Here is a 144,179-nt window from a genome sequence, read left to right as displayed (position 1 = left end):
TTTGTTTTGTTTTGAGAGAGAGAGAATGCAAGCAGTGAATCAGGCAGAGAGAGAGAATCTTAAACAGGCTCCATGGTCAGTGTGGAGTTCAACATGGAGCTCAATCTCATGACCCCAGGATCATGACCTGAGCTGAAATAGAGTCAGATGCTCAACTGACTGAGCCACCTAGGCACCCCAAAGCATTTTTGTTAAGTGAACTAATGAAGTTTGGTATGTTGGGAAGAAACAAGAGCGTTCAGCCATTCTCAAATAAGCAGGAGTTGGGTCAAAGACATTATAAGAATTCTTTCAGACAAAGACTATTTCTGCTGTTATTAAATTTTCATTTCTCTTATTTGTTGATAATGATGGAGATAAAGAATTTTCATGTATGTTTACCCATCATTCCTTACTTTGGAATACTTGCTTTGCTAGGCTTACCAGAAACAAAGCTAGAGATTTATACTAAATCCATGACCTTTCCTTAGTAATCTCCTTTGTAACTATCTTCCTTCACTTAGGCCCTCTAAGCTTACCTTTATACAGAATACTTCACGTTCCCCTTAGTTCTCTGTACACTCCTTACTTGTGTAACATCATCTAATCTTTGATAGCTATGTATGACTTGGTGACCCCTAAGTCTCTTTCTCCCTTAGATCACTTTCATGGCTCCAGACTTATTAAGCCACCTGCTTGTTAGACATCTTGCTTTAAAGGCAATATGACTAAAACTGAACTCATCATCTATCCCCACCATACAGCCTGACATCTATTCCTAACTTCACATTTCCTGAATCCAAGTTACTCGATCTTCTTTTTTCACACCACATCCCAAAAAATCACAGAGCATTATAGTCTTAATTTATGTTTCTATTGCCTGTGGTGATTCACTATTGTATGCAGAGTATATTGCCTGAAATATAATGACTCTTCAATGAATGTCTCCTAAGTGTATTAAGGAATGTTCCAGATGACTATTTCAATTTCACTGGCCTACTTTGAACCAGCTATTAACCTTCTTCTTGACTGTTTTTAGTTTCATACTTTTCTTAAAGGTTTTCCATACTTTTTTCCAGAGTGTTTTTATGAAAACAAATAAAACTGATCACTCCCTTTTATAAGGCTTGCCAATTACCTGCCAATTCGTGGCAGATGCCTTAGTTGGTCCTACCTGAACACTGTCTCCCTTTCTCTCTAATAATCTTGACCATCCTCCATTATGCCATCTGTACTTAACGAATTTAAGTTTCTTAAATGCTTCGTAGGTTTGTTTGTTTTTTTTGCTTCAAAAATTATTGAAGATGATTTTTCCCTGCTAACACAACTGTATTTCCTGGAAAACCCTTATCATAATTCAGATATCAGATTAAGTATCATTTTCCAATCAACCATCTTAGATTTCATTAATTTAGTGAAGTATCTTCATTTTGTTCTCCTATAGCCTTTTGTATTTCCTTGTGCTTAAATACCATTTCTAATTAACAGTAAGCTCCATGAGGACAGGGGCCCATCTTATTCACAGACACATGATGAGACTCTAATACAATGTCTGATGCAAGGCATTGCAATGCAAAGCATTAACCTTTGTTGTTAAATAAATTATTCAAAATTATTTTAAATGTGTCTGTGATTGACAAAATTGAAAATTTAGATCATTTAAGATCTTTTACATTCTTCAATTTCATATGGTCAAAGTTGTGATTAGATCACTTTTCCTATTTTAATGGTAAGTTTTACTCAGAAATTTGGATAGTAAGAAAATTATAAGAGCCATAAGAACAACGCACTTTTTAAAATCAAATATATTTCACGGTGCCTAGGGTTATGACAAGTGTTAAATAAGAGAAGAAATACACAAACGAATTGATGTGGTACAACTCATTCCAGTAACAAAATGAATAGATGTTTAGTCCAAACACAGCAACATTCTTAATATTTTCCCAGGGGTACTGAGATCAAGTGCAAAAAGAACTTTGTGAAAGTGGCGCAAGAGGAAAGGGCTAAAAAGTCAATTTCAGTGAACAAAGGAGTCAATAACTCAAAATCTTTTGATAGTTAAAACCCTCCAAATAAATAATCCAAAGTTCTACATATAGAACTTTAGTACATTTGGTGATTCTTTAAAAAATCTGAAAATAACACAACTCTGGATACCACTGTCTTGCAAAAAATCTGTAACCCTCTTTTTTTAAAAACCAAAATGTTCAGAGTTTGATCTGTGCAACAGTCAAATGAACCAGTTCCCTATTAAATTATTGTGAATTTTTTTAAAAAAGATCTAGAATATAAAGAAAGGACTGTTTCAGTATTAACACAAAATGAATTATTTCAATTTATTTTCAAGTATTCTTATTCTGGGGAGTAATACTGAGTTCACTTTGAACAATTCTGACCTGATGAAAATAAAGCAAAACCATAGTAAATAAAATACAAAGGTCCCTTGTTAATTTCCTTATTAGAGTTGTGGATGAAGGAGTTGTTAAATCATAGAAATTCATAAATGTTTCTTTCTTTTTTTTTTTTTTTTTTTTTTTTTTTTTTTTTTGCTTTGAGCTATTTGACCTCATCTCCAGTGGAAATTATCTCCGTTCTACCTCAATCATCCACTATTGTGTTTATACCCTTTATGTTGACACCATTATTAAAAGAACACCTTCAATATTCCAATTTCAAGCCCTTGCCTTCTTTTCTTCCCCTCTTCCTCCTCCTCTCATTCCAGCTGGATTAAATCACTCATTTTTTTCATGATCAAGCTTCCAAGTGAACTTCCAAGTCAAATTGTACATTTCATTACTAAAATCCTTTACTTGCAAAAATCCTTCTGTTGACATCTTCCCTCCTTTATGTTCACCGGTTGAACTGCAAATCTAAGTAATTTAACACTTTTCTTATATTATACCTGCATGTAGGAAGCTAAATTTTGCTATAGATCATTATGCAGACATATTAAGTGGACTTTCAGTTCATAGCCACAAGTCTCAAATTAGTACTCAACACTATCTAGACAATTTTGTTATATTTCCATAATAAGTGAGAATTCTCATGGACAACCTTTTATGCTACAACACAGCATTTGGCTCTTTTTCTTACCTTTTCCCAGAATAATATAAAAGTAATCTATAGTTGCTATCTCCTTATCTGCATTTTCTTTCAAATCCTTTTTGATCAGGCTTTTGTCTTCTCTACTTTGCTGAAATTGCTCTCATTAAATTCACTAATGATTTCCATGCTTCTCACTGGACTTGAACACAACTGGCAACTATATAATTCCTGCTTTTTTTCTTTCTTTTTTTGTTTTTTGCAACTACACTTTCTTGACTTTTTCTCCTTACCTTTTTGGATTGTTCCCTTTGTCTACCCAATCTTTGAAAATTGAAGTGCCTTAGAACTTGGTTTTAAACTCTATTCTATTATTTCTCTAAAAAGTCTTCCTCTATAATCTCACCCAGTTGCATTGCTTGAAATACCAGGAATTGGGCAGTAAATTCCAAACATACCTCCTCCTATCTAACTATTCCCCTAAGCTCCAAATTCATAAACCCAACTGTTACTTAAATGACTAATAGGCATCTCAAATTAACTATGTCTAAAGTATAACTTTTTGATTTGTGCCTCTCTTCCAATGACATGATTTTTCATCAGTCTTCCCTATCTCACTAAAGAATATTATCTTCCACTCAGTTCCTTGAACCAAGAGGACCGTTGTCATTCTTAGTAACTTTATTTCCCTTACCACCACTCCCCTCAACACACACACACACACACACACACACACACACACAAACACACACACCACTATTAAATCATGTCACATTACCTCTAACACACACACCAAATTTGATTACTTTTTTAATTCTTTGTTGCCATCACCCTCATCTAAGACATCATCATTACTCACTGGGCCATAGCAATGGCATCTTAACTGAGTTTCTCACTTTGTAAACTTGGTTAGATAAAATTTATTCATTTAGAGCAACCAAATTAATCTTTTACAATGAAAGGAAAAATTAGATAATTTCAGCCCTTGCTGAAAACTTTTGAATAGTCTTTCTGGGCACTTAGAAAATCCGGATTATTACCATGGTTTATATGTCATTTTTCTTTAGGATCTTGCCCCTGCCAAACTCAGTCACCTGATTGCTCAACCCTCTCCTCTTTGTTTTAGGTATGTTGGTGTCTCATTTGTCTCTAAGTCAGTGCTCTTGTCCCAGCATCATACCTTTGCATTTGCCATGCCTTTTGCCTAGAATATACTTTCTTTTGTCTGTTCCTTGTCATTCATGTCACAGAAAGAAAACTATAAACAATGTGGCCTTCTCATGTCCTGTTTTATTGCACGAATTTAGTTTATTTACAGTACTTTTCAAAATCAAAAATCATCTTTGTGTATTTATTCATTTGACATCTTGTTTCCTTCTTCCCCACCACTTCTCCCAAGATATAAATGTCTTAAGGGCAAGGACCTTGCCTGTTTTCTAATCCTATTTTTAGTGCTAACAACAGTAATAAAAATGAGTATAAAATTGGTATAAAATATGCAAAATTATGGACAAAAGACTTCTTACTAGGATGTCCTTCTCAATAACTAAGTAATCATACTTTGGAAACATTTGACAATTTAATTTTGAGCTACTAGAATTAGCCATTTCAAAGTTATATATTGTAAATGGGATGTTCTGTTTACTCCAAAGGATAATATTCTTAGAATGTATGGTACTCATGTAAAAATATCTTTGAGAAATTTCATACACACAGGTATATGCATTTATATTATATAACTCTTCTTGATATAATAGTTTCAAATTTTCTTAATTTTTTTTAAATTTTTTTTAACGTTTATTTATTTTTGAGACAGAGAGAGACAGAGCATGAATGGGGGAGGGTCAGAGAGAGGGAGACACAGAATCCGAAACAGGCTCCGGGCTCTGAGCTGTCAGCACAGGAGCCCGATGCGGGGCTCGAACTCACGGACCGCGAGATCGTGACCTGAGCCAGAGTCGGCGCTCAACCGACTGAGCCACCCAGGCGCCCCAAAATTTCTTAATTTTAATGATACATCACAGGTATTTATCCCTTTATGATAACGTTCCATAGCATTTCAATTAATTTCCTTTGCTACCAGTAATAGATGAAGTGAATGACTTAAAAACAGACTTTTGAGATAAGCGCAAACATATACTTATGTTCTACTCTTATTGTAGCCATACCCACTTGGAGAAACAATTTAGAGAAAAACAAGAAGGAAAATTTTGCTTTTCTGCTTTTGTTGAAGTATCTTTAGAAATGCACTGTTGAAGGAAAGTAAAGCTTAGGGAAGGGAATCAAGAGTTACCAATCATGAAACATAATCACATGTGAATTTTGAAAATTTCTTAATGGCAAAGTTCCACATATTAAGTTACACTGGCACTTAAGTATTAAAGATTAAAGATAACATCTAACATTCAAAGTATATTGCAGTAAAGAAATTATTTTTAAAATAGTTTTTATTCCTTTTTAGCATAGATTATACTTACTCATGAAAGTCTTCATTTAAAATTCTAAATGTCATATCATCCCTTTCTAGAAGTCGAAAATGCTCAGCTCCTTATAGGACCTATAGGATGTGCCAGGAGGATATATTGTAATTCAAACCTATGGGAAGTTTTTTCTAGAAATGAGTTAAGGCATATTTGAGATATAAAATTTTTAATTTTCTGAGTTTTAAAAATTGATTTATCGAGTTCTGTTTTTTAAAAACGATGGTAAATATACCTTTAAAATGTTTTTTTTTTTGCACCTGCTTTATTTTTATTCTTCAGGACAATGGAGATAAAAATATTATCGTCATCCAAAGAGACTTGAGCATGTTAGCCTAGCAAATAAATCTTGGAAACTTAGAATATTTTAAGAAAATACTTCATTTTGTAAAAGACACTTGGACAGCTTCCTTACTAATATTTGTCTAGGAATGCATTCAGCTCTTCCTCTGCCAAGAATTAGTTTATACCTATCATTTGGTTCCTCTATTTATTAAATTAATTTTGTTCTATATTATTCATTTTAAGCTAGACACTGATATAGGCACTGGGGATAAACACACACAAATAAAAATACTGTTCTACTGGAGAAGTAGTTTAAAATCTAGTAGTTTAAAATATAGTGGAGAGTTACAAATGTACCAAACATTGGACAATACTATCATTGTTACAATGTATGTGCATGTGGATGTGGATGTGTATGTGCATGTGTGCATATATAGAATATGTAGATTATATTTATTATATATAAATACACAATGTAGTAGGAGCACAAGATTGGATCTCCTAATCTCAGTTAGGGTAGTGTCCCAGAACCTGCTCACACCTGTGTAGCCCAGTCCACCATCCCTCATCCCAACAATGAGTTGTCTGCTCCAGTATGAGCTTATTGAAAAGGACTGGAGATGGCTTAAAGCAAAAACTGGGTAGCAAAGACCTGCAGGAAAGCTAAAGAACAAAACTGCAAGAACTACAGATCCAAGCAAGTTGAGATTTCCATTGTCCACACCAGCGAGAAACAATTATGCAGTATGTAAGAGTTTAAAGAATGGAATCAGGATGGTGGTCAAATGAACATAGATGAAGTGGTGTAAGGTGACAGGTTTAGAGCACAGTCACAGCAGCTGGGAAACCACCATACTGGTTGGCAATTTACTGCTTGATCCTATCTACCTTGTATCTTTCATCCATCTGAGAACTAGCTCTGAAACAATGTGGTCAGGTTTCTTTTGATCACTTCAAACAACTGGGAAATGATAATATAGAAAGAATCAAACATCTTCCTTGCAAAGAGTTATAGTTATAAATAAGTAAAATTTGAAATCAAGGGCAGTATATACCACAGTAATCAAGTTCCAGAGATGTTGACTTTGATCTCTGTTCACTGTTAGATCTTGTTAAATACCTGGTAAATTCCCTGGCCTTAGCCAGGCTCTCTATGTTTTGCCCATCAACCTTGTACATATTTCCACTCTGTTTAATTTTGCTGTCTATATTCTAGAGGATACTCAGAAACTGAACCTCATCTGAATGTTGTTATTGGTTGGTGCCTTCAAAAACAGCAATCTCCTTCCTTCTCCATACCCCAAAGAAAATGGACTTCTACCACTTATATAACCCTGGCCTGTGCCTACTTTGCTTGCTTACTCATTCTTTTATCTATCTGGAGCCAATTATTAATGTTTCTTTGGACTCCCACTCTGTTTTACATTTCTTCTCATCCTGGATTTTCACAGTGAGCAAAAATTTCTAATGTCAAATGACAGCCATTAACCAGCTGCTTGATTTTATATATATATGTATATATACACCTACACACATGCATACCCATACACATACACGCTTATATATAACCAAATATAGTGGCCGCCTCCCCTTGTTTAGCTGACAGTACTATTTTTCTTTTATTCTTCTGTAAAATAGTGCCTATATTACTTATCTGTACCAGGTACTACTGTTAGCAGTTTATGTATATTAACTCACTGAATTCCTATAACAACCTTACTGAGTTAGCTAATATTATTTCTATTTCATACATAGAAAAAAAAAAGAAAACTCAAAGTGCTAGTAGGTTAAATGGCTTGAGAAGTTTCCAAAACTGCCAGGTAAGAGAGCTATGATTCACATCTAGGCAGTCTGGCTCCATGTTCAAAATTTTAAGGGTGACTCCATCAGATAGGAGTTTTAGAAAATCCTTATGAAAACACTAAAAAAGGGACTGGTTTTTGGGGAGAGGGGGCTATGACAGGGAAGAATCAAAGTAGAGATAACAGTGAGTCTACTTAAATCAAGGCAAAATTTTGAACTTAAGCAGTGTCATTGGAGATGAGAGGAGAAAGCACTGAGATGAAATCAATAGGACACAATGACTGACTAATAATATGGTCTTGACTTGTCCTGACATTCTTGATGGCACAAGAATAATAATAAAAAAAATCCAATGATTGACAAAATTTCTATCATGTCAAGGAATAATACTTTACTTAGTTTTGAACACTATTAACAATTCCATCTCCCATGTCCTTTAAGAATATGTTGATACTTTTCCCCCCAAGGCTTCATTTCTCGTAATCTGATTAAACCCTTCAAAATCCATTTCTAAAGTAGTTTTCACATTCCAGCTTTATGTTGAAGAGGACTAAAAAGAAACACATGAGCAATAAATGACATGGCATTTGGGACTTGTCACTATTAATACATACTAGATACTATTTGCATACAAGAGTTTAAATTTAATAAATGTGTCATTTTCAAATATGTTTGCTTGTGGAAGACATATTATAGGTTCTATTATTTAATGTAAAATTATGACAAGGTAATAAATTAGTCATGATTTTGTATTCTATTACATGACAACATCATTCTTGTCTTATTTCTGTTAGGCATTTTGAAAAGACTTCTCCCTGTTTCCATATATGACACCTTTATATGCTAATAGTAGCTAAAGAGTATCAGGGAAATACTTGATTTTTAGTGGAAGTATACTCAGATATATGGAATAAAAAATGAGAAAAGTATGCCTACCTCACAACAACTACAGCACTTTCATTATTTCTATGAAACTGCTTAATGTATTTTTTTTTTTTTTAGTTCTTAAACTGTATTTCCCAGCAGCTCTCATTGATGTTTCAATGGAAGGGAGCATGGATTCTCATTTAACAATCCTCATATTATTCTAAGATGCAAATTCTTTTTAAAATAAGTTTTGTCTTATTTTAGAGCAAAACAGAATTTCATAAATTTAGTAAACAGTAAAAGATATTTTATTTTTTCAATATATTTTATGCAAATTTGTCATCTGTTTATAAAAACAAAGATAAAATTTAATCATGAATTTAAGGTAATAGGACCACAAAGTCAATTTTACCAAAATCTGTATTCCTGGTGGTAGCACTTTATAGTCTACAACCTTAGGTAAGTTGCTTAAGCTTTCTATGCCTTAGTTTCATTATATTCAAAATGGAGATAGTACTGCCTGTTTTATGAGGTTATTTTGAGTGAGATAAAATATGGAAAGCATTCAAATAATTCTTGGGACATAATGGATATTAAAGAAAAGTTACCTACTATTTGTATATTATGGGGATAAATCTCATCTTGTAAATTGCTTTGCTACAAATGGCCATGAACAATATAAAAAATATTTCTTTAAACCTGTATTTTAAAAACTAATTACATAAATGTATATTCATATGCTTTATGAGAAATCACTGTGTTGCTAAATAATAAAGACTTTTCAGGTTTTTGAGGCAGCGATCCTAAAGAGGACACTTAGAAAAAAATGCTCTGGGATAAAGTATAATAATCAAGTATAAATACAGAAATTTATCCAGGAAAATTTAAGACACTAGAGTGTCCTAAAAAGTAAAAAGCATAAGTAGAGTGACCAGTATCTAGTTCTTATGGTTGAGCACATAGGAAGTCATGGAGGGAAGGAGGAGAAGGAAAGGTGTAAGAGCAAATCAAACGGAAGAAGGAAATCAGAAAATCATTTCAGTTTCCAGAACTTTCTCAGACAAAAGACACAGAATCAGAATACCAGAAACAAGGTAACTTAGCTTTAAACAATGAAAGGAGAGAAAAGTATTCATAATAATCTATTAAAATAAGGTGTAAATTCTTCAGTTTTTAATACAGACCCAATAAGCCCAAGCAAGTTATGGACCAGTTATAAATCTAGAACCACTTCTTATGGGGAATGATTAAAATCTCTGGAAGCACATCAATCATAAAAATTATCTGAAAGGGATTCTAATAGTCAGAGTGTTCTTAAATTAGAATTTTATATGTTGAATTGATAAAACTCTTTTTGAAAGAAAAATAACATTTTGTAAAATCCACACGTGATCATTTTTAAGTTTATAGGAACACTAAAAAGTACATATTTATTAGCAAAGTCTTACACTTACACTATCCATAAACAACTGAATTTTCTATTAGGTAACCGCAGCCACCTCTCTAGAATTTATAAAAATAAAATAGAGATAAATATTGTTGATTATTGATTGATAACCATTGATATGTAGATAAAGGGAATAATTGAACTCTAGATAAAAATATACAATATTTAATTTTTAAAACGTTTAAAATTTTTTTGGAGAGAGAGTACATGCAAGCAGCAGAGGGGGAGAGAAAATCCCAAGCAGGATCCACAGTCTCAGTGCAGAGCCTAATGAAGGGCTCAATCCCACAAACCACGAGATCATGACCTGAGCCAAGATCAAGAGTCAGACACTTAATAGATTGAGCCACCCAGGTACCCCTAATTTAAGAAAAAAATAAATTGAAGTATAGTTGATATACATTATCATTTTGGATGTACAATGATTCAACATTTACATACATTACAAAATACCATAAGTGTCATGTGTCACAATACCGTCTTTACAATATTGACTAGGTTCTCTAGACTGTGACTTCCATCTCCATGACTTATAACTGGAAGTTTGTATTTCTTAATTCCTTTCTCTTTCACGCATACCTCAACAGTTTTCCCTATGGCAACCATCAGGTTGTTTTCTGTATTTATGAGTCTTTCCTAAGTGTTTTAATTTTTAACTTCTAAACATAGGTGAAATAATATGGCATTTGTCTTTTTCTGGCTTATTTCACTTAGCATAATACTTTCTAGGTCTATCCATGTTACCATAAATGACAAGGTCTCATTCTTTTTCATGACTAATATTCCATTAGATATGTACACACCACATCTTTATCCATTCATCTATAAATGGATATTTAGGTTGCTTCCTTATCTTGACTATGCATATATTCCACAATAAACATAGGGGTTGTATATATCTTTTCAAATTAGTGTTTTCATCTTTTTCAGGTAAATGTCCAGAAATAGAATTATTGGATACATTGTGGTTTTGACTTGTATATCTTTATATGTATCTAATAACTCCTGATAATTAACATTGCATATCTTTTTATGTATCTGTTGGTTAATCTGTATGTCTTCTTTGGAAAAGTATTTATTCAGGTCCTCTGCCCATTTTTTTTTGAATCAGATTTTTTCTTTTGGTGTTGAGTTATTGAAGTTCTTTATATCTTTTAGATATTAACCTCTCACTAGATATACTGTCTGCAAATATCTTCTCCCATTCAGTAGGCTGTCTTTTTGTTTCATTGATTGTTTCCTTTACTGTGCAAAAGCTTGCTGGTTTGATGTGGTCCCACTTGTTTCTCTTTGCTTTTATTTCTCTTGCACGAAGACACCAATCACAAAAATATTGCTAAGACCCATGTGTAAGAGTTTACTATGTTTTCTTTTAGGACTTTTAAGATTTAAGGTGTTACACATTTAGATTTTTAATCCATTTTGAGTCTATTTTTGTAAATGGTGTAAGAAAGTGATCCATTTAATTCTTATGCATGTAGCTGTCCAGTTTTTCCATCACCATCTGTTGAAGAGACCATCTTTTCCCTATTGTAATCTTGCCTCCTGTATTGTAGATGATGAATTGACCATATAAGCCTGGATTTATGGATCTATATTCTGTCTATTGATCTGTGTATCTATTTTTGTGTCAACACCACCACACTATTTTGATGGCTACAGCTTTGTTGAAATCTGAGATTATGATACCTCCAGCTTTTTTCTTGTTTCTCAACATTGCTTTGTCCATTTGAAGTCTTTTGTGGTTGCATAGAAATTTTAGTATGATTTGTTCTAGTTCTGTATAAAATGCTATTGGTATTTTGATAGGGCTTACATTTAATCTACAGATTGCTTTAGGTAATATGGGTATTTTAATAATATTCTTACAACACATGAGCATGGGACATCTTTCCCTTTATTTGTGTCATCTTCAGTTTCTTTGATCTGTGTCCTATAGTTTTCAGAGTATAGATTTTTTTACCTCCTTGATAAATTTATTCCTAGGTATTTTATTCCTTTTGGTGCAATTGTAAATGAAATTGTTTTCTCAATTTCTCTTTCTTTTAGGTCATTATGGTATAAAAATGCCACAGATTTCTGTGTATCAGTTTCATATTTTGCAACTTTACTGAATTTATTTTTCTAATAGTTTTTTGATGGTGTTTTTAGAGTTTTCTATCTACAGTATAGTCTCATCTGTAAATAGTGAGTTTTACGTATGAATTTGGATAGCTTTTTGTATGATGGGTACTATAACTTTCAGTACTATGTTAAATAAAAGTGATAAAGTGGTGGAAGTGGACATCCTTATCTTAATCCTGATCTTAGAGAAAAAACTTACAGATGTTCAGCATTAAATATGATGTTATCTGTGGCTTTATTACATTGAAGTATGTTCCCTCTATACCCACTTTGTTGAGTTTTTATCATGAACAGATGCGGAATTTTGTCAAATGGTTTTTCTTCATCTATTGGTATCAGGACTTTTAGCCTTCATTTTACTAACGTGTTATGTCATATTGATTGACTTACAGATACTGAACCATCCTTGCATTCTTGGAAAGAATCCCTTAATATTTGTGGTAAATGATCCTTTTAGTGTATTCTTGAATTTGGTTTGCTAATACTTGGTTGAGGATTTTTGAATCTATGTTTATCAGGGATATTGGCCTCTTTTTTTTTTTTTTTGTTAATTTTTTGTTGTGTGTGTGATTTTGATAGCAGGATAATGTTGGCCTTGTAAAATGAATTTGAAAGCATGGCTTCCTCTTCAATTTTTTTTGTAATAGTTTGAGAAAAATACATAGTAACTCTTTTTTAAACGTTTGTTAGAATTCACCTATGAAGCCACTAGGTTGATTTTGATCACTAATTTCATTACTATGAATCAGGTTGTTTAGATTTTCTTTCTTCCTGATTTGGTCTTGGAAGTTTGTGTTTCTAAGACTTTATCCATTTCATCTAAACTGTCCTGTTCATTGGCATATAAATTTTGTAATGGTCTCTTAAAAATCTTTATTTCTGTGGTGTTGGTTCTAACTTTTTCTTCATTTCTGATTTTGAGTACTGTTTCCTGACAAGTCTGACTAAAGGTTTATCAATTTTATTTCTTTTCAAAGAACAAGCTCTTAATTTCACTGCTCTTTTCGATTGCTTTGTTAGTCTATTAGTTTATTTCTTCTCTGATCTTTATAATTTTCTTTCTTCTATTAACTTGGGGTTGGTTTCTTCATTTTTTATATCCCTCTAGGTTTAAGGTTAGGTTGCTTGAAATTTTTCATGTTTTTTTTTAAATTTCTTTTTAATGTTTATTTTTGACAGAGAGAGACAGAGCACAAGTGGGAGGGGTGGTGGGCAGAAAGAGAGACACACACAGAATCCGAGGCAGGCTCCAGGCTCTGAGCTGTCAGCACAGAGCCCAACACGGGGCTTGAACTCACGGACTGCAAGATCATGACCTGAGCTGAAGTCAGATGCCCAACTGACTGAGCCACCCAGACACCCCTGAGATTTTTCATGTTTTTTAATGTAGGCCTTGATCACTATAAAATTACTTCTTAAAACTGCTTCTGCTGTCTCCCAAAGATTTTAGACTGTTGTGTTTTCATTTTGATTTGTCTCCAGCTATTTTATTTCATCTTTGATTTCTTTGTTAACTCATTGGTTGTTTAGTAGCATGTTATTTAGCCTCCACTGTTGTGGGTTTTTTTCCATTTTTTTATTATAATTGATTTCTAGTATACCATTGGAGTTAGAAATGATGCCTCAATGATTTCAATCTTCTTAAGTTTATTGAGGCTTGTTTTATGTCCTAACATGTAATCTATCCTGGAGAATGTTTCAGGTACACTTAAATAATGTGTTATATCATGTTGATTTGCAGATATTGAACCATCCTTGCATCCTTGGAAAGAATCCCTTATGAATGTTGTTTTTATACAGAGTGTTCTATATAGATATGTTAAGTTTATCTGGTCTAAGGGTCATTCAAAGCCACTATTTCCTTACTGATTTTATGTCTAATCTATCCATTGAATGTAAGTTGGGTGTTAAAGTTCCCTACTATAATTATATTACTGTCAGTTTCTCCCTTATGTTTGTCAATATTTATTTAGTCACTCCAATGTTTCATGCATAGTTACACTTGTTATACAGGTTGTTGGATTTGTCCTTTTATCATTATGTAATGCCCTTTTGTCTTGTTAGATCACACAAAATAGATTTAAAAACAAACACTAAGTATGGCTATCCTAACTTTCTGTTTCCATTTTTATGGTATAGGTTCTATTCCTTCACTTTTAGTCTGTATGTGTGTTTAGGGCTAAAGTGTGTCTCTTGTAGGAAAACTATAAACAGGTCTTGTTTTTTTTTATCTTTTCAGTCATCCTAGGTCTTTTGATTGGAACATTTAGTTCATTTGCATTTAAAGTAATAATTGATAGGTAATATATTTAGTGCCATTTTGTTAATTGTTTTCTGGATATTTTTGTAGCTCTTCCCTGTTACTTTCTGTTTCTCTTGTTCTCTTCCTCTGCAACTGATGACTTCATGTTCTTCTTGGATTCCTTTCTATTTATTTTTGTGTCTATCTATTATAGGTTTTGGTTGGTGATTACCAAGAAGTTCATCTAGAACATCCTCTCTCTATATACAATCAATTGGTCTCTATATTTTCAATTGGTCACCCAAGTTTGAACACATTCTAAGGGCACACTATATTTTTACAAAGTTGTTTTATGCATACAAGGTCTTATCTTTATTGTATGCATCTTTTAATTTTTGTAGATAAAATCAAGTTTGCGAATTTTGTCTTTCAACCTTTATACACCAGCTTGAAGGATTTTCTTTACAACCTTTACTATTTGTCTGCTTTTATTAGTGATATTTTTCTTTTTTTTTTTAACTTTTAGTTATGGCCATTTCTTTTCCACTTAAAAGAAATATTAGAGGAACTTCTTTAAGACTGTAAGACTGCTTTAATAGTAATAAACTTCTTTGACTTTTGTCTGGAAATTATCTTTCCAATTCTGAGTGATAATTTTGGTAGAGTGTTTGTAGTTATAGGCTTTTTTTTTCTTTTCAGGACTTTAAATTATGCCATTCTCTTCTGGCCTGCAAGATGTCTGTTGAAAAAGCAGGTGAAAATCTAATGGACTATCTAAAACAAATATAACACTGTCTTGTTGTGCTTATGACAGGCAAAATTCAGATGTATGAGAGACACAGCATAAAAGAGGACATGGAGGCAATGGAGTATATTGTTGCAAAGCTTCAACACTATGTGAAATGATACAATATTGTTTAAAGTAAATTAGGATATATTAATGTTATATTGTTTGTGTTGGTGAAACCATTAAAATTAAAAAAAGATAAAAGTAAGAAGTCAATAGTGGAAATAACACAGAATCATAATAACCATTTTGTTTTTCAAAATGATAAATAAAAGGGAAAAAGCACAGGAAAGACTAAAAACTACCAAGAAAAATTTAAATTGTAACAAAAACCTATAATTTTATATATAATATTCTAAACACCCAACCCAAAACATTGTCTAATTAAATTTTAAAAGACAAAAAAAACCCCACAACTCATACTATTAAAATAAATCTATTTAATATATGAAAACATAGATATGTTAAATTAAAATGATGGGAAAGATGTTTAATAGCACTATTAGAAGAAAGATGGATTGGCTATACCAGTACCAGACAATGCAGATTCCAAACAAAAGATATTATCAGAGGTAAGAAGGGAAAAATCATAATCATAAAAAGAAATCATTAAGAAGATACAATTTTATGTGTATATTCAGTTCCTTCAAAAACTATGAATAAATTGAGAGAACTGGTGAAAAAAATAATTTGTAATTATAGGGAGAGACTGCACTCCCTCCCAGAGAAAGGAATGCATGAAGACTATCATTAATCACCATGTAAGTGAATGTGTCAAACAACAACAGCACAACACACAATTTGAAGCACTCACCAAACTTTCACCAGGTGACCATATTTTGGACCTTAAAATGAACTTAATCAGATTTTAAAAATTCTAAACAAAAAACAAACTAGAGTTAGTAATAATTTAAAAAGATATCTTGAACATTCCTCAGAGACTTGAATGTTAAAAGGACACTTCTAAATAAGACTGGATCAAAGAGAAAGTCACAAGAGACATTAGTAAACATTTTGAATTAAATAAAAAATACATTTTTAAGCATGTGTGCAATGCAGCTCTAGTGCCTAGAGTTTATACATCATAAGCTTATATTAGAAAACAAGAATAATCTCAAAGTACATCTATCTCATCTTGTACCTTAAGAAATTAGAAGAAAATTAAAGTCAAAGCAGTAAGGAAAGAGAAGAAAACTTGGAGCCAACATGAATATAAATACAGCTATAAAAATAGAGAAGGATTTGCCAAAGACAATGATAAATGACTTGTATACAGAAAATATAAAGAACTCTCAAATTTTGCTGAAGAGAATATAAATATCCTATTTATTTATTTATTTTTAAAGTTTATTTATTTTGAGAGAGAGAGAGAGAGAGCAGGTAGGGGCAGACAGAGAGGGGAGAGAGAGAATCCCAAACAGGCTCTATACTGTCAGTATAGAGTCCAACATGGGCCTTGAACTCACAATCTGTGAGGTCATGACCTGAGCTGAAATCATGAGTCAGACACTTAACCGACTGAGCCACCCAGGCACCCCAAACATCCAATTTAAAACAAAAATTTACAAAAGGACAGAAACTCACACAGACATGCTGGCAAAGATATGGGTAGCAAATACGCCTGTGAACCTAAATTTACTCAGTATCATAAGTCATTACATCCATGAAAATATAAGCTATAATGAGATATCACTACACATCTATTAGAATGGCTATAAAACAAAAGCAAAACAAAAACAAATAAACCAACAAACAAACCCTGGAAATTCTGAGTTCTGGTGAGGATGAGGTACAGATAGGGCCCTCAGACCTATTTTTGAGAATCCAAGGGGATATGACCATCTTGGAAAACAGTTTTGCAGTACCACAAGAAGTACAACACACACTATGGTGTGATGCAGCAATCCAACTCGTAGGAATGCCATGTTTCTCCAAAAGACAATTTCTCCCAGAGAAATGAAATAAGACTTGCATACAAAACAAAAAACAAAAAAACTATTGGTGAATATTTTTAGCAGCTTTCTAACTGCCAAGAACAGGAGAGAATCCAAATGTCAACCAAGTGGTGAGGGGATAAACAAATTGTGGTGCAGCTAAATGATGATTTAACATTTAGCCAATGACACGAAATAACTATTAACACATGTAGCAACACTGAGGAAACCAAAGGGCATTATATTAAGTGAAAAAAGTCAAATTTGAAAGTCTGTGTGCTTTAAGATTTCATTTATATAACATTCTGTAGAAGGCAAAGTCATAGGCATAGACTTCTTACCAGTGGTTGTCAGGGGACATGAGTGGAGGGAGGGGATGACCACAGACTTGTGCTCAGGAACCTTTTGATGTTGAAAATATTATCTATATTCATTATGGTGGTGGTTATGCAAATTATTTGTCAAAACTCAAAACTATACACTTACAGGTAAATTTTACTCTAAAGAGTTACTGAAAAACATGAGAAAATGGGGAGCACCTAGGTTGTAGATATACAGGTTTTAATGTACATTTTTCAACTTTGTTCTATGCTTGGAAGTTTTCATATAAAATATTGAAAAACAAAAATTTTCCCCCCAAAAGAAAATCCTTATGATAATATCAGGAGAAAAAAGTTACTAATAAAAAGCAAAAAATTTTTAGATGAATTTAGCCTAAACAAACTACAAAGTATATATTTTTCCACTTCAGAGTCACAGGAGCAAGTAAATGACTCTAAGATGCCATTTTATCAACATTCATCTAGTCATAAAAATTCACATTTGTATTTACCTTCAAGTTTATAAATTCAATGTTACATATAGGATCTCTTTTGACCTAAACAATAATTAAGTTGGATAAATGGAATTACATTCCAGATCTAGAAACATCTACAGAGCAATTTAGTAACATGCATTAGGTCTATAAACCAAGACCAATGACTCCAAATCCTGTGTCAATTTTTTTTTGTAAATTTCTATATTGAAGCATAATATTCAGAAAAATGCATATATTGAAACAGAATATGTACTCAGAGAAGTGCACAGATAAAGGTACAGTTCAATGGATTTTCACAAACATCCATGTAGCCAGAAATGAGATCAAGAACTGGAAGATCCCCAGCATACCAGAGGTACTTCAGTCTTTTTTAAGGGAGATCAGTGTAGGAAATAAAAGTTTCATAAAAATTTAATGCAGTGGTGCTATCGTCAATATAAATAACCCTCCCTTTAAGGGGTCTTTAAATAGTCAACTATTTTACTATATTTTAGATGATTACTTATATTTATTTGCATACAGCATTTTAGGAACATAGATACAGGCAGAGCAATAGGAAAACAACTCCCAAATAGCATCGATTGGTAGTCAGCATTTATACAATTACAAGCAAGTCTATATAAAAAATTTATATTGATTGTTTTTAGCCATAAGCATGGTTAGAATGCATTGACTAATGGGATTCACTTCACTAGTCAAACACAATTTTTAAGATATTTATAAGCATAACCAAGATGACCTTAACGTTCTTCTCATTTTGACTAGACCTTAGACAAATGTCTTCCTGAGTATGGAATTAAGCACAGAAATAAACTCATTCATGTAAGGTCAACTAATATTTTGACAAGAGAACCATTATTCAATGGGGATAAGATAGCAACTTTAATAAATTTTCTGGGAAATTACCTCAAAATTAAGCAAAGACTTAAACAGGAGACCTGAATCCATAAAACTTTTAAAAGAAAACATAGGGGAAAAGCTTCCTGATCTGTTTTTCTTGGCAATGATGTTTTTGGATAGAACACCTAAACACAAGCTATAAAAATCAAAATTAAACAAGCACGACATGCAAAAAAAAAAAAAAAAAAGAAAGAAAAGAAAAGAAAAAACGAAAATAAAAATAAAGAAAAACAGAAAGAGGAAAAAAAAACCCCACAAATCACTCAATTTAAAAAGTGCAAAAGACCTGAATAGACATTTCTCTGAAGATATTCAAGTGACCAACAGGTACATAAAAAGGTGCTCAACATCACTCATCAGGGAAACACAGATTACAACCAGAAGGAGATCTCCCTTCATACCTATAAGAGTGTTTAGCATCAAAAACATAAGAGATAACAAATGCTAGTGAAGATGTGAAGAAAAGGGAATCCTCATACACTGCTGGTGGGAATGTAAGCTGATGCAGCCACTATAGAGAACAGTGTGCAGTTTCCTCAAAAAATTAAAATTAAAACTCCCCCATGAACTAGCAATTCCACATCTGAGTATGTATCCAAAGCCAACAACAGCGAAAATCACTATCTTGAAAATGTATCTGCACCCTGGTGTTCATTGCAGCATTTATAATAACCAAGACCTGGAAACAACCCAAGTGTCCAGGACTAAGAAAATATGATACACACACACACACACACACACACACATTATTCAGCCTAAAAGGAAGAATTAAGTACTGCTATTTGTGACCACACAGATGGACCTTGAGAACCTAATGCTAAGCGACAGAAGTCATATTGAGAAAGACAAATACTGTATGACCTCACTTCTTATATGTGGAATCTATAAAAACAAAACAAAGCCCAAACTCATAGATACAGAGAATAAATTGGTGACTGACAGAGGTGGGAAGGAGGGTTGGGGAAATTAGTGAAGGTGATTAAAAGATACAAATTTCCAGTTATAAATAAGTTCTAGGGCTATAATGTACAACATTATAAGTATGGTTAACAAATTGTCTATTTCAAGGTTGCTGACAGATTTAAATGTTTTCATCACAAGGAAAAAAATGACAATTACATGAGGTGAGGAATGTTAATTACATTTGTAACAATTTCACCATATATCAAATCATTTTGTTATAAATCTTAAACTTACACAATGCTAAGTGTCAATTATATCTCAATAAAGCTGGACAAAAAAAGATCTGGAAAGTATCTCTTGGAAACATAATCACCACAAGAAACAGAGCCCCTATATGCCAAGGTCTGTGGGAGGGTGGGGACCCAACTTTGATAACTGTGGATTAGTCAGCACAGATGGCAGTAACCACATGACCATCCCCGCTCCTCCAACACCCTCCAGTACTTTTCTACTAGCTCGCCCCCGTGCTTCACAACTCTCTTGCCTTTTGTTGCAGGGGAGTTGAATTTTTTCTCTCTCTGCTACTACAAGGGCCTTAAGGTAAGTCTTCTTGCCTATTAATTCCTTCTTGCAGTTTTTCTTTGCTAAGCACCGCCTATATTCTAGGTGATATGCCATAAACTCAGACCTTGGATCTACTCAGGTAAATAATTAAGCAAATATAAAGGAGTGTGATCAGTGCAGTATTCACACATTTACAAACTTGCTATAAAAAAGCAGCTAAGACAGGGTCTCCCCCTCAACCCCCACTCTCTGGAGTAGGAGGGGTGTTAGGAAGTTACAGATTAGAAGACAAAGCTGAACCATGAAGGAATTATGGAAAAAAGCTTCATCATATGAGGGGAATTTACCAAGACAATACAGCATGAATGACAACATGGGGGTGCAGCAGGATTCTCCCACAGAGGGACAGAACACCGAGGCCTTTCTTTCCAGGAAGCAGCTTTATACTTGCCAGCACAGGCTCAGCGGGCTAAGACCCCAAAAGGCTGAGCCCCTAGCAGAGTGGGGTATAGCCTTTTATGCAATTTCTACTTGTCTTTCATATATGGTGACACATTTAGTCTGATCGGACACGGTCCAAGTTACAGAGTGTGTCAGAGCTATGCGTACGTATATAGGAGTTGATTGGGTCACCTTGCTGTCCTTTGTTCTGAGAAGGCTTCCACCGCATTCCTTAGGGAGGGGCTCTACCTCTGCCACAGGGGCACAGAACAGAGATCATGATGTTTGGGGAATAAGAGGTCAAGAGTCGCTGTAACATAGTGTTAGCATGTTGGTGAACCAAAGAGTGAGATCTTGTTGGGGTGGCTGGTAGACCGACCGCATTCAATTTATGAAAATTTAAGTAATCCCAAGTAGTCTGGATGCCAGGAATTGTAAAGGGAATAGAATTAGATCAAAAGTGATGAAATACAGGTGTCTGAATATTCCTCTGCTAGCAGTGTAAAGGTTTAGTGCTGGTACACTGCATCTTCATTAGGATTTGGGTGGGACAAAGCTCTCACTTTGTAGGGCCTACAGATTTCCCTGACGTCAACACTCCCACTGTGGCTGATTTCAAGCTGCCAAATGTTTAATAACCAGATTTCAGATCTTCCTTACTATTTAACAATTGTGTTCTCATGAGCCAGTGCAGTCCGTGCTAGAATACCACTGGTGTCAGGGGAAGAGAATGGGCTTTGTCTAGGTGAAATAGAGGAGAATATGCACTCATAAAGCAGCTGTGTTTATGGATAGGAGGAAATCTAATTAAGGGCATTATAGACGTGAAGCTAAGGGTCCACTAAGAGGTGTTAATCACATTATAAACAGTCTTTTCCCTAAGGGCCTTTTAAACAGGCAACTACTTAAAAGTCAAATAACGCACATCAGAGGTCAAGTAATGCACCCATGGTCACCTACTTTCTCAGTGTCAAAGCCTGGATTTAAACCCAGTCTGGTGCATTCCAAAATCCTACACAAGGTTGAGGTGTTTGACTCAGGTTCACCTGGAAAATGAACCTAATGGGATTGTTCTAACAATTAACATACTATATATTCAAAACACCTAAAACAACACCTGATATCTTTAAACATTTATGAAAGGGCAGCTAGCATTAATATTGTAATTACCATTATTCTGGTCTTGCCACAACCAACATGTTCAGTTGAAGGTGTCAGGACAGTGACACAACAATACATCAGAAGGTGTTAATACAGAAAGCAATTTTCTGTGCTTAAGAGGTTTACAAGCTGGGGAGAATAGTACATTTAAAGTGAGGTGGGTTTTGCATTTTATTTGTTAATCCTCTCTGCTCCAAGTATAAACTAAATCTTATAAAAACAAATCTACTTAAATTGGAAGATCAGCTTCTTTTCTATCATCACAGTGGAATAGGCTTGACTGGTAATGGTCAGCTCATCACATTCCCTCAGCTTAAAAGCTAAGATAATGGCCCTGTAAACAAACATTGTTCCTTTTATTGTCCTGCTAAAATCAGAAGTAGAATTGAGTTTTGAATTATTCAGGTGATGTTCATAATCCTCAAGGAACTGAAAACTCTGTGTCCCATGGAATATTTCCGACAGGAGAAAGACACCAACGTCCAGCCCAGCTTTGACCACTGGAAATTATATAACCTGTTGTCTATGTCACACACCACTGAGTTTAGCATCTGGGCAACGAGTTAGCTGCACTGTGGGTGAGATAAACCTTTTGATCTATGTACAAAGTAAGAATCTTTTTGGCCACAGCTTTATAACCTCTGGTGCTTTGGACCTACAAATAAATCACTCATAAAATAGAAAATCTGGCAGAAAATTTGGGACACTAAAATAGCCTGCAAATTATTTAATTTTAGAAATTCAATAACTGCTATCAAACACACATGATGAAGATAAATGTATCTCTTGCAATTTTCACAGTTTGGCACACCAGAGAATACCTGCAAGGCAAGGTCACCAGAGCTGGGATTGTGTTCACACTTTTGAAATTAAGTCCTTGATAAAGAAAATATCTTCGCTCAAAATTGAAACATACATTCACCAACAAGAATCAACACACAATAAAGTACTGCTTCAGACTGAACAATTCCTGATAGTACTCAATGCAAGTCAATGCCAAAAGAATGCATGTCACATTACTTACTGCAGAAAAATTGCTATGTTATGTAATTCCATTCTTTTTATATTCACTAGTTTTGTTTAATGTTTATTATTATTTATCACCCTAAGTTTCAGCCTTGGCATACACATTCTCACTGTGAAAACAGTGAGTCATTTGTTATTTTGTTCTGACCAAAAATAAACATACTACAGATTTGCAATAAAAATTATAACTGTTTTGCATGTAAGCATGAAAGGGATGTTTGCAACCAAAGCATGATGTTCCAAAAAAAAATATTTAAATTCTGGCACAGAGGGCAAGTTGAATTTTTCTCAGCAAAGTCTCAAGTTGAAAACAAATATTTGCCCTATCTCTGGAGTGAACTTTGATTCTGTTTGTTTAAAAGGAAAGGGGAGTCACATGATGAGAATTATGTGAAGTAAAATTTTATACGGCATCCGTTTGAAATCTTTTTCCCCTTAACCACCCCCAATTGAAATTTTAATTCACATCGGTGGAGGTGAACTGCCAGTTGGCCTCACACCCTCTGTGGCATGACTCTTGAATCTACTTTCTCGATCTTTTGTGCATCCCTTATGGAGGGGATTGTGATGAAGAGATGTTTTAAATACAGCATGCTAACAAAAAGTTTTAGGGGTAGTGAGGTCAACAGATCAGGAAAACAACTGCTATTGAAAATAATAAAACAGTACTCACAGTTGCCAAGAGGAGGGGGCACAGCATGCCACGGGAAGCCCCACGGATGAGCAGGGAGGGGGAAGTCTGCCAGGGGGGCGGAGGTAAGGAGAGGAGCTGTGGGCAGGGGTCTTTATTGTGGTTTCCTCGGATAAGCACAGGTGAGGCAGGGCAAGCAGATTTAGCACTGGCTAGTTTGATATTTTCACTGGGCCCCGGGACCCTCGTTTTCTGTTACCGGGCCTTGGGGCTCATTAAGGCAGCTGTGTAATGGCCTGGAGTACAAGAGCCCAACTGGTTAGTCATATGGACTCTGCATTGGTTGGTCTGTATTTGAAAAATACATCCTTAGGAGGAGGACTCCTCCTGAGAGCGGGGCGGGGAAGGCAGAAGGACAAGGCAAAGTGACTTAAACATATTATCCACTTTTCCAGAATGAGGCAGGTCCAGCGCATGCATGCAGGGCAGCTATTAAATGGGGAAATTTACAAAAGCTACAAACATGGTAAATACAAGAGGGATGACTTACTGTCGTACAACCGAAGCATACGACACACGTAGAGGGTGCTGTGGGCAGACCACGTTGATTCCTGTCACAGGGCTGTTGAACCAACACTGCTTGAGATCAGCTGCTAAGGGATCACAGCTTTCTCCCCTGGAGATGTGCTCTCAGCCAGTGGTGCTCAGACTTGCTGTGTATCAGAATCACCTGAGGAGCTTGTTAAAACTACAGATCACTCGGCCCCACCCCCAGAGTTTCTGATTCAGCAGGTCTGGGCTGAGGTCCAAGAAACTATCATTTCTAACGAGTTCCCTGGTGATGCTGATGTGCTGGTCTGGGGACCGTACATTGAGAACAACTGCTCTAAACTGACAGGAGTCGCCTCCACTGGAGATTATACCCTCCAGAGTCAAGGAATGAATGATAGGGAGTGTAAAAGTCCAGCTAACTTGCCTCAGATCAGGATAATTCTGTGCTGCGATCCATGCTCCAGAGCTCTACATGAGAACAGCCTGTGGCAGCTTACTCTGTATTTTTACCAGGTGTCTTACCCCACCCAGAGCTGTTTCCCTCAGTCCCTTAAAGGTTTCTCCTTAGTAAACCATGGACGCAACACGTACTACTCAGTTTTTGTTTTTAGGATACCCAACTTAAGAAAACAGATTTCTACACAAACTATCTATTACCAAAACTTCATCTAAGAATTACTTTATCATTTTAAAATTTGTTTATCCTCAATATTCTTATTGATCCTTAAACACAGCAATGGTTTTTGATGGTGGTCAGTAGTAGTCAAAATGCTCAGAAGGATGGAAAGTGTAAATAATGGAAAAAAATGGAGGTAATTGGGGATATTTGTAGAACAGAAAACAAAAGGGAGATTAGTTACCCTTGTCAGGAATATCCAGGATCTACTTACTGATGGCATTTTTTTTTACAAGGTGAATTAAAAAGAAATGATTCTACCTTCTGGCACTTTACACTATAAGGGATTGCCTGAAAATGAATTTACATTTTTGGGAAGGGATGAATTCACACACTGAGTATTAGGGGCAATGGTTTGATATCTAAACTAACTCCCCACAGTTGATTTATTTCAATTAATAAAATGTAATTAAATTATATGCATGAAAGAATAAATGAATTAATATACACTTAATAATCTAAATATATCAGATATCGGGCTACCCATTTTCTCCTATACCATTTATTTCATCCTTACGATTAAGGACTCTGAACAAGTTTTCAGAAGACAAAGAAATTTGGTGTATTTTTAAAAGATAAAGCAGAGAAAGAGCACAGACCCACTTAGTGTTGCTATTTTCCTGTCAATAATATAATGCTGTTAATACTGTTAACTGATTCTAATGAAGTAATATATGATTAGTGTCCTAATTAGTATTACAAATGCATGAATAATTAATGTCATGCTTACCAATGATTTCAACAAAACAGTGCAAAATGTGGAACTACCTCTCCCTCACCCTCTTTCAAACTTTTGAACAAAACTTACTAAATTTAATTCCAGCTCCAGAAGAAAAAAGGACAAGTATTTTTGACCTCTACTTCCTTATCAGAAGGTAAAACATGTGATGGATGAGGTGGAATAGTGAGAAAGAATTGGAGTAGATATTTCTTAAATTACTACTGAGGACAATTCATGCAATGAATTTATGCAGTTCAGGAACCAACCTGTGTTCCAAGGCTATGGTTTAAGAAAAATAGTTTTGGTCTCATCAGACTGTTTTAAGATGCAGCATGTTGTAGTAGAATGAGTCCAATATCGTGTGTTCAAATTCATGTTTTCCCACCATTTTCTGTTTTATCTAAATCAAGTTATGATTGTTCTGGGTCTCAATTTCTTTATCTCTAAGTTGGTGACATTAATGCCCATCTCGATAGTATGTTGCAAAGATAAAGTAATGTATGTAGAGTTTTATACATCATAGCCAAAATATCACAGGTTCACAATTTCCCCTACTTTTAATTTTGTCTATGGCCCCTTCTTTTAATCAATACATAATATGTGGTCCAGTCAAGCTAAACTACTATTATCTATAAACAAATCCTGTAGGATCTAGCCCTCCTACCTCTTTACACCTCATGCAATTCACCTTAATTGCTGTTCTATTTTTCCTAGCCTTTCTAAACTAGTGTCCACAATTCTCTAATGCAGTGTGGTTTATTCCTCCTACGAATATCCAAGGATACATCTTACATGAAATTTGGCCTATTTTGCCATGTATTACTCTTGTACACACGTTATATCTTTGATGTTATTGAGTGCCGTGTTTTATTCTACCTTTTACAAGGGTGCCCTTTGTATACGTCCCTGTAGAAATAATGACATGAAAAAGCATGATAACTATGTTAGCAGTTGTCTGTTTGCCTCCCACACTATATCATAAGCTCTTGGAAAGGACTATGCATTTCTTCTATTTCTACGTTCTCTATTTCTCTACATATTCCTCTACATACTCTGTGTCTCTCTGCATTTCACCTCAGTAGTGCGCTTGCATTGGTACTTCCACTTTTGCAACCATATGGAAGTTCCATTGTAGAGGCATATATATCCAAGTCAATGTTTCATCTTGACAAATTTAGTGGAAGTTTTAATATGTTCAATAATTTTTTTTTTTAATTTTTAAAAAAAAAATTTTTTTTTTAACATTTATTTTTGAGACAGGGAGAGACAGCATGAACAGGGGAGGGTCAGAGAGAGAGGGAGACACAGAATCCGAAACAGGCTCCAGGCTCTGAGCTGTCAGCACAGAGCCCGACGCGGGGCTCGAACTCACGGACTGTGAGATCATGACCTGAGCCGAAGTCGGACGCCCAACCGACTGAGCCACCCAGGCGCCCCATAATATGTTCAATAATTTAATGGCTAAAATCGGTAGCTACTAAGCTGAAGAAGGGACATTTGATACATACATGATGGGAGAGCCCCTATTGTGTTTGATCTTCTTAGTGAGACAATCACAGGTTATGGGTCCAGAGGCCATTAGATCCTAAGGGACCTGGAATCTCCAAGAAGTAACTCACAAGTCATAATCAGGTGGAGTTAAAAGTACCTACCATGTCATTGGAGTCAGAGCTTCCAGGACCCCTCCTCTTAGCTGGTGACTGTCCTATCTTCCTCCTGAATTTCCTCAACCTCTGTAGCTACTCTTGCTGATTTATGCTTAGTGGATCTGACTCTACTTCCCAGTATTACTCATCATGATGTGTTATCCTCATTTGGCCCTCCTGATCGCTTTATGTTTTACTCCAGAGTGAGACTGGTGTGATTTTGACCCTATACTGATACCTAATATCAGACTGCTTTCCATTCATCTTTTTTAGTACTGCCCGTTGTCTGACTGCTGAATCCTTCCTAGCATTACAACCAAATGTAATCTTTTTTTCTGTGAAAACAACCCTGTAAAAATATGGACATAGAATATTTCCACCCCTTTTTTCCCTAGACTTAGCAGAACTTGTTCTGACTTACTTGGGTCCTCCTTATCATCTTGCCACTGAGGCTTATTAATTTTGTGTGCAATGTCAGGAAAGAGAGGTGCACAAACAACACTGAGAAATCACCTCACACCTGTCAGAATGGCTAAAATGAACAACTCAGGCAACAACAGATGTTGGCAAGGATGCAGAAAAAGGGCAATGCTTTTGTACTGCTTGTGGGAATGCAAACTGGTGCAGCCACTCTGGAAAACAGTATGGAGGTTCCTTAAAAAATTAAAAATACAACTAACTTAATCCCAGCAATTGCACTACTAGGTATTTATCCAAAGGATAAAAAAAATACTGATTCAAATGGGCACATGCATCCCAATTTTGATAGCAGCACTATTGACAATACCCAAATTATGGAAAGAGCACAAATGATTATCAACTGACAAATGGATAAAGAAGATGTGGTGTGTTATATATAAACATACACACACATAACGCAATATTAATCAGTGATCAAAAAGAATGAAATCTTGTCATTTGCAACAAGGTGGATGGAACTAGATTGTATTATGCCAAGTGAAATAAGTCAGAGAAACATAAATATATGATTTAACTTTTATGTGGAATTTAAGAAACAAAACAGAGGAACATAGAGGAAGGGAAGGAAAAATAAAAACAGAGAGGAAGACAAACCGTAAGAGACTCTTGAATACAGAGAACCAACTGGGAATTGCTGGAGTGATATCGGCTGGTGGGATGAGCTCAATGGGTGATGGGCATCAGGGAAGGCAGTTGGGATGAGCACTGGGTGTTGTATGTAAGTGGTGGGTCACTAAATTCTACTCCTGAAATCATTATTACACTATGTTAACTAACTTGGATTTAAATAAATGAATGAATGAATGAATGAATGAATAAATAAATAAGTAATAAAAAGAGGGGTGTGTTTTTCCATGGACATCTCAAGGAACAGGGACTCTACAGGCCTCCCCAGGTCCTTATGACATATAACTTTCGGAACCAATTCACAGGCAAAACCTGAATCTGAATCTGCCATATAGAAGCCAGGAAGAAACATCTGGATGGATGTTTTGAAGACATACAAACTATAGCTATGTGTTTCAGGAATCACTCATAAAGAAGGCATAGGCAATGTTGTCTCTAGCAAGCAGAGTAATATAATTATGACACCTCTAACAACACTTAGACATAAATAGTCAACCTATGTGGACAGGTAATAGTTCACACCTTTTGGCAGAAACAAAAGCAGAAAGTACATTTGTTTGGTTTTCAGTAATATGAAATACCAGATTTTTTCAAAATTTTGGACTCCCAAAGAATATGCGTTGCACTGCTGGGGAGTATGCTGAAAATAAGTTTTCACCGGGTAACTAGAGAGTTGAGAAATGTAACCAGATGTTTCAAGCAAAAGAACATCAATCCAGTCAGAGATAATATGTTGGTGGGTTATGTCAGCATGAGCTATAATGAGGCCAAGACCAAGGCCATACCCATGGAAACACCATCAGGGATGAGAAACAGTGATGAGCAGGAGATGACTATATAATGATCCGTGCTAAATTGCATAACCTTTTTCAGAGAATAAATCTGGCATGCAAGAAAAACATCACCAAATCAAACAAAAATCCTCTTAGACACCTCCACACTCCAGCCTCAAAAAGTGGCCAATTTCCAATTGTTGGATATTGGATAAGCATGACTCCAAGTGTTCTGCATGGTTGTATTTCCATTGTTCTGCCGAGCTTTGACTTTGTAGACAGATTGTCTGGGTCTCATTTGAACCTATAGGTCTTTTAATAAACATGTGCATTCCAGTCTCTGAAATGCAAATAACTTTCATGATCACTCGGGAAACGTGAACTGCAAGCTATTTTTCTATTTTATCTCATTAGCAAGAATTCATTTTCCCTTTAGATATAAATATGATGCTTGGGTAAAAAATACAGGATTCTGTGAGATACATATTTTTAAGTTATATTTGCATTATAGTTATTTTTAAATTTAATTCCATTTTCAAAGGAAAATAAGGCAACCTGGTTCTTCATTGAGATATATTTTAACTTCATGAGTTTATGTGTCTTACAGACAAGGCTTGAATAATACATGAAAACTTGACTTCACCATTTGTTTAAAACTTGAAATCAAGATGCATTTTACTTTCATCTCAAGCATTAGTAGAAAAGGCGAGGAACATCATTTTCCTAACTCTAAAGTCCAACTGCATGGCCAATCAAGGTTGATTGATTGAAGATGTCAAAAGAGTGGCAGCCAATATCCTCCAGTCTGCTGACCTTGCGTTCCAGAAGACAGATTAAAGCAGGCTGTCTTTTTCTAAATTCAAATGGATTGGGGGGAAAAATCTTTGTGCCTTGATCCATTAGGGGGTCTGTGCTTAATTGATCTTTGACTCTACTGCAGCTGAACAACTTAGTGACACTGACATGAGCACTTGTTTACAAAATGGTAAGTTGGGATGATAGTTCACCTCCAGCTTTTAAACAGAGTAACAACTTAATAAGGTGATGGAAAAAACTATATAAAAACTATGAAACATCCCCAATCAAGAAATATTCTATTAAATTGCCAACATTTAAAAGTTTTCATTAGCAGTGATAGGTTGCATACCTTGGTAAGCTTCATATCCATACACCTAGCATATTTGCTGCTGATGTTTTCAGTATTTAGCCTCAATATTATTTTCAATATTTAAAATCAGCTTGCTATAATACAAAAATAATTCCTGTATCCCTACTGTACAGTGACTACAGGCAGTGTGCAACTCACTACTCTTCAGTTAAATAATGGGTTGTTTGCTACTTCAAGTTACATAAGAACTTCGGATGGCTGTATAACTTGAAATAATTTTTGGTGTCAATTTTTATTATAAAAACCAATTCTTAAAAGTTTTAAGGTAATATCCTGTTGTAGATTACCATGACAAAAAGCTGCAAGTGTTCTTTCATGGCCGTGATTTTCCTTTATTTATAGCAAATTGAAAATATTCAATTGCTTTCTATCAAGTTATATATTTATTACTTGCAAAATTTATAAGGATATTTGAATTAATTTCCTTGGCAGATAGAGAAGTGAATTGTCATTGGATGTAATCTCAGCATAATATATTCACCATAAAATTATAAAGTTTGGATGTAATAAGAAACATACAGATAATATACTATGTGACTTTAGAATATCCTCCTCTTCAAACATATGTAGTGATTCATTCATTTTCTATTATTTTATGTTAAGAAAATAAAATTTCCCTCATGGATCCTTAAGCATTCTCAAGAAAGAGTGTTCAAATACTTAATGTATTTGATATGTGTGTTTGTGTGTTTGTGTGTGTGTGTGTGTGTGTGTGTGAGAGAGAGAGAGAGAGAGAGAGAGAGAAAGAGAGAGAAAGAAGGAATTATATTAATTTATCCATGTGTGTACTCTGTTGAATAGTCATCATAATAAATTTCATTAGATCTAAAACAGCATCAATTGCAAGATGCATTATTCTATTTACTAACATAAAAGATAATGTCTGCCAATTAAACTGTGACACAGTACAGTACTAAGCTGACATCAATTGTATGATACATTCTGATTTCAGGGATGTAGGACATGCAAAAGAAAGTACACCTTAGACTAACTGAACTATGGTAACTTCATCCTGTAGCTCACACAACCATGCTCTTCCCAGTGATTCCTCTGGCCAGTAAGAATGTGAACAAGAAACACACTATGCTGGTGTTCTTTCATTTGTGTCACAGTCTCCCATGTGGTGTCATCATCTTCACTGCTTCTGACAGTTGGAGTGTTCCAAAGTTCACTCCTCAGACTTCTCTCCTCTGCCTGTTTTCACTCCATAAGTGGTCTTACCTAATTCTTTGCCTTTAATTATCACCTATGTGGCAGATGAATCAATCTTCAATTGTGAGATCATTTCCAACCTCTCTCTGACCACTGTTCCAACTACCAGTGTGATCCTTCCACCAGAGACCTAAAAGCCCCAAATTCTGAATCTAACACAGAATTCTTGGTGGCTGCTCTTCCCAGTTCTCCTAATCTCATAAATGGCACCAGCCATCCAGCAGTTTCGACCAACAATTTAGGAGCCTTTCATGATATTTTTTCTCAATCCCCTATCCACTCCTGTCAGGTCTAATTTCTTTTTTTTTTCTTTTTTTTTTTTCAATATATGAAATTTATTGTCAAATTGGTTTCCATACAACACCCAGTGCTCATCCCAAAAGGTGCCCTCCTCAATACCCATCACCCACCCTCCCCTCCCTCCCACCCCCCATCAACCCTCAGTTTGTTCTCAGTTTTTAACAGTCTCTTATGCTTTGGCTCTCTCCCACTCTAACCTCTTTTTTTTTTTCCTTCCCCTCCCCCATGGGTTTCTGTTAAGTTTCTCAGGATCCACATAAAAGTGAAACCATATGGTATCTGTCTTTCTCTGCATGGCTTATTTCACTTAGCATCACACTCTCCAGTTCCATCCACGTTGCTACAAAAGGCCATATTTCATTCTTTCTCATTGCCACGTAGTATTCCATTGTGTATATAAACCACAATTTCTTTATCCATTCATCAGTTGATGGACATTTAGGCTCTTTCCATAATTTGGCTATTGTTGAGAGTGCTGCTATAAACATTGGGGTACAAGTGCCCCTATGCATCAGTACTCCTGTATCCCTTGGGTAAATTCCTAGCAGTGCTATTGCTGGGTCATAGGGTAGGTCTATTTTTAATTTTCTGAGGAACCTCCACACTGCTTTCCAGAGCGGCTGCACCAATTTGCATTCCCACCAACAGTGCAAGAGGGTTCCCGTTTCTCCACATCCTCGCCAGCATCTATAGTCTCCTGATTTGTTCATTTTGGCCACTCTGACTGGCGTGAGGTGATATCTGAGTGTGGTTTTGATTTGTATTTCCCTGATGAGGAGCGACGTTGAACATCTTTTCATGTGCCTGTTGGCCATCTGGATGTCTTCTTCAGAGAAGTGTCTATTCATGTTTTCTGCCCATTTCTTCACTGGGTTATTTGTTTTTCGGGTGTGGAGTTTGGTGAGCTCTTTATAGATTTTGGATACTAGCCCTTTGTCCGATATGTCATTTGCAAATATGTTTTCCCATTCCTTTGGTTGCCTTTTAGTTTTGTTGGTTGTTTCCTTTGCTGTGCAGAAGCTTTTTATCTTCATAAGGTCCCAGTAATTCATTTTTGCTTTTAATTCCCTTGCCTTTGGGGATGTGTCGAGTAAGAGATTGCTACGGCTGAGGTCAGAGAGGTCCTTTCCTGCTTTCTCCTCTAGGGTTTTGATGGTTTCCTGTCTCACATTCAGGTCCTTTATCCATTTTGAGTTTGTTTTTGTGAATGGTGTGAGAAAGTGGTCTAGTTTCAACCTTCTGCATGTTGCTGTCCAGTTCTCCCAGCACCATTTGTTAAAGAGACTGTCTTTTTTCCATTGGATGTTCTTTCCTGCTTTGTCAAAGATGAGTTGGCCATACGTTTGTGGGTCTAGTTCTGGGGTTTCTATTCTATTCCATTGGTCTATGTGTCTGTTTTTGTGCCAATACCATGCTGTCTTGATGATGACAGCTTTGTAGTAGAGGCTAAAGTCTGGGATTGTGATGCCTCCTGCTTTGGTCTTCTTCTTCAAAATTACTTTGGCTATTCGGGGCCTTTTGTGGTTCCATATGAATTTTAGGATTGCTTGTTCTAGTTTTGAGAAGAATGCTGGTGCAATTTTGATTGGGATTGCATTGAATGTGTAGATAGCTTTGGGTAGTATTGACATTTTGACAATATTTATTCTTCCAATCCATGAGCAGGGAATGTCTTTCCATTTCTTTATATCTTCTTCAATTACCTTCATAAGCTTTCTATAGTTTTCAGCATACAGATCTTTTACATCTTGGGTTAGATTTATTCCTAGGTATTTTATGCTTCTTGGTGCAATTGTGAATGGGATCAGTTTCTTTATTTGTCTTTCTGTTGCTTCATTGTTAGTGTATAAGAATGCAACTGATTTCTGTACATTGATTTTGTATCCTGCAACTTTGCTGAATTCATGTATCAGTTCTAGCAGACTTTTGGTGGAGTCTATCGGATTTTCCATGTATAATATCATGTCATCTACAAAAAGTGAAAGCTTGACTTCATCTTTGCCAATTTTGATGCCTTTGATTTCCTTTTGTTGTCTGATTGCTGATGCTAGAACTTCCAGCACTATGTTAAACAACAGCGGTGAGAGTGGGCATCCCTGTCGTGTTCCTGATCTCAGGGAAAAAGCTCTCAGTTTTTCCCCATTGAGGATGATGTTAGCTGTGGGCTTTTCATAAATGGCTTTTATGATGTGTAAGTATGTTCCTTCTATCCCGAGTTTCTCAAGTGTTTTTATTAAGAAAGGGTGCTGGATTTTGTCAAAGGCCATCAGGTCTAATTTCAAAATTAGTTCGAAACTGGCCAACTTTTTGGTCACCTCCACCACTCTCACTTGAGTCCTAAATTCCCTGTGCTTTCTCAGGTGCTGCTGTCTTGGACTTTCAGCTGGTCTTTGTGCCTCTACCCTTTTACATTCTCCACAGTGGGGCCAAAGGGATATTTCTGCAAAGTCAATCTTATATTATACTTCTGCTCAAATCCCTTCATTAGTTTCCAAACTTAGAAAAGTACAAACCTTTCTCTTCTATGGCGTATAAAGTCTTACAGTATCTGGCCCATTGGTATCTCCTAGTATCATTTCCTAGAACTCAGTTATGTACACACACACACACACACGCACACACACACACACACACACACACACACACAGATTCACTAGGACTACACTAGACTGTAGGATTCACAATTCATGACTGCTACTGGAACTTGTTTTTCTTATTTGCCACTCAATAGCCAGTACTTGAAACACTGACCGACATATAGCAGATATTGAATAAATACTGATGATGGAACGAATAAAAGAATGAGCGGATGGATGGACAGATAAAACAGGAAAAGGCTTTGTAAACGTGGATTCATTGTCTCCTCTTCCCACCGCTGGGATCTGGTGCAATACCGAGTGGTAACATATCTAAAGCTGAATCTGGGAGTGCTGAAGAAATGTACAGAGTTATGAAGGTCAAAGACTTGACTTTTGTCCAGGAATAGAGACGTTTTGGTTAAAGAACTGTCTTGAGACTACTGGTGTTTTTAGTCAGTGCTGCTAACGTCTTTAGTATAATGGTCAGTTACAATATTTGCTCCTAAAAGTCCCCAACTAACATTAAAAACATGTTCTTCTAAATCTCAGGCACTCTTCAGATGATCATTTCCCTTGTTTGTCAGCCTGGCAGTTGCGAAGTTAATGATCTGCCAGCTATCAAGCACCAAGGCGGGGAAGATGTCTACCAGACATTCAACTAGATTGCTGTCCAGACTGCTGAACCTAAGGCTAGGAATTTGATGTCAGAGCTCCTCACTGCTGTCTGGCTATTAGGCGTGTGAGCAGCAGAATAACTGTTGTTACTGAAATTCATCACAAAACGCTCTGTCCAAAACTTATGCTGAGGCACTCAGTGAAATCTGTCTCTGTGGGGCAGAGGGTCATCTGTCATCTTGAAAGAAGCTTGTGTGAGCTCTGGTACTCTGAAAGGGTTTCTCTAATATGAAATATTTATGTGAGAACGAGGACTGGGTGTGACTCTGGGGCTGTGGAGCAAATGATGGTACTATTTTTGCTCTAAATCAGAATGTTCTGGCAGTAGATAAAGCAGTCTGAGATTCTGAAGCTGTTCCAGTCATGTGATTTTCTGGCTTCACAATTCCCACCCGATGCTGTGTGCTCCTCCCCCATGGCTGTGAGCTTATTAGCCTCTACCATTAAGGGAAGCTACCAGCAAATCACCGCAGGTAGAGAGACTCCATTTATGATGACTTTCTGTAATGAAATGAGCATTTTCTTCCCTTGGTAGAAATTACATTTCTCAATGGTTTGGTGACAGTAAGCTGTCTTTACACTGGAAACTGTGGGGTTTTTTGTTTGTTTTTCCACTTTAAAACCATTTCTCTTAGGTTGATATGAGAAGCTTGAAAGTTTGGAAAGATGGGCAACTAATGACCCTATCTAGGGAGACCTGGATGACTGATTTAGTCTCAGGATACCTAAGTCACAGAAAGAGAAGACAAAAGGTATCTCAAGAATTTCGTGGGTATTACAGGGTAACCAAATGATAAATATTAGCAGAAAAATCAACTTGATAGAAATGACACAGCGAGTCAGGATCACTTCTCAGAACTTCTAGGAAGTTCTAGGCTGAGACCTGATTTTAAAGTAATTGGAGAAGGAATTGTGTCTCACAAACACTTCCTCATGTGAAACTCCAGGATAATAGCTAATCCACAAAATTGTTGTGAGAACTCAAAAGAAGAAAACACACAGAAAAGCACCTGGTAAATTGTGAATGGCAAAATAATATTCAAAAGTAGTTTTTGTTATTACTTTTGTTGAGTGGGAATGAACCTCAATTACTGCCACAGCTAGCAGAGAGATGTTGAACTTCAACTTAAGGAGGAAATGGCTAATTGGACACATCCAGGTTTAGAGCATCAAACACAGTTTACATCTCTATCTACAACTCTAGATCTCAATCTCTCTCTCTCTCTCTCTCTCTCTCTCTCTTTCCCTGACAAAAACATACATACATATACATATACATATATATATACGTATATGTATATACATATATATATATATATATATATATATATATATATATATTTTCCCTCTGGTCTCTTCTTGAAAAATAATAAGAGATAATTGGTCAGGGATTAGGATGTGTTCTGAAAAAGGAAATTTACTTTAGGTGAGCCCAGATCATAAGAAATAGCAATTCAGTCTTAGAATGTATTTAGAAGAATATTTAAACTATGTAGGTAAATGTCTCTAGCAAACATTGACAGCCTGTAGCAATGCATTCCTACTATACTCCTAACTTGAGGCATATTAAAAGTGACAATATGTGTACCATCCTCAATTGTAAAAAAATGAAGCTCCTCACAGCTGAGGGCAACTAGTTAGGTGATTAGTGGCACCTAAACTCTGCCAGGCAGCCTAAAAGCTGAGGAGATCAAAATACTGGAACACACTGCTTAGAGATCTCAGGCTTTAGATCTACAAAGCATCAGATGCTGGCAGCAACACTTACTACCTTGTGAAATCACCTAATCTCTCTGAACCTGCGTTGCCACATTTGTAAGACTCGGATAATAATCTTTTCCCCCAGGTATTCTACATGAGGTTCAGATGACATGGTGTTTGTGAAAGATGAGAAAAGTAAAGCAATGTATAAATTTTTGATATGGATACCGAAGGTAATTTGAGTTTTTCTGCTGATTTATCAAGGTTTAGATGCAACTGAGCAACTTGGAGCTGTGACTATACTTAAAAATATAGAAGTTCTATAATGGAAAGTGGTAAAAGCATATTGGACAGGGTGGAAATGGAAGAAAATGAGCATGATTTTATCACCACATTTGTTGTTGAAGTTGTCGCCACCCAAATGAGATGGAATTTTGTTTTTGAAAATGAAAGACAATTATTTCCCCACATTTCCAAAATATGCAATTTCTGCTGTTATTTTACTATTTTATATTTCAATATTTAGGTCTCTGAATGTCAATCCAGAATATACCGTGTTGAAATGTTGGGTCAGTGTCTGAACCTTGTTCTTTTTCAAAGAGGACAACTGCCTAATCTCCTTTCCAGCCAAATGATAAAGTAAGGTATTCTAAAAGAAACAAGCTCAACTTACTGTATATTTAATACATGAAATATTCCTCTTTTGTCCAATTACAGAGCTAAAAGCTTTACTTTGGGAGTCAAAAAATAGATTTGTAGAATAAAAGACCTATTATTTACATTCCGTCCCTACTTTTTCTTACAATATCAGTAAAAATAATAAAGGGGCAGGGGATGGGGGAGAAAATAGGGAAAATAATTCTGTTTACATTTCTCTCAAGCTGGCCTGGCTGAAAATTCTAGCAATGGATGGCTTGATGGTTAAGAACACCAAGCACTATCTCCCTTGGCTGAAGATCAAGTCTTGTCTCATTTGTAATTTTCTCAGTACCCTTGGCTAAGGAAGAAGTACCGTGAGATTGAACATACCTGCTTCCACCCTGAGTCCCAGTGAGAACAACCTCTAACTAAATAGACCCTCTTGCAGATGAGGATAAAAAGCAAAATATACCGGAAAACACACACACACACACACACACACACACACACACACGAACTAAAAGCCATAGTAGAGAGAGCTAAAGAGAGATGACATGGTATTATTATTTCATTTCTCACTTCACGGAGAGTTATACTTTGATAAATCACATAGGCACTGTCTTTCAAATGTAGAAGGACTCTTCAGAGGTAAGGGAGAACATTTTTACTAATAAAAGAATTGATGAATTAATTATGTTATCAACATGAAACTTTAAGTAGGTGTTTTATCATATTCAGCCTTGGTATGTTTTTTTGAATTTGTGATAATGGAAAATATGAACTATACAACCTATATTCCAAATATATTTTATGGCATTGCTTTTAGGTTCTTTAAAATAAGAAGTATCATATTTTCACTGAACAGAATTAAAATAACATGTATATTCACAGAAAATAACCATAAGGAAGAAAACTGGATTATACATCATGGACATGGGAACATGACAAGAACAGGATAGGAAACCACACGTGGTGTCAAATAGTCAGAGGCCAAAGCAATCTTGTTTCTTTGGCAAACTGTTGGACCTTCTTTTTCGGGGTGCTCTGGCATCTCCCTTGCAAGTTACTACAGCACAAATCAAATTTTGTCATGTCTACTTCTAACAAATAGAAAGAAGGTGAAATTCTTGTGTGATGCATAGAAGGCAGCAGTGCCTAGCTAAAGATGACTGTGTTTATTTCCCATGTACAGATATAAGTGGGAAGGGAAAAACAGCCCATAGGAATATTATTTTACCAGTTGACACATTTGTTGAGAAGGGTCATTTCTTGGTGATTGTCTTAATCTTATGTGATTCAACTTTTCAACTTTTTTTTTAATACTGTATCTGTCTTCAAGTTCTATGCACTCATGAAAACACCTATGATGATACAAACTAGAAAGATATTTCCGATGACCATTCTTAATCTTCTTTTCTCTTGTCTTCTGAATTTGTTTCTTTCCTAATTCCACCATAAAACAAACCTACTTTTAGAAGGATCCTAGAGGAAGTGGTTACTTAGGATAAGTGAAGACTCTACAATAGAAATGGGGACCAGGAAGGAAGAAAAACCAGGCACCCAGAATCAAAATATAATAAACCTTCTTTCTCGGGCTACTGAGGAGTTTTGCTTAGGCAAGTACATTCTGGAAAGTGACTGTGATTATTTATTTTAGTTTAACAAAATAGATATTCACTCTCAGAAAAGCGATGACCCAAACTGATGGGAACCGCAGTTACCTGCCTTTGTGAGAAGCTGCATTGTCCAAAGGTATGGAATAGAGAAAGATAAGCAAACCCAGGCTCCCTGAAGAGTCTAATCACATAACTGACTTAGAAGCAACTTCAAAGCTGCCAGAGAAACTATTTGAAAAGCCTGCCAGTGTGTCAGATCCTGCTGCTAGCAAAAGGTCTTTCAAAGGCTGGCATCTGGGTCCTGTGATTGCTATTCAGAAAGGGTGGCTGGGACTTCATGCTTAATCTCTGGTGATCATGTGCTCTGGCCATTACTGGACTATTTGGACTGTGAAGACGGTTGTCTTGATTCATGATGAAAGCCTATCTTGTGGTTTCATTTCTGAATAGGATTCTTTCACACTGTCCTTTTAATTTACTTACCATTTTGCAGTGACTTGAGCATGTGTTTGCTCTGTGCCATGAATTGAGTAAACTCTCTTTTTCACAAAATAGGGTTAAAGTTAAAAACCCAGCCTTTTGCACACCTGTGGTTCAGAAATCTCGTAAATGATGAGCTTCATGTCCTCTCTTTTTAAAATACTATTTTGAGACAGTTCTTTTATTATGACAGATCCTCACATTTGTTTTATTCACAAATTTCTTTAATTCACCTCCATGTAGCAAGCAATATCATGTAGCTGTTACACACGTGAAAAAGCCTGTCGTATCTCCTGTCCCTTCCCCCCACAATACTCCCTGCCATGTCCCATGTTGACATGGTCTCCCCTGACTGTGTGAGTAATGGAAATCCTCATGCCAGTATTTTGGGAAAAAAATTGTTCTAATCTATGTTAGGCTTGACTAAAGAGGTTACGAAAACTGCACTTCTCTAGTTAACCTTCGTTTAGCCACCCTGTGGAGGTAGCTTGCAGACAACTCATTTCACTCCCTTTTGTCTGCATGGCTCACTACCACTTTCACCTTCCTTTGGCTCACTTCTAATGACTTGTCATACAACATCCTCCCCAATTGTACATAGTCCATTAGACAATTACATCTGCTTGGAATCCCTTCACAGAAGGGATTCTCCTTCACAATTCTCCTTCAAGTGCACGTACCAATAACTGGCCAATATTTCAATGGTTTTCTTCCTCTTAGGTCTCAGTTTTATACTTGGCTACCCATCATCCTCTCTTTCCAAATATCAGTCTGTGGTTCTAACCCGTTGTACTGAAACAATCCTGGTCTTAAGATGAACTCCTGTGTGATTAATGTCACTAGCTTGAGACTCCTGCAATAATCTTCATGCAAGTATATAAAATTCAGTATAAAACTAACACGTCACTGAGAAAACTCTACTTGAACACTGGCACTTTTCTTAAGTCCGTTCATTATTTTTTTTGAGAGTATAATTATTATTCACAAAATTGTGGAGAATTCGTGAACCGTAGAGAATTTTGAAAGGATTACTGATTTCTAAGATATTTACCAACCAATATCCAAATTTATAGAATTATAGCCATGGGAAATGTAAATAGAGCTGTAGGCATTTGTTTATTTGTGTAAAATTGTCTGTAATGTTAACTGAAATTTCGACTCATATTTAAAAGAGAAATAGAGCCATAGATGTGGTTTTGCAACCCTTAATTAAAATCCTTGATATGCTGGCATCTTTGGCTTTTCAACTACTATCATGAACACTTAGGCCTGAAGAAAAGAATAAGGGTTGATAAGCTACACTCACTTTTATAGCATGTCCAGCCAAGCTTTTAATTTTGATGTGCAACTGATGAGGGAAACAGACTTACATACATAACAGGGGAGGAAATACATACCTGATATTTAGATTAACCCAATTTTTAATTCATAAAATATAAATGAATGGTCAAGTATAATTAGGCAAATGAGGAAAATCAACAGCATATAAAAGAAAGACTAACCAGAACTGTTCACCCAAAAGACGAAAAATCTCAGAAGTAATTCAGGAAACAGAAAAGATTTTTAAAATTCTAACTCACTCATATACACACAAATTTATAAAATAAGAGTCAAATGCTTTCAAAAGGTAACAAGGGAAACTTCAGGGAGCAGGAAAGAGTCCTTTGAAATTAAAACACACATATTAAGAGAGAGAGAGAGAGAAAGCGAGAGGGAAATGGCAGAATGCAAAAGTTAATAAAAAGGGGATAGAATCTTAGTTACAGAAGACTAATATAGGAAGTAGAAATCCAGCTAATAAAAAAATAGAAGGGAATATTTTCTAAGAAATAATTGACTTAATTTTTCATAGCTGAAGACAAATATCTTTAGATAATATGGTGCTTCAGGGACCTGTAGGAAAAATGAAGAAAATCCTATGTTTTGATAAAACCTAAACTGTCAGAGTGCAAAGATTAGAAAACACAAAAGATTGTAAAAAATTTCCAGAGAAACATGGCATGTCTCTGATAAATGTACAAGTAATCAATTTGCACTAGACTTTGTGATCGCTAATGTGATATGTTGAAACAAAGGAGTAATATCTCCTGAGTTTTAATATAAAATGGTTGTATACCAAAACAGTAAATGCAGCCTGGGTTATTTCATTTAAAAGAGGTAGAGAAGGAGGATTTGTGGCTGTTTGTATAATTATATATAAAAATACAAAATATAAATATTCAAGAGAGTACTGAATCTTGGTTGGTGTCTCAGTATTACTGTTTGAAAGAAATAGTCTTTGGGGTGCCTAAGTAGCTCAGTCGGTTAAAGCGTCTGACTTTGGCTCAGGTCATGATCTCACAGTTCGTGAGTTCAAGCCCTGCACTGGGCTCTGGGCTGACCGCCCAGAGCCTGGAGCCTGCTTTGGATTCTGTGTATTCCTCTCTCTCTGCCCTTCCCCCACTCCTGCTCTGTCTCTCTCAAAAATAAGTAAACATTAAAAAACTTTTAAAAAATAGCCTTTGTTATTTCATTAACCCCATCATTTTAGTTCACTTGTTCGTGAAGTGTTCCACCGGCTCACAGCATAGTTTTGAGGATGATGTGAAGTAATTAGTTTGAACATGCTTTAATGACTGTTAAAAACATAATTTAAAGATAAGTTTCTCACCTCTGTTTCTTATAACTCTACTCAACAAGCTACTCAGTCAACATCACCGTTTTATTTCAGGAGGATTCTTGGATAGAATATTTCTTGTGAAATTTTGATCTTTAGATAGTATATCTTCTGATACACTATGATGGGTTGGGAGCTATGGAATGAAAAGGGAAGGCAAAGTGTTTGTAGTGCTCTATTAATTATCTATGTCCTGTATCAGTAAAAAGTTTGATTTTTGTTTAAAAATTTAGGTTGCAATGGACATATACTACTGTTAATCTACTCGCTTTTGAATCTGTATTCCCTGATCTTTTTTTCAGTGAACTAATGAAAACACAGTACTTTCTCAGAAACCGAGATAATTCCATGGCCTAGGAGAACTTGGGTGGCTCCCCTTCTCTATGAAACATGTGCCTATTTCAGGGACAGTTTGGGAGCACATAATGGATTCTGGAAGTGATGTGGGTTGTTCAGTGAACAGTGAAATGCCTTTCTTTATCTCAAAACACTTGCACTGTCCCTGTTCTTTTATACATTGCTAGCCTGCTTTACTCAAGCCTGATGGCCAATTTCTCTGTTTACATCTTCTTTTCTGTAAGGTGAGTACATGCACATATTGCTTTCATTGAAGTTTTAATCCACTTTTTGTAAGTACTATCCTAGCAGCTGCTATTTTCCTCTAAATTTCCATTATTTTTCACTTGAAGGGGGCACACTAGTGTGTTTCAAAATACACATTCCTATGGGAGTGCCAGTTAGTTTTTAATTATGAATGGATGAAAGTGTCAAATGGATTCTTTTGATTGAAAGAGTGCCAGTGATATATTGCTTTGCCATCAGAATTTAATTTCATTATAGGAATATGAGTGGCCACTGAACATTTTTCCTTTGGATGACTACAAGTGCAATGCAGATTTCAGCAGGTGGCTGAGTAGCATATATAAACTCTTATGATCAGAGTAGGGATTAGCTATTATGGATTGTCCATATCGATGAATAATTTTGCATATAAGTGATGTTTGTGGGAGTCTATGATTGCATACATCATTTCTCCCAATTAACTTACATTAAATTTCAATTGTCTTTTGAATTTCAGCAATCCTTGGGAAGGGGGTGTGGGCATGTGTAGGTGCCCTTTGAAAGAAGTATCATTTAGCCTCTGCCTTCAAGTATAGAAACAGGGACATAATATTCTTTGCAATAAAAAATAATCTATGTTGCAGCTATGTTCTTTCCATAAATGGGTAGATGGGTCATAGTAAAAGGGCTGTTTTGCTGTCCCTAAGAGAGGATGCAGTGGCCACAAGAAGTTTCTGTGTAGTGCCTTCAGCCACTCGTTTTATCAGGTGCTTTTGAAATGTGTATCAGTTCTATCTGCTTGTCTTTGTGCAAAGCATGTGTATTCACTTCTGCTTCTCTAGTGGTCACTTCTGTTTGAAGATTACCATATTTCTTTGTAAGAACTCTCCTGATCTGTTCCCTGTTATCTTCGTGTGACTGATAAGGTATGTTACTTTTATCACCCCTAAGACCTTTGGAAATAAATAATTTAATTTGCATGAATAAATTTCTTATGGAGATACATTAGATAGGCAGCTAAAGGAAGGTGACTTGGATAGTTAATTGAATCTGCTCAAGTAGTCGCAAAATACATTTTTCAACTGAATTCTTCTTGTGTATATATTACTAATTCCCTGCTTCTCTATGAACATGTCTGCTGCAACTTTAAAATAAAAGACATACAAACAGATGCTAAGACAAGAGTTAAAGACTAAATCAATATTATGTCCACTTCCTAAATTGCACAGATATGTTCTTCAAAAGCAGCTCAGATAGGGGCGCATGGGTGGCTTAGTCGGTTAAGCGTCCGAAGTCAGGTCAGGTCATGATCTCACGGTTTGTGAGTTCGAGCCCCGCATTGGGGTCTTTGCTGACAGCTCAGAGCCTGGAGCCTGCTTCACATTCTGTGTCTCCCTCTCTCTCTGTCTCTCCTGTGCTCATGCTCTGTCTCTCAATAATAAATAAACGTTAATTTTTTTTTTTTAAACCAGCTCGGATAGAATAGATGGAACTATTCACAGGAGTTATCTGTGAATTATAGTAATGTCAACAATTTAACTTTTTTTCTCCATAACTTCTGCCTTAAACATGCTCAGCAATGAGCATGCAAGACTTTTATGATCAAGATACTATTTGAATAATTTTTTATTTAAAATTTAAAGAAAGAAATTATTTGCAAAAAAGAAAGTTTACCTAAACAGTATAAAAAATATGACTGGGTCAAGCCCTTGGGGTCCTCTACTACATAAATCACAGAAATCTTAGCATAGTAATATCAGATCATGAAACTGCTTCCCCCCCGCCCAGGTGAGTAGACTGAGTAGGTGATAAAAATGTTAAATTACCTTTCCAATGTCTCAGTGGCTGGATCCAGGGTTCCTAACCTCTGACAAGAGGTTTTACATTATATAAGGCTCCTTTTTTTTTCCTTTTGAGTTTGTTTTTGAGAGAGAGAGAACGCACATGTGAGCAAGTGGGGGTGGGGGGCAGAGAGAGAGGGAGACACAATCTGAAGCAGGCTCCAGGCCCTGAGCTGTCAACACAGAGCTCAATGTGGGGCTGGAACTCAAAAATCATGAATCATGACCTGAGCTGAAGTCGGACGTTTAACCGACTGAGCCACCCAGGCATCCCTAAAAGCCTCCTCTTGATGGAGAAGATACTTCTAAGAATCAGACAACAACCTAAGTAAACAAAAAAATTCATCTTTCCTGCCTGACCTGTTATTCCTTTATTTCTTATGCTGAATTTTCATTCTCAAATGAAAATATCCCTATTTGTTGCTAGAACAGCAGATAGCATAGTAAATGGAGAAATACCACACTGAATCAATATTAATTTTTCCACGTATTCTCATCCATTTACCTCTTACCAAGTGTCTCAGACATGTAAAGCAATGGGTAATAATTAAGTAATACAGGACGACATGGGATATAACATGTATGTTGAGACAAATCCTGGAAAAGAAGCTGTTGGGCTTTGCTTGCTGGTAGGAGCTCTCTGAAGCCTCCAAGCTGGTGAGGTTCTGTCTTCTCTATCATTTCAGCAGAAGTTGCCAGGGAAACGAGCCAGCACAGACGCTGATAGCGTTAGTTAACTGCATAAATCGAGATGTTCTCAGGACCTGCACATTTCCTAGACTTTTCATTGCCCGATCTTACAAGTTTCCTGCTACAGTTTATGATAAAGTGAGGGATTGTGTTTTGCTTTGATCACTTTTATTTAAAATACTCTTGACGAATACGTGGACTTTGTTGTCAGCTTCTGTGTTTGCGTGCTAGGGCTGCCAGAACAAACTGCCACAGACTTTATGGCTTAAACGACAGAAATGGATTGCTCATGGCTCTGGAGATGAGAAGGGCGCGATCCAGGTGTCAGCAGAGTTGGGTTCCTTCTGAGGGAGTGGGAGGAAGAATTTGTTCCGAGCCTCTCATTTCACTTGCCGGTTTGCTGTCAATCATTCATGTTCTTTGGCCTGTAGGTTTCTCACTCCAATCTCTGCCTCCTGTTCACATACTGTTCTCCCTGTTTACGGGTCTGTCTCCAGGTTGCTCCTTTTTATAAGGACACCAGTCACATTGGATTAGAGTCCACCCTAATGACTTTATTTCAACTTGATTACCTCTGTAAAGACCTTATCACATTCCTATTACATTATGAGATGCTGGGGGATTAGAATTTCAATATAAAAAATTTCGAAGGACATGATTCAACCCATAACAGCTTCTGACTGAAGCCCCAACTAGGCTATGCCTTTAATACTTCTAACCTTCAATGAAATGAAGCCCAGAACCTCTCAAAATCTACATAAAGAGACCATTCTTTTATGCTCTGACACATTTTCGAGAATGACTGAATGTTATCCTAAGGTTTCCCTCCTTGGCTTTTAGTTTGCCTTCTCTGTTGCCAGGTTGGCCCACTCAGGCCTCTGCGCCTTGCTGGAGATTGGGTTCTCCAATCCGATTCTCTCATCAGTTCCAGGGAGGCATGTTGCTTGCAGGAGTTTTGGCTTCCACTGCTCAGTGAACCTGCTCAGGCAGCTGTTCTGCGTTGGGACCCAGCAACTGCCTTTGTATCGTGAGAGTATGGACTTTCTATGAAATCGACCCTACCTGCCAAGGAATACTATGTCAAACTCTAATTCCCCCTCTCTTGCAATTGCCTGCAGGTACTTAGGGTTAGTTTGACAATCTACCTTCTTCTACAACTGGATCAAGGGTCACTCTGTGCTTTCCCTTGCGTGCCATCCCTCATTCCTACCACCCATGCAATGAGTCTGCCATTTTGTGAGCAGAGTGTTAGTCATTTCTCTGTTTGCCACACCAGCGAGTTCTCAGGCACACACCTGGGAGCAAAACCAACTCCACTTGATTTAATTGCCACTTATAGCCTAGTTACAGAAACTGATATGTATTTGCTTGGTGAAACAAACACTTTCTTTCCCTCACTGTTCTGCTTTGAATTTACCATCTTGCTAAAGCTCACACAAACTAACTCTGTGTACATATAATCAATTAAACCCTTCAGTAAGAGTAATAGCGTGGAGTGCCTACTATATGTGAGGAAGTCTGAAAAACACTTCATAGATAACACAGCTTTAGTCTACAGAAGATCCTCATGAGGGATGCAGTATTGCTTACTGGTTACATGTTTTCCATGGATAAATTACTAACATTTATTGAAGGTTTACTATAAACAAGGCACAATTCCACTCATTTCATGTTTGTTAACTTATTTAAACTTTACAAAAAAAAACCTTATGGCTATTATTTGTGTCATTCAGGGTCTCTGCAGGAAAAGGATGGCTCAAACTAAGATGTTTTAATGCAGAGATATAATGAGGAAATAACACTGAGGTACCCAGATCCTCTTGAGATGGTAAGATGTACCACCTCGAGAGCCAAAGGGACTAGGGAAGGAAGATAACTGATGTAGCCAGAAAACAATTGGAGCCCCCATGGGAGCTAGAGCATGATGTAGGGGTCGATTGGCAGGTGCAGAAGTCTGGAAGCGATGATGATGCCGTTGAAGACAAGAAGGAGAGAAGAATGAGCAAATCATCTTTAAAGACAGATTCTTGAGGATGTGCATATTATTTCTGCTTCTGTCCCACTGATCAGAACTTAGCCTTGACACCATGCCTAGATGCAAGGGTGTTTGGGGATTTCAAATTACACTGTTAATTATGGACAGTCATGTACCTAAATCAAGTCTAGAGAGAGAGGATATTTGAAGGCAAAGGAGAGTTTCAAGCAATTGGATTGAAGTTAATTATTGCCTTAATTTATTCTGATACATTATTGCTCTTAGGATATATTAGTTTCTTCCCTCTAATATTTTTTCAATAATTCTGATTTGTTCCAACTCTTAAAAAAATTCTTCTCCACTCCCTTTCATACACAATGTACTTTCTCAATATATATGTTTCCCGGACTTGTTTACTTTTGATTAGCCTCTAAGCACCTCCCCCAGGTAAATTACAGCTGAGGAAAGATACACTAAAGAAGAGAGGCCTTAAATAATTATAAATAAAAATGCACATCTGTATGCATTTTAAGGGCTCAGAACCATCTTAAAACTTTTTTTTTTAATCTATTTAGTTACCTTTCACAAGTAACAGGTACTTGTCGGTAGATATGAGCTTCTTGTGCTGAAGGAAATCAGGGTTTATGCCTACTTATAAACTACTTTCCTGAACCCTGAAAGCCAATTTAGCATTTCATGTCACTTTCAAAGTTTTTCTCACTTCAACAAGAAGCACTCATGTTGTCTGGGATGTTTGGTAATTGAGTTTCTCAAGGAATATGTGACACATTGTGATGTAGTGTAAAAGGATTTTAGAGCTATCCATTCCCAGACCCTTCATAATCGGCTAAAAATATATTTCAGTGTCCCTTGCCTGTGCCTCAGGAGGCCCTTCCAACCTCATATTTCTTAATCTGATCTTATTTTCTGGCCATCAATTTGATTTCTCAGCAACTGGCAGTGCTTGGTCTTTTTTGAATAGCCTCATGTCTATAAATCTTTATCTCTATTTTTTCAATTTTCCTCCCAGTGTCTGTTGATCTTAACCCCTGAATTTTTATCACTTGTAGCCTGAATTACAGGTGACCTTTTCATTGCTCTCGGTCAAGTTTCCACTTAATAAGGCTGGAATGGCCCTTGTCATTTAAAAAAAGAATAATGAGCAGTCCTGAATGAAAGGTGGAGAATAGAAATACCCAGGAAGAGGGAGGGAGGCAGGGGGTAGGGGGAGAGAGAGAGACAGTAAGGGAGAGAGAAAGAAAGGAAAAAACTCAGTGCCTTAAAAGTTGAGAGCTTCACTGACTGTGTATTTTTCCTTCTTGTTTATATCTAACCTACTCCATTTCCTGTTTTCTGGAAAAATAGCTGAAAACTTGAATCTCATACTGAGCCACTGTGAATAAACCAAATACGTTATATGGTGAATAAACTACGATTTGAGGGAGAAAAAGATCAACACTTTTTCTGTTGACCTAAATGTACCTTTGTATAGTAGCAAAAGGTAAATCACTTATAATTTTGTCTTTTCTGTGTGATTTTTTTGTAGTTATGGAGTTTTTAAAAAGTGCTTCAAAGAGGTAACTATTTCCTTGTGTAAAACATGTCTAGTCCCTCCCAACCTTCTTTGGACCTGAGAAATTTAATTATGAGGCTGGACAGCATCTGATAGACATCCATTTTATGCAAACAAAGTTTTCTTTTTAAGTGTTCACCTTCTCTCCTCCTGATTCTCTGACAAATCTGTCAGATTTGTAGTTTGTTGTTCCACATGCATGAAGCAGTTAGTCTATGATAACTGCTACAAGAATAAAGCACAGGTTTCACTGCCTAGGAATTTGGGCCCAAGGGAAATAGACATGCTGTTAAAAGAGTTCACCTGAGGATGGGAATACTTCAACTTAATTCTTTAGATACACTTCTTATTGTTTAATATACAAAGCAATAACTTAACGACAATGCCAGAAGAAAATAAATCTCTGACATGATTCAGAATACTTTGGCAACATGAAAATCATGCTAAGTTAAGATAATGACAATCAATACCATTTGTAAAAAAAAAATGAAGGGATAAATACAGAAGAGTGACATATAGTATGATGTGCGTGTAACAGCCCCAGCAACGACTGCCTCTCCTGCTCAACACCATTGCTGGGTTGCCTCTTTTGAGCGATGTGGAAATGAAGCCACTGTGTATATTCCATTCAATGGGTGTTTATTAAACAACTACCATGTATTTAGGCTTAGTTTGGTCTAAGAGATTAATAAAAGTATACTTTGAAAACTTTCTAACTTAAGTAACAACCTGTAGCAGCTGTTGAGGGAAATGACACACATCTAGAAAACTAGTTTTATATATATATGTATGTGTGTATATATATATATATATATATATACACACATACATATATATATATACATATATATATACACACACACATGTATAAAATATTATACATAACATATAATGTATAAATAATATATATTGTATAAATAACATACAAGATACATATGTATCTTACAATAGGTTATATTAACATATATGTGTATATGTGTGAATAGATTGATAGATAGATAGATATACACATGCAAAAAAAATTGAGGACTCCAAACAAAAGCATCTATTGTTTTCTGGGAAGTCCCCTTAAATAATTAATCAAGATTCTCTAAGCTCAAGACAGAAGATTATAAATATATTTTAAAATGCTATCAAGGAAATGGTCTATTATTAAGATCTGTTAAAAAAAAAAACATACTGTCAATTGAACTATTTCACATTTTCTTACCACAAAATTTCACTTTATACTTACTGAAAGATATATTTTTGTGGAATTTTATACCATATTACTTCTGTACATGCATAAAAATATATGTGAAATAAATTAAAATTTTCCTAAAAATTTCTTCATATTTAGAGTTTCAAATTGGTAATCTTTGGAATCTACACAGATTTTCTATCTAGAGTCATGAATGCCCACAATTTTCACAAAATATCAACCTCTGTTCCATCAAAAGCATCGGTGGCACAGAATTTCTTAAAATAATCTATAGAAGCACTAAAAGTCCTTAGAGATGACTCCTAAGGTGGCTTCACAACTGAAGGAAGTCAGCCTGCTTGCTTTCTTAATTTGGGGATAAAGCACAGCCCTCCACTTCCCCACATGTTCTACCTCATCCACAGTCTTTTGATTCCCAGGAAATACAAGAGGGCTATGGTATTGTCCGTGAGATTCTCTTCTAAGCCACTGACACCCAAACTGGACATTCTGATCTTACACTGCACGTGAGCAGGCGATGACAATTGTCACCTCACCACAAGTGTAAGGCACGCTGGATTTCAAGGGACATTAATATGTGGAGGGAAATGCACTGCAGAACTAATAATACACATCATTCCTTTTAAAGGTCAAGCATGGCATTAGAATGGGGATGCTCTGACCCTCAACCAAACATTCTGAAATCAGTGAGTGTGCAAAGGAATGACGGCAAATTTCCTTCAGTGAGCTTGACCTCAACACTTCTATCTTCTACCTAATGACAGTGAATTCCTTTGGGGGGGAGGCAACGTAAGAGTAAAGCAGAAGTTTATCTGTAAGAAACAGTGTATACTAAAAAGGCATTCCTTCATGTATTTAAAATGTGAGTAATTTGTTTCAGATATTCTCAATATTCATCGCCAGGACTTGCCATTAGCTTTAGGGGGGTGGGGGGAAGTTGTTGGTTTTTTTTGGAAGATCTAACATATTATAGTATAGTAAAAAAAATTGAAACTAACATTTTGGATGTCTGAATCTTTTCTGCATATAGTGTGTTAAACAACAGGGACTCCTAACAAAAATTTAAAAAATTGTTTTCAACATTAATAAATCTACTTCCCAGAAATAAAAATGCACATGACTGTAGCCAACTTCTGTTTCCAAGAGGTTACAGTAGATGTAGTTTTTCCTATTCCTCTAAGTACAACAGAAAATTATACATAAAACATTATGTATAAAACAATCATTAGAAGATGCTAAAAGGTAGAGAAAACAAAGCAGACTGACTAAGAAACTTGCAACCTGAGGAATGACATTGTGCTGTGTTCCCTGGATTTTCTTTTTGCCTCTTATATCCCACAGTGGGAACTGAAGATGATAACAATCTGTAAAGGCCAACAGGTACATGGTAGGAAAAAAAAAAAGCACCAGAAAAGTCTGCTTTTTTAAGCCAAGGGAACAAGCTAGGGCAGTCTAGTAAAACAGAAGACTCTTAGACAATAACTACTCTAGTCCAGCCATACACTGCAGAAAAAACCTGGGGCTCTCACCCCATTCAACCCAGCAATGGCTATGTGGTTAACCTAGACTTGCACCCTATGCAGTTGTAAAAGGTACCCCCTAACTCCCAGGTTAGTGTCAGAAAAGGTTAAGATGGGAGACTGGACTTCTTTTCCCGCCAACTGGTTAATGAAGCTCTCCACCACCTGTGATATCAGTGCTGACCATGTGGGTACTCTAAATGTCACCAGCATCTGGCAGTTAGGAGGTGTCCCTCTCCCTTACCGGTGGGACGATGTGAAGAAAAGGCCTAGTGGAACCCGTTAACTCCACTATTTGCTCTCCCTTCTTTGCCATCGAAAGCTTCTAAGGGATGCCTGCTATCTCAAGAAGACTTGGTCTCTTTCATCTCTAGTCCTGCAAGCTTTCAAGGCTCTGCCTTTTGGTTCCTCAGTAGCCAGTACTATGCTTTGTCAAGTTTCATACAACACTGATGTCAACTCTAAGTACAAATAGTACATGTATTTTCTCTTTGTTGCCTACTGTTAATTGGATTTTAGAAAGTTTTGTGACTATATAGCCTGCAATGGCATTCTACTTTTTTGAAAATGTGTCTTCTCAAATGTTGATTACATTTTGTTTAATGCCAGTGTAAAATTTTGAAAAAAAGAAAAGAAAAAAAAAAACTGAGGTGAAAACTTGAGAAAAAAGCCACTTACTGTAGAAGACTGAACAGAAGGCTTGAGGGAAGCTGGATTTTAATGGTTCCATGAGGACGACAGTGAAATACCAACTTCTTATGTACAAGAAGAAAATAAACTGATTAAAAATTTAAGACATCATTTTCCAGATTGTCTGTCACTTGTAGAAAAATGCAATCCTGGTTGATGTATCTGCCATTGTGTGTTCCACGCCCTCGCAGAAATGTGACTTGTTCACAGTGTTTCCCGTTTTTAGCTGTTAAATTAAGGCAGTAATTAGATTTGAAAGTGCCCTGCAGGTGTTTAGATATTCAAGGGAACAGTATGAACAAGCTTTCTAGAGTGACTGCCATTTTCCACACATGGATGAGCATGGGGTATAGTTAAATCAAAAATGAGATGAAAGTCCTGAATCTTGACTCCATTTCAGAAGAGTAACATGAAACTCTGACATTCCAAAAGCAACAATTCTGTAAAGGCTTAGGCTCCATCTCTTGATAGCAGATTGACAGAACTTACCATTTGTTGTTGGTCTGAACAAAACCAGAGTGCTCAGGGAGAAAGATGCTGTGTGGTCTAACGCCCTCTTGATTCTCAGCCCCTCACTTAGAGCAGCATATGGCTGAGAGACCTAAAAGCTTCTTCAGGTTGATACACGAATAAAGGATTATTGTGGGACTGTCCATAGGATTAGAGGGCTGAGAAACTATAGAATCCAAGTTAAAGGAAACCATAAATCATTTTATTCTAGTTTTAAATATTGAAAGGGTTTTTCATTCTCCCATAGGTTGTTGATTTCATGAAATAGTTCTAATTTCTTAGGAAATTCCTATTCCTTTGGAAAACTCCTTAGAAAATAAACTTCAACATGCTGCTTCACGTTTTGCACGTTTCCTTAGAGGAATTGCTGGTCACCTCATTTATTGGGTGGTACTGGGTCCAATAACTGTCACACTCTCTAATGTCATGTGTTCATTTCCTTCATGGCATTCATCATATTCTCGTTATTACACCTATTTTTCTACCTGTTTATTGTCTCATGCTTCCAACTTGGATGTTAATTTTCTTAGTGAAGAGATTACATCTGATCTGTTCATCCTTGACTTTTTAAGTTATAACACGTAGTAGGTTCATGATGCATTTGTTGAATAAGTGAAGGCATGGGTTATTAAGCAAAAATGAAAGCCAGGATTTATGACATGCTATTAATTTCAAGAATAAATGTATAACTTTGGAATTACTGTGAAATGACTTGAAAAATTACTTGAGATCCTGACCTACCTGGTATTATAAAAGCTCACAGAATTCTTAGTGGTATAAGAAATGGAATGTTCCTGCCGAGTGACCACTGTAATCTTTGAATATGCTTTTTAAAAAACATTCTAAATGGCTTAATAATACTTTCAATTCTTGTATGTAGTTTTAAGAAACTTGTTAAGTTACCTGGATTTAGTCAAAAGAATGTTGTTACAATGGCCAAATATATCTCAGTTGGAATACTTTACTGCAAAGCTACATACACAAAGAGACTTGAATGAAAGTGACAGTATACCAGCAAATGGTGCTTGATTGATTTTTTCCCCCAAATTCACCTGAAACCATGTATCTGTCCTTTGAATGTAGTCTTCAAATCCATCATACAACTTTTTAGTAAAAGAGTTTTAGTCTTATTTGAAAACTCATGGCATTTCTGACAACTTCCAAAGGAAAAAAAATCTATTCAAGCTGGAATTTTAAAAAAATGCAATCCTACAGTTTTAGAAAATATTTTTAGAAAATAGAAAAAAATTTAGAAAAATTTTTAGAAAAAAATGTGGATCATTTTTCCACTCAGTCAACATGGACACTAAGAGTCTATATTAGGACATCATTTTGCAAAACAACGAGGCTTCTTTTAAATGGGAGGCTAAATAATTTACCAAACCCTTGTATCCGACCATTACACACTTTCTGTTATTTTTTAACATTTCTCAACTACCACAATAACCAGCTGACAATGTTTTGTCCTGGATGCTAAATGGCTTAAGAATATGACCTACAGTTCTATTAATGTCACATTAAAGCCTTTTAAAATTTGAATTATAGTGTGGCCCAGAGGTCTGTGTTAAAATCCCAACATACCACTTTTGGAAGCATGATCTATTAAACGTGTTTGGCAAATTATGGTCCATTAGCCAACTCTGGTTCATTGCCTTTTTTTGTACATAAAGTTTTAATGGAACATAGCCATGCCTGTTCATTTACAAATTGTCTATGGCTGCTTTTGTGTCACAAGGACAGCGTTGAGTAGGTGCAACAGAGACAGTATGGCCTCAAAACTGAAAATATTCACTATCTGGCCATTTACCGAGAAAATTGCTTACCCTGTATTAAAACATTAGTGACAGCTAACCTGAAACTTAGCTATGCTTATGAGATTCCATATATTCCACATTGTAGAGGACAAGATAAGTGAAAGTACAAAGGAACAATGTCTACTTATATCTACTTATGTGGCCCTGGGTACACCAATTGGGAATCCTGGAGAGGCACGTGGAGTGCATGCTACCCCAGGGGTTAAATGAAGAAAGAGTTGAATCAATGGGAGTGCACCCCAAATCAACTTCAGCTACTCAATTATTTTGCCATCAGGGTCTTGGTAAACAAAGGGGTAAAATTAAAAAGAAAAACAATGCAGTGTCTTTAGTAAGTTTCTATCTGAGTCACTTTTGATTACAAGGGCTGTTCAATGATACCCTGATTATATATATACTGCTTCTACATGAAGAATGACAGCAACAAAATATCAAAAGAATTACACCATTTGGTTCTCTCCTGAATAAAATAAGAAGGAAAAAAAACCTGATTAAAAAATTAAATTACCATTATTTTACATTTTGGCATCGCACATTTTACTAGCTTATTCATATTCACAAAAAAATTCAGAAACAGCTTTAGTTTTATAGCACTTTAATAAGCAATCCAAAGCACTTTCTATAGTTTTATCATAAAATTTAATAATACACAAAAATAGCATTTTCTAATGTCATCAACACATAAAAACATAAGGAAAGCAAGTTCAGATATGTGGTCTCATTGAAAACCCCCAACTAAAACTCAATTATCAGTTAGAAATTTACGTCTCCTTTTGGGAGAAATATAAACATGTGCTTTACAATGAGATATATTTTTCATCAAATATGTGGAAGGAAAACTTTCAGTTTCTTGACGACCTCCCGGGAAAAGCAAAGGCAAATTCAAATACCAAAATAACAAACCAATTATGTATGAATTAGCAGCTTTAAATTATTGGCAAAAATTCCTAGAACTGAGACACATGTCATCCCACCAGAGTGCCATTAGGGTAACAGCAGCTACATGTGCTGTGACCCAGCAGGAAGATGGAACAGTCACAGCAGTTAGCCCACAAAAAGTTACACACATAAGCTTTTAGCAAAGATGGATGATTAATATGGACCAATTTAACTTCCTGCCAATAAGCAACTAAAAGCCAGTTAAATATTTGAAACAAAGATTTAAGATATTGGACAGTAGGTAGTACAGAACAGTTATTCCTGAGAGAGAGGAAGCAAAAGAGATAAACCCTGTGATTCGCCTACCTTACCACATTGGGAGAGTTTCCTTTTACCTAAAGCAGGAATCCTCAAAGATCTTATTGTGAGACTGGGACAGCCAGGTCACAGGGCATCATTATCTGGACTTTAACTTATCCTGCAAGAGGTTGTATAAATTTATGCTCCCTGCAACAGTGCATGGCAGTATTTTTTTCCCTTTTTTAACCACTTTGGGAGTAATATCTTATGATTTTGATTTGCATTTTCCTAATGACTAATACCTTTCACATTTTTTAAATGTGAAAAGGCTTTTATTTGGCTTTTTGTTTATTTGGATGTCTTTGTTCATCGGCTATTTGGATGTCTTTTTTGTAAAACATCTCTAAGTCTTTTATACATGTTTTTCTCTGGGTTTGAATTATTATTTTTCTGATTGATTTGCAACAATTTTTGTGTGTTTCAGATTTGAATGATGTGTCATTTGTATTGCAGAGATTTTTCTCCCACTCTTTGGCTTGCTTTTTTATTCTTTCGATGGTGTCTTCTGATCAACAGAAGTTTGTAACATCACTAACACCCAATTTGTCATGTATGTTTTTTTCTTAATACATTTTAGATTCTGTTCAAGAAATATTTACTTATTCACACAGTGAGAGATTTTAAAATAATCATCTAAAAAGTAGACAGAAATTAGGGGCACCTGGGTGGCTCAGTTGGGTAAGTGTCCGACTTTTGGTTTTGGCTCAGGTCATAATCTCACGGTTTGTGAGATTGAGACCCACATCAGGCTCTGCACTGACAGTGAGGAGCATGCTCAGGATTCTCTCTCTCCCTTTGTCTCTGTCTGTGGGAGGCCGGACCCCGGTGCCAGGCTGAGACCGGGTTGAGCAACGGCTCCCTGTTGATTCAGCCAACCCGATGGTTCCCCCTCCCATTCCCCCACTTGCAAAGGCATATGAAAGCCTTGTCAAGGCTGAGAAATCTAATTCCTGAAGCCTGTGGTCTGTGGGTGTTGGCAGTAATGTTACCCCCCTTTCTACCCCAGGTCAAATAGAAACAAACATGGGAACTGTGTTTTGCTAGCAATCTATCAACAGGACCTTGCTGTGACCCGTTTAGAAAGTTCACAATGTACACAGAACTAAATGTTTTGGTTGGCAGCAATCATGTGAAACCTGTTTATTCTTAGAATGACCTGACCCATAAGAGTCTTGATATAAAAGATTGTGTACAGCAACAATAAAGCCATCACTTGGGCCATCAGCCCAGGGGACCCTCCTGTTCCCAAACTGGCTTCTCTTCTTTTCTTTCTTACATTCCCCTACCCTCAGGATGGTGATCTCAGTGTTTGTTGAGCCTCAGTTGCGTCTCAGTGTTTGTTGACACTGTCCTTTCCCTACTCTCTTGCATGTTCTCTCTCTCTCTTAAAATAAATAAATAAGCTTAAAAAGTAGACAAAATTTAGTAAGGATATAGAAACTTTCAATGACAGCACAACTAACAAGTTGATGTGATGGACTAGTATAGAACCTTGTACCAAAGGACAAAGAAAATAAAATACTTTTTAAATATACACTCCTTGGGTCTATTTCATAATGGCTGGCTAATACCAATCAATACATACCAATAGAGCTTAAATTTTCAACTACTTCTCCTAGTGCTACACATTCATTGAATATATGAATAACATGCAAGTTATAGCAGCTGATAGTTTTATTAAGTGTTTTGTTAATGTATAACATCGATTGTCACCTTTTTCACTTCTAGGACTATACCAATATCACCCCATATCCACAATATCAGAATTGACTTATAATCCTATAGTAACACAAAGAACCAAAATCTTAATTGGTTAATGAAACAAAAATGTATTTCATACCAGTTCTACATAATAGTGCATGCAACTGAACATTGAGTCATTGTTATTATAAGAACATGGTAATACAGTCCAATCTAAACTTCATGCCAACTGGTAAAGGCTAGAAATATTTTCTTTCAAAGTACTACTGACTACTGCATACAAGAGACATATAAAAATTAATCAAGTACTAGATTACATGTCATAAGAAATATCAAAGAATCTGAATCACATAGAAATAACCCAAAGTCACATAAGTTTAAAAGTAGGGAATCAACAACTGAAAGCTAACATCCACTCCTCAAGATATTTGGAATAAAGATAATCATGTAAAATCTTCCAAATCAAAAAAACAGACCAAATAAGAAGTTTTCATAGAGAATGAAACATATTTAGAACTAAACTAACAATGAAAACGCAATATGTCCAAACTTGTTAAATGTGGATAAAATAGCAGTTTCACAATTCATAAAACCCTTTGGTCTTAAATGTTTAAATCAGAAAATAATAAATATGGAGGATGAATCTTAACTCAAGAAATTAGGAAAAAGAGAGAAGACTGGGTGGCTCAGTTGGTGAGTGTCAGACTCTTGATTTTGGCTCAGGTCATGTCCTCAAAGTTCATGAGATGAAGCCCTGCATGAGGCTCTGTGCTAACAGAGTGTGGGGCCGGCTTGAGAGTCTCACTCTCCCTGTCTCTCTGTCCCTCCCCTGTTCACTAGCAGTCTTTCTCTCTCTCTCTCTCAAAATAAATAAAGGTTAAAAAAATAGGAAAAAGAAAACAGAGTAAACCTAACGAAGGTGATCATAAAAAATTAAAAATAAGAGCAAAAATCAATAGAAATTAATGAAAAAAGCAATTTTATGTAGAAAGACAAAAGTGAAGTTGCTAAAAGAGACACTATGATAATATGATATCATTTATGCATATTTAAACTCTTTAAGCAGTAATGTGTACTATGTATGGACACATACATACAAATGCAGTAAAATACATAGACATGCCTGAGAATGATACACACCATCTATAGGAAAGAACATAAGGTGAAGACCAGAAAATGAACTGTTTGAAAGCATGGACCTGAGGTCTCTAACATTTTGTTTTAAAAGAAAAAAAGGATATCTGAATTAAACATGCAAAATGTTACAATTTATTAAATAAAATCTCACTGATGTGTGTTAGTTATCAGTTTTATTTTCATATTTCTCTATTTTAAGTGTTTGATAACTAAAATATTAGTTTTAATAATGATAAAATATATATATCAAAAGTTGTTTAAATGTTCCTACTATTAATCAAATAATTCCATTCTTGACAATTTATTCTAAAAAATTAATCGTTAAGAAAACACTGAAGGGCATGGGGAATTAGAATATAGATACACATGTTAAAAGCAGATAAAAATATTAACATTACAAAGTAACGTGGGTCTTTGTTTTGAGTAGTGACAATCAAGTTTTGGAAATGAAAACTTTGTTTCTCTGAGTTTTGATTCTACAGGAAAAGAATAGCGGTGTCAAAGCCCTCATCAGCTATTATTCGGTGAGGTAGGCTGTGACAAAGCAAAATGTTATTTTATAGCTGTAAGAAATATAATTATTACCTGAAAATACACTGAGGCTATAAGTAAGGGGAAATGAAAGGAAAACTGTGAGTTGCAAAGCTGATCCTTGTCCCAAGGCCTAGAGCAGAACAAATTTGGTGACAGACTCTGTTATATGATTTGCTAAAACTTTCCCAAACACATCTTCTACACAGACAGCATGTAAAGGCCTCTTTCTGCTTCACTCACCATCCTAAACACAAGCACCAAATACTGTAATCATCTTTACATTCACACAGGAAGAACAAGTCCCTTGGCTTTCTACCCACACTCCAGTTAAATTATAAAAGTTGTCAGAATACTCTTTAGTACAATAGTTTCTATTGCTATATTCAGAGAGCCTGAAATGGAAGCAAACCTTTTCCTTTAAGAAAGAAATTAAGAGGATAAAAATTGAGTTTAAAATGGAGTTAAAATGGAGACATCTCAGTGATGTTTTTGTTATTTCAACTCAATGAAACACAAAAGCTGTAAAGACATCAATAAAATTTACAGGAACTATGAAATTGATTTGACTTGATATAATCCTGAGTGATAGCTTTAGGTAAGCCTTCCTCTTTCTTATAAATTACCTTGAGCAGAACTCTTTATGAAATAACATGCCATTTACCAAAATCCTGTCATGTTATCCTGCTCTGCTGGTGAATGCCTCCCATTAAAGTTGGGCCAATTACAAAATACAAAAGCTTGATTTTTTTTTCTTCTTGCCAACACAAAGGCCAAGTGTCTGAGAACATGTTGTGTGGGTGGAATTAATTTTCTTCTTGTTCCAAATGAGACTGTATACCTGTATTTCTTGGGATGCTACCAATTCTTGGAGAAGGCTTCTAAAGCCCATGACATCATTGTTACATCCTTCCTCAGGCTACAGCTGAGCAAGTGATGGATTAGCTACGAGGATTTTTGCATGATGTAGCAATCCCTGTACCTGGTGATACAGTGGATAGTAACAAAGGGATTTCCCAGAAAAGTATTGATTTTCCTTCAATTTGTAAAATTAATTGAGGAGAAGCTGTAGCTAGTTAAGATCACTCTCTTAGTACATAATTGATAGATTATTTTTATTAGTATAATTTCATGTAGTTGTATACTTAATTGCATAAAATTCTATTGCTGTTGATATTTCTTTGGCTAGAGTTTTTCTAACCAGAATATTTTATAGTATTCTGATCATTTTTAATGTGATAATTTCATGCATTCCAGTGATAGAAGATTTCTATTTCCTATTGGGAAACTGTGAAGGAAAAACTTAGATTTTTCCTTCCTATGTAAAGAAAAACACAGTTCTTCCCTACTATGCTTTTCTTCCCTGAGAATCTCCTTTACCACTCCCACGGAACACTTCTGACACTTCTGGTCACTGTGTGTGTGTGTGTGTGTGTTGTTCCCCCCACAACAAGCAAGTCTTCGACACAGGTGGGTGTTCTACAGTTTTAAATTCTGACACTATCTACCTGGAGAAGCATCAGATCTCACAAGTAAGGGCTCAGTGCCCAAGACTGCCCCCTACCTCCATTTCAGATGTCAGTTACCACTCATAGTTCTGACAAATAGTTACAGATCAGAGCCTCCAACCATCTCCTATTCAGGTTTGGTGAATCTGCCAGAGAAGCTCAGAGAACTTCAGAAAGCACTTGCTTAATGTTTATCAATTTATTAAAAGATATGATAAAGGATACAGATGAACAGCCAGATGAAGAGATAAATAGGGTTCTGTAAGAATCCTTCGTGCAAGAGTTTCTGTCCCCATGGAGCTGGGGTACATCACCCTCCCAGTGTGGATGTGTTGGCCAAGCTGGAAGCATTCCAGACCCCCTACTATTGTAAGTTTATGAAGGCTTCCTCATGTAGGCATAATCAACTATTACCTCCATTTTCTGCCTCTGTCCCCTCTCTGGAAGATGGAAAACATGACTGAGAATTCAAAGTTCTCATTTCTAACCATGACTTGGTCTTTCTAATGACCAGTCTCCATCCACAAGCCCACCAAGAGTCACATCAATAGAACAAAAGTTGCTCCTAATGATGTTAGGAATTTACAAGGGTTTCAGAAGCCTCATGTCAGGAATTGGGTCAAACATAAATATTAGAACAACAGATATTCATAATGTTCTTATCACTTAGGAAATAACAAGAGTTTTATAAGCTCTGTGCCAGGAACTGGGGAGATATGTGTGTGTGTATATATATATATATATGTATATATATAATATATACATATATATATATATATATTCTATTATCTCACAGATACTAACTTCAACTACTTGAAATGATCAAACTTTTATAAATTGTATCTGAGACAAAGCAAATAATAAATAAAAGACTCCATATGTTTACTATGCTTGTTAGAGGTTAATTATTTCTACTGGGATGTGGTCATGAATAGATTAACATTTCCATGTCCATAGATACAAACTAGAACACCAAAGCAAGTGTAGGCACACCTTTAGTAAACTTCTGCAGCTGCTCTTTCCCATTACTGATGTATTTCCTTATTCATTTGTGTATAGACAGATTCAATGTTTCTGCCAGCAATGGATAGTTAGATACTTAATTATTCAATATAGCTTCATGTTTGAGTGTAAATAAACATTCCTGCCAATTGCTAAAGATAACTTTGTGAAGGCCCTTAAAAATGTGATGAAAATACTGTCTAGGGCAAGATGCGATTTCAGTCAACGCTGTCTTCCCATTGCTAATGGAGTACGGTGATAGCAGAGATAATCCAGGGCACAGGGATAATCCTATGTCCTAAAGATTTGACTTGAAGAACATCATATTTTATAAAGCAGATTTACTTTTCTGGTTAGCTGACTCATGGCTAACAATCAAATGTGTTGGTTTTTCCTTGGAGAGTGAAACCTGAACTACATTGGGTACCAGAGTAAACGAACTTGTCACTGCTACATCTGTGGTTCCCTGGCCACAGAAATGGATGGGCTGCATTTGTTCACAAAGTATTCAAAATATATTAGATGGTAATAATTTTCATTAAATTCATTGTTCTTAATGCATTTTAAAGCACTTCCAAGATGATTTCATTTGGACCTTTCAATAAATTAGAGACGACTTAAATTTAGCCATTAAAAAAGAAATAATTTGGGAAAAGTTTTAGCATACGTTATGGCTATAAAAAATTCACCTTATTGTATGTAATATTGCCATTCTTTATTCTAGAAAATTCTTCCAAGGATGATACTAGTCATGATCACCAAATTACATAGCACTTTTAACATTTCATGTACTCCAAGAGTTTTATGATTTCTATTGCAGGACTATCAACTTTCTGCTTGTCAGCATCCAGTCATTTATTATAAAAAAACAGGCTATCCTTGTCAGGTGCCCATCTGTCAAACTCCTAGGGACATCGTGATTTACTCTCCTATAGAAAAAAGCATTATTGCCTACAACCATGATTATGCTTCCTGTGCTTCTCACAGGTAAGTTCTTCTACCTGTGCTGTGCCACTTTGGAATCCCATCACCCATTAGGTACCCTGATTCCCCAGCAGATCTCTCACAGCCTCTGGACTACAGAGGACAGCCATCACTGAACTTCTCAGAGTTCAGATGTCACCCTTATTTAAGCATTCCTTACCAATTTAATAATAATTTAGAAGTTTCTTCTAGGCCCACTTTATAAAAATAGAAAGATTTGTCATTCTTAGACATTACAGGTAAATCCATTTTAACTTTTGCAACTCCTTAAATCTTCTGAGTCTTTCAATACTATGTTAAAAAAATATATACAGCGTCTCTCCCTCATTTGCTACAGGCTGTTTTCAGGCTCAGGCTTCAAAGAGCCATTCATTAAAATTAAGTCCAGCTATAGGTATTTATGCTGATATTTTATTTTATTTAGTTTAGTTTATTTATTTTTGAGAGGGAGAGGGGCAGAGACAGAGGGAGACACAGAATCTGAAACAGGTTCCAGGCTCTGAGCTGTCAGCACAGAGCCCAACACGGGGCTCGAACTCATGAAACGCGAGCTCATGACCTGAACTGAAGTTGGATGCTTAACCGACTGAGCCATCCAGGTGCCCCTATGCTGACATTTGAAATCCAGAGTCATGGGCAAATACTCTCATATGAATGAATTATCTTCTATTTAGCTTTATTTTTTGTATTTCCTGCTCTAATACTTCAAGGTCCATGATCTTGCATGTTCACTCAGTACCGCTGGTTCATATCTTCCAGGTGTCCTCTTCCTTCACACATTTATAGAACCTCTTTCCAGCTGACGTGAGATATACTAAAATCAGATTCCGGTTTTTGGCCTACAGGCAATATGGTGGTGAATTTCAGGAGAATGACAATATTTTACTAGACACTGGAGGTCTTTGCATTGTTTCCATATTGAATTCAGAGATTTAATAATCTTGGGCTCATCCACTCAAAATTTCCCATTCTAATGAACTTTGCTATTATGATGCTGGCATTGACATCAAAGATCTTTGGAGACTGCTAATTTAATATCGATGGTGGCCCTGACAGCCTTATGATTATAATCTGGGCCTGTCTTTAATCATAATCTGCTATGTGTCTGCAGTGTATTGGAATCTCCTTTAAACCATAAAAGTTGTCTGGTTTCCATAGCATCCCTTATGTTAGCTGCATTGACCTTATAATTTTATGTTCCAAGCTCTCTGATTTCATTAAAACAGATATCTCAAACCACAATCTTCATAATTATCATTGTCTCCTTAGTGATTAAATGATGTACCCATCCGATTTCCTTAAGCTTTAGATACTACTTGCATTCATCAAAATTAACCATGGGTCAAATTTTCAGTAGTTGTGGTGTTACTTCATGCCAAGAGTTATTATCATCTTGGAGCGCCCGAGTGGCTCAGTTGGTTAAACGTCGGCTTAGGCTCAGGTCATGATCTTGTGGATCGAGTTTGAGCCCTGCATTGGGCTCTGTGCTAACAGCTTGGAACTTGGAGCCCCGAGCTTCCTTCGGATTCTGTGTTTCCATATCTCTCTTTGCCTCTCCCCTGCTTGTGCTGTTTCTCTCTCTCAAAAATAAATAAACTTAAAAAAAAGTTTAAAAACCAAACAAACAGGGGCGCCTGGGTGGTTCAGTCGGTTGGGCGTCCGACTTCGGCCCAGGTCATGATCTCAAGGTTTGTGAGTTCTAGCCCCACATGGGGCTCTGTGCTGACAGCTGGGAGCCTGGAACCTGCTTCGGATTCTGTGTCTCCCCCTCTCTCTGCCCCTCCCCTGCTCATGCTCAGTCTCTATCTCTCAATAATGAATAAATGTTAAAAAAAATTTTTTTAAATAATAAAAAACAAACAAACAAAAAAGGAGTTACTATCATCTCACTTACCAAAAGACAGGTGAGCAATACAATACTAAAATCAAACTCCAATATCTGCATTTGTGAGATATTCCTAGTACAAGTTGCTTCAACCCAGAATCCCTAAAGTGTAGAGCTTGAGGAATAGATTGTGAGCTGGGGCTTTGTGGGAACGAAGATGGGTAGTTACAGGAATTAAATTTACTTAATAGCTTTGGGCTATACAAATGATCTATTTCATATTAAGTGATTTGTAGTTAAATTCTGGTTTTCAAGAAAGGTTCCATTTCACCTAAGTTGTCAAATTTTCTTTCTCTCTTTTGCTCAGTCTTACTAGATGTTTGCCAATTTTTTTCATCTTTTTCAATGAGCCAGATCTTTATTTTAGTGTTTATTCTCTATGTTATTGTTTTCAAATTCATTGATTAATGCTCTTATTATTTTTCTCCTGCTACTTGGCTTAGGTGTATTTTGCTCTTATTCTCTATGTTTTTGAGATAAAAGCTTAGAATATTTCCTCTTTTATAATTTGTGTATTTAATACTATAAATTTTCCTCTCAATCCTACTTGTGATATATGCAAATTTTGATATACTATATTTTTCTTTATATACAGTTTGATACATTTTTAATATTTCCCCTGTAACTTCATCTTTTAATAACGAGTTATTTAGTGGTATGTCGTTTAGCTAAAAATGTTCATTAAATTAATATATTAAGCTGCAGCTACTATGCTATATACCTGATTATGGGACATCAAGTAATTATGCATGATATAATGATACTAGCAGGAATTGATCTGTCGATACATTATAATCCCGTTAAAGGGTTATTTTTAAAAATGGTGTGAAGGAACATTCTTCTAGTGGCTAAATTTGTGAGCAGTACACTTGAACATCCACTTCATCTGAAGGGAGAAACAGTCATAGATACAGATACATACTTGTGGAAAATAATGAATACCTCTGCTACTTGTCCAGGAGCCTGAAGAAAAACAATGAAATGAAAAAAGAAAAAGAAGCTTTTGGAAGAAGTAAGTGAACAGACTGACATAAACAGGCACAAATAGTCTTGAGGTCTTCATATCCTGTATAGATGACTACCAGAAAGCAGCTGCCATAGAAGGAACTCTCAACTGGATGGACAGAATAACCTGTCCTCTGCAACCTACTTCTTGGCAGCGTAGTGCTTATGTAATGGATCTATAAACGAAAGAATCATAGAGGCATAGTTGGAAGCTACACAGGCATACCTCATTTTATTGTGTTTCACTTTATTTCACTTCACAAGTACTGAAGTGTTGTTATTATATTTTTAACCAAATTGAAGATTTATGATAATCCTGCATGACTAAGTCTATCAGGGACATTTTTATAACAGTATTTGCTCACTTTATGTCTCTCTGTGTCCCATTTTCACAATTCTCATAATATTTCAAACTTTTTCATTATTGTTTGTTAGAGTGATCTGTGATCAGCAATTTTTGATGTTACTATTATAATTCTTTGGGCACCATGAAATGTGCTTATTTAAGACAGTAAACCTTGTCAATAAATATTGTGTGTGTCCTGACTGTTCCACTGAATGGCTGCTCCCTTCTCTCTCCCTCCCCTAAGGCTTCCCTATTTCCTGAGACACAACTATATTGAAATTAGACCAATTAATAACTCTACAGTAGCCTCTAAGTCTTTTAAGTGAAAGGAAGAGTCACATGTCTATCATTTTATTTTTATTTTTTTAAGTATTTTTTTTTAATTAAATTTTTGAGAGAGAGACAAAGCACCAGCCAGGGAAGGGCAGAGAGAGAGGGAGACACAGAATCTGAAGCAGGCTCCAGGCTCTAAGCTGTCAGCACAGAGCCCTACACAGGGCTCAAACCCACAAACTGCGAGGTCATGACCTGAACCAAAGTCAGACACTTAACCGACTGAGCCAACCAGGTGCCCCACATGTCTCTCATTTTAAATCAAAAGCTAGAAATAATTTAGCTTAGGAGGAAGGTGTGTTAAAAGCTGAGACAGGCCAAAACCTAGGCCTCTTATGCCCAGCAGTTAGCCAAGCTGTGAATGTAATAGAAATGTTCTTAAAGGAAATTAAAATTTCTACTCCAGTGAACATACAGATGATAAGAAAGCAAAGCAGTCTTATTGCTAATATGGAGAAAGATTTAGTGGTTTGGATAGAAGACCAAACTAGCCACAATATTCCCTTAAGCCAAAGCCTAATCCAGAACTAGGTCCTAATTCTCTCCAATTCTGTGAAGGTTGAGGGAGGTGACAAAGCTACAGAAGAAAAGTGGGAAGTTAGCAGAGGTTGGTTCACCAGGTATAAAGAAAGAAGCAATTTCCATAATGTGAAGGTACATTGAGAAGGAGCAAAAGCTGGTGTAGAATATGCAGTGAGTTATCCAGAATGTCTAGCTAAGATAAGTAACGAAGATGGATACACTAAACAGTTTCAAAGTAGACAAAACAGTCTTCCATTGGAAGAAGATCCCATCTAGGACTTTCACAGCTAGAGAGGAAAAGTCAATGCCTGGCTTCAAAGCTTCCAAGGACAGGGCGACACTCTTATTAGGGGCTAATGCAGCTGGTGACTTTAAGTTGAAGTCAATGCTTCTTTACTATTCCATAAGTCCTAGGGCTCTTAGGAATTATGTGAAATCTAGTCTGCCTGTGCTCTATAAATGGAATAACAAAGCCTGGGTGACAGCCTATCTATCTACAACATAGTTTGCTGAATATTTTAAGCCCATTGTAAGAACTACTTTTCAGAAAACAAAGATTCCTTTCAAAATAGTACTGTTCATTGATAATGCCCCTGGCCTCCCAAGAACTATGATGGAAATGTACGAGATTAATATCATTTTCATGCCTGCCAACACTCATTATGCAGCCCATGAATCAAAGAATCATTTCAACCTTCAAGTCTTATTACTTAAAAAATACATTTTGTAAGGCAGTAGCTGCCATAGATAGTGATTCCATCTGCTGTATCTGGGCAAAGTAAAGGATTCACCATAGACGAATAAAGAACATCTAGACGCCACAAAGAACATCCGTGATTCATGGGAAGAGGTCAAAATATCAACATAAGCAGGACTTTGGAAGAAGTTGATTCCAAACCTCATGGATGACTTTGAGGGATTCAAGACTTCAGTGGAGGAAGCAACTGCAGATGTGATAGAAGTAGCAAGGGAACTAGAATTAGAAGTGGGACCTGAAGATGTATTCACCTGAAGTGAATTGCTGCAGTCTCATGATAAAACTTTAGTGGACGAGCACCGGCTTTTTTGGGATTAGCAAAGGCAGTGGTTTCTTGAGATGAAATCTTCTCTTGGTGAAGATGTCAAGATTGCTGAAGTGACAGCAAAGGATTTAGAATATTGCATAAAGTTAGTTGTAAAGCATTGGCAGAGTTTGAGAGGATTGGCTCCAATATTAAAAGATGGGTCAAATTCTGTCAAACATCATCACATGCTACACACAAATTGTTCATGCAAGGAAGAGCCCACTGATGTGGCAAACATTATTGCTGTCTTATTTTAAGAAATGGCCACGGTCACTCCAACTTTCAGCAACCACCATTCTTATCAGTCAGCAGCCATCAACATCAAGACAAGACCTTCCATAAGCAAAACATATTACAATTTACTGAAAACTCAGGTGATGATTAGCATTTTTATCAATGAAATATTTTTAATTAAGGTATGTACATTAAAAAACATAATTCTATTGAACAATTAATAGAATGCAGTGTAAACATAAATTTTATATGCACTGGGAAACCAACAAATTCATTTGTCTCACTTTGCTGCCATATTCACTTTATTGTCATGGTCTAGAACCAAACCTGCAGTATCTCCGAGGTATGCCAGTACCTGGCCAAAGCAACCTGAATTCCCACACCTACAATGATCTATCTATTGCTACTGATTATTACCCAAACCTCTGTAGCACAGATTGATACTTAATCTCTGATTTGGTATAATTGCTCAATGAGATGAAATAGCTTACTCAGTGAAAGTTTGATGACATTGGATCATTTCCACCACGGTGGAAGGGACACTTTTTATTTACTGGAACTGATACGGAATATCAGTGCCTCTACCAGTACCACATATTGAAATTATACAGAATACCAGATTTGGGGGGAGTCATCCTACAATAATGCCTCAGTTCAAGGGCTCATTTAATAACCAAGTAGTTCCATTAATAGATAGGTCTAAAGGATTTATTGGAGAAGCAGACAGGTGGATAGATGCATGGAACTGACTGCTAAAGACTCAGCTTTTGTATTAGCTTAGCTTAAACACATAAATCTTGAATATTATCTTCCAGGATTTGGGATATGATCTAAACCAATGGCCAAAACTATGTCTTGTGTCTGGACCAAATAGAATAGATGAGTCTAAAGCCTATGGATATAAGTAGGAATGATCTTGTCACTACAGTAGCTAGTGACTTTACTCATGGAATTTAAACTTTCTATCCCCGAAATTTTAATTTGTAAGCTCCAATAGAAGTCTTGATTCTTTGTCAGACATGGGGGGATACTTCCACCGTAGAACATAATAACTCTGTTGATACCTGAAACTATCACCTGATTACTTTTGGCTTCTCATGCCAAAAGAATAGCAGTTATTTAACTGTAAAGGGAAGTTGACTTCAATCATCAAAAAGACCTACAGTTACAACTACACAATGGAAGCAAAGTCGATCCAGAACCCAGGTGATTCACTGGATGTCTTTTGGTACTTCTGTGACCAGTGAAATATGTGAATAGATCTCTGCACAACTGAAAAAATCATGCTCCTCTGGGTTGGAATTTAACATCTAAGTTACTCTATAAAGCAAGCAAGCCAGGTGAGAGAAAGTAATATCCAAGGAAGAGAGCAATCCTAAATGGGCAGTGGAAGAAGGAGACAATAAATTTAAGTGTTGGCTGTAGGGCTAGCTGAGGCATTTTAGACTATAGTTTTAGTTGTCTGAAATTTGTGAATACTTTTAAAGAGATAAAACCTGTGCATTCCCTGTTAGAGATGATATAATTGCATCCTGTTCTCATGTGAAATCCAAATATCATAAAGGGTTGTAAGCAGATCTGAAAGGCAACAAGAGACGGACTATACCAGACTGAGTTTGTCTCTTCAGTCTCAGTCTTTCGCTTGATGGAGAATACTGATGCCACTCTTTCATTTACTCTTCTGTCACTACTCACAGTGGCAGCCTACCTTGGGATAAGAATTAAAACTTAACATAGACCCTGTTGCTATCATCACAGAGTGGGCCAAAGCAACACAAATACTAAGTCTCATGAACTGGACCCACAGAGACTCTAGTCCTTTCCATCTCTTTCTGACTCAGTAGTAGTACTAAGACCCGGCATTTAACATGTAGCTTGTCCAGCAATTGCCTAGCCAGGCTGCAGAACACAACCCAGAAGACCTTAATGCCCATGGAGAGAATATTTTTAAATGAAGGACAGAAAATTCAAGAATTCTGGCAGGTAAATATCTTTCCCTTCCTTCTCCCAATGGACTTTACTAAGGCAATGTGATTCTACATGGCTTTTCTGGAAGACATTTTTCATTACAAATAAACATCTGTTTGCTTTCCTTCCTTCTCACCTCACTTCCCTTTCCTCCCTAATCCTCAGCCTGGAACTGCACCTCTCAATAAAACCTTACCACAAAGATTTTCCTCATGCCTTGTTTACCAGGGAACACTTGATAAAAAGTAAAATAACAGTAACAAAATTAATATGAAGTAAAATATGTAAGAAAGTAAAATAGTCAGTTTATCAAACAAAATATACATCTTATATTCTACAAAAATATTGGAGGTATACTTTCTAGAAGTAGACATAAAGAAACAAAATCCTTGCCTAAGCCACGAGTTCATAAGGTAATCAAAAACATAATAATCAGAAATTAACTTTACTCTGCAAAGTAGGTAACATCAGACAATCCTAGATTTCACAAATGACAGAAAATACCTGGTCTCCTCTCATTTGTTTAAATTTTTGAGAATTAATACTATGGAGTGGTATCCCAGAGAGTTACCACTTATTTTCAGGGAGGTTGGAAAATAATCCAGAAAGCATTTTGTAATAAAAAATCAATTTCCAAAACTCTTGTGTTTTCTGCCAAGTGCTATAGTACATACTAGGTTCTGTTGAAACAAATATGTCCAATGTCAAAAACTCTTATAAACCAATTATACATATACATGTGTACATGTATAAAGGAGAACAGCATGGTTTCTAATACAAGTATGCCAAGGGTTTAGAGGGGGTACAATAAATGGATTAGTTAGTTCTGCATGAGAACAGCAGGAAACAGCCACTTCATCAATGACGTGAATTGTATAATGAAATTTGAATACACACACACACACACACACACACACGTGCATGCACACACACAAAGGTTTTAATTTTCCTGGCAAAGGAATCAGTGTGAGGCTTGACACCGTAACATTTTGGGAGATTTGATGAATTCAAAGTTGGATCTTGAGGTCCTGGAATACCAGGTGAATGGGAATGGTGAGAAATAATGTTTAATAGGTTAATATAGGGAAGATTGCCAGATAGCAAAGAACCATTTACACTCTGTCAAAGTTTAAACTTTCTCCTTGGGAAATGGGAGTGGTGATGTTTGACAAGTAAAGATAGGGCAGATGGCATAGGGCTGGTTATAGCATGAAAGGATCTATGCCTTCCTACTGGGAACCATTTAGGGGTCTTAACCAGTGAGCCATAACATAAATTTCATTTTGGAAAAAATCATTGTGACAGTAATATGAAGAACAGGAATGGCTTTGGGAAGAGGTGGCAAAACTAGGGGTAAGAAATCATGTGGACATTGTTATGATAATCAAGCCAAGAGATGACAAAAGCCTGAATTACTGTTAGTAATGAAGAGCTAAGAAAGGAGTTGCTGGGATGTTAGGCAGTTAATATATAGAGAAGCAGAGCACACCTTGGATGCAAAGGAGAATTCTAACACTATGATGATCATCATCATAAAAAAATTATACAGAGCTCACTTTGTGTTAGGTATTGCAGTAAGCACTTTGCATAAATTAATATATTTATGTTTAATCTTAGTTTGGTGACCAGATGGATGGCAGTTCCATTTATAATTCAGTATACCTGGGAAAAACAAGTTTATAGGACAAACCACACTTCTCCTACTTAGTAGCAAAGTCAGACAACTTCTCTGAATCTCAGTTTTTATCAGCTGAGGATAATTCCAAACTTGCAAAATCACTGTGCTATTTTTTTAAATTTCTTTTTTAACATTTATTCATTTTTGAAAGGCAGAGAAAGTCAGAGCGTGAATGAGGGAGGGCCAGAGAGAGAGGGAGACACAGAATCTGAAGCAGGTTCCAGGCTCTGAGCTGTCAGCACAGAGCCCAAAGCAGGGTTCGAACTCAGGGACCGCGAGATCATGACCTGAGCCGAAGTCGGACACTTAACCTACTGAGCCACCCAGGCACCCCAGTTTTTTTAAGGAGATACAATACAGAATGCACCATAACACATAGTAAGCATTCAAAAAATGGTGCCTTCCCTCCCTTCTTTTTACTTTTTAATTTAAAAAAATATATCTACAGCAGAAAGTGCTTTTTAGCAAAAGAAAGACTTTAATCATAATATTAAAATGCTAGATTATGCTAATATTGTGCCATGGTTTTCAAATTTGGGTTCATGATGGCAATTCTAGGTATTACTTCTAGACATTTCAATTTGTTTTTTGGTAAAATTCTACTGGAATAATTTAAAAACTTAATACTATGAATTTTAAGTTCAAAGCTATAGCAAAGTTACTGCAACATTATATCCCAATAGGCAAAAGACAAATTTACTGTGATTATCTTACAGATTTTTTTTTTCCTTTTTTAGTAATTCAAAGCATAGCTTTGGGTAAGTCTAAACTATTATGTAGTCCATATATCTTATTGGAATTGCAATTTGTGTTTAAACAATTTTTCTTTTTTCTTTTCTTCCCTTCCCTTCCCTTCCCTTCCCTTCCCTTCCTTTCCCTTCCTTTCCCTTTCCTTTCCTCTTACTTCTTTACTTTCTTACTTTAACATCTCATTAGCCAGTTCGATTGCTGTTGTACCCACTAAGCCTTTATTTAAATTTACCAGTTGGGCTGTTATGAAAATATGAGATACTATAAAGCACCCTCACTGGGTGGGTAGTACGGCTTAATTGTCCAAAGTATGGATTCAATCTCCTTGAAAGTACTTCTGACCTGTGATAGCTCACTATTATTGCCAAGTAAATTATGTCTGTGTCTCTAGCACATGAAAATGTTAAGAATGCAGTACATCCATTTTGTGCATTTATTCCTGAAACGCTCATGACCTTGACTGAGGACAAACAGATAATTTTTACAAATAATACTTTTTGTTTGCCAACAATCCTCTGGAGGGAAAAGAAAACATTCTCTGGAGTCCCCAGGGATTATCAACTCACCACTGAGCTCTCAGCTATCCCCTTGCTGGCTTTTCACTGTTCAGAGATGGCCAGATTCTCCTAATATGGCAAGTATTCATTGAGATTACAGTATCTATTTTGGAATCTATGACCTCAAAGTACCAATTAGCACACTGTTGTCATCACTGACTAGATCAGACACAACAAGGTTTTTCTGAAGACAACCAGTTCACAGATATTAACTAAAGCCAAACTGAATTAGTCACTCCATGTTCCTTAGGGCAGACATTCCAGATGTAATGAGGAGATTTCCAGGGGAAAGTCTATATCATAAATTATCAGATACCAGAAAGAAAAATAAAAGCTTGAAATCAGCTAGAGACTTCAGACCAACAATGTTTTGCTGATACTAATGAAAGTGTCAAGTGTGAACTATCATATCTATGTTAAAAAATACAGACTGCCTGTCTATTTGATTAATATATTTACACAGCTAAGATATTTATAGGTTTAGAAGTTATAATTCTGAAAAAAAAAACTGTTATCTCTCCTGAGCAACCTAACCTCAGAGTCAAAGTGTTTTAAGCATAAAGTTAGCTTCATATTTCGTTATTTCCAAATTGAAAATAGTTGATCAGATTTTTATATCATATGATTGTCACGCTTTTTTAAGAAGAAAAACAGAAATTTATATACACTTTAGCTTTTATTATCATTATTGAATCATACTACACATTTCATCAATTTTTTTTATTTTGGCCAAGAATATCTGATTTATTAAGAATACTTTTGTTGAGGGACATTTAATCTTTCTCCGATTTTTAATGAGAGAGCAAAAGAAAAAGGGAACTAAAGCGATCTTTCTGCTAGTAACAGTGTTAAAATAAAAATACCTATTTCATGTAAATACAGCTTGAATAATTAATCACAGATGGTGTTGAAGTTCCTGTTTTAATCAATGAGAATTTAGCCACAAGAAGAAGAAACATTTTGTGCTCCTGCTTAAAGGAAAATTTATGTTTTGGGAAGTTAGGTCACAGAGCACTAAGTTGTATTCTGTGTCAGTATCTTTTTCTTAAGTCTACGGCAATAATCTGTCACAATGAACCAGCATGAAACACCAGAGCCAATTTTAACAAGGTAAATTTGAGATACAAATTGAATGAGAATAAAATATTGAAATAAATAAAACAATCAGCCTGCTTTTCCTTAAGTGAACTATGGGTAGGAACAATTCAGATGGTGGGGGGTAGTATTTATTAATACTACCATCTTACACAGCATTTACTTCTTTCAGCTTTTCAGCCTAGAAAAAGAAAACTGCTAATAAATCTACCTCGCATATAAATTGGTTTTCTTGGTTTTTACAGAAGAGTTCCTGGTTTTGTTAAGAAGTCAATTACATTTTCTATAATGTGTCCCTTAACATAATAGACCTTTCATATTGTAGCTCTATTATAAGTACATTTGAATTGTATTTCACTCAGGTTTATGAAAGTATAATTAAAATATATACTATAGAGTACAGAGCTTTAATTTTCAAAATATCACTACTGGTTAAGATGTAAAGGAATCTGAATCAGCAGCAGAATTTTATTCCATGTGTGTCCTATACTATATTTCATAAAATTATCATATATCTAAAAATAATATACAAGGACACTGAGGTATAGGAATAAATGGGACCAATCAAAATAATTACACTTATTGGCAAAATGCAGCTGGGTTTTTACAGCATATATGCTAAATATTGGCTAATGGTGTTGATGTATTATTTTCTGTTAAAGGTATATTATTTCTTTTAAAGGTGTATTGTTTCCTTTCAAGTTATATTATTACATCACTAATAATCTTATTTTAATAATTATATTTGAACCTCGTATACCTTTATTATTTTTTTTTTAATTTTTTTTTAACGTTTATTTATTTTTGGGACAGAGAGAGACAGAGCATGAACGGGGGAGGGGCAGAGAGAGAGGGAGACACAGAATCAGAAGCAGGCTCCAGGCTCTGAGCCATCAGCCCAGAGCCCGACACGGGGCTCGAACTCACGGACCGCGAGATCGTGACCTGAGCCGAAGTCGGACGCTCAACCAACTGAGCCACCCAGGCGCCCCCCTCGTATACCTTTAAAAGAGTCCCAAACATGTACTTTTTAAGCAGTACAGAAAATGACATTTTTTAAAAAAATATAAGTTATAAATATATAAATTTTAAATTTAAAACTAATGCAAAATCCATTTCATAACTAAGCTATGAAAACTTACAGGACAATATTAACAAGTCCAAATCAAGGAGTCACATATGGAGAAGCCATTATCAAACATATTATAGCTGTTCAGATAGTGCAGGAAAGAGACATATGACACTGTTTTATAAAAATTCTTCCTTTTGGCTACCTTCATGGTGCATAGAATAGCACATCACAGCATAGAAGAAAAAAGAGATTTAACTTACCCACTTGTACAGAGAAAACATTTCCCTGAGTTTGGAATTATGTCAAAAATGTCTGGAAGTTTGGTCCTTGCTTTAAGGCAGATTCAGAAAGGCATCAATGCAGTCTATTCCCTTGGATTCTGTGTCAAGATCTCCCTTTCCAAAATCCCATCTAATTATTTTCCTCCTTGCAAGATTCTAAAGTGTTTATAATATCTACAGACCTAGGTTCTTGATGTTCATGAGCAAAGAAAAGGAAGGTTTTATAGACAAAAGAGGGTTACGCATAACTTGCTGGTACTCTATGTACAGTAAGCAAAAGAAAATCCTCAGCATTATCATCAAAGTTTTCGTGAAAGGATTTGACTGGCTCTGGTATGACTAATTGGTGCTAGAATTGTTACCATACACAATATAAATGGAGCAAAAGATTTGTAAACAGATTCAGTGACAACTGTATAAACCAACATATGTAATACTGAGATATGGCAATGGACTTTGTGTCAACATTGCCAATTATCATAGCTCCACTCACTTTTTTTAAAAAAAGGAATGAATTTTCAAGAAAAAGCTGGCGAGGATGTAGAGAAATGGGAATGCTATTGCACTGTTGGTGGGAATGCAAACTGGTGCAGCAGCTCTGGAAAACAATGTGGAAGTTCCTCAAAAATTTAAAAACAGAACTAGCCTATGACCCAGCAATAGCACTGCTAGGAATTTACCCAAGGGATACAGGAGTACTGATGCATAGGGGCACTTGTACCCCAATGTTTATAGCAGCACTCTCAACAATAGCCAAATTATGGAAAGAGCCTAAATGTCCATCAACTGATGAACGGATTAAGAAGATGTGGTTTATATATACAATAGAATACTACTTGGCAATGAGAAAGAATGAAATCTCACCACTTGCAGTAACGTGGATGGAACTGAAAGATATTATGCTAAGTGAAATAAGTCAGTCAGAGAAAGACAGATACCATATGTTTTCACTCATATGTGGATCTTGAGCAATTTAACAGAAGACCATGTGGGAGGAGAAGGGGGGAAAAGAGTTACAGACAGGGAGGGAGGCAAATCATAAGAGACTCTTGGATACTGAGAACAAACTGAGGGTTGATGGGGGGTGGGGGAGAGGGGAAACTGGGTGATGGGCATTGAGGAGGGCACTTGTTGGGATGAGCAGTGGGTGTTTTATGGAAGCCAGTCTGTCAGTAAATTATATTTTAAAAAAAGAAAAAGAATGCTTCAAAGCTTTTGTAATCAAATCAAATTATGGTTATGAAAGCAATATGTAAATGTAAGCTCATATATAAATTTTAGCTGTTATTAAGCCATATAACATGGGTAGGGGCATCATACCCAACGGTTGACAACTTTAGCTATTCACATTACCTAGGAAGCTGTAAAAAATATTGGTACTTGGGGCCCACCCCCAGATATTCTGATGAAATTAGTTTGGGATGCGGATGGACATCAGATCTCTTGGTAATTCTAATATTCTTTCAAGGATGAGAACTTCATTTGAGTATATAATATGGGCTTATTAATTTGCCCATATTGTTTCTAATACCTATCATGACTAGAAGTAACTATTATCCCCATGTTTGAGAATGATGAATCTGAAAATCAGAGAAGTTAAGAAAAATTTCCAGGTCCACACTGGTAACAAATTCAGAGCCTGGAAATGGAGCCAGGTATCTTGGTCCTCACACTTAACCCTGGAATTTTGAAAATATCATACTACATATGTGATTATAGAGCAAAATATGTATGACTATTATTTCCTGGGTAAAATAAAAAATCAAGTGTTTAAAAGGCGAGAGTTTATTGTTATGCATTATTAGTGCAATGTGCATTGCTACGCTCATTTTGGAAAGTCATTTGCAAAATCTGTGAAAAGATTCATAAGTTGTTTTATAATAACTAACAGTAATTGCATGCTTACTCTCTGATGATCCATTCCCAGGCACTGCATGTGGATGACCTGATTTGCCTATCACAGGAAATTTATAATACAGATGCTATTATTCCTATTTTACAGATAAAATGAAAATGTTTTACAAAAAAAGCTTGAAGGGTTTAATCAACTACCTGAATGTAATACAGACAATCAATGACAGAATTTGATTCAAACCCATCAGCCTGGAGTTTGACCCTATTTTCTTTTAACTAATTTTGTATTTATGAATATGTCCTAAGGAAATAATCCTGAATAAAAAATAAGCTATATACATAAATATCTTTACTGTAGTATTCTTTTTTAAAGGTAAAAAAATTGGTGAAAAAAATCAAAATATTCAGCAACAGTGGAACTGTCAACTATATGATGAATATTTGCACACCTAGTAAAGATAATGTTTACAACAATTATAAATGTGAACAAATGTTTATGAGGTCACTTCCACCTATACATAGGAAGCTAAAAATTGTAAAAACTGTCTCTTTTTCACTTGCAACAAGAAAAATCCAGATAATTTGTAGAATCATAATTTTTATTGATCTCGTAATGGGGCTAGTGAACCTAAATCAGGTTTACCGATTCCAAAGATGGACAAGCCTATCCAAGGAGACACAGGGCTCACAGAAGGTCTCTCCTGTGGCAGAGCAGGGTAGAAAGAGGTGGCTGCCATACAAATGAGTAAGAAGAAATTAACATTTTCATGAATTTTAAAACGTCAGGTATGTGCCAACTTGTCATTTGGTTGTTCTGGGACCCCAACACTCACTTCCCACTCACTTAAAAACACATCACTACGTGTATCTATCAGACACTCATTTAGGGCAATATGTAACACTGGTCAAGGTTCACTGATTTTGGTTGTTATTAGGTGAGTGGGAGACAAGAGAAGGAAATCATCTTTTTTTAAAAAAAAAATTTTGATGTTTATTTTATTTTTGACAGAGAGAGACAGAGCATGAGCAGGGGAGGGGCAGAGAGAGAGGGAGACACAGAATCTGGAGCCGGCTCCAGGCTCCGAGCTGTCAGCACAGAGCCCAACGCGGGGCTTGAACTCACAGACCTCGAGATCATGACCTGAGCCAAAGTCAGATGCTCAATCAACTGAGCCACCCAGGCGGCCCGAAAAGGAAATCAGTTTAAGTGATTAGTAGGCATGCATTTTTGCGATTATGAACATCACTACCTAGTATAATATTATATAAACCGTATCATCCCATGATTTTGGTGTTGGCTCCTACTGTGTGTTCCATCAACTTCAGATAGCAGAGCTAGAGGTACCTGCCTTACCAATGAAAGAATATTGACCCTTTTCAAAAAACTAATTTTTTTAAAGCCAGGTTTTAGGTTCACAGCAAAATTGAGGGGCAAGTACAGAGATTTCTCTTATACCCTCAGCCCCAACACATGAATACCTTCCCCCATTATCAACATCAGTCACCAGAGTGGTATGTCTTTTTATCAAAGATGAACAGGGCGCCTGGGTGGCTCAGTCAGTTGAGCTTCCGACTTCAGCTCAGGTCATGATCTCACGGTCTGTGAGTTCGAGCCCCACGTCGGGCTCGGTGCTGACAGCTCAGAGCCTGGAGCCTGCTTCAGATTCTGTGTCTCCCTCTCTCTCTGACCCTCCCCCGTTCATGCTCTGTCTCTCTCTGTCTCAAAAATAAATAAACATTTAAAAAAAAAATATGAACCTACACTGACACATGATGATCACCTAAACCTCACAGCTTACATTACAGTTCATCCTTGGCACTGTATGTTCTATGGGCTTGGACAAATATATAATGCCATTTATCCACTATGATAGTATCATACAGAGTATTTTTAGTACCTTAAAAATCTTCTGTGCTCCAGCTATTCATCCCTCATATCTGCTACCCCACCCCACGATCTCTGATATTTTTACTCTCTTCACAGTTTTGCCTCTCCTAGAATGTCATATAGTTGGAATCATACAGTAAGCAGCCTTTTAGATTGGCTTCTTTCACTTAGTGTTGTGCATTTAAGGTTCCTTTATGTCTTTTCATGATGTGATAGCTCATTTCTTCTTACTGCTGAATCATATTCTGTTGTCTGGACGTACCACAGTTTATTTATTCTTTCACCTACTAAGGGACAACTTGGTTGTTTACAAGTTTGGACACATGAATAAAGCTGCTGTGAAAATCCATGTGCAGATTTTGTGTGGATATAAGTTTTCAATTCCTTTGGGTAAATACCAAGGAGCATGGTTGCTGGATCGTATGGTAACAGTACATTTAATTTTATATGAAATCAGCAAACTGTCTAAAAGTGGCTGGACTAATTTCACTTTCCCACCAGCACTGAATGAGAATTCCTGTTGTTCCACGTGCTCATGGCATTTGGTGTTTTCAGTGTTCTGGTTTCAGCCATTTTATTTTCTCATCTGTATATTTTTCTGGGAAGTATTGGCTTTTGTTTAAACTGTATTTTTTCAAATCCACCTTGAAAGGAATTAGAGGTATTATAAATATTCGTAAGTATTATGTTCTAGGTTCTCTGATTCCATATTCTACAATGGATTTTGCCAATTCACAAGGGAAAGCCAGGCTGAATTAAATGATTGTTTACTATTTTAATTGCAACACGCATGTTGTGATTTGGCCCCTTAAATAGTTAATTATCCATTGATTTAATTCTGAAACTACTTAGGGTAGTTTCAAAAGATGGTTATATCATTTCTCAAACATATCACTTATCCTCTAGTAGTGAGTGAAATGATTTCACATAGCATTTGGCTGTAAGACCTTTCATTTAGGAAGGCTAAGATAATTTTTCTCCATTTTGTTACATTGATGGGATAAAGAGGAGACGTACATATACACAAATTACTCACCCAAAAGGAAAATCACACATACAAACCCACAATAGGCATATATAATGCTATACCAGCATGTATTTTCTTGAACTAAAGCTTTTCTACCACAGATTTTGGGTAAAACTATTTCTGCCATCTGTGTACAATATTTAGAGATGGTGAGATGTTGCAAATTCAGATGACAGTAAGTTCTGGTTCTTCACACTCATTGCATCTGGGAGACAGGTTTGAATTAATCTTGAGTAGCTTGACTGCCATGAAATAAATCTTCAGAATAAAACTGAATTGATTGTGTCTGTGTTTTTGCAAGTGTCTTTTCAGAATAAAATTTGACACTTTTCCCTTCTCCTGGGGGTGGCAGTTTGTTGCTGGTTATCATTGCTGTTTAATGAAAGGGCTTTCAAATGAAGAAACTAATTACTGTATAGTTTCAAGAGGTTTCATTTCTCCCTTCCATTCCTTCCCCCTCTCCACATCCCACCCCACACATGCATTGTGGGAGAAAAGAGTTATGTTTACTTATAATGAATAGAAACATATTCTGGCAATAATGCATTTTTTGTAAACTTCGATGATAAGAGATTGAGAAGAGGTATATCACAGTTTCTCAGGAACCTAGGCTTGGGTTAAGCTCAGGGAAATGAGAATGACAATGGGAGCCTGCCTCTCTGGGTTCCTTTAAGACTCTTTAACTAGCAGAAACAAAATATACCCTGGGTTTCTTTGAGCTTACAATTTCAATTCTAATTCTGGCTACTCATCTTTGAAGAAACAGGAGGCACCCAGCTCAGGCCCAGCATGTAATTGGACCTAAGTCATAGCTTCTGCCTGTAATTATGTCCCTGAAGTCTGATGGTTTAAAGTGGGATCAGGGCCATGTTTTTAGCTTCTTAAATGTAGGCTTATATTTTTGGAATGAAAAAGATTGCTTGATTACTTTCTAGGATATATATCCTCTAAATATTTAAAAGTAGACTGTTAAATTATAATAATTAGTAAATTAGAATCAGAGGTGAGGGGTGTGAAGAATAAACATAGAGAAATAAAAATGAAACACCCCAACAAAAATGACACCTGCTATTAGAATTTACTTATTGGAGAAAAAAATGGCCATGGACTTCGTCAATATCAAGATACTATAGACTGGTAAACCATGCTGCAAGTTTATACTTGGAATGAGAGGTGGGAGGCATTGGATGTGAGCTGGAAGGCACTGAAGCTTAGCAGTTAATTTTATTAATATTGGATTATACTATGAAAAATGAACAGCCAATCCCCAGCCACAGAGATACCAAACTCCAGTTTTAACCCATTTTGATAGTCTTAGGAAAAGATTCTGATGAGGCCCCAAAAGATGCTTTCTCCATATCACCTAGAAAATTCCAAAATGGAAATAAATACTTTATGATAGCAAATTAAGGGAAAGCGTCAAGCTGAATAAACAAATGGGGAAGGAAGTAATGAGCATAGAGTTCAAAAACAAAACAAAACAACAAAAAAGAGAATACAGATGGCATATTGTCTTAGAATTCAAGTAAGGGATTGGCATGTTTTCTTAATCAGTTTTTGTTATAGTTATTGCCCTTAATGTAATACCCAGTGAGTGATTATTAAGACATAATAGTACTTACTCTCTGGAAAGTTCAGAATTTTAACTTCTAGGAAGCAAAAATCTAGATGAGCAGCCAAATCATCAAAGGCATTCTCCAAGGCAGGAATAAGATTTGAGTCTTTGTGTCTAGAATTATGTGCTCTTTATGAATATTCCATTCTGAAAGGGTTTATCAGGGTTGCATTGTATGTGAGGACAATAAAAATAATAACCCCTGAATCAGCATGGTGTATTTATGTATAGAATGTATTTTCATATGCATTCTCTCATTTGAGACTAACAGTGAGGCCACTGTTTAATGAAGTGACACTAGAAAGAGGTATGTATATCTTAGTGTTAAAGACAAATAATATCCAGAAAGAATGATATGATCCCTTGAGTTGGGTTAAACAGAAAGTGAGAATCTAATGTCTTCTAAATACCTGGGACTGAGAGTATTTCAACTCTAAACTTCATTACAGCACAGCATATCTCAATATACAGTATATCAATGCACCAACCTAAGGGGAAATACCATGACTTCAATTCCTGCTTATTCTGAGAGGCTTCTAGCTCAATGGCCTTTTTAATAGTCCTATTTTTATCTTTTAGAAACTTTTACCCAAGGGTGTTCTGATGGCTAAAAATACTGAAACTCCTCTATATCTTAGTCTCTCCAAAAAAATAAATAAATTAGAAAAATATAAATCATTTTTGTCACATTGCAAATTAACTTAGAGATATCAGTAATGACTTAGACTGCTTTAACTTATTGCCTATTTATATGTTTAGCAATCTAATTCATGTAAAGTCTTTCTATTTGAAAGGTAAGATGGATGGGACTCCTGATAGGTTCAGATGTTTACAGTAGTAATTTTACATGAATAAAGAGAATGCCTTTAATTTTCGGCAACATCAACTTCAGGTAATATTGGTGTATATGTTTTTTATATTAATATGAGAGCTAAACAAGAAGGGTTAACATTTTTGTGAAGGGAAGAAACTGTCAATCATCAAATCAAAAATATTCTATACTACTAATAAAATTACGAAAGCAAAAGAGATAGAACAAGGTTTATGAACCAAACTTTTTCTTGGAATTGGACCACCTATCCAGGCTATAACCAGTTGCCAATTAGGAAGTTGAAAGGACACGTAAATGTTAGTGGTGTAGCAAATGTGTGTATGTTAATCCGAAATGCTTGGGCTTTCAATCTACGCTATATTTCTCATTAAAATACTGACTCAAGGTCATTCTTTTCCTTCCTTATCCCTCACATGTAGCCATCAACAAAAGGTTTTAATGAAAGTGATGCCACTTCAATAGATACACCAGTAGGTGAGATAGTATATGACAAGTTGTTTGAATTGAGTGAATGGAAGAAACAGCATAAGATCATGATATAAATTTCAGCTATATAGTTTATCATTTCTATTTTGAGACTTTGGAAAAATTAATCCAGTACAGGTGAAACAAATTGGTCAGAAGTCTGCTAACAAATTAGTAGAGACTTAATTAAGGTTTTGGCCTGTGGACTGTGAGCCTGTAGCTAAACCATTGACCATTCCTATGTTGTACTTCACTTATATCACTGCTATCTCATTAAAAAAGCATATTATTCTTCCATAGATTCCTTGGAGGTAGGGCTAGTATAAATCAAATTTTCCCCAGCTTCTGCTCCTCTTTTCGAATAAAATCTTAGGTTAAACGGAATAAAATAACCTCTTTACCCACAAGACATTTGGGGCTGGACCAAAGAGAAAGTTTAGATTAGGAAAGAAGTGAGGGGCTAACATTAATATTGACATTCTCCCTCTATCTCTTGCAGGTGGCATGGCGCTGGAGGAGGAAAGGCACTGTTGCAACTAAAACCTCAGATACTGGAAGACAGTTACTCTTCTTCAACAAATAGACTATAATTCTGGCTCCAGATATCTGTTCATTTTCTACTTCTTACTGGTTAGAAAATTTTGGCCAGTGACAGACCTAACAGGCTTCAGGCTCATTCCATGTACTTGTAAAAATACAATCTTTATACATGTAAAAATGTGAAATTATTCTTTAAAGTCTATCCCTTTGTAATAAGTCTCACCTGAAATGTATGTCCCAAACTCAGAGAAATAGAATATTCATAGACTTGGATATATTTTCAAACAAAAAGAGAGAAACTCTAAACACAACATGTCTAATGGTTCTTTTGCAAGTACTTCCACTAATTAATTTAGATGTATGATCTACGAAGTAACACATACTAATTTTTATATCTACAGTAATATGCAAGGTCCCTTTTAACACACCCGAGATAGGTCTGGAGTATCTGGTCATCCCACATAACTCAGCCAAAATCACTGTTGCTCATGTCTAAAGAGGTCATTCAGGACTGAAGAAGTTTTCTCACTAACTCTACATACACATTTGTCAAAGAAACTGTGGGTGCAACTCTCTCTTCAGGGAAGACCCTGAATGCCGCAGCTGCTGGGGGTGCTAACGGTAGACAACTTCCCCCTATCAGATCCTTCAGGGGTTGTCTTAGCTGCAGAGAGCTGCCATACCCAAGGTCATGTCCCTTCTTAGGATGACCTATGTACAATGACTAAACGACATGGGTATGTAAAAGCTTGGTTACCTTAGACCAACGCAGGACAACTCTGAGGCACCCTTCTAACTCCAGACCTCTCCAAGCTGATACTGTTGTTGGGATTCACAGCACCTTCATTTCTCTCACTGTTTGATTCTGCTTTCTTCCCTTCCCTTCCTTTCCCTTCTCTTCCGTTCCCTTCCCTTCCCTTCCCTTCCCTTCCCTTCCCTCCCCTCCCCTCTCCTCTCCTCTCCTCCCCTCCCCTCCTCTTCCCTTTCCCAGGCATCAATGGATGCTCAACTGCATGTTCAATTCTCTCCAAATCCACTTCCTGGCAAACATGCCTGTGACAATATCTCACCATTTTTTTAAATTTGCCTCAATTTCTTTGGGCTATGATCTACTTTTAAAAGCAAGTAGTTACAACTTCTGGATAGGATATCAACCTAAGCATCTTTGCCCATCTCCTTAAATGATTCCAACAACGTTCAGTCCATACTTTATGTAATAAAAGAAAATATGCACCATAACTAGATTCTAGGGATTAGTGACAAGCAAAAATTATTAGCTTAAAATAAGATAATAAAACAAGTGATTATAATCCAGAACTGCAAGAGTGATTCAGTATTAGAAAACCTAACAATACCAGCATCCAGAGTTACATATTAATAGAGAAACAGTATACAATTTTATTACAATTGCAGAAAAAAAGCATTAAATATTTCTACAAATATTTTTAATTTAAATGATCATAAATGAGAAACAAACTTCCTTAATTTGATAAAATATATTTGTAATACCATAAAAAAAATCTTACATAATTGTACAGCTTTAGACATAGTTGCATTAAAGTTAAAAACAAGTATGGGGTGCCTGGGTGGCTCAGTTGGTTAAGCATCTGACGCTTGGTTTCAGCTCAGGTCATGATCTCACAGTTCGTGAGTTTGAGCCCTGAATTGCTCTCTACCTTGGCAATGCAGAACTTGCTCTCTCTGTCTCCCTTTCTCTCTGCCCCTCCTGCTCCCGTTCTCTCTCTCTCAAAATAAATAAATAAACTTAAAAAAAAACACAAGTAATTATATTAGTTTTCTATTGCTGTTTAACAAATTTTCATAACCTCAGTGACTTAAAATAATACTTCTTTGCTAGCTCACACTTCTATAACTCATCAAGTTTATTGAGATCTACATTTTAACAATGAACATCATTCTACCCACCAGCAATACTCAACTAAAAATATAGTAAGTGAAAAATTATAACTTTTAATAGTATACATAATATTTTTATTTATATTATTCTATTTTTTCATGTTCACAAATACCATTTTGAACATTTCTCCATGTTTTATTTCCCAGTAAATGTATATATAATATATATTATATTTATATTACACTGAACATTATATAATAAACATACAAATATATTAATATATATATATACATAAATATTAAGTGGGAAATAAGTAAAACAAAGAATTATTAAAAATGCTATTTAGAAACATGAAAAATCTGTAATTTGGGGCTTATATCATTTCTGTTGATAAGAAACTCAATTGATCTCAAATTATTTGTGTATTTTATGAAACTAGGATCAAATCTTTAATTTTTCAAGGAACATGAAGAAATTATTTTAAAATTCATAGAGAACTGAAGTTCAAGCATCACTAAAGAGCAGACTCAAACTAACAGATCCCTAAATCCTTCTTAGAAGAACATACTAAAAACGTATCTTTTCATGCTAAACTGTTAAATATTTCAACAGAAAAATAAGCATGTAATTAAAAGAAGAGGAAACAAGAATGGCCAATAAAGTTATGAGTAATATACAATGACACAGGGAAATACAAATCAAACCATTAATGAGACAACATTTTATACCCACTGAGTATCCAGAAAGTGTAAAAATCTAGGAGGTGGGGAAAGAGATAATTGTATATAGAGTTGTATACAAACACTGAAGTCTATTCTGGAGAGTAATTCCACATTAGAGAGTATTTAAATATGTCTGAATGATTACCTAGGAATTGCATCTTGGAATACACTGGCGCCCTTCAGTATAGTAGTTACTAGTCACATTTGACTATTTAAATTAGATTTATTTTCAATACATAAAATTTAAAATTCCATACTATAGTCTCACTAGATATATTTCCAGTGCTGGTGGCCACCTTATTTGAGAGCACAATTTTTTGAATAGTTCAATTATCACAGGAAATTCTTATTGCACAACCCTGTATAGACCCTGAGGAAATTCTAATATATGTATATTGAGCGTGTCAATATATAATGCTTTATATTGTCTTTGCTTGTAACTACACAAAAATAAATAAGGACAGAGGGAAAGGGAATGGAAGGGAAGGAAAGAGAAGGGAAGGGAAGGGAAGGGAAGGGAAGGGAAGGGAAGGGAAGGGAAGGGAAGGGAAGGGAGGGGAAGTGGAAGGGAAGCAGAGGGGAAGGGGAAGGGAAGGGAAGGAACAAAAAAGGAAAAGAAAAGGAAGAAAGGGAGAGAGGAAGGAAGGAAGCAACCATGAACCAAAAATGTGGTGAGGGTTCAAAGAAAAGTAAATTTGGGGAGGAAGAAGATAGATATTGGTCATTGTTTTGGGGATGTTAAAGTTTGATATGCCCACTAATCGCCCTAGCAGGCATGCTGTGTAAGAATTACACAAGGTTAGAACTCAGGGGAAGTGCGATTTAAGTCCACAATTAATACATTTCCATTTGTTCACTTAAAAAAAAAATGTGTATTAATTTATTTTGAGAGAGTGAGAGAGAGAGAGAGCAAGGGGGGAGAGAGGAAGAGAGAGAGAGAGAGAGAGAGAGAGAGAGAGAGCAAAGAGGAGAGAATTCCAAGCAGGTTGAGCCCTGTCAGGGTGCAGCCCTATGCAAGGCTTCATCTCGGGAATCCTGAGATCACGACCTGAGCTGAAATCAAGACGCAGACCCTCAACTGATAGAGCAACCCAGCCTCCCTAGACAGCTCAATTTGTTCAACTAACCCTTAAGAACAAGGAAGTTTTCATGAATGGTTGTTATATCCCTATATTGTATTTTCAGTAAAATGAAATAAAAGATTAGATGTTTTATGAATGTTTCTCCCATCACTATCAAGAGTTAAAGATTTGTGAGTGTGGTTGTGTTCGCTGAGGAGAATGAAAACAAAGTTAATAGTGAGACTTTTTTTTTAAGTGGATATATTGCAATGCAAATGCTCCAAATCTATTTTAAAGAATTTCTTTACATATAGCAAACTTGCTCAAATGCCATATACACAAAATGAAAAGGTCCACTGTATACTCTTCCCAAACATCAAAAAATTAACAATACCTGTTCTTTTCCTTATGAATGTGAGATAGATAAAAGCGATGGGTTATTTTCATGTTCAGTTATTTTCAAACATACAGGCAAAATACAGGAGTCTATTTCCATGAGGTATATATTATTGGAATAAAACACAAATCACTTTTAACCCCGTTTCAAAGACAGCCTAGAATTTTACATCTGCTTTGTAAGGCAGTTTCAAAAAGGCAGGCTGGCAGTATGTCTAAATAATATTATAAGAAATTCTGATAAAAGGCTTAAGGATGACTTTCCTTTTCACTATGAACAATGGTTTATATTGAATAATAGGTGAGTAAAATATAAACCTCTGATGTCTTACAATGTAACTAGGATTTGTTGGTTCTTTGCTGATGTATTCTTTGTAAACAGCTTCCAGAAATGTGTTCCCTGAGGCTAGATGCCACTGCTTCTCCCCCCCCACAATAATAAATAAATAAATAAATAAATAAATACATACATACATACATAGATACATACATACATAAAACAGCAGGGGCTGCAAAATTCCATATCCCTTATTCTTATCTAGCTTTGGCCTGATGGAACTTTTGAAAATTATCATTAGAGCAAAGATTATTTTTGTCACTGTAGTCAAGTGTCTATTAGTATTTCCTTTCAAAAGTGCTTATGCCTCTGGTTTTTAAATTTAGGCCTACACATGCTGTGGCACGTGCCCCATAAAAGACTCTCCTGGTTTTCTTCAGATGCTTCCATCTGGTTGTATACTGTTCCATGCTAAATACAGTAAATAAGCTGTAATTATGTGTTATGCACAATTCACTATGCATCTTCATTTTGCAACATTAAGCAACAAAACAATGTGCTTTCTCAAAGGAACTTGCCATCTGCATTTTGCACTCCAAGATGGGAACAGTGAATGTAAAAGGTAATACGATGATAATGAAAATGAGAATTGTTATAGACCTAATAAATGACTGCAATTATCAGGCATTACTGCACTGCTACTTGTCTATACCATCTACAGAAATCTTGAGACCAGGAAAGGGATGGGTGCATTCAGTCAGAGGAGCAGAGGTGATCGCGACCACAAAACGTGGCCTCACACCCCCGCTTCCTTGTTTGTGCACATTTTCCTTTTCCTTTTTTCCTCCTTGGTTCTCTTTCTCTTTCTGTGATTTCCTTCCACCTCCCCTACATCTTCCTCAAACACAAAACAGCATGTGTTATTAGGAGGCTAGGGGAACAATAATTATTGCTGTATTTTCCATCCTGACTTGGAAGTTCTGGGTCACTGGTGGGGGTGATTTTACAGTTACGCATTTGTTCTAGAAGTTTTTATCATCTTTCTGCAGCCAAAAATCCACAGGGGAAACAATATCCAGAAATGAGTTTCAATGGGAGGAAACCTCATCTCTGCATTGGAAGTGCTTCTTGTCAGTTCCCTTGTTATTCAATGGGTGGCATGTATTTCTTTTTTTTAGTTTCTCCTTTGGAAAACAGAGACTGGAATGACATAAATTACAGAAATCATTGAGAAGTGATTTTCAGTTTTTTCCCACACTTGGAGTTCTTCTGCCCATGAAGTCATTAATTATGTCATTTTCTTATTTTTTAAATTCATGAATAATTTGGTTAATAAGTTTAGGGGACATTAGCCTATCAGCATGAGAGTCTGAACATACCTGTACTTTAAAAAATTTTTTTTTACATTTATTTAATTTTTGAGGGACAGAGTGTGAGTGGGGGAGGGGCAGAGAGATAGGGAGACACAGAATCTAAAGCAGCCTCCAGGCTTTGAGCTGTCAGCACAGAGCCCAACACGGGGCTCGAACCCACAGACTGGGAGACCATGACCAGAGCTGAAGTCAGACACTGACTGAGCCACCCAGGCACCCTGAACATAGCTGCACTTTTAAGTCTTATTTCTACGTGTTATTAGAAAAAAAAAATTCAGAATTTATGATCTTTCATAGCATGCAATACAGGTAGCTCTATTTCCCATACATTTTTGGAAAATGATCTTATAAACAGTTTTGTCACAGAAGTGGGGGGAACAAGTAGCAGTAAAGCCAATTCCTCAAATATTAAAATATAATCTTTCACTCTTACTCATCGGCTCCCAGCTGTCCCTCATCCTGCCAATCAGTCTACTTCATTGTTTTGGGGGAAGGAAAGCCAGATTTTGTAACATTACACGTCCTTATTTTGTCATGTAAGCATTACGTGAAGGCCCACATCTTTTGATATTCCAAGCTAAGCTTTTTGAACTCAGAAAACTTTCTTCCTTTCAGAAATGTGTATGATTGAAACATCAAAAAAAGATTTTAAAAGTGGTAACTTGCTAGAAGTTATAATAATACATTTAGATTCTCAGCTAACTGTCCTATTTTTACTGGGTTATTTTGTGTCTCCCTGTCTGGGGCAAATATGTGCTTCCTCAAGTAATGACGACTTTTAATTCAATAGGCGGTGGTTTGTGAGGCAATGGCAAAATTCCATGAAGGAACAGCTTATCAACCTGGTATTATATCCCCTGCCCCGTTAACATTGTCATAAGCCAGAGAGCTAATGGAATCATCCTTGATGAAGCTTTCTTTGCCATTCCTCCTGAAGGACCAAGGATTCTATAAGCTACGTATAGTGATCTCTAAGAATTGTGGTGGCGAATAATTGCTTAACTTCCAACTTACTTCCTATTTACATTATTTCTGTAAATAACAATTTCTTTTAGAAAATTACATCATTTTTATTACAAATAATCCATTGGGAAAATACAATTTCTGTAGTATATATTAAGTAGGCAATGCTTAACTGATTTGTAAAATAATGTTACAAACATTAATATAATGTTTGAAAATATATCCAAGTCTATGAATATTCTATTTCTCTGAGTTTGGGACATACATTTCAGGTGAGACTTATTACAAAGGGATAGACTTTAAAGAATAATTTCACATTTTTACATGTATAAAGATTGTATTTTTACAAGTACATGGAATGAGCAGTTGACCATTTTCTAAGTTCTCACACTTGTTAATGTTGACATCTTAAGTGCAAATGAACAAAAGTCTTTGTTGTGAAGGTTTCCCAGGATCTGATACAGTAAGCCTCCTACAAATATTCATCTCTTAATTGTTTATTAATAGGGGGGTATACATTAAGCCCTAATTATAAACTTATACCTTATTAATTTATTTTCATAATATTGCTGGCTAGTAGCAAAGGTAAATAATTGTCCATTTTAGCACTCTTTTCCTTTCCATCTGGTGGACATAATACTTATTAATTAAATTAATACAATGGCAGCAGGTGATAAATACTAGTAAAGTTAGTAAAGTAAATAATAATATATAAAGTGAATTATATGCAATTTAATCATTGAAAGCAAAACCCAAGAAATCCAGTTTATGAGTTTTATAACTTTTTAGCTCTCTTTTATGATAACATCTCTAGTTGTCACCTGAGATTGATACATGGTAAATCATGATTTTATATTTTTTATCAACAACATGGGTATTTTGCCAGGACAAAACAGCCTGGGAGATCTTTCGAAAGAAATTTGCCTCTCTGATGAATTTTACTCCCTCCTTAGAAAACGACCTCCCACCATCCCATGGTTTTTCTGTCTTCAAACTCCATTCATTCTACCTCTGTAATGTTCATATCTGTCTCCCCTTCGTATTTTCAGCATTAAAAATCTCATTTATTTATCTTTTATGGACAAATTAGTGTAGTAGCTCCTTAACTAGATACCTTTCCTCTATCTTTTTATAGCCTATCTCTTTCCATTATCATCATCAACATAATCTTTCTACAATAGATTTCAGATGACTTCCCTACTTAAAAAAGGAAAAAGAAAACTTTTTTTCATCTTCCTCGTTGGGTATTGACTGAAGTCCAAACTTCTTAGTAAAGACATTTAAGAACTCTTTGCAATATCTACTTCATATAGGAACTTTTCCATAAGACTTCTGCAGTCTCCAGTTGCTGTAAATTATTAATTTTATTGCTTATTTAGCATTTTGATTCAACTTGTGCTTTACTTTTGTCAAATACATAAGACACTTTATATTATAACCACTTCAGTTATTGCATACCATACTCACCAAATATAACCTATTCAAGGACAGACACACACTACTATCTACCAAATTACATACTGAATATACTAAAATATGCTTAAATTTGCTTGTGTGTGTGTGTGTGTGTGTGTGTGTGCGCTCATGTATCCCAACCGATGAGGTGTGAAGTTTCATCTTACAATTTTAATATTCACTTTCTATACTATTTCCCAGAAATGGATTCATTCATCACTCATAAATGTTCACGTTGTGTTTATATAACTGCCTAAAAATATCTTTTTCTTTGCTACTTATGATGAGGTCGTTCGCATGGTGATGTTATAATTTGTACAAACAATAATTACCTACCAAAATGATAGGATTCATTTTCTCCTCCTACTTTTTAAGGTCCTGTTCACCATTTTTTAATTAATGTCATCATTTTTCCATTTCAAGCACTGAGCACTCAACATGTATCAGGCATTATATTAAATTATATATACATATACATAATATTTTACATTATATACTATATATGCATATATATATACACATATATACATATATATGTGTGTGTGTATATGTATGTGTGTGTGTGTATATATATATATATATATATATATATGTATATATAAAACTTTATCCAAACAATCCCATAACAGATATTATTCCCACTTATAGATAATAAAATTGAAGTTTAGAGAGGATAAATAACTGCCCCACATCACAGAAATGGAATTTGAACATCCATCTTTCTGGCTTCAGAACTTATGCTTAAGTTATGCGTAAACTCTCTTTTTATGATTTTCTCCTACTTCTATTGTCCTCCTTCCCTTGCTTATTTTCTACCTTATCCCATTCTTTTGTCACCACTCTGAATTTCATACCTAGTGGCTAATCCCTTGATCAAAACCCATCTTCTACAGAAACTGTCTCTGATTCTCTTAGTGCAAATGATGATGGAAATGATGGCAATCATGCCTTCACACTATTTGTTGAGTGCTTGCCCTGTGCTAAGAATTTTATATCCATTGTATTTTAGCATTTTCTTAAAATTTTGAGGATAATACACATATATCAGTTTGCAGATAAGAATATTGAGGCTTAGGGTGATTTTGTAAATGTCAATAGCAGACATACTTTCTGGTCTGGATATAAAAGTTTTATCTAACTACTGTTCATTTTTTATCCTTCTTTTAAACTTAATTGCTACCTAATAATTGTGTGTGATTTTAGCTTGATGGCAAAAAAATAATTGCAAACTCTCTTGGAGTCTAGCCGCCTTAGGGAAATAACAGGAGACATTTTACAATTTTTTGAAAAATGAGTTAAAAATTCTTATTTAGAGACACATTATGGACACACAACCACCTAAATACAGATCTCATTGAAAGTTGTAATTGTTAATGGTTTAGATTTTTAAAAACAAGAAAGTATACTTCTAGGGCTTATATAAGTAACATAAAGATCTAATGACAATGTCAGATTCGATTAATAATTTGACAGAAAACTAAAGGCAATGAAAACCGTGACATGAGTGATATATTTTTCTTTAAGACTGTGATTGATGTTTCCACCTTGTCATAGGTGGCATTCCTTCTATGTTACATCAAATAAAGACATCTTAATTTGTTCAGTCATACCTTCAGTAGAGGAAGTAGGGGTGCATTTGTAAGAGGTCTCAATGTGTGTGCAGCAAAGAATCTAGTTTCCCTGCTTCCCAGGCTAAAGGTGATTTATTAGCACAAAGCACATTATCAACATTTACACAGTTTAAATATTATCAAGAACCTGGCATGCCTAGATGGCTCAGTTGGTTAAGTGTCCGACTCTTGATTTTATCTCAGGTTATGATCTCACAGTTCATGAGTTTGAGCTTTGTGTCATCTCTGCACTGCTGGTGAGGAGCCTGCTTGGGATTTTCTCTCTCTCTCTCTCTCTCTCTCTCTCTTCCCTACCCTCCCTCTCTCTTTCTCTCTCTCAACAACAAAACAAACAAAAAAAACAAGCAAGAAGCATAAGAAGCTATTTCAATTCCTGTAAATAAGGTAGGCTGTGGTATAGCAACAGTTAAACCCCAAAATATCAGTGGCTTAAAAACACAGGTTTCTTTCCTGCTCATGTTATATATACTGGGCATCGAGCAGCTCTCCTAAGTAGTCCTCCTACAAGTGGTAGTTCATTAAGCCAAACCTCTCCCATCTGTAGCTATGCTACTGGAACTCAAGGTCACAAACATTACAGCAAAAGAGAAAGAGAGAGGTGGAAGATGCCGTGGGACGCCTTACATGGTCAGACTTGGAAGTGGCTTATGTTGCTTTCTCCCACATATGTACCTTTGATGAGCACTCTCTATGACACATTATATTAGTTTATTACTATTATAATAAATTATCATGAACTTAGCGGTTTAAGTAATACAGATTTAGTATTTCGCAATGCCAGATGTCAAATCCCTGAAATGGATTTCAATGGGCTGAAATTAAGGGGTCAGTAGGGCTGCATTCCTTCTAGATACCTTAGAGAGGAACCCACATCTTTACCTTTCCCAGCTGATGGTGGCTACCCACTGTCCTTGGCTTATGGCCTCTCTCCTCCGTCAATATCAGGCCAAGTCCTCAACCTACCATCTCTCTCAACTGCTTCCCTCTTCTAGTTTTAAGAATTCTGTAATTACATTGAGCCCACCCCAATAATCTAGGTTAATTTCCTTATTTTAAGATCAGGTAATTAGTAATCCAATTCCATCTGCAATCTTAATCTTGTATGCCAGGTTGCCTAACAGATTCAGGGGTCCTATGGATCAGAAGGTAGCCATCTTTGGAGGGTCCTTATTTTGCCCACCATACATACTATCATTTTACCCTAAATTTGTATGGTACATATTCTAGTTAAAGGGTCAAGATTGTCATATTGGCTAAAAATAAGTGAGACCAAAAATAGCCTGTCTATAAGAAATCCACATTAAATATAAAAACATAGAAATGTGAAAAGTAAAATAACAGAAAATGATATAACATGAATACACTAAATAAAAAAGAGCTAGAGGACTCAACCATACATACTTCAAAATCGACTATTACAAGAGATAAAGATATTTTCCTTTATTTTTTTATTATTTTTTAAATGTTTACTTACCTTTGAGAGAGGAAGAGACAGAGCATGAGCAGATGAGGGGCAGAGAGAGAGAGGGAGACACAGAATCCAAAGCAGGCTCCAGGCTCTGAGCTGTCAGCACAGACAGAGCCTGATGCAGGGCTGAAACTCATGAACTGCAAGATCATGACCTGAGCCAAATTCAGACGCTTAATCGACTGAGCCACCCAGGAACCCAATATGTTTTCTTTTAATACATACAAACATCAAATATTTGAGCAATGCCGGGGTTACTGGTGCTGACTCCCCACAGTCAAAAGTCCATGTATAACTTTTTGACTCCAAAAACGTAACTACCAATAGCCTACAATTGAGTGAAAACCTTACCAAATACATAAACAGTCAATTAACACGTATTTCATATGTTGCTGGGTTTTATACTATATTCTTATGCTAAAGTAAGGTGGAGAAGAGAAAATGTTTTTAAGAAAATCGTAAGGAAGATAAGGCATTTTTACAATGGTGTACTGTGTTTATTGAAAAAAAAAAATCCTCATATAAGTGGACGCACCCAGACACACCCGGTTCAAACCCATGTAGTTTAAGGGTCAGGTCTAAATCAAAAATCTGTTGGAACTAAAAAGAGAAATTGATAAATCTATAGTTGTATTTGCAGAATTGAATACTCTTTTTTCAATAATTGCTAACATAGAAAAAGTAAACAAAAATCTGTAAGAGTGTAGAAGATTCAAATGACACTGTCACTTAAAGTGTTCAAACTGAGATTTATAGAAAAAAAGTCTATCCGACAAAGCAGAATATGCATCCTTTCCAAGTGCACATGGAACATTCAAAAAGAAATACTCCATTCTGTACTATAAATCGCCAAAAATATTAAACATTGAAATCATACGAAGTGTGTCCCACTAATACAATAGAATCTAACTGTAAATCAAAAGCAGAAAAATATCTGGAAGATCTTCAAATGTTTGCTAATGTCACAACATATGTCACCAGGGAAACTATATACCCTAAATAAATGAAAATATATGTTTACACAAAGTTATGTAATCAAGTATTCACAGCATTAATAGCATCTTTGTTATAGCAAAAAAATGAAGAAAAAACAACCAATGTCTATCAAATGTACAATGGAAACGTTACTTAGCAGTAAGAAGAAATGAAATCTCAATATATGCGGACACATGGAGAGAGAGATTGAGAGAGAATGTGCACATGTTTGTATGTTTCTGGGGTAGGAGGAGGTTGAAAACTACTTGCTTTGGACACAATTTTATTACACATTTTACCTTAACTAGATGTTATGCAATTTTCCCTATTCTCTGATACAGAATATTCTTTTCAAATGCTTTGTTGCCATTTTGCTTCCCCCAAAGGACCAAGAAGAAGATATTAGTCCCCTTAAAAATTTCTCTCAGCTGGCACTTTACAATTTAATCTATTCAAAAATAATTTGTTTTCTGTGTACAGGTGGGGTTTTACTTTGTTTTCAACTGCCACTTAGTCTACAGACATCAGCTTAATGGACTGAGAGTTCCAGCAACTTGTAGCTCAACTCACCCGTGGCAAATTGAAAGCCATTCTTGTCCCCATCAAATGATTGCTTACAGTCATGAGAGCCCTTATAATGTTTGCTAAGAATGAGAAAAGATTGTGTCTTTTAGATGGAGATAGGATTATATGTGAGAACTGCAGTTATTTTGCAGAGTATCTTTAGATTCCGTGTAGCCACTGGAGACACAAAGCGTACGGGGATGGATGGAAAACTTAAAATTCTTCAGCAGTAAGATAGGAGCTGCATTGAGGTTCCTTCACCTTTGTTTCAGTTGCCATGTGTTCACTCGGGGCTATTTTTAGCTGCCTTAAACTTTCTATACTTTGCAAAAATTATAATTCCTTGTTATTTCAACATGGCTGCGGTACCAGTTAGAATCAAATAGTGGGTTTATTTCATGAGCTCCTTTTCTTGAGAACCGCAAATCTTCTTACCCCCTCATTAGACTTTCACACATAGGCTGGTGGAACTCAACATGAAAACACCACAGCTCCAGTAAATTAAGGAGCAAGGACTTCAAAGTCATTTATAATTTAACAGCTCCACGCATGTACCCACAAACACGTACATCGCCACCATCAGCACCATCACAAACAACAACCAAAAACTTGGGTTTTGAAAGCTGAAGTGGATCTGCTTATTCAATATTTACAGTTTGTTTTTGTGAAGATATTTTAAGTACACAATTTTTTTGTTTCCAGTTCTCAATGTTTTATGAGTTTCTTTGGAGTAAGTAACACATTTAAACACGCTTTCCAAACATTCACGAATTGTTGCCAATTTATGAAATAAACAAACTGGCAAAGTGATATTATTTTTTTTTCCTGTTGAACTTTCTTTATATCTAATTTTTTAAAGATTTCTTGAAATAAGTATTCAACAAAAAAGATACCCTCTTGCATGGCCAAATATAATAATGTCTACATACTCAGTCTGTTCAGGATGTCTGCCATATTCTATATGAGGCCCACAAGAGCTAGAGGCTGGGACACACACATGGAAATTTCCCTTCTGAACAATGTTCAAGGTCCCTTACCTAGGGATCCTTTATGATATCCCTCTAGTAATATCCTTATCCTATTCTTTATATAATCTCTAACCCACAGTTCCCTAATCAGAAATCAAACTTCAAATATCAATATATCTGAGAATGGTGGTATGTAAAGGGTAGCAGTCAGAATTGAGCATAAAAGAACAGGATACGAGCATAAAAGACCTAAAGATTCTGAGAGCAGTAGAGAGGGTTTAGCCTGTTGTGGGAAACAGCTCTAAATAGAGTCCTAAAGGGCCTGAAGTCAACTGTTAATTATCGTCAAGTTTGGTCAACATAAGGCCTTGTCTAGACACGAATAACAGTAGTAGAGGCTACTTACTCTCCTTTAAAGGGTTAATATTATGTAAAATATTCTGGCGTGGAGCCATCTTCATCTTTTCTTTTTCCTCCTCCTGATCTTTTTTCTCTTTTTATTTTTTTATTCCAGGCAGAAGGATCATGGTATCTAGAGGTATAGGTTAGAAATAGAGATCTCTATCTATTTCAAATTGCAAGTTATAATGGTTATTTTTAGAGAAATATATATCTGTGAGAAGATTTCAAAATGTTAGTAATAATTATAGTTATCACTTATTTAATATCTACCATTCTACATTCTTTATACTGATGGATCAAATTAAATATCTCAACAACCCTGCCAGTCAGATATTTGTGGATCCATTTTAAAGGTAAGGCAATTGAGGCTTAGTGAGACCGTGTAACTAACTGAGGCCACAAAGCTAGTACAAGTTTTGAATTCAGGTAAGTCTGTCTCTAGAAACCATACTTTCCCACTTTAGAATTTTAATTACTTTTTTCTTAATAAGTAGAAGACAGGATTTTTTTTAACATACTGAAAGTACCTATTTTACCAGGGAATTAGTTGTTGGTATTTTCATTTTATCTCTACTTTGGGATTAGCATGGATAAGTGACTCTCTCTAGAAGATCTCTTCTCATTCACAGGATTCTCTATAACTTTAACATTCACAGCCAAATTTTAGTGTTTTCTTTTATTATGCTTGAATATCAAAAGGTTGTATAACCCAGAGAGAGGGGAGTGAGGATAGTGAAGCATTCCAGATGAAAAACTCTGGGTTTTTCAAGAAATGAGAGAATGTTTTACTTAAGAGACTATTCTTTTCTGGTTGGAACAGGTGGTGTGTGAAACTTACTAAAATGATGAATAATGAGTTCTTTTTCCATCTGTCTATATTAAAATAAGTAACTTAACTGAGATTAATATTATCAATTTTATTAGACCAACTTTATATATTTTAAAATAGAAATAATTGTACTCTTGATAAAATGTATTACTGTTATATTTCTCCCTAATGATCATGAGTTATAAAAAAAAAAAAAGCCTTACATGAAAAAGAGAGAGAGGAAAGGCAAGAAGGAGACAAAGATAATAAAAAAGAAAAAGCAGCATCCATGGTTATTTTATTCATTAGTATTGTATATTTTCCAATATTTAGGTTTGAGGATCATTGGGAAGGTGCTGGCTCTGGGACCATATTTAAGTTTGACTTATTTTTTTAAAAATATTTATTTATTTTTGAGAGAGAGAGGGTGAGTGTGGAGGAGCAGAGAGAGAGGGAGCGAGGGAGAATTCCAAGCACGTTCAACGCTGTCAGTGCAGAGCCTGATGTGGGGCTTGAACCCATGAACCTGGAGATCATGACCTGAGCTGAAATCAAGAGTCTGATGCTTAACAGAATGAGCTGCCCAGGCATCCCAGAGTTTGGTTTATTTATAAAAATTGATACTACTTCTTAAAGCAGGAAGAAATCTGTGTTGGGAGTGAGTGAAAGCAAAGTTGTGAGTCATCTGAAGTCTCAACCTTAGACACTCCCCTGACATCCCACTGCTAATTTCTTTTGTCCACCACACAGGGAGAAAACAAGAAAAGGAAAAGGAAGCCTTGATACTATTTTTCCTCCATTTGATCAAAATATTTTAAAATAAGTGACAGACCAATGATTATTATTTTATGTAGTATGAGTATCAAGGACAAACTATCTTTTCAACAGTGAGTGGAATAAAAACAGAATATGAGCTCTACTTCCAGATTTAGCTCAACATGTGAAGAGTTTACAATCTGTCCCTCAGTCCTTACAACAAGAAATATTTGGCAAAACTCAAAATCAGTGACTTTTTCTTGGACTCATCAGAGAACTGATGTTAAAGGGAAAAGTATTACTGCCAAATCTGGAAAGGCAGACAATTCAGTCACAGGAGAGAACTGCTTCCCCAGAGCAGAAGCCCCTGGAGTCATAATCAGATAAGAACATTTAAGGGGTAATTCTGAGGAACTTCTGGAGCCTGAATGTGGTTTACCCTCAGAGTGAGAAACTCTTGAGGTCCAGGTTTAAGAGGTGTTACATCTAGGAAGCAGATTCCAGCTTACCTCTGGCAGTGAGGAAGGAAGATTAATCACTGCAAAATATGCCCAGGACATTCTCCATTTTTACTTCCCTATTTTTCCTCTCAGTGTTTTTTTTAGGCTCCGTTTTTGATGCAGTCCTTGATCGTGGCTTCAGATAGCACATACCCTTTAGGGGGACTTCTGAGTTGGATTCTCTATCTGGATTTGGAAGCAATAGTGACCACGTGGCTCATGGTTAGTGGAGGAGGTAATAACAGTTGGTATTTAGAGAGAACATAATTACTAATGTTCTGACCTATGGTTAACTGCAATTGAGTATAAGTAGAAGACAAGACATTGGAAAATCAAGTGGCTGCTTGCATTGATCATTTGATTGCATTGATCTTTTGGTAATACTGCAAACTTTGAGAAAAATTAAAATGACAGGCTTATAGCATCTATTTTACATATGAGCCAAAGTACCTTTATGGAAGCTTACAAAAAGGCTCTCACATATTGTTTCTCTAGCACAGTGGGCTGAAAATAAAGCCTAAGATCTGAATATAAAATGGCAAATCCGGAAAGGAGACCAAATGTGTCATCTTAAGAAGTCTCATATGTTAAACAAGGGTCCTGGCCAGGAAAGAATGGGCCCCTAAAATCTGGGATCGTTATATTTGAATAAATAATCCTGAGAAGACAATCTTGCTGAATTTTCCATAATATTCTTGGTCCGTAGAGACAATCCTAAAAGAACTTGTCAGAAGAAAACACTTGCCCTTTCCTAGGAACTATGTACTGACTTGACCTAAAGCAGGGGTCTGAAAAGATAATGTTTGTTTTCTGTAAAATATGTCCCTAATATGCTTCACTGGTTCAATACCAATCAAATCTCATCACATTCCAAGAAGAGAAGAATAGGTTTTACTCTCAGAAGAAAAGTCCTAAATATCAAAGAAATTAAAGGCCTGGTTAGTGTATGCCACCAGAAACCAAGGAACCAAATATGGGAATGGATCCTAACTAAAGGTTATAGACCATGAACGTAAGGGTGGATATGCTTCCATTACACAACAGAGGCAGAATACAGCATGTCTGCATCCTAGGAGATTCACTGGTGCATACTTGGATGCTCCTCTGCCCATTGATAATTGTGAATTAAAATTTTCAGCAGCTATAACCCAACAAAGCCACGTTAAGATTTCAAACCCATTAAAACGAATGCTGTGTCACTTCCTGAGATAAGCAACACTGATTTGTTGAAGTGCTGAGAGAGGGAAAGGGAAAATCAGAAAGTTTGGGTGAAGAAGCATGATGAGAAACATCAATTCTGCACTACCAGCAACAGTTTGAATATGGACCTGCTTTAAAAACCTCTTTTAGTCTTTTTGGGAGATTGCTCCGACTTTGAGGAACTAGGTTTACACCTCTCTTCCCGGGGAAGAATTACATGTAGTGTTCTTATGTGAAATCTGGAGACGGTTAAAGGCTGTGAGTAAATGTAAGGGGTTTCTGCCTTCTGAATCTACTTGGCTTCACCTGATCCTCGAGTTTTGACAGTTTGCTCTCTGGCCAGAATGGGCTTAGGAATGACTCATGCCATGACCTCAATTTTCAAGCCTAGGTCATTGCCACAGCCCTCAGTGCCATCACAACCATCACAAACCAAGTAATCCTTATGCCCCAAACACACACATACACACAATCTTGGAGGAACTGATTGCAACAAGCACTAGCTGGGCTGGACCTCTGGAAGCCCTCATGTTCTTCACACTTTCCCAGAGAGCCCAGGTGGTACAACCTAGAAGTGTAGGAGAATTAACTCATGAGCTATACTGTGGAAATAGGAAACAAATGATAAATAGGAATCAATAGGGAATTCACTAACCTTTCCTCCCTGCTTCAACTTCCAAGAGATGGAGCCAACCACAAAGTTAAACAACTCACCAAACAGAGCTATCAACTATGCTTCTCTTTTGTAAATTTTCCTTCTTTCTTTCTTCTTTCTTTCTTCCTTCCTTTCCTTTCCTTTCCTTTCCTTTCCTTTCCTTTCCTTTCCTTTCCTTTCCTTTCCTTTCCTTTCCTTTCCTTTCCTTTCCTTTTTTTTGAGACACAGAGAGAGGGAGAGAGAATGAGAGCAAAAGCGTGTGCATGCTTGCTTGGGGGGTGGGGCAGAGGGAGAGAGAGAATCACCACATGGGGCTCACATCTATGAGATCATGACCTGAGCCCAAATCAAGAGTCAGATGCTGAATCAACTGAGCCATTCAGGTGCCTCTCAACTATGCTGCTCTTGAAGTGGTGGTCCATGTGGTACCAAGCCAACTTGTATTTGTTCTACTTCCATTATGGTCTCTCTTCTTTTATCATCCACTTTTGCTACCAGGAATTGCCCCCTCAGCTACTCCCATTAAAATATAAGGATTTAAGTTTTGCCTCAGGTTATATCTTCAAGGAAACTCAGATTAACACAGTCTTCTTTAGTCTTGGCCAAGCCAATAGTAAATCCATGTAAGGCTTTTAATGAAAAATAGGTGATACAGAGAGAGCAATGCAAATTCGCTCAATACCATTTTTTTCAAATTTCTTGAAAGTCAGTATTTCTTAATTTTATGTAGTTTAATACATTTTTAAAAATTTTTTCTTTTAATGTTTATTTATTTTTGACAGGGAGAGAGAGAGAGAGAGAGAGGAGAAAAATTCAAGAAGGGAGGGGCAGAGAGAGAGAGAGACCAAGATACAGAATCTGAAGCAGTCTCCAGCCCTCCAGACATGGGCTCGAACTCACCGACCGTGAGATCATGACCTGAGCCGAAGTAGGACGCTTAACCGACTGAGCCGTCCAGGTGCCCCTACAGTTTAGTATATTTTAAATTTTAACATTTAAATTTTTTAAATTTAAATTATTTTCATTCTGTTTTCTGATCAGCTGTGGACCTTGATGTAGCTATCTCTATAGATAAAGATGGGTATTTAGAACTACATATATCTATATATTTATTGCTATATACATAGGTAGACATTTAATTTTTTTTTGTTTTTAAGAATATTTTTATGATTTCTCTTTCTGTCACTGGAGTATAAGTGAGAAATTAACCCACGTTAGTTTTTAAGTTTTTAATGTTTATTTATTTTTGAGAGAGAAAGAGCTTGAGCAAGGGAGGGGTTAGAGAGAGCGGGAGACAATAGATCCAAAGTGGGTTCCACCATGACACCACAGAGCCTGATGAGGCACTTGAACTCATGAACCATGAGATCATGACCTGACCAAAGTCGGATGCTCAACCGATTGAGCCACCCAGGTGCCCCAATCCATGTTAGCTTTAAAATGTTTGTTTTTAAAGATAAAGATGGGGGAGGGGGGGTAAGTAATACAATTTTGCGAACAATAGAACATCCAAAATGCAATTGTTTCTTGTGCATACACAGGTAATAAAAACATAATAAAAGACTTGTGAGATTTTATCATTAAAAAGGAGTTTAGATACCATTTTAATCTAGGAATAAAATATTATATAAATTTATTGTATTTTATATAAAAGGATAAATGACGTCCAGAAATAGGACCAGGAGTTAGGACTACAACCCAGCAGAGCCAGTTTGCTTTCCCACTTCTTGCCTGGCTCCAGCTTATACTCATACATTTTTGTTGCCATTATTTAATTTTTTAAAAATAGGAAAGACCAAGAGGCTTATTTCACAGAAATAAGACTTCACAGAAGCCTGATACTGAGAAATTGCTCCGATCTGTTCTTAGTAGAACAGCCACAATAAGAGTAAAATTGAAAGAATAGCTTTTCTTTTGTGGCAGCATTTATTAAGATTATTTAAATAAAAGACAAATTCAAGGGGGCAAGTTAATGGAGAATTCCTGGAAATATGTTGAGAAGTAAACAGCACTTCTAACAACAAAAACAGTCCTCACATCTACTATGCACTAACGATTATTTGAAAACTGAGTGACAGAAAGGTTTCCTCCATTAGGTGTATCAATATGTTTTGGTTTATCAGACAAGAGCATCACTTAATGCTAAAGCCAAGAATCTTCAGATTCTTCCAAGTGTGTAGACTAAGCAAAGTTTTGACAATATGTTTTAGGCTGTTTCTTCAAGTATCCTCATTTTCCCCCAGAGTCTGTTTCTCAAAGTAGATTAGAGAATGAACAATAATGTCAAAGCATTGGAATGTTTGGAATGTTTGACATTAGATTCTTTTTTATTTTTTTTTTATGAGCACTGCTATGTAAGTCCCTTGAGTTCAGTGGTTTGTGAATTTTGGATTCTTCACCTAACTTTTTAAAGTTGCATATTCAAACCATGCTATCTCCTTCCAGGATGGGCAAGTTCATTTCACCCAGCCATGAAGCTGAGGAGCTTCATGAGTAGCTAACATTTTACCCTAATTTAAAATCCATGCAGAATACACTGTGGCTATTGCCCAACTTGGCAGCTTTGAAAATGCAGAGGGCATGGTGATATACACCCCAGGAAAGGCAGGCAAAGAAACAATTTTAACAATCGGCTCTCTACCCTTTCCTTGGCATCCATCCTGGGTTCTTCTTGTGAGCAGTGCTATCCAAATGGCAATTTGTTATGAAATCCATCCATTCTACAAAATGAACAAATTGAGATGATAACTTGAATATGTTTGGAAAACACCTTTAAAATGATTGCTTTGTGCAAGCTGGGTCAACAGAGCCATATAATACTGTCCTGGTGGTTCCACTCCCTTCACCTAAGGCTGTTCTCAATTTCTTCCCCAGCAAGAGAATTCTATCACTATGGCACTAACCCCGGAAATGACAGTTATGTCTCCACTTTTGAGGAATAACACTCTAGGACTTTATCTAGTGTTGGGCCATTTATAGCTACACAAAGAAACTTCTGTTGATGAAAAAGTGATACTGTTTTCAATAAATCTCTAAATGCCCCTAAGTTTTCCAATGCCAGAATACTGACTCTACTTTTGCATACAGAGCATTAGGCAGGTCCCATTTTTGCCTAGGTCTTGGCAAACCTGATTATTTTCCTTTAAGTGCTTTAATGGCCATGGGAAGTGGTATCAAGCTGACCAACTGGACTGCTGAATGTTCAGTTTTTACATGGGCTGCCGTTCCTGCTGCACAGTCAATAAAATGATGTGGAAGATGGCTCCTCTTTCCAAATCCAGACTCACCAGTAGCCAAATATCAAACACAAAATATGCTTTTCACCAAATGTCAGTCAACTTGGGCAGAAAAATATTGAATTCACTATAAACTAAGAAGCTAAAAATTATTTCCTAGTATTTGATCAAGAGCAGGAAATGGGGTCTGGATCTAGCACCTGTGTTCTCTCTCTTACAAAATAAGTATTCACCAAATTTAAATCCCAAGAATATTTGTCAACCTAGCACTTATCCTCAGTGCCTGGCCACAAACTGATGGAGAAGTTGACTGATTAAAATGGCACCTACAGTACTTATTACAGAGAGATCTTGAGCTAAATGTATGGAATGATAAAATCATACCATGCTCTGAAAATCCGATGAAAAATTTGCAGACACTGCATATTTTAGCACCACTATCTTTTAAATTCTCCAGAGGGAAACTCCCCTCTGAACTTGACATTTTTGAGATAGTTATACCTCCAGTAGGATCTTTAATGCCCAGAATATCTCCTGAAATGTCTGGGTACTGGTAGGGGATTAGGATACCAGGTAGTATATAGAGAAGAAAAGAAATAATATTTAACTTCAAACTTAAATGGAAATAATTCAAAAAAATATATTAAGACCTTATTCATTTCTTGAAGAAATATTAGCACTATCTTCTTCCTTTTGACTAAAACCACATCCTTTCCTTATGCTGTATAAATTTTGATGTTCTTAATGCCTCGTGATTTAGTTAGAAGTAAAAACAGTGAATAATATGGCAATAGGCTATCCTGATTGTGAACATCTTCCTCATTCCTGAAAAATGGATAGAAAACAATATCATTTAACAATGTCTATTATTTTAAAGTTTCAGAAAGAGATTGAAAGTTATCTAAATTTGATTGTATGTAGGATTATGAAAAAAAGTTCATGCTGACTTTTAAAAATAATACCAATAACAAAATAGTAATACTAATAATATTATTTCAAGTATCCACTATGTACCAAGAAATGTATTCGTTTTTTTCATATGTTGCATGAGATAGGAATTATTTCCACTTTACAGATGAAGAGTCTTTACCCAAGACTAAACTAACAGGTAAGTGGAAGAGGCAGAATTTGAATCTCTACATGCAATGACACCAATATGTTATAAATCCTGCCATGCAAAATAAGCTCATATTGATACTTTATTGCTTAATGCAACACAAGGTTGCCATGCCTATTGGATGTGCATGCCCCAAGACCACCATCAATATCTCCCTAGTGCTGTTTTGTGCTAAGGTGCTGTTGGCACCCTTTAGGTCCATTAATGAAGTCTATGCCTTTCCCTCAAATCTTCCTTATGCCAGTAGTATTCTCCATTCAATGGGAAAAGTCTACTGATCATGGTGTTTTATCCAACATCCTCTTTATTTATAGTCCCTCATATTTTCCCTATAGCAATGAAATAGTTTACATAGTTGTTATTGTTTCATTGTGCAATGAAATTTTAATTTTTTACATTTCTTTTTAAAAATTTTTTTGACATGAGACAGAGAGATACAGAGCATGAGCAGGGGAGGGGCAGACAGAGGGGGAGACACAGAATCTGAAACAGGCTCCAGGCTCTGAGCTGTCAGTACAGAGCCCAACGTGGGGCTGGAACCCACAAACCATGAGATCATGAACTGAGTTGCAGTTGGATGCCCAAGTGACTGAGCCACCCAGGCGCCCCTAATTTTTTACATTTCTGATTGTGACCTCATCTCTACAAATATCTTTGTGGACCCATTATATTCCTAAGAGTTGTATCTTTTTATTGGTTTCTAGTTGGCCAAAGCACTGGATGGCCAACATGTATACAAATATGTATTTCCTAATTTGTTTTGAAGTACTATGTGTCCTTGATGTTAGCTTCTGAGCTTTTCTCTCACTGGTATTTTCCAGAAAATTACAATGTCTACTAAACTTCCCTACCAGTTGTATTAAAAGTCAATATCTCAAGTTCATTCCCACACTATGTTCGGGTGAAGGACATGTGTTGATTTATTCTGATCAGCTTTTATATCTCCAGGTGCTTTGGAGAGATAGGGAGCACTAATATGACGCCAAGTTCAACACAGATTCAAAACCTATGGGTTTTATCAACAGACATGAAGCTCTCAAGATATATTATGATAGGGAAAGTCACAGAAAGGTTTCTTATTAAACAGCGTTTTTGTTTTTATTTTTGTGGTTAAGATTAAGTATTATTCTAAGCACCTTTTTCTCCTTGGAACTTCTCTGGCAGCTGTTGAGCTGTGCTGTGAGACAAAAAAAAAATGTAAAAATTTTTTTAAAAGAAAATTAACACATATAATTGTGTAATTTATAGGAAGCATCCTAATTTGTTCCTTAGAGGTAATGCCAAATTTAATATTTATAACAATTTTGTATTATTTCCCTACTTTTACAGATAAAGAAATAAAGTACTGAGCCTTAAAGTAAATTTTTAATGGTCATGTGGATACCAAAGGGCAAAACAAAAGCTGAAACCAGGACTGAGTTATTTGAAAGTTCATAGTCTTTCACTAAACCACATTGTTTTAACTAGAAGAGTGAATCCTTATAAATGTCCAATTAATTCAGATTTTAATTCACTCTTCTGATAGTACATTGCTTATCAGTATAGATGTCAAACTTTTGAAACTAAGTATTACCTAATTATAGAAGATATTTACATGAAACCTGTACCAAAAGGAAGTTGGGAAACTTACTCTAATTGTCCACAGATTTAAACCATCTTTAGAGCTTCCTGTAATAACTTTAAAATTCATGCAAAATTTGCATCCTACCATATATCTCTTTAACACAAAAACTATTTTTTTCAATATATGAAGTTTATTGTCAAATTGATTTCCATACAACACCCAGTGCTCATCCCAAAAGGTGCCCTCCTCAATACCCATCACCCACCCTCCTCTCCCTCCCACCCCCCATCAACCCTCAGTTTGTTCTCAGTTTTTAAGAGTCTCTTATGCTTTGGCTCTCTCCCACTCTAACCTCTTTTTTTTTTTCCTTCACCTCCCCATGGGTTTCTGTTAAGTTTCTCAGGATCCACCTAAGAGTGAAAACATATGGTATCTTTCTCTGTATGGCTTATTTCACTTAGCATCACACTCTCCAGTTCCATCCACGTTGCTACAAAAGGCCATATTTCATTCTTTCTCATTGCCACGTAGTACTCCATTGTGTATATAAACCACAATTTCTTTATCCATTCATCAGTTGATGGACATTTAGGCTCTTTCCATAATTTGGCTATTGTTGAGAGTGCTGCTATAATCATTGGGGTACAAGTGCCCCTATGCATCAGTACTCCTGTATCCCTTGGGTAAATTCCTAGCAGTGCTATTGCTGGGTCATAGGGTAGGTCTATTTTTAATTTTCTGAGGAACCTCCACACTGCTTTCCAGAGAGGCTGCACCAATTTGCATTCCCACCAACAGTGCAAGAGGGTTCCCGTTTCTCCACATCCTCGCCAGCATCTATAGTCTCCTGATTTGTTCATTTTGGCCACTCTGACTGGCGTGAGGTGATATCTGAGTGTGGTTTTGATTTGTATTTCCCTGATGAGGAGTGACGCTGAGCATCTTTTCATGTGCCTGTTGGCCATCTGGATGTCTTCTTCAGAGAAGTGTCTATTCATGTTTTCTGCCCATTTCTTCACTGGGTTATTTGTTTTTCGGGTGTGGAGTTTGGTGAGCTCTTTATAGATTTTGGATACTAGCCCTTTGTCTGAGATGTCATTTGCAAATATCTTTTCCCATTCTGTTGGTTGCCTTTTAGTTTTGTTGGTTGTTCCCTTTGCTGTGCAGAAGCTTTTTATCTTCATAAGGTCCCAGTAATTCACTTTTGCTTTTAATTCCCTTGCCTTTGGGGATGTGTCAAGTAAGAGATTGCTACGGCTGAGGTCAGAGAGGTCTTTTCCTGCTTTCTCCTCTAGGGTTTTGATGGTTTCCTGTTTCACATTCAGGTCCTTTATCCATTTTGAGTTTATTTTTGTGGATGGTGTGAGAAAGTGGTCTAGTTTCAATCTTCTGCATGTTGCTGTCCAGTTCTCCCAGCACCATTTGTTAAAGACACTGTCTTTTTTCCATTGGATGTTCTTTCCTGTTTTGTCAAAAATGAGTTGGCCATATGTTTGTGGGTCTAGTTCTGGGGTTTCTATTCTATTCCATTGATGTATGTGTCTGTTTTTGTGCCAATACCATGCTGTGTTGAGGATTACAGCTTTGTAGTAGAGGCTAAAGTCTGGGATTGTGATGCCAACTGCTTTGGTCTTCTTCTTCAAAATTACTTTGGCTATTCGGGGCCTTTTGTGGTTCCATATGAATTTTAGGATTGCTTGTTCTAGTTTTGAGAAGAATGCTGGTGCAATTTTGATTGGGATTGCATTGAATGTGTAGATAGCTTTGGGTAGTATTGACATTTTGACAATATTTATTCTTCCAATCCATGAGCACAGAATGTTTTTCCATTTCTTTATATCTTTTTCAATTTCCTTCATAAGCTTTCTATAGTTTTCAGCATACAGATGTTTTACATCTTGGGTTAGATTTATTCCTAAGTAGTTTATGCTTCTTGGTGCAATTGTGAATGGGATCAGTTTCTTTATTTGTCTTTCTGTTGCTTCATTATTAGTGTATAAGAATGCACCTGATTTCTGTACATTGATTTTGTATCCTGCAACTTTGCTAAATTCATGTATCAGTTCTAGCAGACTTCTGGTGGAGTCTATCGGATTTTCCATGTATAATATCATGTCATCTGCAAAAAGTGAAAACTTGACTTCATCTTTGCCAATTTTGATGCCTTTGATTTCCTTTTGTTGTCTGATTGCTGATGCTAGAACTTCTAGCACTATGTTAAACAACAGCGGTGCGAGTGGGCATCCCTGTCGTGTTCCTGATCTCAGGGAAAAAGCTCTCAGTTTTTCCCCTTTGAGGATGATGTTATCTGTGGGCTTTTCATAAATGGCTTTTATGATCTTTAAGTATGTTCCTTCTATCCCGACTTTCTCGAGGGTTTTTAATAAGAAAGGTTGCTGGATTTTGTCAAAGGCCTTTTCTGCATCGATTGACAGGATCATATGGTTCTTATCTTTTTTTTTATTAATGTGATGTATCATATTGATTGATTTGCGAATGTTGAACCAGCCCTGCATCCTAGGAATGAATCCCACTTGATCATGGTGAATAATTCTTTTTATATACCATTGAATTCGATTTGCTAGTATCTTATTGAGAATTTTTGCATCCATATTCATCAGGCATATTGGCCTGTAGTTCTCTTTTTTTGCTGGGTCTCTGTCTGGTTTAGGAATCAAAGTAATACTGGCTTCATAGAATGAGTCTGGAAGTTTTCCTTCCCTTTCTATTTCTTGGAATAGCTTGAGAAGGATAAGTATTATCTCTGCTTTAAACGTCTGGTAGAACTCCCCTGGGAAGCCATCTGGTCCTGGACTCTTATTTGTTGGGAGAGTTTTGATAACCGATTCAATTTCTTCGCTGGTTATGGGTCTGTTCAAGCTTTCTATTTCCTCCTGATTGAGTTTTGGAAGAGTGTGGGTGTTTAGGAATTTGTCCATTTCTTCCAGGTTGTCCAATTTGTTGGCATATACTTTTTCATAGTATTCCCTGATAATTGCTTGTATTTCTGAGGGATTGGTTGTAATAATTCCATTTTCATTCATGATTTTATCTATTTGGGTCATCTCCCTTTTCTTTTTGAGAAGCCTGGCTAGAAGTTTGTCAATTTTGTTTATTTTTTCAAAAAACCAACTCTTGGTTTCGTTGATCTGCTTTACAGTTTTTTTAGATTCTATATTGTTTATTTCTGCTCTGATCTTTATTATTCTCTTCTTCTGCTGGGTTTAGGCTGTCTTTGCTGTTCTGCTTCTATTTCCTTTAGGTGTGCTGTTAGATTTTGTATTTGGGATTTTTCTTGTTTCTTGAGATAGGCCTGGATTGCAATGTATTTTCCTCTCAGGACTGCCTTCGCTGCATCCCAAAGTGTTTGGATTGTTGCATTTTCATTTTCGTTTGTTTCCATATATTTTTTAATTTCTTCTCTAATTGCCTGGTTGACCCATCACTTCTTTAGTAGGGTATTCTTTAATCTCCATGCTTTTGAAGGGTTTCCAGACTTTTTCCTGTGGTTGATTTCAAGCTTCATAGCATTGTGGCCTGAAAGTATGCATGGTATGATTTCAAATCTTGTATACTTATGAAGGGCCTTTTTGTGACCTGGTATGTGATCTATCTTGGAGAATGTTCCATGTGCACTCGAGAAGAAAGTATATTCTGTTGCTTTGGGATGCAGAGTTCTAAATATATCTGTCAAGTCCATCTGATCCAATGTATCATTCAGGGTCCTTGTTTCTTTATTGACCGTGTGTCTAGATGATCTATCCATTTCTGTAAGTGGAGTGTTAAAGTTCCCTGCAATTACCACATTCTTATCAATAAGGTTGCTTATGTTTATGAGTAATTGTTTTATATATTTGGGGGCTCCGGTATTCGGCACATAGACATTTATAATTGTTAGCTCTTCCTGATGGATAGACCTTGTGATTATTATAGAATGCCCTTCTTCATCTCTTGTTACACCTTTAATTTAAAGTCTAGTTTGTCTGATATAAGTGTGGCTACTCCAGCTTTCTTTTGACTTCCAGTGGCATGATAAATAGCTCTCCATCCCCTCACTCTCAATCTGAAGGTGTCCTCAGGTCTAAAATGAGTCTCTTGTAGACAGCAAATAGATGGGTCTTGTTTTTTTTAGCCATTCTGATACCCTATGTCTTTTGGTTGGTGCATTTAGTCCATTTACATTCAGTGTTATTATAGAAATATATGGGTTTAGAGTCATTGTGATGTCCGTAGGTTTCATGCTTGTAACGATGTCTCTGGTACTTTGTCTCACAGGATCCCCCTTAGGATCTCTTGTAGGGCTGGTTTAGTGGTGATGAATTCCTTCAGTTTTTGTTGTTTGGGAAGACCTTTATCTCTCCTTCTATTCTAAATGACAGACTTGCTGGATAGAGGATTCTCGGCTGCATATTTTTCTGTTCATCACATTGAAGATCTCCTGCCATTCCTTTCTGGCCTGCCAACTTTCAGTAGAGAGATCCGTCACGAGTCTTATAGGTCTCCCTTTATATGTTAGAACACGTTTATCTCTAGCTGCTTTCAGAATTTTCTCTTGATCCTTGTATTTTGCTGGTTTCATTATGATATGTCGTGCAGAAGATAGATTCAAGTTACGTCTGAAGGGAGTTCTCTGTGCCTCTTGGATTTCAATGCCTTTTTCCTTCCCCAGATCCGGGAAGTTCTCAGCTATTATTTCTTCAAGTACACCTTCAGTACCTTTCCCTCTCTCTTCCTCCTCTGGGATACCAATTATGCATGTATTATTTCTCTTTAGTGCATCACTTAGTTCTCTAATTTTCCCCTCATGCTCCTGGATTTTTTTATCTCTCTTTTTCTCAGCTTCTTCTTTTTCCATAATTTTATCTTCTAGTTCACCTATTCTCTCCTCTGTCTCTTCAATCCGAGCCGTGGTTTTCTCCATTTTATTTTGCAGCTCATTGATAGCATTTTTTAGCTCCTCCTGGCTGTTCCTTAGTCCCTTGATCTCTGTAGCAAGAGATCCTGCTTGCTGTCTGAACACACTCCCTCTGGCCTCTCCGCTTTTGCCAGCCATACTCTGGGGCTTTGCTTGGCCGGCGGGCCACCTCTCTGCCCCAGCTCCCTCCCACCAGTCCGTGTAGCGTGCACCACCTCTCCGTCCTTCCTACCCTCTTCCGTGGGCCTCTCGTCTGCACTTGGCTCCAGAGACTCTGTTCTGCTAGTCTTCTGGCAGTTTTCTGGGTTATTTAGGCAGGTGTAGGTGGAATCTAAGTGATCAGCAGGACGCATGGTGAGCCCAGCGTCCTCCTACGCTGCCATCTTCCCAGGATCGCAAAAACTATTTTAAAGTTTCACTAACCATAAAAACACAAAAGCCAAACTAACTTGTCATGTTGACTAATGGGTTTCTGTTGTTAGAGTTCTTTTAACGATTTTGTAAAATGGGCTGAACCAAGACTCAAATGTCATTCCATATATAGTAGTCCTTGATATGGTCTACAAACTCACATCTGCTTACCCCGGGCTATTCTTCAGACTTCATTTCCTCTAAATTCTTCTTGAATCAGTTCAGCCACATTACTTTCCTTCTCTTTCTGCCAAAACCTCACCTCGGGGATGTTTCAACAAAACACGTGCCTCCACCACCACCTGAGTTAACACAGTGTATGTGGTGGTCACATGCTATCCCTAGACGCTCAACTCCTTAACTATGGGCTCTGATTTAACAGGAAAGACACTCAATGAGTTCCCCTTTGACTCTTGCTTCCTCTATTTGTTTATCTCAGGACTAAAGACCCGAGTGAGTGCACCAGATTAGCAAATTCTAGGTCACATGGCTGATCCCCAGATCAAGGGTGTCAAGAAAAGTGAGTTTCAAGTTTCTAACTTGAGAAATGTTTCTTCACATAGGAAATCCTCTAGATGGAAGAAAGCAGCTCAAAACATGTGGCATGGGCCAATAATAATAGTAATAGTAATAATAATAATAAGCAAATGTCACTGTCACTACTACATTTCTAGCACCTAGAAGCACGGAACATACTTGAAGCATCCCACAGTAGTTATTAGGTGAGTGAATGAACATATCATGCTCATGTTCCAGGTAACGTATTTTCCTCATGCTGGTGTTCAAATATTTTCAAAGTTCAATTTGCAGAAACTCATACATATATTAACAGTTTTTTTTCCACATTGTTTTGGAAATCCAAAGCACACCAAAGAAATAGAAAAGTGATGTTTTCAGGTTTCCTTCTGGTGAAAAGTTTTTAGTGTCATCCTGCTGAGGTTCCAGTGAACTCCACCATACGATGGCTGCAGTGAACCGAACTGGTGAGTCAGTCTCATTTATCATCTTAGGGAAACCCTCATCAGAAGGCTTTTCAGTATAGAAAGATAGATAATGATTCCTATCATTTATTTTGCATTAAAAATCTGAACAGGTCAACAATTTCTTGTCTAAATCCTGTTGGGGCAGATATGTTTAGACTTTCAGAATTTTGAGATATTAGAATGTTTATGCGTACATACACCATATATTACATAACATTCTCAGCTGAGTCTAGGGCTATAATCAAGCCTATTACTGCATGTTCACTGAAACATAACATAACCTACTTAGTAAGGTAATGACCCTAAATAGCCTTACATCTGTTCATATGAAGTTTTGTTCTCAAATAAATGATAGAACTGATTTGGCTTTCAGAAGGTTTTGGATTTTGGAATTGAGAATAAGAGTGTACAGACCCATGAATGTATCAAGTGTCAAAGAACAAAGACACTCACACGTTTATTGTTGCTGTGATCAACGTTCTTCATTCAGCCATTTGACTTATTTTTAGTGCTCTGATTGGACATAGAAATTGAACACAGTCACTTTTTTTCCCTTTTGATTTATTCAGCTTAGAAAAAAAAACAATAAATTTATATTCCCTACACTTACTTTCCTCTCCTTAAATATAAAACTCAGGTCTTAACTAAAGTTTCTAACAGCATTCTGCAGTTTTCCCCCTAATTCTGCTTTACTTCATTCACTAGCTCCTATGAGTGCCTGCATGATACCATCATCAACATTTAGTTTTTTCATTCAGTTCTACTTAGGTTCTCGCATTACCTTATTCTATTTATTATAAGATTATATTGGAATTTATTGTTTTTCATACTTACTAAAGTTCCCAGATGACACATAAAGAGATTGTTCAAAAAAATAACAAGTCCAAAATAAAATAAGGTTTAAAGGGCAAGAATGAGCAATAAAACATTATTGCACCTGTTCATTGCCCATCTAGCCAGAATCAACTCAAATAACACTGATTAATGTTCTGAAAATCTCTTAAGTGGGATATTATTTGATAAGAATTGCCTACCACACCATCATTTTTAATTATGATTTTCTTCTCTCTATAGTTTTCTTTCTTCTATACTATTAACAGATAATGACTAAAAATATCCCTGGATCCTCAATACTCAGTAAAAGGTATATATCTTTTATTTACAGCAATTTTTGTCAAATAGTATTAAACAATGTTCCCTGCTACTATCTGATCTCTACAAAGTACAGTGCTGTGTGAATAGGAAAAACCAATTTAATTGCAACAATAGGCTTGGCATCTAATATTTTTAAACGATCAATAGTGCAACAGATATTACAGTCTTTCCTATCATATATAATTTCTAACTTTTACACTGACAAAAAGCTATTTTGGGTGAGCCTTCCAAGGTAAGATGACTACATGGTATTTTTAGTTTTATTTACATTTTACTAATACTCCTCTTTTGTAACTAAAAATTAGTAGTTTTATTTACAGAGTCCTGAAATTTTATAAATTATATTTTTAGAATACAGAGAATTTAAACATTATACAGATACAGATACAGATATTTCTCTCCTTTTTTGGCAAAATTCTGAAAGAAATCTCCCTCAATTGTAGTGAATTCTTTGACCACAGTAATTGGAAGGGCAAGGGTAAGTAGTTAAGGGAAAAGTGGCATAAATCCCACCTGAATTCTCTGAATTCTCTTGAATTCAGAATATCTCAACAGACCAACATTACCTATTTCAAACACTGCCCAATGTCCTGAATATTAATATGTAAAAGATGTGGAAAGACTCAAAGGCGGCCACAGGTTTTTGATGTCTTCATTAAAGCCTCTCAGCATTAATAATTGGAATTGTCACTTTGTTCCTTAGAAGTTTTTCATCCCACCACCATGTAGCACAGAAAGTGTTTGACAGGCTGGAGAAAAAAAAATGCTTTTCTTTTGTAGACAAAGAGAAGAGAAATTGTGAAAGGAAAAGGGGGAATAGAGAACCAACAAGAGACCTAAACAGTGATTGTATTTGTTAAGGTGTAAATATGAAAAATAGAAATTTGAATATTGTCTTAATATTTATGCCCAAGCATAGCCCCTATGTAAAGGTTTTCTATAACCCACGGTATGTGTATCCTAATTTGAAGACTATGCTCTAGAATGACCTTTATCCTACATTTTAATCTATTCTCTCCCCTACAAAAGCCAACTCTTAAGTGCCCTGATTTAAGAATACTGGATTGAGATTTTTGACGTCAGCAGAAATTTATTTCCAGACTACCTAGCAGTGCTGTCATGTGTGTGGAACCCAGGTGTCATTTGTGTCTTCCAGCCAAATGGAGGTCACGTTCTTTTTACAATTTAAAATTAAAGAAAATAGATAAGGACTCTAACCCGTAGTTTTCTTTAACCCTCATCTCTCCTTTCTACTTTATGTGGTCATTCTCTTATTTTTCTGACAGGGCCAGTCACATCTTGTGAGCCTCCTTCCTTGGACTCCTTCTGGCTTTCTACTATGTTCCTGGGACTCTTCTCTCCATGATTCACCAGGTTGTCCCAAGAAACTAAAAATTCTTCAACTTTCATCATAGTAATTCAAAGATCTCTTTATCCCCATCTGGCTATGGAGAGGGGCACATATCATATCTTATACTCAAAAAGATTTTCTGTAAATATTCCTAAAGGAAAAGGAGTTGTCAGGGTGCATGGGTGGCTCAGTCAGTTCAGAGTCAGACTCTTGGTTGCAGCTCAGGTCATGATCTCCCAGTTCGTGGGTTCGAGCCCCACATCAGGCTCTGCACTGGCAGCATAGAACCTGCTTGGGATTCTCTCTCTCCCTCTCTCTCTGCCCCTCCTCCACTCACACTCTGTCTCTCTCAAAATGAGTAAACTTAAAAAAAAAAAAAAGAAAGCAAAGGGAGTTGTCTTGCTGGGGGGGAATTCCTATAAGAATATTCTGTTTATATTTGTGTCCAGTGTTAGTTTGCAATTTTTTCTTTCTTTTCTCTGTCATAACTCTTCATGTTTTTGTTTTTGTTTTTAGCTGAAATTATATAGACCCTATTATCCAGAGAATCTTCTTTTATTGCTATATTTTGAATAATATAAACTTTGTCTTATGTGGATTATATTAATAGACTTTCTAAGAATTTGGATATTTTTAAAATCATTTAGCCCATGCAAGTTTGCTTCTCCCCCCCCCCCTCCCCCAACCTTGATGGATATTGTGTTGTTTGGAACACTTAGTTTTTGTTTCCCATTGTACACTAGCTAGTGACTTTGGTTTGTACATCTTCAAAATATTTTTCTCCTTAAAAAAAATTGAAAACTAAAATGAGATTCTGTTTGTTTGTATACACTTAAAGATCCCTTATGGGAAGTTAATACTGAAATATAATGTTTGGCTTTTTCATTAGCCATGAAATATGGAGGGTCTAAATCCAAGAACATATAAAAATTAAAGTGTGGGTCTTAGACATATTAATTATCACCTAATAGTTTTGTCTGTTAATATGTTCTTTTAAATACTACAGGTGGCTTTCCTAGGTTGTACTCTTCCAAAACAGTGTATTTCAACACTGGCTGCATATTAGAATCACTTAGGGTAAAATTAAAATACTACAAATACCCGAATCTACCCCCAGAGATTCTGAGTTAGTTGGTGTTGGATAAGGGCCCACATTTTTGCAGCTTTTTTGTTTTTGTTGCTATCGTTGTTTGTTTTTAACAAATTAGGTATTTCTAATGTGCAGAAGAATTGAAAGCAACTGTTCTAAAGTGAGGGTATGTTTCCATTTTTTCCCCATCATGGCAATTTCTAATTTTAAAAATTATCATTCATAATAGCATTGAGTATACAATGAACTTAGGAAATAGCAAAATGCATGCAAGAACTTTATGTACAAAATTACAAAATGTTTTTGAATGCAATTAAACAAGATCTAACCAAAAGAGAGACAAATAATGTTTGTGGAGAAGAAGGCTCAATATAAAGATTTCAGTTTCTTCCAAGGTGGTATGTTAATTAAATATGAACCCACCAAACAGGATTTTTTTTTTAAGTTAGGAAAGCTAATTCTCAAATGTATCTGGAAGATCAAACACTCAAATCCAAGGCATTCTCAATGAAGATCAGGTGAAGGGATTCATATAAAATATCAATTGATTATAAACAGTAACAAAGACAGTTTACATGAGAGTGGTAACAGGCATGAAGACAATCAACTCAGTACAGTTTTACATCTTTTTAATACCTAATGAATTCTGGTTTTGTTTTAAGGTTTGGTGATATTGCAATACAGGACAAAACAACAACAACAACACTGTTCCTGTGGAGTTTAGGTATATCTGAGGAGAAAGCAGCAAATGAATTGAAAAGTAAAACATATTAGATGGTAATCGGTGCTCTGGAGAGACAATAGTGAGGAAAGTGTGTAGAAAGTACATGTGTGTTTTTTGAAGGGGCAAGTGAAATTGAATTTTAGGTAGGGATACCAGTGAAGTCTCACTGGGCAGGTGATGCTGGACACAAAAACCAGTAGAAATGACAAATGACTGAGAGAACTGTGATGTTTCATGATGCACATCATGGGGGAAATTATTAAATAGTTCTGAGACAATATTTGTATATATTTTAAAAAATATATACAAAGTAAAATTTGTCTTCTATCTCATATGTATGTTTTTTTAATTTTTAATGTCATTTTTGAGAGAAAGACAGACAGAGTGAGACTGGGGGTGGGGGGTACAGAGAGAGGGAGACACAGAATGTGAAGCAGGCTCCAGACTCTGAACTGTCAACAGAGAGTCTGATGTGGTACTTGAACTTATGAACCGTGAGATCATGACCCGATCCAAATTTGGACACTTGATCGACTGAGCCACCCAGGCTCCCCTCATATATATATATATACATGAAATATATGTATGAATTATCCAATTGAATTCCAATTGATTCAAATATCCAATTGAATTAAAGGCAAGTGTGAATAACAAAACCTTCTAAGTATTAGAAAACAATATTAAAATATATATTTAGACATTGGAATAGGGAAGGATTTTAAAAATAAACCCTAAAAGGCCAAACCATAAGGGTGCAGATTCACATATTTTCTTACTTTAAAATGATTCCAAGATACTGTAAGGTGAAGACGATTTAGAGGTACAAGTTTCCAGTTATTAAATAAATAAGTCACGGGGATAAAAAGTGCAGCAGAGGGAATATAGTCAATAGTAATCCACAAACTTTGTATGGTGACAGATGGTGATGGTACTCACTGTAGTGATGCTTGCCTAATACACAGAACTGTTGAAGCCCATGTTATACACCAAAAACGAATACAGCATTGTATGCCAACTATACTTCAATTAAAAAAAAAGATACTTTTAAGCCATAAATTTGAAGGAGATATTTTAAATTTTTTAAATTAATTAATTAATTAATTAATATCCAATTTAGTTAGCATATAGTTCAACAGTGATTTCAGGAGTAGAATCCTTAATGCCCCTTACCCATTTACCCATCCACCCTCCCACACCCCCTTCAGTGACCCTCTGTTTGTTCCCTATACTTAAGTCTTTTATGTTTTGCCCCCTCCCTGTTTTTATATTATTTTTGCTTAAAATAGTATATTAAATTCCTCATGTGAGTAAAGTCATATAAAACATTTTTAATCAAAAAGGCACTAGAATAAAAAATCCATACTTTAAAAATGTATAAAAAGTCTTACAAATTAATAAGAAACCAACATTCAACAGAAACTATTTAGTAAGGAAAAGTTAAGTCACTCAAAGAAAGAAAAAAAGAAAACAGGAACAGGCATTTCACAAGAGAGGGAATAGGAGTGGTTAATCAAAATATATAAAGATACACAAACTCAGTGGTAATCAAGGAATGTAAATTTAATTCATAATGAGATACCCTTTTGGTCTGACTAAGCAAAACATAAATAACTCTGCCTATATAAAATTGTGGTCGGGATATTAATACCGGGAAGTTGTGCTGTATTATTGGTAGAAGTGAATATTGGCAAAATCGCTTTAGAAAACCATGTAATATGTGTCCCTTCTTGGATATATTATTTTCCCTAATAAAAAATTAAATATTAGGTAGGGCTTCTAAGACATCAGGAAGACTTTGGCTTACCCATAGACAGGTGGGAACGGAGGAGTGGTATAATCTGACATACGCTTTACAAGCACAGGCTGGCTGGCTGCTCTTTAGACCATGTACTCTAGGAAAGTTAGGCAGAAGTACTGTGATTAGCTGGGAAATGCCTGGCACTAATGTTGTAGCCATGGAAATAGTGAAAGTGGTCCAATTCTTAAAGATCAGATCTGGTATGTAAGGCCAAGAGGAGTTAAGAATAACTCCTTTTAGCTGAAACAGCTAGAAGATAAATTGGCTACATAATGCTAATCATGCATTTTCCTGTAGCATTTTCTTCCATATTGTCTGCTAGGCTGGTGACAACCCATCTCCCTATGTTTATGCAGTACTAAAGAGATCAGTACATCATTTTAATGTTCACTTTAATGACACTGGTAATTAAATTTTAAAATTTCTCTAAATATGTAGAATTGTAGATAGCCACTACTAAGTTTGCTGATAAACCTTTTCTAACCTTGAGGATACACCAAGCAGTTAGGGAGAAAGAAGAAAAATGTTCTGTTCAGCTTTGCTTTGATATCTCCCTTTCAAAGAGATTTATCTTATTGAAAGGGAAGGACCAATCTCTGGGAATTGCTGGTGTCAGCTGCTACAGGCAAGGATGATTTCCTTCACTTGTTTCCAAAAGGTCAAGAGACTGCAGGCAAAACCCAGCATGGCAACTGACATAATTAGGAGAGAAACAGCCTGTTCTCTAGAAAAGTCCATATCCCATTGGGTATTGTGCTATTATGTTTATGCCAAAACATTAAGACCAATATAGGGCATGACCCCATAGCCAAAGAGGCCAATTTGTGATTGGGACAGTCTGTTTTCTCGCTAATGGGTGTGCTTCAGGGGAGAAAAGGATTAGAGTCAAGGATAAATGAGATAATGTGATTGACTTGTTAGAGGCTATTTTACCCTCTTTTACTGTAGGCACTTTTTTCCTGACCCACGTACTAGCAAACTGCATCAGAGTAGGTGCTCAATATTTGCTTTTATAAAAATAAAATCTTTTGAATAAATGTGAAATCAATTGGTGCTGTGAGTGCAGCAGGTTAGTATTTGGCCATGGCAATGTTTTCCTAAGTCATCACCATTGATTAATGTTGTTATGTGGCTCATTAAAAAAAAAAATAGCTTTCAGGTCTTCTTTACTTCACCTTTTTACATATCTCTGATGACTCCACTTTCCTGAAATTTCTTGATTGCTGCCTGAGGTTCCTTACTCTCTTCAGCCCTGCCCCATCCATTTTCTACTATAGATTAGGGCCCTATTCATTTTCATTGTACTTGTAATATTGTGTGTGTGTGTGTGTGTGTGTGTGTGTGTGTGAGAGAGAGAGAGAGAGAGAGAGAGAGAGAGAGAGAGAGAGAGACAAACAGACAGACAGACTGCTATGCCATCATATATGCTTCATATGTAACCACTCACGCAAAGTTTCTATTTCAACACTAATCCTTACTGACTGAAAGTCTCTTTCTTATTTTCTAAGCTATAAGTAATCACTTTTTCCCTTCTATATTAGATTTCCTCTCGGTCTCTCATGAGCAAAATATAAATCCAGTTCCAGTGTAGTCCAGACAAAATGAAAACAAAGGTGTGGTGACACAAGTCAGTAAGTAGATACTCTGGTAGGAGGCAGGGATGGAGGTGCGGGCATTGTCCCAGGAAGAAGAATGAGAATCCTTTCTGTAATGTTGGAAATGTCCTGTATCCTGTTTTGAGTGGTGACTTCATAGGTGTGTATGACTGTAGAGTTAACACCTCCACATTTTAATGTAGGTAAATAAAAAAATAAAAAGAATATAAGAAAATAAAGCAAATTTTAATTATTTTCCATTTATCATTCTGCCTAATAACTTCTGTCTATTTAACTAACACAGCTACTTCTTCTGGTGTCTCTGTCGTCTTAAACATAGTTTTAGTCTCTGCTTCCTCCAGACAAACACTCAATATGTGGCAAATATAAGAAACAATAAGTAAATTATTTAAAAGTAATTGTCATGGACCAAACATCTGGAAAGGAAAAAGAGTGTTATTGAACCTTCAAAATACATTTTATAACCCCACATGAGTATCATTTTATATGGAAGTAAAAATCAGCACTGGGAAAATCTCTTATTTGGTAGCTACAAAAAGCTAAATAAACATAACCACCCATTCCTGGAAATGCCAATTTCCTTGATTGAGGATCAGGGAGGAAGTCCCCAAAATGTTTCCTCTAAATTTCTTTCTACCTATTTCTATATTCATTACTGTATTTGCTTTATCTATATAAATTTGCACAAATAAGGATAGAGATTTTGGAGTTTAGGAAAACTATTAGGAATTAAATACCTAAGGGATAAACATAGAAACAAACAACTGAAATGAACTGGAAGTCAAAGTCATTGGAGAAGTAAAGGGCAAGGAACTGAGAGGCCAGGTTATTAAAAATATCTTCTAAATAAATGTAGAAAAGATTTGGACCAGAAGACAGCAGTATCTTTGATGAGACAGAGTTCAGATTCTAAAGAAGAGGGCATTCTTTGGAATTCATGGCATTTAAAAATTTCTGGGTGAATAAATAGGACTTTTCATAGTGATGCATATCTGTTGGCAACAACTAAGGTTGATCAATCACACTGTACTGATCCAAGAGCTAAAATCATCATCACAGGTTTGTAAAAGACTGAAATGGTTCAGTATAGAGTTAGAGGTAAGGGGTGATAGAGCAACAGTGAAGGGAAGGCAATAGAGGGGGCAAGGTATACATCTATCTTCAGAATCAGTGACATAAAAGATGTGAAAGACAAAAATGACCTCCATGTGAAAGAACTCTAATGAGATATTCTCAGAAGGAAACCAGGTCTCAGTTCAAACAAGACACTGTGAGAAATATTCAGAAAAGAATAGTGAAGAAACACAAGATTGTGTGGATTATAATCTCTGAGTACTAAGGAACACAGTTGAATTATTAAGCACTTCAGGAAGGCTATAGAATGAGATCAGGTGAGGTGTTAAAGAACAGGGAATGGAACTTTTTTATTACACTTCTTGTGGTGCCAGGATAAAATTCACCAAAGGAAACTGTGGTGGTGAGACTCTGGGTTTGGAAAAAGGTTTGGTACTGGCCATGTTTCAAGAGAGAGAAAATGAATGAATGATCAAGCTATCACAAAGATAACATTATCAAATCAAACTCCTATAAATAATAGATATTTCCCAGAAACATTATTTGCTACTTAATTCGAGGATGCAATTCAATCAAGACCCATAAACAAAGCAAGGAGAAGTTTGGAACATCAAGTACAGCTCCCCAAATCCTTCTCAAAACAGTCCTGTTGTACTCTAGCCAAGAGTAATAGATTTTATCTGTAATGAGGTGTATGAGTTACCTTATGGAACAGGGAGTGTTTAAGACATATGCTTCTTCTACCTAGATAGCTATATAGTCTATGTGACATTTTTCATGGAGCCATGGAAAGCTCCTAAATGCATAGATTCCAGATTTTTTACTGTGAAGAATTCTAAACCAGGAGCAGCCTGCTAAAAACATTCTACACCTAACGACTCTCCTCTTAGGAAACAAAAGCTGTCTATGTCAAGAAGTTCGGTTAACATCAAATTTAAAAGATGACTAGCCTGGGACAACTTCTTTCCTTCCCTGGAGAGCTTATCTCCAGTGAGAGATAAATTGATCGCAAGAAGCTGCTTTAATGGCTTCCTCTAAGACTATTATTATTTTATGGGCACTTTTTCATTTTAACTTTCAAACCTAGTGATTATTTTCCCCATGAAGAGAAATGGTGAATGGCTATCTGAGAGTTTATCTCATTATCTCAATATAATTCCCATGTGAGAGCAACACAGAAGCTTCTTCTGATTTGGAGTCAGAATGAATATGTCATCTCTGCTTACAGTTGAGTTATCAAGAATGGTCTGCATTGGAATCTTTGGGGGAAATAAAACTAATTTCACATAATTTAATAACTCCATTTTAACCCCTTGAGAGTTCATTTAAAATATTTTTAAAGACAAATGCTTACTAATTTAGGTTTTATAGAAGTGCCTGTAAGATTTTTGGGGAAGGGCAATGTTGTATTTTGTTTAAATATGTAGATTTGATGAAAAAAAAAAAACGTTTTGTTTACTAAACCAAGATGGACAGTATTTTAAATGTTTTACAAATTTGTCAAATGTGAGTTGAAATATTGGGAACCCTTCTCTAATTTTTGATCATGCTTTATATTCTGGTTTAGTTTATGGCTACACACTTGCTTGCTGGATTCTCTGGCTAAATGTGTATATGTGTATGTATGTGCATGCCGGCATGCTAGACTAGAGCGAGAACCATTAAGACTTCTAGTTACCTTATCTTGATCATTGTATTACCATATAAATAGTTCAACCACACAAAGGTGACTACTTACTTCAAATGATGTATATGTTATAGTAAGATAAACAAAAATTATTAAACAGAAATTTACTTAAGAGCTTAAAAATTATACATCTTTACCTTCAGACATTAATTTCCTGATTTTGCTGATACACATACATACTCATCAAAATATTTCACTCAATATAATAAACTTTTAGATATGGCATGGCCAAAACAATACTTTGAAAATCACAGTTTCCACTTTAAAATTTTCCACATGCAAAGAATATCCAGATACCATGGAGATATGCAGAATATCAAAGACTGAAGAGATGGGGAAATGTTACCCAGAATACACACAGGGAAGACTCAAGTTTTTATTCTGGTTTTGACCCTGAACAGTTATGGTTTGTGCCAATCAAATGCCTTTATCTGTTTAAGCCTTGGATTTTTAGTTGCTGTTGTTGGTCTGTTTTGCATTTTAATCCACAATCTGAGAGACTTGAATAGATTTGTTGTGATCCCCTTAAGCACTAGTATTGCATCCTTTGATAACCTGGAAAATACTGTAGCTAGCACAGAGGCATGAGCAGAGTTGATCTTAGGAATACCATGTAGTCCATGTCCTAAAAAGCACCCAAAATCACCTTTTGAGAGTCCATTTGTTTGTATCTTTTGGGTTAAGTCTTTGAGTGCTTTTAATAAATATGCCTGACAACATCATTAGTGTGTGTGAATACTCCAGCTTTCTTCTACCGAAAGCTTTTGATACCAGGAGGGTAGTAGAGAGATTTTTGAGATCCTGGATGCTTAAGGATTGTATGGGAAAGAACCAGAGAAGAGTGCTAACCCAGAAAGAAGGCGGGGAAAAACTTTCTCCCCATCTGATAGGTGTCAGGGTCTTCACGGAGATGAAGGGTGTCCTGATCCTTGAAGGGTGTCCAGCCTTGGCTACTGTCCCTGGCTGTAGGTCATTCTGCTGCTTTTGACCTCCCAGACCCACAATATAGGTGATGATATTCCCTGATGAGGAAGCAGGGGCTCACTGAGCAAGCCCCCTGTTAGAAGCATGAGTGGGAGCCACTATCTCATTCAAGGAAAAGGATAGCAGCTTATGATTCACTGAAACTTACTGATCTGTACTAGGTTATCTGGATATATCAATTTCATCTTTGAAAAAGATATATCAGATCTGCTTATTTTTAGAACCCCTGCCACTCATTAGGTGACTGTGTATTTCCTTTTGTTCAAGCAAAATCTCATGTATCACCTGCTCCAAGCCCAAATAATAGTTGATTCTCATTATATCCAAACTGAAGACTGCAGTCACAAGGTGATACATTAATGATGTGATATCTTGTACCCTGAAGTACTTCCTCAATGCAGAAAATTTCTACTGTCTTATGCAGAGCACAGCGCACCCGCAGAAATTTAACCTGCTCAGCCTGGCTAATGGCAGAATGCTAATGGAGGAAATGTTAACTTTTCATTCTCTTTGCATGCTGGATAAAGAGTTGATGTATACTGCAGAGAGCTAATCAAATGAAAATAGAACAATAAAAGCTACCTAAATTTTGGCAATATCTTATTGAGTTGGTTTTTTAAATTATTTACTTAGAATTCATAAAAAATCTAACTTAGGAGAAGAAAGCATGTTTTAAAACTCACTTTCCTGGAAACTTTTGGGAACTCATTTTCAGTAAGGTGAACCATCTGGACAACTATCTCTCTGTAAGATAAGAGACCATAGAGAGGCCAGAAATGTTACCAAAAGTTGATATTTTAGTTTAATGGCATTGCACAGATTCTTAAACTTCAAAAGTATCTTTGATATCATCTTGTTTGATCTTTCAGTTTAGGAATTTCTTTTAGGACATCCTGCTGAAATACCTCATGTGACAAAGAACTCACCACCTTGCAGGACAACCCATTTTATTTTTAGATAGAATTTAGCAATTAAAACTATAGTTAGACCCACTTTCTTTACATCAAAACCAAGTTTCTTTCTGATCTTTTTTTTTTCTCTTATTGGTTTCAGTTTGCCCGTTGCAATTAGGCTGGGTAAGTTTTATTCTAATGCTTGATTTCACTGAGTTATTTTTTCACTTTCTTGTTAAATATCTCCATTTCTTCCACTGGTGTACAGGCTTTCCAGATCCTCACAATTTCTACCTGGCTTTCCTTGGACACACTCATGTTGGCCAACCATCCTTTAAAAAGACAGCCTCTAGAAAATACTCCAAACAGATAGGCATTTTGCAGAGTGTGATTTTTTTTCAAATAAATTTAAGTTGAAAATGTATTAAATAATTGCTGTAACATGTGTTAGACCATGCACCAGGCTTTGCCTCTATTCTCCATTTCACACCATCTTATAATTTTCCTTGATTTGCATTCCCATTGTCTCTTCATTAACATCATCTACTGGGATCATCTCTCTGATTTCCATGAGCAAATGACACACACACCACATGGTGCTTAGCTAATATACCCTAACTGCATTTAGGGCCTCAGATCCTCTTGTCTGCAGGAGTTTCAAGGGGCTGAACCCAGAGAAAGCTAACCATAACTAAACTGGATCATTTATTTCACCTGTTGGTTAAAGCTCTGCCACTAGGCTCATCTTAAGATTGCCATCTGTTTAATTGTGTGCTAGAGTGAAAAGGCAACTGGTCTGGGAATCAAGAACCCAGGAATTCTGGTTTGACAGCAGTGTGGCCCTTCTTACACCACTTGAACTCTTATTTCCAGTAACATCGCTCTCTTTCTTGGTCTCCTTGCCACTCAAGCCCAGAGATATAATGGCACTTCACTGATGCTAGTGTTGTACTTTGTTGGTTTCCTTAACCTCTTCATGCCTCTAAAAACAGTTTCTTCAGCTACCCACCGGTCAATATTATTTGTTTCCTGATACCCTGGTTGATAACCTCTCTAAGCCACAGTTTTCTCATCTGCAAAATCACCTAACAATACTACTTACTTTACAGCATTGTCCTGAAGGTTAGTGAAATAATATGAATATGTAGCATAGAACCTGGTAATTTTGTAATAAATGTGATATATTTATATTATTGTTGTTATTAAGAATTGTTTACAGAGAATATAATGTTTTCTCTCTGAGAAATTTTTTTGGATAAAATGCACAGTCCTTCCAGCACAATGATTTATTATCTCACTTGTGATCCTTGCCCAACAAACAAACTCAGTTCTCAATATCAAAGCCTGTACTTAGTGATGACTGTTAGTTCTATCAGTGTCTTGCAAGAATGCTAGAAGAAAACTAAGTTCTTTTATGGGAAAAAAAAATTAGCAGCTTTTTTTCTTCTTAGAAAAATCAATATGAACATGTGGCCAGTTTCAAAGTCATGTTCCATGGAGAAGTGAGTGTGTACTGCCAGTTACAGTAATGATTCTGCTAAGTTGTATATGCATTTATAGTCTTCTCAAAATTCCAATCAATGTTTGATCCATGTTCCCAAATTAACAGCTCGGTTAGACTCCTGGTGTTATCACAATCATGATGTTTTCCTGTATATCCCAGGTAGTTTGAAGACCAAGGGAAGGACTGAGATCCAGGGCCCTTTCTGTAAAGTTCTTGTCTTTGCAGTTTTTCATCAATTTACATAGGAGTCTGCTCCCACTAATACTTTCTGCAAAATACATGTTATGTACTTCTCTTGCTAACCTGGAATTGCTTTCCTACATTTTATTCTTTCCATATGTATTGTCTGTTACTCTCAGTGCTTTCACTGATGACTGCATTCTCTCCCTCCATTGCTGGAGCCATGGAAAGAAGAGCCATTTGGGGTCTGTATTTTGACTGAATGCAGAAGGTCCATTTCCCAGTACTAAACACTTCTGATGTAGGATCATTAAGCATTCCCTAAGCAAGAGTAGTTTAGGTGCCCTTCAACTTAGCCATCATGCCCATATTGTGGTGCTTTAATGGATACTTAGTGCAAGTTCACTGTGTTTTCACGTATGTGTGTGGTTATCACAATCTGAAAAAACAATGGGCCTCAATAAAAGAACTAAGAAAAGCAAAATCTCTATTGATCTCTGAAATACTGCTTGCTGTGTTAATGCTCACCTATGACACATGGCCATGTAAGAAGTCTGTTTTAAATATTGTAGTTTCCTGAAGCATCTTACATTAGGCATTCTGAATATAAAATACCCATCAGGAAGAATTCCTGATAATCCATAGTCCCTATTCTCCAAGCTAAATGTGTACATTTACTGCATATCACATTCTCCGAGAACAGTACCTAAGAAAGTACTGTTCTGTGTGGTGTGAGCGGTGTTTTATGACTTACTCATTTGAGGAATGGGTGTCTTAACTCCAAGACAGAGTCCATCAACACCAAATATCTCTATAACAGTATTTAGAAGGATTTGATTTATTGCTGTTGTTTTTAAAATTCAGACTGTTTTTAACATCTTTAAAAGCTTTTATTTATCTATATTTTTTTAATTTTTAAATTTACTTGTTGTCAAATTAGCTAACATACAGTATAGTCTTGACTTCAGGAGTAGATTCTCGTGATTCATCACTTACATACAGCACCCAGTGTTCATCCTAACAAGTGCCCTCCTCAATGCCCAACACCCATTTTCCTCACTCTCCCAACTCCTCACCCCCATCAACCCTCAGTTTATTCTCTGTATTTAAGAGTCTCTTAAAGTCTCTGTGGACTTCTGTTAAGTTTCTCAAGTTCCACTTGTGACTGAAATCATGATATTTGTCTTTCTCTGACTGATTTCACCTAGCATAATAACCTCCAGTTCCATCCATGTTGTTGCAAATGGCAAGATTTCATTCTTTTTCATTGCTGAGTAGTATCCCATTGTGTGTGTGTATGTGCACGCAGTTCATAACTGGATGGACATTTGAGCTTTTTCCATAATTTGGCTATTGTTGAAAGCACTCCTATAAACATTGGGGTACATGTGTCCCTATGAATCAGCATTCCTGTATCCTTTAGATAAATCCCTAGTGCTATTGCTGGGTCATAGAGTAATTCTATTTTTAAATTTTTGAGGAACCTCCACACTATTTTCCAGAGTAACTGCATCAGTTTGCATTCCCATCAAAAGTGCATTCCTATCAAAATTTCCCCTTACTCCACATCCTTGCCAACATCTGTTGTTTCCTCAGTTGTTAATTTTAGCCACTCTGACCAGGGTGAGGTGGTATCTCAATGTGATTCTGATTTGTATTTCTCTGATGATGAGTGATGTTGAGCATCTTTTCATGTGTCTGTTAGTCATCTGGATGTCTTCTTTGGAAAAGTATCTATTCACATCTTCTGCCCACTTCTTCACTGGATTATTTGTTTTTCTGGTGTTGAGTTTGGTAAGTTCTTTACAGATTTTGGCTACTAACCCTTTATCCAACATGTCATTTGCAAATATCTTCCCCCCTTCCATCAGTTGCCCTTTAGTTTTGTTGACTGTTTCTTTTGCTGTGCAGAAGCTTTTTATCTTGATGAGGTCCCAATAGTTCATTTTTGCTTTTATAATTCTTGCCTTTGGAGACAAAGAATCCTTGCTAGACAAGAACTTGCTGCAGCTGAGGTCAAGGAGGTTGTTGATTGTTTTCTCCTGTAGGATTTTGATGGTTTCCTGTCTCACTTTTAGGTCTTTCATCCATTTTGAATTTATCTTTGTGGATGGTATAAGAAAGCGGTCCACGTTCATTCTTCTGCATGTTGCTGTCCAGTTCTACTAGCACCATTTGCTAAAGAGACTGTCTTTTTTCCATTGGATACTTTTTCCTGTTTTGTCAAAGATTAATTGGCCATACATTTGTGGGTCCATTTCTGGATTCTCTATTCTATTCCATTGGTCTATGTGTCTGTTTTTGTGCCAATGCCATACTGTCTTGATCGTTATAGCTTTGTAATACAGGCCAAAGTCTGGGATTGTGATGGCTCCAGTTTTGGTTTTCTTTTTTAGGATTGCGTTGGGTATTCGGGGTCTTTTGTGTTTCCATACAAATTTTAGGATTGTTTGTTTTAGCTCTGTGGAGAATGCTGGTGCTATTTAGATTGGGATTGCATTGAATGTATAGATTGCTTTGGGTAGTATCGACATTTTAACAACATTTGTTCTTCCAATCCATGAGCATGGAATGTTTCTCCATTTTTTGTATCTTACTCAATTTATTTCATAAGCTTTATATAATTTTCAGCATACAGATATTTTACCTTTTTGATTAGGTTTATTCTTAAGTATTTTATTGTTCTTGGTGCAATTGTAAATAGGATCTATTCTTTGATTCTTTTTCTGTTGCTTAATTATTGGTGTATAGAAATTCAACTGATTTTTGTACCTTGATTTTATATCCTGTGACTTTGCTGAATTCATGTGTCAGTTCTAGCAGTATTTTTGTGGGGTCTTTGGGTTTCTATGTAGAGTACAATGTCATCTGTGAAGACTCAAAGTTTGACTTCTTTACCAATTTGCATGCCTTTTATTTCATTTTGTTGTCTGATTGCTGATGCTAGGACTTCCAATCCTATGTCAACAACAGTGATGGGAATGAACATCCCTGTTGTGTTCCTCATATCATGGGGAAACTCTCAGCTTTTTACCCTTGAGAATGATATTAGCTGTGGGTCTTTCATATATGGCTTTTATGATATTAAGGTATGTTCCTTCTATCCTGACTTTCTTGAGAGTTTTTGGTAGGAAAGGATGCTGTATTTTGTCAAATGCTTTTTCTGCATCTATTGACAGGATCAGATGGTTCTTATCCTTTCTTCTATTAATGTGATGTATCATGTTGATTGATTTGCAAATATTGAACCAGCCCTGCAGCTCAGGAATGGATCTCACTTGATCATGGTGAAGAATTATTTTAATATACTGTTGAATTAAATTTTCTAGTATCTTGTTGAGAATTTTTGCATCCATGTTTATCAGGAATATTGGCCTGTAATTCTCCCTTTTTGCAAGGTCTTTGCCTAGTTTGGGAATCAAGGTAATGCTGGATTTATAGAATGAGTCTGGAAGCTTTCTTTCCATTTCCATTTCTTGGAACAGCTTTTGAGAAAAGTAAGTATTTACTCTGCTTTAAATGGCTGGTAAAATTCTCCTGAGAAGCCATCTGGCCCAGGACTCTTATTTGTTGGAAGATTTTTGATAACCAATTCCATTTCTTCACTGGATATGGGTTTGTTCAAATTTTCCATTTGTTCTCTTTTTAGTTTTTGGTAGTGTGTGGGTGTGTGGGAATTTGTCCATTTCTTTCAGATTGTCTAGTTTGTTGGCATATAATTTTTCACAGTATTCTCTAATAATTGTTTGTATTTCTCTGGTGTTGGCTGTGATCTCTCCTCTTGCATTTGTGATTTTGTCTATTTGGGTCCTCTCACTTTAAATAAACTCTCTTGTGTCCCCCCTTGGAGCTGCTGCTTTCCATGCAAAGCTATGCACCCACATATCCAGCAGTTCTTGGAGCTCATCAAGAGTGAACACAGCCTCCCTGGATCCCAAGTATTGAGAGACAGGCAGGGCTTCCAGGTTGGGGATCTGCAGTCCATGCTCTGTATCTTTGGGTATTCAACTGATGGATTCCTTCAAGTAGCAGAAACTTCTATCTCATGAGCACCTCTGAGTCTGCACTTAGGATCTCAGTTGGGCCAGCTGCCCATTCCTCTCCTGAGGTGACTGCATAAACTGCCTACATGACAGGATGACATGAGGTGAATGATATAGGCACTGTGAGGTGCAGTTAGGCCACTATGAACCTTCTGATGACTTATCACAGAGGAGGTTGATGGGCTTCTGGACCTCCTCAGTAAATCCCAAGTAACTGAACGTGCAGAAAGCAAAAACTTCCCCTAAGGGTGGCTGGGAGGGGGGTGGTGGGGTGGGGGAGGTGGAGGGTTGGGGGGACAACAACTGAAACTTAGCAACAGCCAGATGGAAGAGACTTTGGGTGCCCTATGTGGGAAGGGCAGCTTCCTTACCCTTTTCCAGGACCTCCACATGAAAAATTCAGAATTTTATAAAGAAAACAAATGGTCAGTTACAAAATAAGTAAATTACCTATTGAAATGAGAACTGTTTCCATGTAAACATAATCAGCTTGATAGCTACAATGTACAATGCTATTGGAATACAAGCCACTGCCATTGCAAAGTAATCTTCTTTTGCTCACAGCATTTTCTGATGTAATTGTACAAAGTAATCCTCACATCTCACTGCATGGTGGTCACTGGTGTAAGGATTCAGAAAAACTCCTGATCTAAGGGCAACCAATGTCTTGACTGAGTTATTATGATTCTTTCCCCTAGAGGTCCATAACTTAGACCAGACAAATCCAGTTAGTTTTCTCTGAGCAGCTGAACTAAGAAACTAAAGTCATATAGATCCAATGCCTGACATGATTTCATAGTGACCATTAGGAGGGATACTGTGCTATATATGACACTAGGCAGACCTGGACATAAAAGAAAAGAGGAGAAATATCAGAGAAGCTGAGAAAAAAAAAATAGTTCCAGGTTCAGTGAGAGAGGAACAAAATTCCAGCCCACCCCTAATTTTATGAAGGCTAACTCAAGGGTCTACATTTTCTGTTTTTTTTTTTCCCTTTTATATGCATCAGACAAGGGTCTGAAAGTCTCAGTTCCTCATCTTCTTGTCCAAAATGCCTTGATTTTCTTGTGGGTGATGTATATATAGTTCTTGTGTCATTCTTGTCTCTCAGGAGAAGTAACATTCTTATGCTGGAGGCCTTATCTATTTCTCCATAGGAATTTGCTTTAAAATTATTCAGGGATTATGATCTTCATACTTGTGTTTCCCAACTCATTTACTTTTTTACAGTGTTCTACAAAATGTCTAAAATTGACTATAAAAATATTAATAGATATAATATGTAAAGAGACAAATCTCAAAATATAAAAAAGTATGTAGTGTAAATATATTCTTCTTTCACCCCTCTGTGCTATCACCACCCATGCCTTACTCCAGAGACCACCACTACTCTGAGACTTAGACAATATTTCCGGTTTTTATAGTTTGTTATTTTTAATATTTTGAGTATGCACTGCACTGTATTTCAAAAATGTAGTTATAAAAAATGCACAATTTCTTTTCTCTCACCCTTCCCCCTCAGTCCCACAACTTTCTCTTCCTGGGAGAAATTAACCTTATCATTTTTTTGTGTACGCTTTTAGAATTTGTAAAAATTTTAACAATGTTTTTAACCAGCTGTTTTTGATAAATAACTGATATACATCACTGTGTAAATTTAAGGCATATAGTTTAATTTACATATACTATGAAATGATTACCACAAAAGACTTCACTAACATCTATCTTTTCAAATAGTTAAAACAAAAAGAAAAATCTTTTGTTAATCTTCATTAAATATTTGGTTAAATTCACCCGGGGAAGCCATCTCATCCTAGGCTTTTCTTCATTGGGTAATCTTTGATTACTGATTCAGTCTCCTTACTAGTAATTGGTCTATTTGGATTTTCTATTTCTTCCTTATTCAGTCTTGGTGGGTTGTATGTTTCTAAGATATTTTCCATTTCTTCTAGATTGTCCAGTTTGTTGGCATATATTTGTTCATAGTAGCCTCTTATAAAACTTTATACTTCTCTGGCATTATTTGTAATGCCAAATAATTGTTTTTCACTTATAATTTTGTTGATTTTGGGTCCTCTCACTTTTCATTGGTTAGTCTAGCTGTGGGTTTGTCAATTTTTCATATCTTTCCAAAGAACCAACTCTTAGTTTGGTTAACCTTTTCTTTTTTTTCTTTTCTTTCTTTCTTTTTTTTTTTTTTTGGATTTTTTTTTTTCTGCTCTAATGTTTATTATTTATTTTCTTCTGCTAACTTTGGGTTTAGTTTGTTCTTTGACTATTTCCTTACTGTGTAGAGTTAGGTTGTTTACTTGAAATATTCCTTGCTTCTTAGTATAGGCATTTATTCCTATGAACCTCCTTCTTAGAACAGCTTTTGCTGCATCTCATATGTTCTGGTATGTTGTGTTTTCACATCAGTTTATCTCAAGAAACTTTTTTTATTTTCCTTATTTTTTCTTTTGTGATACAGTGGTTGTTCAGGAGAGTGTTGTTAAATTTCTATGTGTTCATGAATTCTTCAGTTTTCCTTTGTTGGTGATTTCTGTTGTGTCCATTGTAGTCATAAAAGACAGTTGGTAAGATTTCAGTCTTTTTGACTTCACTGAGACTTGTTTTATGTCCTAACATATGGTTTATACCCCTTCAAAAATGTTCCTTGTACACTTGGGAAGAATGTATATTCTGCTGTTGTTGGATAGGAAGTTCTGTTTATGTCTGTTAGGTCCGTTTGGTCTATGGCCTGTTCAAATACACTGTTTCCTTATGATTCTTTGTCCAGATGATATATCCATTGTTAAGAGTGAGGTATTAAATCCCCCAACTATCATTTTATTAGTTTATTTCTCCCTTTAGCTCTGTTTTTGTTTATATATGTGAGTGCTCCAATTTTGGTCAGATAAATATTTACAACTATTTTATCTTCTTGATGGTTGACCTCTTTATCATTATATAAAACTATCTTCTTTATTTTTACTATTTTTAGTTTGTTTGTTTGTTTCCAAAGTATAGCTACCCATGCTTTTCCTTGGTTATTATTTGTTTTGTTTTTTGTTTTTGTTTGTTTTGTTTTTTTGGTTTTTTCCCAACCCTTCACTCTTAGCCTATATGTGCCTTTAAGGTTAAAGTGAGTCTCTTTCAAGGAGCATACTATTGGGTTTTATTTTTTTTATCATTTAGCCATGGAAATACTTTATGTATGTACAAGCAAATTGTCTCTTAGCTCACCCCATTGTTAACATGAAATAGTGATGTATTATGCACATTTATGTGTGCTTTGCTTTTTCTACTTAATATATCTTAGAAGTTATTCCATAATGATATATAAAGAGCTGTCTCATTCATTTTCATGGCGACTGCTCCCATGTATGGATTACTTAAATCGTTAGCTGACTGACATTTAGATTTTCTTCCGTCTTTTGAATTATGAGCAGTGTTTCATATGTTTAGTCTACATTTATGTTATGGTCGTTTGTAATATTGATAGATATTAGTAAACTGCACTCTACAGAGGCTATACCAATTTACAATCCAACCACGAGTATGAGTCTATTTCCTCACAGTTCCTAATATAATAGCACATTAACTTTTGATTTATGCATCTATGTATTAATCATATCATATATTATATATTACTAGATATATTATTAGATATAAAATTATTCAATATATACTTAAATATTATATTATCTTTGCTAATCTGAGAGGTAAAATATTACATCTCATTGAATTATTTTGTTTGTAATTGAGTCTTATTTTATATATAATAAAAGTGTTCAGCTCAAAAATTTTTACGTATGTATACACCTGTGTAACAACCATCCAAAATAAGACATAGAACCTAACCAGTACCCCAGAATCTCTCTTGCTTATTTTTGATATCCAACTTCCCCAGAGATAAACACATTCTGACTTTTACCACAATAGTTTTGTGTATTTTGTAATATAAATTATTGAATATAAATAAAATAATAAATATCAAGACTTTTGTTTCTGACTTTTTTATGCAACACCATGTTCCTGCAAATCTTGGAAATTCATTGTTTTATGTTATATATATAATTCCATTTGTTAAATATATCAGCTCTGTCTTTTTAATTTTGTTTTTAAAGTTTTGGAAGTTTCTATTTAAGTGAGATTGATATCTTGTTTTTTAAAGACAATTTGCATTTTTAATAAACTTTCAGCAAGAGGTTTTTTTCCTTTTTCTATTAAGAATATGCAACTATATATATGATTAAGTCTTATCATATGTGTATTATATAATCGTACATGTATTTAGACATTGTTTATGTCACAATTATTTTTCCTATTTGCCAATTATCTTTTAAATACTTCACCTTTTGTATATGATTTTCATCAGTTTTTAACATTCTAAGAAAGATCTACATTCCAAGATTATTTTTAAAAATCCATGCTTTCTTCAGTGATTTTATAGTTTAATTTTCTACATTTAAGTATCTGATAAACTGTATTCTAGTAAAAAGTGTAACGTATGAATTCAAACCAACCCCCTGACAATTTCTCTTTTTCAGAACCTGACTTTCAGATCTTGCCTTACAAGAAAGTTGTGTGGACAGTGGTCTCTGTGTCGGCTACTTGTCACACAAAAACAAAATTGAGCCTCAATGTGAGATTCAGGCAGGGAAAAGACATCTCTTTTCCTCAAATAAATTTCAAAACTGTGTAATGCTGTGTAATTAGACCACAAACTAGTATACGATAATTGCTTATGAATGTTTTCTTCACAAACCCCACCCAAATGAATACAGAAATAAACAAACTTTCAGGAAGATACTACTTTTCTCCCTGCACAAGATTCTGTGCTGGCTCCCAAATCACTCCTTTACTAACAGTGGAGATTTAAAGCCGCAAAATATCCCTGGCAATGAACAATGGTGACTTTATCATGTAGTATAACACTAGATTCATCAATTTGCATTCCAGCAAACATGGTCCCAGTTAGTCCAAAATAAAACAAACCAAAAAAAAAAAAGTAAAGTAAATAAAAGTTTCTCAGTGGCTGAGAAAAGTCTTAAGTAATCAATACATTCCCCACAGAAACTAAGGCAGTGGAGGAAAGGAAAAGATGTAAATCGAAAATTGCAGGAGCATCACTCTGATGTAATTTATCTGGTATAAAATGGAATAAAAAGACCCATTATTTCAACATTTAACTGCAGTGTTGCTCAATTTCTCCAAGCTGCTCTATCTCATATTTAAGTAAGATGTACTTCTGAGAAGGCATATCATCTAAAATCATTCTGTGAGCATAATGACCATGGGCCTGTGGCCAATATGTTACAGAATGCACAGTACACAGAGGAAGAATGAGCCCCAAAATTTAGAGAATGCAACTCGCCTGAGCTAGAACTACTAGACCAGGTCTGTAAAATATTACTTTAAGTTTCTTAAACTAGGTTAGCATTTTTCTTATCCTATTGTCTCTTTGCAGTTCAAACTAGAGCAAAGAGCATTCTGCATATGAGATGTATATTAACAATCTGCCTTTTGCTGAGAAAGTCCAATACTAAATTGCTCAAATAAATACTTTAAGCAATGATCACCTTTAAATAAGGCTAACTTCTGAGTTCATCTCAAAAGCAAACTTCTTTAGTTTACCTTCAGGACCAATCTGACTACTTTGGGCAAAGTCTCTTATGGAATTTATGGACCAAGAGACAAGAAAAGTGCAATCATCAGAAAAAGGGGCCAAGTTAGAGTGAGTTTGCAAAACTATTAATTTCCCTTTTGCTAAGTAAATGCCTGTTTTGATTCCCAATATCTAATTATGATTTTTGATGAAGTCAATGAAAAAAGATGCACTAGAAAGTTAAACACTGTTCAGTGTAAAGGACAAATGACTCGTGAAAGTGATGACAAATGAACGCTAGTTAGAATTTCCATGTAAAGACACATATGTCATGGATCTAGATTCTGTGCCTGGAGCGTTGGACTCTGACATATTCTGTGACGCAGTAGAGTAAATAAATGGCTCTATTTCATTATAAGAATGTGTGTGATCTGGAAATGAATAGTAATTAAGGAATGTTTAAGTTTGAAAATGATAAATGTGATTAAGTATCAAGATCTATGCTTATTAAATTTAATCATCTGAAACAATAAAATTCAATTCAGTGCAACTGACATTTATAAGGAAATTCATACATTTCATGCACTGTGCCGAAACTTTAAACTTAGAAACTATTTTTTTCATTATAAAAGTATTATGGTAATTTTCTATTTCCAGGAAATAAACTCATGTTCAAATCTCCCTCACCTAGATGCAACTTGAAAAATGACAGAAAATATCTGAAAATTAAGATTAGTGATGCACATGAAAACTTGTGAAAAATAAGAGGGATTCACAGGACACTGCAGCTATAGGACATCCATGACAAGTGATACTGGAGGGTAAGCCCAGTGCTTGGCACAGGCAAGCTATGCCAGTAAGGTGGCACAGTCCCATGTGGGAACACTTATAAGTCAACCATCCCAAGAGGTCACCCCACTATAGTCACAGAGGAAATGGCTATAGCTACTAGAAGACAGGATGTTAAGGATTTACGAAAATTAAGACAAAAAAAATCTGAGGAAGGCCAATATTATCATCGAGGCACAACAATAAAGAGATCTTAAGTTGAAAGAAATTAAAGTTATGAGAATAATCACAAGAAAGCTTTAAAATCTGTATGTGAGACGATGAAAGGAATCATCACTGAAATTAAAACAGGATGCTATAAAACAAAAACAGATGATAAGAAAGATCTAATGAATGAAAAATTTAGTTGTTGATATGAAAACAAAATAAATAGGTAAAGAGCAAATTATACATTTTGAAAAATTAGTGACCAAAGATCAAACTTAGAAGTTCTTCCAGAATGAAACAAAAACCTAAAAAACAAATTAGAACTGATAAAAAACAAAAGAGCAGAAAATTATGGAGAAAAGTAAAGGTTGTATTTGACAAGAACAATGACTTAGAAAATTTTCAATTTAATCACTGAGGGAGAGAAAAGACACCAGGAGTAATTACAAAGAGGTAAAAAACAAAAACAGTAATTAAGTACCAGTAGAAAAAAGAAGTAAAAATTAGAAGAACAATGTTGGTAAATTTATACCAGTAAATTTGAAAACCTAGTTAAAATGAAACATGAACAAATTTCCAGAGAATATCAAAAATTATTAAAAACAAATTTTAAATATGAAAACATGCACACATACACAAAATTACCAAAAGTACAGATATCTTTATGGAATCTTCAAGGAAAGGACAATTATCATCTAATGCAAAATGTTTTAGAACACAGAACTAGCTCATTACTGACCAACTGATTTTACAAGGCATGATTTCAGAGTACAAATATCAACAATAGACAAAAACTGAAAAACAGAAAATATACAGCTTTTTCTTATAAACATAAGTGAAATGAATCCACAATTTTAAAGTGCATAGAAATAATAAAATTCAACAAGACTACTGTATACAAGTTCAACATACAAATTCAATTATTTCTACACAAAAGCAACAACCAACTAAAACTTACTTTATGCATTTTATAAATGTATGATACATTAGTTTTGTTTCATAGTATATAATAAGTGGTACAAGCATTTTATGGACACATTCCAAGAAGGTTTATAAAAAATGAAGAGTCTTAAAGTCTAGTTATGTAACTGTAGGGATGTGTCAGTTCTATGTAGAGATCAATTCTTGTAAATTGCTCTATAAATCCAAATTAATATCTTTTAAAATCCCATCAGAGTTTCATGGAACCTCACAACCTAGGTGATAAAATTAATTGAAAGAGTAATTATGTACAAATTAATCAAGAATTTTTTTTGAAGCATGAGGTTGAGTTGATATAAAGTCCTTTAAAGAAAAATCAAGATATGAAACTATGCTAATTAAAACAATAGTGTTACAGCAACAGTAGGAGAATAAATGTTGCTGATATTGCTATCAGTATCAATATGGGAGATATATTGTACGCATATGCATAAACAATCACACGTGGGTGTACCTGCAATCTATATGAATCTATCTTATACTCTGACAATTTGACTTATTCTTCTCCCTTAAAAAAATGCTGCAGAACTCTACTGTCTGTGCCCATAACACTATTTCACTGCTTTTGATAACAGTGAAGTTATCCCATTTCATGGATATAACTTTACATGAAATAATTTCATTATTTATTTGTAATTACATTATTTTCAGTAAGTAACCTTGTTGACAACCTTACTACCTAATATGAAGAATCAGTGAGGAATATTCCCCTGAATGGAATTTCAGGAACAAAGATATACAAATTTTAAGTTAAACAAAACAGTATCCCATGTTCTTTGCAGAAGATCAAGTTTACTGTCCCACCAGCTGTGCTTATAATACTATTTAAGCCAAGTCTTTGTTTGGCTTATTTGTGTTGAGTTACACTCAGAAACTCTCTCCCTGATCTAATGGTAGTTTCCCCATATGTTTTATTTAAAATATTTACAATTTACTTCCAGACGATGATAGGAATATGCCCTTACGTTATTTTTTCCCCATACAGCTAGATAGTCTTAAAAAATCGTTTATTGGATGGTGGTTAATTTTTCCACTAGTATGAAACACCACCACTCTTATAGCTAAAGAGCTTTGTAATTTTGAGCTATACTGTAAATCTGCCTGGTTTTCTAGTCCCAAATTCCTTTATATGGTGAAGTTTTGTCTCATACATTTTAATGAAAGGTAGGGCTACAATATCCTTTCCATTTCTACATTCATAAACCGATTTTTATTATCTTTAGCATTTTAAAAACTTATAAAACAAATCCATAGCTTTATTTTCTAAAAATGCTAATTTAGAATATATTATAAATAAATGTTATATATAGTTGAAAATATGCCTCAGAATAAATCAAACAAAAATTTCAAAACCTATGTTAGAAAATATGTAAAACTCCAGTGAAGTACATTAAAGGCAATGTAAGGAAAGAGAAAGGCATGTTTTTCTTAGAGAGACCAATAATATATTATGTCACTGATTTATAAAGCAGTCAATAAATTCATTTCTACCTCCAATCAATGAGCAATGGTGTTTTTCACCTTGATAAAATGATTATAGTTTCCAGAATAACACACACACACACACACACACACACACACACACCACTAACAACAAAGGAAAAGATGGAATAATTTGATTACATTAAAATACATTCATGCAGTGACATCCACAAGATGGCAGAGTAAAGGGTTCCTCACTTGTGTTCCCCGTCAGGAATACTAATTTGGCAGCTATTCACGGAAAACAGTGAATTTGTGGGGGCTTTGGAATCCAGCTACCCTGCTACCCATGCCCAGGTAGCAGGCTCATAGACTGTGGTCCTAGTTACAGACCTAGAAACAGCACTAATCTCTGTAGATTCAGAGATTAGCTGTTTGACCTGCAGCTATTCACGGAAAACAGTGAATCTGTGGGGCCTTTGGAATCCAGCTACCTGCTACCCATGCCCAGGCTCATAGACTGTGGTCCTAGTTACAGACCTAGAAACAGCACTAATCTCTGTAGATTCAGTCATAGCCTGTTTGACCTGCCACCAGAGCCATCTGCCAGGGACATGGCTGGGAAGAGTCATGTCCTATGTTCCTGGGCCCCAGGTAACAAGCCCTCCAAAATCTGTCTTTTGTTGTAGGCCCTGAAGCATCCAGTCACCTGGCTCTAGCTCCTCTCAGTCTTGGTCCAGAAGCAGTTCTATCCTTACAGGGACAGCACAGAAGATATACACACTGAGGCAGGCCCATCAAATTTTGTCTGACTGCGTATCCTGACACTGCTCTTTAACTTGGCTCTAGGCCCTCTCATCTGGAGTTGGGAGTAATCATGAATGCACAGGAGCCATGCAGGAGACACACTCATCCAAGCCAAGCGGAGCAGACCTGCTGACGTTGGTTAGATAGCACATCCTGGAAAGGCTCTATATGCAGCTCCTGTCCCTCTTAGTCATAGTCTGGGAGCCGTACTACCCCCTCAGGAACAAGGTGGAAAACACCTGAAGGCAGACACATAAGAATGCAGCATGACTTCAGATCCTGAAGCAGCCCTGTGAGCTACTGGCAAGGCCATCAAGGCAGGTCTGCCTATCCAGGGACCAGACAGGATCCATGCCCACCAGAAGCCCTGGAAACAGGTACACCAATCATGGATCTCATAGGAGACAAAGGAGGTAACTATATATAATTATATCATCAAGATAATATATAAGTTGTAAACATAAGTGCAACCACATTTAAGCACTTCAATATATAAAGCAAATATTAACAATTGGAAATGTAATATGAAAATTATTTAAAAATAAGAACATAACTCTTAAAGACTAAGTGGGAATTTGGAGGTAACTAGAATTCAATTATGCTCACATTGTATTAATGTATATACGTCACATAGAAGAAATTGTTCCACTATTTGTCATAGTTCCAGAAACTTTTCCCCACGGCCTTTACTTTAATTTCAAGCCCTGCTTAATCCTTTTCAGGGTTACTTTCTCAAAAAGGAAAGGCTGAAGGCATGCCTTAAAAAAGGCATAAGAAAAGAGCAATCAATTCTGCATTTAGTTTATCCAAAACAACAGAATATACATTCTTCTTGAGTGCACATGGAATATTCTCCAGAATAGATCACACAAGGGGTCACAAATCAGCCCTCAACAAGTACAAAAAGACTGAAATCATACCTTGCATATTTTCAGATGACAATGCTTTGAAACTCAAAATCAACTACAAGAAAAAATGTAGAAAGACCACAAATACTTGGAGATTAAAAAACATCCTAATAAGGAATGAATGGGTTAACCAAGAAACCCAAGAAGAAATTAAGAAGTACATGGAAGCCAAAGAAAATGAAAATGCAACAACCCAAAACCTCTGGAATGCAGCAAAGTCAGTCATAAGAGACAAGTATATAGCAATCCAGGCCCTCCTAAAGAAGGAAGAAAGGTCTCAAATATACAAGCTAACCTTACACCGCAAATAGCTAGAAAAAAACAAAACAAAACAAAACAAAAAAACAAATAAAGCCCAAAACCAGCAGAAGAAGGGAAATAATAAAAATTAGAGCAGAAAGCAATGATATCAAAATCAAAAAATAGTAAAACAGATCAATGAAACCAGGAGCTGGTTCTTTGAAAGAATTAACAAAATTGATAAGCCCCTAGCCAAATTGATCAAAAAGAAAAAGCAAAGGACCGAAATAAATAAAATCAAGAATGAAAGAGGAGAGATCACAACCAACACCCCAGAAATACAAATAATAATAAGAGAATATTATAAGCAATTATATGCTAACAAATTGGGCAATCTGGAAGAAATGGAAAATCCCTAGAAACATATAAACTACCAAAACTGAAACAAGAAGAAATAGAAAATTTTAACAGACCCGTAACCAGTAAAGAAATCGAATTAGTAATCAAAAATCTCCCAGAAAACAAGAGTCCAGGGCTGGATAGCTTTCCAGGAGAGTTCTACCAAACATTTAAAGAAGACTTAACACCTATTCTTTTGAAGCTGTTCCAAAAAATAGAAATGGAAAGAAAACTTCCAAACTCATTCTATGAGGACAGCATTACTGTGATTCTAAAACCACACAAAGACCCAACTAAAAAGGAAAACTAGACCAATTTCCCTGATTAACATGGAGGCAAAAATTCTCAACAAAATACTAGCCAACTAGATCCAAAAATACATTAAAAGAATTATTCACCACGATCAAGTAGGATTTATTCCCGTGAGGCAGGGCTGGTACAATATCTACAAATCAATCAATGTGATATATCACATTAATAAAAGAAAGGGTAAGAATCACATGATTCTCTTAATAGATGCTGAAAAAGCATTTGACAAAATACAGCATCCTTTCTTGATAAAAACCCTCAAGAAAGTAGGAATACAAGGATCATATCCCAAGATCATAATAGCCATATACGAAATACCCACCGCTAATATCATCCTCAATGTGAAAAACTGAGAGCTTTCTCCTTAAAGTCAGGAACATGACAAGGATGTCCATTCTCACCACTGTTACTGAATATAGTGTTGGAAGTCCTATCCTCAGGAATCAGACAACACAAAGAAATAAAAGGCATCCAAAGCAGCAAGGAGGAAGTCAAACTTTCACTCTTCACAGATATTTCCACATGATACTCTATGTGGAAAACCCAAAAGACTCCACCAAAAATCGCTAGAATTGATCCATGAATTCAGGAAAGTCACAGGGTATAAAATCAATGGATAGAAATCGGTTGCATTTCTATATACCAATAATGAAGCAGCAGGGAGAGAAATCAGGAATTTATCCCATTCACAATTGCATCAAAACCCATAAAACACCTAATAACAAATCTAAATAGGTGAAAAACAAAT

Source organism: Panthera tigris, chromosome A2 (genome assembly GCF_018350195.1).
Source record: "Panthera tigris isolate Pti1 chromosome A2, P.tigris_Pti1_mat1.1, whole genome shotgun sequence".
NCBI classification, from domain to species: Eukaryota; Metazoa; Chordata; class Mammalia; order Carnivora; family Felidae; genus Panthera; species Panthera tigris.
The sequence above is the reverse complement of the archived record's forward strand: the minus strand, read 5'-3'. Positions refer to the sequence as shown.